The following is a 122,022-nucleotide window of genomic DNA, read 5'->3' as shown; positions in this document are numbered from 1 at the left end:
CGGAGCTAGAGTAGAGACCTCTACTCTAGACAGATCTCCCTCTGAGACGAGAGGGAGAGGGACAGACAGCAGTGTGAGAAACAGGAATCGGTCCACTTACTTAATACAGGATCTCATGTATCTGAGCTGATTTGAATTAGATGTAGAGCTAAGAAAGGCCTTTAACTTCCTGGGTCCTCCTGCCCCTCTAACCCTAGTGCTGGGCTTACAGGCCTGCACCCCACACCCTGTGTGGACTGGATTCCACGAGACCCTGTCATGACAGCAGCTCTGGAGACCCCGAAGTTTTCTGCTCAGAGCAATAAAACCTTTCTAGGATTGTGGTAGATGTACAAATTTGTGTATTAAATCATGGGATTATACGCTTAAGTTTTTTCTCCAATTTTATTGACGATAATTATATTTTTGATTTATGTATTGAATTACATACCATGAGTGGACTGTATAGTAGTAGGTAGATTATTTCTCAGTAAATCTTAAAAGCACATTTACACATATAACACATTTTTGGCAGTTCTGGGTGTTGAACCCTGGGCTTCACACATGATAGACATACTCTGCCCCTGAGCTATACCCCAGCCTTCACACAACAGCTATGAACACACAAGCCAAGCCCACATTTCTTTAGAGACTTGTTGGAAACCATTTGCTTTTGCTGTGATCTGGTTGCATCCACTGATTAAAAGCACCTTTTTTTTTTCTTTTCGTTCTGATTTATTTTGTATTTTTAGGACAGGGTTTCTCTGTGTAACAGCTCTGGCTGTTGTGGAACTCACCTTGTAGACCAGGCTGGCCTCGAACTTGGAGATCAGCCTGTGGCCACTGCCACTGCCAGACCTAAAAGCATCATTTCTTAAGGAGGTTCAGTTCCTTAGTAATGTGTGTCACTCATGGCTTTTATTTTCATTGACTTGACAACTCTAATGCCTGGTTTCCTAGAATTGTCACCTCTTGCCGGGCGGTGGTGGCGCACGCCTTTAATCCCAGCACTCGGGAGGCAGAGCCAGGCGGATCTCTGTGAGTTCGAGGCCAGCCTGGGCTACCAAGTGAGTTCCAGGAAAGGCGCAAAGCTACACAGAGAAACCCTGTCTCGAAAAACCAAAAAAAAAAAAGAATTGTCACCTCTTTGGTTTTCTGTTCTTAAGTAGAATACACACTCGATCGCCAGTTCTTGCCCTCCACTCCAGTGAAGGCTGTACCCCGGAGCTACCCGACAGTCTCTTCTCTTGCTCTCCACATGGAGCACTCTGGTCCTGCCTCACACTGGCAGGCAGCGCTGGGCTGCGGGTGTAGACCTCTCTTCCTTCCTCCCAGAAATAACCAGATGCTAACAGCATCTTCCCTTTGTGTAGTTTCTCCACTGGGGTGGATATATTGTTCATGTTCCTCAGAAAATCGCAATGGAAGACCAAGTTTGAACATCTGGCAATCTCTACACTGCCTGGCACTTCAGCTGACAATGGGACTAGTAGTTAGAAATGCTTTGTAATCAAGCCAGCCATGGTGACATAGATCTGGAATTCCAGCACTCGGGACAAGAGGCAAGGGCTGATTCTGAGGCCAGCCTGAGCTATGTTTCAGAACAACAAAGGTGCTCTGCACTCAAACCTTAGAAGTTTCCATAGTTAAGAAATGGTGGTGTTTTATTTTCAGATTTCCCCAAGCTCCAATTTCTTTTCTGGCTGTTACCAATATTGTGAAACAAAATGTGCTTATAAACATTGTGCTGGTAAAACGACCCATTAATTTCCTAAAAATATGCCATGTTTTTCTAAAAATTTTTGCACTCCTTAAACTTTATTATTTTGGATTGGAGAGTTGTCTTTGCTTGAGACAGGTTTTCACTGTGAGAGCTATTAGATAGCCAGGCTGCCCTGTGTCCAGCACTTTTACATGTGCAGTCAGTGGTTATTTTGTGATAGTCTGATAGTCTACGTAGCCCAGGCTCTCCTCCTGAATGCTGGGATTACAGGGGTGTACCATTGTGCAGGTATATTTCGGGGAAGTGGTGTTTTCAGCTTTTCTTACTGATCATGTTCATTAGTACTTGGTGCCATTTTCTAAAGTTTGGTGAACATTTTAGTTTGCATAGCTGTTTGTCTTTCCTTTTCTTGGAGCTGAGGACTAAGTTCAGGCAGGGCTTTACAAATGCTTGCCAAGAGCTACCAACACATGCCCAGTGGTGTCTTTGTTTGCCTTATGCTGCTGCAGTCCCACCCAGGGCCTTGGAAACACTGTGCAGGTATGCACCACTGGGTCTCAGCGCCGTCCCCCCACCCACCCCCACACCCCCCGCCCTGTGATTCTGCAGTCAAAGTTCACATGTATGAACTTAGCTTTCTCACTGAATCCCTTTGAGTGACAGAAATGATCTTTCCATCTTTTCCACTTCCTGAGGCTTAACTGTGGACCGAGGAGACAGCTTAGCTGGTGAAGTACTCACCTCACCCAGCACCATAGGAAAGGTTGGGTCTGTTAGCACGATTATAACTCCAGCGCCAGGGATGCAGAAACATTTCTGGGGTTTGTGGCCACCTAGCCTAGCCTAGCCTGCAAGCCCCAAGTCCCAGTAAGAGACCCTGTCTCTCCAAACAAGGGAGAAAGATCAAAGATCATGAGGAACATTTAAGGTTAATCTCTGGCCCCCAATGGACAAAATACATGTGTACCCACAAACACACGTACAGACCACGAAGCTACCACATGGGTCCTCATCTTCATGCCGTTACTGTGATCTCAGGATTTTGTGTCTGTCTCAAGAGGAATTTCCTTCCACAGTAAGATCCTAAGTCTTTTAGTTAGCCACATGCCGGGGCAGCAGGAAGCCAGACTTCCGGCCAAATCTCATTTTGCAGCCGCGGATTTGTCCAGCTTCTAGGTTCACTTGCCCTCTACAAAGTTATACTGTCTTCACATCTATTTGCTCCCTGGTGATGTCACCGCAGAGAATCTGTATCAGTTTGTGTTTGTTTTTTGAGGCAGAGTCTCTCTATGGGGCCCTGCCTGTTCTGGAACTCACTATGTAGACCACGCTGGCCTTGAACCTACATAGATCTTGCCGCCTCTTCCTCCCACTTGCTAGGATTAAGGGTGTGCACCACCACACCTGGAGTTAAAACATTGAACCCTTGCTGCAGTTTATAAGAGGAAAATCAGTCTACATATCTAAGCAGTTGTAAAATAAGACAGCCTACTCAATGGTCTGTTCCTAGCTATCCAACCATTTCTTTATGGATCCTCACAGGACTGTATGCTTTGGCTATGAATAGTTTGAGGCATAGTCACATAAACTTGCAATCCAGGCACTTGTGATAAAAGTCAGAAGGATGACCAAGTTTGAAGCCAGCCTGGACTTTATAGTAAGCTCCAAGCCAGTCTAGGCTTTTATAACATGAAACTGTGTTAACAAAAAGGAAACACACACACACACACACACACACACACACACACACACACACACACACACACCACAACCAAACAAAACCCCACAAACATTAGCGATTATACAGTATAAGCTTAAGATAAGGCCAAGCTGGCCAATTCTAGGAGGTATGCGTAACTTAGCACATTTCTGTTGTTCACACTGTCTAAAGAGCATGGTGCTGGTCCCTGGCAAGGGCCCACTAGCTGCATCACGAATGGAAGACCAAGGAACAGCCATGTGCACAGGTGCACGGTGCGGGGTGCTGTATTAGAGCTCCGTCACTGCACCCTGCAGGTGCTGCCCACGGTATAAAGACCTCTTCAAAGGCCCAAGGGTGCCATTCTGTCTACAGCATATTGTTGGCAAGCCATAGCCATATAGATCCAAGCCACACCACCAACTGATGCTATGTTTTGGTTAGTTTCAGGTTGTCTAGCTTGAAGGGGTATGGATTTTCACACCAATCCTAGCATGAAGATGATAAGGCCAGACTCAACTTTGAGAAAGGATAAGACAGTGAACCAGAAGGTTTTTGATTTGATTTTCTAGTGGTATTCTGGTGGTTGTTTTACTTTTCAGGTTTATGCTATGTATCTCCCTGGCTAGCCTAGACTCCGCCCAACCTCCTGAATGCTAGGCTAAATTATTCAGATGTGGGTTGTGGAGGAGAATAGAAGCACATTTGAAAAACAATTGAAAAGGGCAGTGAAGAAACACAGTGACAAACAGGAATTAGAAGTATGAAGGGCAGTAAAAGGATCAGTGAAGACAGGCTTTGGTGGGGTCGGGTGCACAGTACTGGGAATAGAGCCCAGAGCCTTGCCCATGCTACAGCCCCCTGAGCTGTGCCAGCCTGCTTTCATCGCTCATAAACTGGGCTGAAGAACCAAGGTAGGAATCTCGACTTGATATAATTAAGAAATTAAAAACGGCTGGGAAGTCTCCTTGTGGTCCCCAAGCTCTCTGAGCAGTCTCCTGCGGCGTTCCCCACTACTCTTCCGCCTGGCCCTCCCTGTGCACCATCTCACTAACGGTCCTGTTAATGTGCCCATGCTCCAGCTGATCTCACCGTCCTTTTCTCCTCTCCAGTTCCAAAACTCCTGAGCGAGTAACCCACAATAGCACAGTAGCCCTCCTCTACAAAATGAAGGCCAAAGCTAAGGGGCACTGGGTGATTCCTCAGTGATCTGAGGATGGGGGAATCTGCACTTGAGGCCCAGCACCATACTTAAAAAATAAAGAAAAATAAAAAAATCCAGGCATGGACACACACCTGTAATCCCAGTACTGAGGACGACACCAGGTAGTATCAAGTCCAGTAAGATGCCTTCTCAAGGGATGAGGCAGGGACCAAAAAGAAAGATCCTCAGTGTGACTTTAAGTCCTTTACCTCCCTTACCTCTTCAGTCATTGGAGGCATGGTCTCGTCCACTTCCCAAGTACTGGGAATCGAGCAATGTGCCACGAGACTGGATAGCTCTATCATTTCATCCGATTTCTACAAATGGTGCTAAACACTAGACATATTTACCTAGATAAAGAACAGGATCAGAAAAGCCTTGGCCTTTTGTGATAGGGTCTAACTATGTAGCTCTCTCAAGCCTGGAACGGGACATACAGACCAGGTTGGACTCAGACATATCTCCCTATCTGCCTGCCTCCTGGGTGCTGAGATCAAAGGCATCCTCCACCAGGCTGTCATCTTATCTTCAGAACTAAAATCCAGGACATACGAAGTCCATCTAGAGTCTTCCTGTACCGCGCAGCCTTTTCAGGGCGTGTGCACTCATATGAAAACTTAGCAGTGCTACCTCAACCACCCGCTGAGTGGAGAACTTGAAACCCTGGGCCAGCACTCAGCCGGCCAATGCCCCCGTCCAGATAAGCAAGTTTGACTGGGAACTTCCACCCTTTCCAATTCAAAGATACAACACCCTTCGGAGAACCTATTAGCACTTGCAGCATCACTATAAACCTGTGGAAAGCATTTTCCTGCTCCGCGTTTAATGTGAAGGCTTAATTCCTTGTCCGGAAATAATACATAAACCATGTGGGGGGGAATGGGGGATAGGACATGCATGCATTTATATTTAAGAATTCCCAATAAGGGGGAAAATTCAACATCTTTAAAAATGTGTTTATTTTTTAAAAATTCAGTTGTATACAAAAGTGTTTCGTAGTTTTTAATTCTCAAGACAAACACCCAACCCTCCACCCGCAGCCCACCCTGCTTCAATGGTATTTCTGGTAACCAGCCCATTTTCCCCTTACAGGAAGTTAATGGCTCAGAATAGACCCTCCTACAGGATTACCATCACTAACACACTGTTTAGAGATCTAAAGAAGCTAACAAGCAAGGGTCTTTCCCAGTGAGGTTAATGAAAATCCCTATAATGGCAGTAACTTCCAGCAGACACCACAACAAAGCACCATCAATTGCTGAAAGCTAAAAAATAGATATTTTCAATAATATTTCATTTTCTATTGGAAAAGTCTTTTAAATTACATTAAATAAGTCTCTTTTCCCCCAAAGAAATTGTCTAGCTTTTATTATGATGCCTGTAAAAAGTAGGTGACGGGAAGCAGACATGATCAGTAAGAGCACAGTGCAAGGACTGGATCCACTTCTCTCAGAACCAAACCAACCTATGCCACAGCTCATCACAGACAGCAGCGTGGTGGGAAGAACCAAGCCAAAGGTGAGACCATCCTGGCACCTTCTGGTGATGACTGCAGGCTCCTGAGGTCCTAGCCATGTAAGAAAGCAGTAACGACGAGGAGTACGAGGACAGCAAGGGAGAGACCAGCACTCTCTGACCTATGCAGTGAGCTGTACTGTGCACGGCAACAGTGCAAACAGTCTATCACAACATGTGCAGACACTGGAAGGCATGCTTGGGAAAAGGCTATGCAACAGGGAGGGCTCGGAGTTGCCTCCTCAGCGACACCAACAGGCTGATGGGTGTGCACTGACTTAAACAGGGACTGAGAGGTGGAAATGCAACTTTCAAACATCAACTCCTTGAAGCTAGAAAAAGTGATTGAAATAAAGATAACTGTGAACAGCCCTCCCTTTCCCTCTCTCCTATCTAAACACTGGTTCCATCTATGTACACAATATAGCTGACTCCACACCCCTCTGCCCAAAGTCATCTTCATTCCTTAGACCACCAAGAATTCCTTTCTGGTCTTGCTACACTGGATTTGGAAAACACTCTTCTTCTACTGCAGGTGCACAAGCTCCTAGCAGACATACACTTACAATCGAGCTTTGCTTTTCCCACTGGTAAATTTGCCCAGCAGCCTGACCAGTAACATGCTGCATTCCCAGTGCCTACCGAGCAACCCTGCTGCCGTCCCTTCCTGCAGACAAAGATTTTTGCATAGTGTTAAATGCCACCAACAATCAGGAATATAAAAAATTTCAAAAAAAAAAAGGTGTTTTAATCTCATTTCATAGGTTACACTTCTCAAAAGGAAAAACTCAATTTTCCAAACATTAACATATTTTTGAAGGTTACGTGTAAGTAAACCAAGAAACATTTGAGAGCACAAACTTGGGGCAGCTGGCTAGTACCAGTGTGCCATAAGTATCTACATCCTGTGCTTGGAGTCAGACCTTCCTGGGATCTATCCCAACAGGCTTACAACTAAGTTTTCTACTGAAAGTCAGGCCCAGGCTCAGGAAAAACACTGGATTATGTAAAAGCCCATTAGAGGGTCAGTGACTTGTAGTAAATCTGCATGCTCTAAATAAGGTCTCACTAAAATTACTCGGGAGGGGAGGTGCCCCACAACGTCTGTGGAGTCCTGGCTAGCGTGGGACTTAGTATGTAGACAAGAATGGCCTCGAACTCAAAAACGTGCTTGCCTCTGCCTCTCAAAAAGCCTGGGACTAAAAGCATGTGCCACCACACCCAGACCAAAAACTTTTTAGGACTTTTTAAACTGACAAATTCTCAAACCAGAATTTAAAAATAATTTCCATCAGGGTACTTATTACTAAGCCTGAATTTTTAATACTTTCCTAAACATATTTAATACCAGAATAAAGGTATTATTTAAGCTTCTTTTTTGTTTTTGATAAACTAAACCTACCAGTTGGGAAGTTAAAAACAACCCAAGAGGACAGCGAGGAAATACACCAGAAAAGGTGATTATCACATGAAATGAAAATGAGGAATCTTAAGTAGTCTTGCTTATGTAACCCAGAGAGCCTTGAACTCATGGTCCTAGCACCCAAGAGCTAGGATCACAAGAGAATCTGCCACCACATCCAGCTGAAAATCAATTTCTAAAAAGGCAACATCATGTAAATCTGTGAAACCCAATGTTATACTTCTCCAATCTTCTGGGTGCTGGGGACCCTTAAGTGTGTTTAGTACATACAAGATCGGGCCAGTCTGAGGCCAATATGCAAAAATAAAAATAAAAAATAAAAAAACCAAACCAGGACATAGCTGCCTCCAAGAGCAAAGCAGGTAATGCTTGACTCCCGCCATCTGAGTTAGTTCTCGTCTCTGTCTGACCAGACAGTCTACCCTGACAATACAGGCAAAGAGGAAACTCCAAGAATGTTTCATCCTTTTAAATATCCAAATATTAGTGTTACCAAGCCACCTCCACTTACCAAAAAAAAAAAAAAAAACCAAAAAAAAGCCACTTTCTAATCAATAATGGAGCTAAATTGTCCATAATGTCACACAATTCCATCTAATCTCAGAATATAAAGAAAAGTAGAGTTTTAGCTATTTAAAATAAATAAAGAAAAATTTGTTTCCTTTGGCATCTTTAGAAAATAAACTATAGCAATAAAAGGATGTGGCTGCAACAGGAAATGTGTGCATCCGCAAACATGGAGAACATAGCAGCTTGAGTTTATAGTGTGCAGGACCAGCAGCACGCAGTCACTGTTAACTGTGAAAGCCTTACAAGTTGCTAGAAGAACCTTCACATTTTTAATGTTATAGTATAGTTAATGGTTCTTTTATTGCTTGTAGTATCAAGATTATTGAAAAGTCAAATGAAGTTATGCTGAGTTAATAGGTTCAAAAAGTATTTTCCTAACACTTTATGACTATAAGATGAAGAACATTTCAAGAAAACAAACCTTTTAGAATATGACTTTCCATAGAGAGCCTTACTTTAATTCAGACTGATTCCATTACATTTCTGTTATTTATTCATTGGTCCTCAAAATTTATAATTATATCTCCTATGTAACAACTGCCTACATAAATTCATTTGAACCTTATTAAGATGGTTAAGTAAGTGTTTGAGTTTGTAAAACGAACACTTTTCAAACTTTGAACTTAGAATGAGATGGGACGGTCCTTGAGAACAGGAAGTCTATGTACAAGAGAAGGTAAAGTTTCAATTCTCACATTCTCAGCAACATCATAAAGAAAGCTAGAGTTATAGCACACGCCTATTCCTATGTGCATCTGGAGTATGTACAGTGAGACACTAACAGCTTGCTCTCATGTGTGGACATGGGGAGTGCAGCAAGAGCCATCTCAAGTGTCTGATAAAGCAGACTGTAAGTCCCAGTTACACCGGACACTACTGCAAACAGTTGGCTGCATCCTTCAAGTTTCCAAAGATTTCAACAGTTGAAAAATGTCAAATTCACTGAAAAACTAAGTAGGGTCCTTTTATTAAACCTGGGAATACTGCAACATCAAGTATTACTTCTTTTATAAGAGAAATAAAATTGGCAGCCCCATTTTTACATTATTACTTACACAGTGAAGAACTCAGACAAAACATTTCAAATCTATGACCTAAAACGGAACAAGGACACTTCCTCAGCACAGTTCCCACCAAACACAGAGAAACTGACCATGAGAATCTTAGCTCTGGATGGTAACAGGGAAAAAATAAGAGTGTCCTTACCCGTCCACAGGGACCGAAAGGCTCTAATTAGGTCATCTTTAAGTCTGGATAAATCTCATAATTCAAGAATTTCCTAATGCTTAAAAGGGTGGTCTTTTCAGCTACCCATCCTAAGAAGTCAAGTACAAGCATGCAAGTAAATTCACAGGCACAGAGGATCCAGGTTCAAACGCTTAAGGGAGCTGTGATGCAACACGACAATGTGAGCGGCGACACTCGAGTGTTAGCCTAGTTATTCAACAGAACCCTGAAGCGAAGTCGCTAGTCTTGTTACACTGCTAAACACTAACGTAGCATGTTTTTTCCACGGTTTTAGCTTAGCTCAAAGAATTTTTACACTATTAAGAAAAAAATTAAAGTATTTCCCCTTTTTAAATTTACACAGACGTTTAATTAGCTTTATTTACAGAGCAGGGAATTTTTTTTCAGTCTCCAATGGTGCCTAGATAACATCATTAGGCAAGAATGCCAGTTTAAAAGAAATTTATGCAGAATCCTAAAAATAACCGATGTTGGTGCTCCTCACGAGGTGAGCGTGGCTGGCGGCAGCTTCCATGCCTCAGTTACTCAGAAGCAGCTCTGTTGCAGTCTCTACATCCCATGATTTTGAAGACAAGGCCACTATTACTGCATTCTGTAAAGAAGAGAACAACAGCATCACATCTCACGGAAGCACTTGTTAAGCTCTGGAAACACTATGGTTTTGCACGGAGAAAAAATCATGCATTCTTTCCTCTACCAATGACTAGAGTCAACAAACAGAACCATTCCTGATTTCAATACCAAACACTATTAACCAAAAGTACATTTCGTTTCCATTGCTAGCCCACCTGTCCCAAGGCTGGGAACAGTTTAGAACAAACAAGGAAGTCAAAGTAGTTCCTCCTGTACTTACCCTATCAAAGCCCATAGCACACAGGTTTTCTATTTTTTTGGTGTATTCTGGACTAGAAACTGGTGCTCCAGCATACACATGTGCCCAAAGTCGAGCTGTCTGCTTGAACATTTCAGGATTTTGTTTGTACTACACAGAGGGAAAAAAACGATTAACATGACAATACAGTTGATCGGTAACATAGCAGCTCAACTAAGACTATTTAAGACGGGGCTTGGGCTGTGGAAGAGTGAATGGCAGCGCTAGCCCGGTCACCAGTTCAGTTACCAGCATCCCATGTGACCTAATATGAAATGAACTATTATTGAGATGTTGTAATCATTGTACACAAATTACACAACTAAACAAAATCAGTAGCATGTGAAATTACATGAACGTTGGCTGATAAATATGACCAACTATGCTACTAGGCACAGCTCAAGCTGAGACACCTCTCTTCAAGCTGTTCTCTGTAGTAATAAGAACACAACTCAAAAACCCTAACTTGTATCATGCTTTAAGAAAATTTAAAACTCAGAGTCCTTTTAGATAGTAAGATTTGCCACATGAATTTGAAAGATGTGTGGTGTTTTTTTATTATTATTATGTATACAGTATTCTGCCTGCATGTATCCCTGCAGGCCAGAAGAGGGCACCAGATCGACTACACATGGCTTTGAGCCACCAGGTGGTTGATGGGTACTGAACTCAGGACCTCTAGAAGAGCAACCAGTGCTCTTAACCACTGAGCCAACTCTCCAGCCCCAAATCTGAAATTCTTTAAGAAATACCTTACAGGAAGGATGCTTGCCAATTTAGTTTTTTTTTTCTTTTGTAGTTCCACATCTCGTGTGTGTGTGTGTGTGTGTGTGTGTGTGTGTGTGTGTGTGTGTGTGTGTGTGTCAGTCACTGGGAACATGAAAAATGCAATTACTGTGGAACCCTGACCACTTGAGTTTGATCCTGGAACCTGGAACTCAAAAAGTAGTTGTCTCCACGAAGTTGTCATCTGATCTACACACACACACACACACACACACACACACACACACACACACACAGTGGCTTTTGTAAAAACTATCAATTCATTTAATATTTTGTTTAATCCTAGCACTCAGGAGACAGAGGCAGGTGGATCTCTGAGTTCAAGGCCAGCCTAGTCTACAGAGTGAAATCCAGGACAGGCACCAAAGCTACACAGAGAAACCGTTTCAAAAAAAAAAAAACAAAACATAGGAACTGAGAATCAACTCCAAATATAGGGAGAAAAGAGAGAAATATTTCATAAATGGAGAGAAGATGTTTGACTCTGTAAACCGGAATATTTTAACGAAGAGGTTGGCAATCACTGTCTAAAGGTATGGATACTAGTTATTTAAACCTTTCATGCCACAGACCGTGTATAACACTGTCACTGTGACTGGGTAGCAAAATGAACAAGTGGATATGACTCTGTTCCTATAACATAAGATTAGCCAAACCAACCAGAGTGATGTAACTTGCCTTACCCTTAGAGGAATTAAAAGACAAAAAGCAAAAAATACTCCACTCCACACATGAACATCATTACCAATGCCACCACTGTCGGCTCCACTCCAGTGGTGGAGGAACCCAAAACTGTATGGAGAGAGGGCTTTATGATTGCACAAACCGGAGCACACATGTGGGAAATACACTGTAGATCTGGACGGTAACCACACAGGTGCTCACTGTGCAATGCTTTCATACATTAGAAAATAGCATCTACCACGTACCCAATGAAACCATCTCCAAATTTAGTCCCAATGTAGAATGTTCATATGCTGACATCAAATATTAAACATGATATACACACATCTAAGGAAGTCTTTCAAAGTCTGCCTTCTTACCTGATTCGCTACTACTGCATCTTGGGGGTCATCTGGTTCCGCAGCTGCCAACAGTGCTTGCAATGACAATAATACCGTGCGCAGAGTCATTGCTGCTGCCCTAAATTTCAAAACAGGAGATATCCCACTTAAAAGGGGCTCTGAAGGACATAACCAAAGTGTATGCTTTCTGAACTGAAACAACACTTAACAAATGTGTGTTTGCCAATATTTGATCCTTACAATGAGTCTATTTCTAAGACAACGTAAATCATCGCATCCTCATCCAACCTTGCCTTTTCTCCTCATTACTTTTACTATCTTGTAAGCTTTATCTACTCATGACATTTTTAATTCATTTTCTTCTTAAAGAAAATATTTTAGAATTTATGTGTATGAGCAGTTTTTCTCCATGTATGTTATATGCACCACAGTGCCTGGTGCCCATGAAGGTCAGAAGAGGCTCTGGATCCCCTAGAACTGGAGTTACAGATGATCACGAGCAGCTGTAAGGATGCTTGGAACCAAAGTCAAGTCCTCTGCAAGAACACATGCTCTTAACCACTAAGCAACCTCTCCAGTTCCTTACCCATATTTCTTAATAAAGAGATAAGTTGTTAATACTAATACAACCTGTGGAATTTTTTGAAAGAATTTTATTGTTTTTTGTTTTGTTTTTCAAGACAGGGTTTCTCTGTGTAACAGAGTCGACCAGGCTGACCCTGAACTCAGAGGTCAGCCTGCCTCTGCCTCCCAAGTGCTGGGACAATAAAGGCGTGCACCACCAACGCCTGGATAATTTTATTGTTTTGAATTATAAGATTATTTATGTATGTGCATATGAATACAGGTGGTTACAGAAGCCAGAAGCAGCTGATCCCCTCCAGTTGAACTACAGACAGTTGTATACCACTCCATATGGGGACTGGGAATTCAACTTGGATCTTTGAAAAGCAGTACATGCCTTTGAGCACTGACCCATCTCTCCAGCCATCTCTTTGAAGGGCAAATAAATTGGCTTTGAAAAGTTCTGCAATCAGTCCATAATATTCCAAACTAGGACAAATTTTTATTTAAAATATTACCACTTGGGTTTGGAGAGAGGCTCACAGTTACCCATGTGTACTGCTTTTGCAGAGAACCTGAGTTTAGGTCACAATTGCCTATAACTCTAGCTCCAGGAGACCTAATACTTTCTGGCCTCCCGAGGCACCCACATAGACTACACATACACACACCAATACATATACATAATTAGAAATAAAAATAAGCAATGCTTCTAAATATATTTACAACAAAAACCTCGGACTTTATAAAGCAATTATTTGTTTAAAATTTGCTTCTCTAATACTGAAATGTTAATGAATGTAAAAACTACAACGCTAATATGTACTGAAGAACCAACAGTACAGTCTTCTGAGGCACCGGCCTGTCAGTCTAGGGCCTTGTGAAGGCAAGACACTCTACCACTAAGCTACAACTCTAGTCCCAGTATGCTCAATTTTTAACCACACAAATGATCATTCTAAATCAGTCTTTTCTGGTTGGGCTTGTAATTCCTAAAAACAAACAAACAAAAAAACCCCAGTGACCAGCCTCATCTACAGAGCAAGTTCCAGGACAGCTAGGGCTACACAGTGAGACTCTGTCTCGAAACAAAGCTAACCAGTGACTATTTGCAGTATCCATGGATAATACATAAAACAAGGCAATCCTAAATGGTTAGGCAAAAAGGTAACTTTTAGAAACAGCATGTGTTAAAGCAGTCAGTTTCATTCAATGTCCTTCCCCTCCGGATGAGCAGCATCAGGGGGACTAGGGAACTTAGTTCGGGACGGAGTCTAGCTACAGAATAAAGAACTGGTCCCTCCCGTCTCATCTTCCCAAGTGCTAAGACTTCCGGCATGTATTACGAATGCTCAGCTGATGCCTTGGGAACTTAAGAAACGAAAATTCTCACCACACCCCTGCTCAATTAGAAGCTGGGAATATTTGAACAGATTGTCTGACAAAAATGACAGAAAATAATATTTGAAAAATACTGTTCTTTACAATTGAAGCTAACTGGCACCAGCTGTTCTCCACCAATGAAGTGAGTGCAAGGTAGGTCTCCATTTCACTTATTAAAATGTTCACTACAGCCGGGCGGTGGTGGCGCACGCCTTTAATCCCAGCACTCGGGAGGCAGAGCCAGGCGGATCTCTGTGAGTTCGAGGCCAGCCTGGTCTCCAAAGCGAGTTCCAGGAAAGGCGCAAAGCTACACAGAGAAACCCTGTCTCGAAAAACCAAAAAAAAAAAAAAAAAAAAAATGTTCACTACAGAGCCGGGCGGTGGTGGCACACGCCGTTAAGTCTAGCACTCAGGAGGCAGAGGCAGGTGGATCTCGAGGCCAGCCTGGTTTACAGAGTGAGTTCCAGGATAGCCAGGCTGTTCTACTGAGAAACCCTGTCTCAAGGGAAGAACTATACACGGTTCTCTGCAGTGATCTTTGGGAAGCCAGGCATGCTAAGATAGACAGAATCCTCGCACCTGGGAGAGGGAAGCAGGGGGTCCAATTCAGCCTAAGCGGCGATAAAGCAAGACTGTTTAATTCAAGGGAGGAAAAAGAAGCAACCAGAATGAAAATTTCTAACTGATCAATTTCTATCTCTAAGGAAGCTAGAGCAATTAGGAAAACCTGGCATGATGCTTCGAGGGAGCTGACCCTGCCAAGCACAGTCCTGAAAACCTTTACACTAGCATGTGGTAGATACAGAAAACCAAGACTTCAAGGGAATCCTTAACTATACAAAGCATTGTGGGCTACACTGAGACCTGTCTCAAAAATCAAAAATAATAGAGTAAATAAAAAAATAAACAGGCTACCATGCTAAATTAGCATTTAAAACACAATCGTTCTTTTAAAAGCTTTCAAAGCACAGCTCGGTGGTGCAAGCCTTTCCTCTCAAGAGCACTGTAGGCAGCAGAGGCAGGCCGAGTGTTGAAGGCCAGCCTAGACTGCAGTTTCAGTCCCCTCAGCCACACAGCTTTATATCCCAGCTGATAAAGCAGACTTCGGTGTTCAATTTCCTAAGCGCTTCCAAGTTAATTCTCAACCAAGAGCTGAAATATATTTTTAGCACATCCAGAGGCTGATGTGATGGCTAAGTAGATAAAAACACTTGTGATACCAGCCCGAAGACCCAAGTTCATCCCCAGAACAGAATCCATACTGATGTCCTATGACCGTCACCAGACAGACACCACACCCACAGCATACACACATACAATAAACAAGCTCTTAAAGAAATATAAGTTAGAACACATAATCGAACAAAAGCCCTTAAATAGTCATACTTGTCTTTCCATTACCAAACAAAGATGGAAATTCTTTCCTTAGAAGAATATATCACTCTAATTTTAATTCTTTAGGAATTTCAGTTGCTGGAGAGATGGTTCAGTGATTAAGGGTCCTTGCTGCTTCTTCAGAAGACACACGTACAGTTCCCAGACCCCATAGCAGCTTCCATGTGTCTACAACTACAGGTATAGGAGTTTCAACACTCTGTGGCCTCCACAGGCATCAGGCATACATGTGATACACACATACAAAAAACCAAAAGGCCAAAAACATACATTTTTTTTAAATCTTAAAAAAAAAGAAAGAAAAAGAAATTTCTAAGGTTGTTTTCCCTTTTTTTGGTTTTGTTTTTTTGTTTTTTGAGACAGGGTTTCTTTGTGTAGCTTTTGGAGCCTGTCCTGGAACTCGATCTGTAGACCAGGCTGGCCTCGAACGCTCAGAAATCCACCTGCCTGTCTCCCAAGTGCTAGGATTACAGGCGTGCGCCACCACAGCCCAGCTTCTTTCTTTTTTTTCATATTCATAGGTGCTGTGTCTGCATGAGGGTGCCAGGTACAGTGGACTGGGAGGGACAGGCAGCTGCCATGTGAGTGCTGGGAATTGATCCCTGGTCTCTGGAAGAGAGCCAGTGCTAGTTAACTGCTGAGTCGTCTTGCCCGCCCCTCTAAGGTTACATTTAAAGGCACATTCACAGTTAAAAGTAGCCTAAATTTATCAGCAAAAAGATGACCCATACTAGCAAAGCAACACAAAAACAGGACAGAAGAATACCACCACAAAACTGAAACATGCAACACAAGCTGCTTAACCTAACATGCTCACGGACTTTGTTTTCTTTTGATGGTGTTACAACACAGAACCAAGTCAAGCATTCTCTAACATGAGCTAAGTGAGCTAAAGCCTAAGTCAACCAAGAACTTGCTTACACCCTTGCTTTTTGGTTCAGCATTGTGAAGAAAAAAAATTTCACTTTCTGTCCTAACGAGGCCTTGAACTAATGCTAGAATTACAGGTGTGGGAAACCGTGCTTAATGCATGTGTTTTCACACACACACGCACGCACGTACGTACGTGCTTTATGTATGTGTATATGTATGCATGCACCTGGCTATTTTTTTTATCTCTGTTTACTTTATGTGGATGAGTGTTCTGTCTGCAATGTTTGTCTGTGTATCATGGGTGTGGTCAGTGCCTGCAGAGGCCAGAGGAGGGTGTGGATCCCCTGCCGCTGGAGTTAGATGTGAGCTGCCATGCGGGTGCTGGGAGTTGAACCAAGGTCCTCTAGAAGAGCAGTCAATGCTCTTAACTACTGAGACCTCTCTCCATCAACTAAATTACTTCTTTTAAAAAATTATGTTCGGGGCTGGAGAGATGACTCAGTAGTTAAGAGTACTCTTCACTCTTTCAGAGGACTCAGGTTCCCAACACCCACATGGCAGCTCACAACTGCCTATAACTCTAGTTCCAGGAGACTGGACACCCATGGGAAAACACCAATACACATAAAATAAAAAATAAATTAAAAGAGAAAGAAAGAAAATGTATTTGAGCCAGATAGTGGTAGTATATGCCTTTAATCCAGCAAAGACATGAGGTTCTCTGAGTTCCAAACCAGTCTGGTCTAACAGAGAGAATTCCATAACAGTGAATTCTAGCACAGGCCTTTCATTCCAGTGCTCCTGAGGCAGAGGGAGGCAGACCTCTGTAGATTCGGAGCCTGGTCTACAGAGTGAGTTCCAGGGCAGCCAGGGCTACACAGTGAAACCCTGTCATGAAAAACCAAAAAAACAAACAAATAAAAACAATGAAAGAAAAGGGAAAAATAAAAAAAGAAAGAAAGAAAAGGATGCTTGCCGCCATCAAAACAAAACCAAACCATAAAATACCAGTTGCTAGTAAAGATGTGCACAGGAAATTTAACTCTCGTTCAGTTAGTACAAACAGTGTGGAAACTCCTCCAACAGTACATGGAGCTAATATAATAAAAATTAAACAGAGATCCAGCCATACTACTTCTGCAAAGTAGAAAAGCGGAGACTCCAACACTCATTCATACACTCAGGCTAGCAGCAGCACTACACACAAGTGCCCAAGGGAGACGCAGTTTCCCCTGACGGATGAATGGATCAACAGAACCTTCTAGGTTTTAGCTTAGCTTTAAAATGTCATCTGTGACATGTACAACGATACCATACCGATAAACCTTAAAGCATTATGTGAACTAAAATAAATCTGACATAAAAGGACAAATTATCTTATGATTTTATCGAAGGCAACTAAAGTATTCAAATTCAAGTTTCATCTTTTAGGTTAAAAAATTCTGAGCTCGGAGTGGTGGCACACGCCTTTAATCCCAGCACCCAGGAGGCAGAGGCAGGTGGATCTCTGTGAGTTTAAGCCAGCCTGGACTACAGAACAAGTTCTAAGACAGCCAGAGCTATACAGAGAAACCCTGTCTCGAAAAAAAAACCAAATAATGAAAGTCATTCTTGAAACTGTCTGCATAAAGTATATGGAACTTAACATAATTCAACCACATACTTAAAAATGGTCAGGAAGAAGCAAACTGTCCCTTTCCCATGATCCCTCGGGATACTCCTTTCCAATTTGGGCAGAATGGTTCTCACAGAGTGGAAATAAGGACCGTCTGACACTAAGAAAAATATACCACCTCAAGAATACACCACCAACATCCATAAGCACACTCATGGAGAAGCCTCAAAGACTAATGATCCTGTGCACGTGGAGATATAAGAACTGCCAAGAAAGGAGACAGGGACTCCAAAGGTGTTTACTCAACAGAGTTGTCTGGGCTGAATGTGCAACATGCCTAACATGTACTAAGGAGGAAGACTCACAAACCACGCCTGAGAGTTTGTTCATTTGCTGTAGTGACTTGAATGAAAATATGTCCTACATAGTGACATGTATTTCAACTTGGTCCCCAGTTGACAGTACTGTTTGGAAGGTTTATGGTACTTTGAGAATGTAGAGCCTTGCTGGAGGAGATAGTCATGGGAGTGAGCTTATACAGCTTCCCACTTCCAGTTCACTGTTTGCTGGTATGCCAATGAAATGTGGTAAGAGGCTGCACTGGCTGTCTGCTGCCCTTTGGTCCCTGCCATTATGGACTCTTCTGGAACCATAACATAAAATAAACACTTTCATTTCTAAGTTGCTTGTGGTCGTGATATTTTATCACACCAACAGAAAAATAACTGATACACTTGTATTTTCACACCACTTTTTAAAAACTAGCTTCCTGTCCCAAAAAGAAAAGAAAGGAGGTTGGCGATGAACAAATAAACTGACAAATGAATGAATAAATGAATAAATAAGGAAGCATGACGACATGAAGTTGGGAAAAGACGCAGGGGATGTTGAGGGAGTTGAAGGGGAGAGAAGAGAAGGGATATAATCATATTTCAATGTATGTACATTATGAAATTCTCAAAATAAAAAGTATTAATTTTTTAATAATACTAGCCAGGTATGGTGGTACACACTTAAATCCCAACACTTAAGAGGAAAGGCAGACAGATCTCTGTCTTTCAGGCTAGCCTGGTCTTTATAATGAGATCTCGCCTAATAAATAAATAGATGACGGATAAATGAATGAGTGGTGCAATACTAGCTAATGATACTCAATGACACTTTGAAATAACTGCTACAAATACCAAACAAAGCCAACCCTAGAAACTACAAAAACTTTCTTTGATGGCAATAACACATATTTTTCTTGTTTTATATTAATCTTTAAAATCTAAATTTGCTAATGTAAAAAATTAAGTATCTGAAAAAACTGCCATTCTATTCATTCTTGTCACAAGTGCTAATTAAATCTGTACTTCACTGAGCTTTTCAGGATTTCATACGCACAATTAATTTTATTTTAGGAAGTACTAAAAGGCCAACAGAAATATGAAATTTCAAAATGTATTAGTTTAGGGTCGGCAAGACGGCTCAGCAGGTGAGGAGGCCTGCCGTGCAAGGCTGGCAAACTGACTCTATGCCCAGATGGAGAAGGCGACGGGAAGATGGACTCCACCAGGTGTCTGTCCTCTCACCTCCACGCATGCCCTGACGCCCGTGCTCACACACTACCTACCCATACTGATGAATCTCCAATGGTCCTGGCATGCAGTCCAAAGTTCAATCACCAGCAAGGCAAAAACAATGAAAAACCAGGGATGGGGGGGGAGGGGGAGCGATGACGGGACAAACTGAGTCTGCCAGAGCTTGACAACCTGAATTTAATCCCCAAGGCCCATATGGTGGAAGGAGAGGACTCCTCAAAGTTGCTCCAAGTACACCACGGCACACACACTCACACACATACACAAACACAGGCAGACAGGCAGAAATTTTAGACCTATCTTTAGCAAATGAACACAGCTTTCACGATAATGCTGTAAATGGCCTGAGTAGAGCAGGGGGAGACTGAGAGGGACAGGCCACTGCAATCATTCAGACAAAAGGGAAGTGGCACTGGGAATCCAAAGGACAGTAGGGAAGCTGCTTGTGAGACCACAACTTTACTAACAGATTGGTGTAGACAGATACAAAACACCAGAGAAAAGAAAAGCCAAGCCTGGTGTGGTGGCCCACGCCTTTAACCTGAGCATGGGGAGGCAGAGATAGGTGGATCTCTGTGAGTTCGAGGCCAGGCTGATCTACAGAGTAATATCCAGGGTAGCCAACGCTACACTGAGACCGTGTCTAAATTTAAAAAAAAAAGGAAAGGAAGAAAGAAATTCCAAGATCATAATGAGGCTTCCACCTAAGAAACTGAACAGATGTACAACTGCTAAGAGCTGAAATGAGGAAGACTATGGAAAGAAGCAATAAGATTTTTCTTTACGTTTCTTTACGTTTACTTATGTGTATGGGTATATTTTGCCTGGAGGCATGTCTGTGTACCATGTGTGAGCTTAATGCTCCCTGAGCCAGGAAAGGGCACCAAATGTCACGGCACTACAGCATGTGGGTGCTGAGATTCCAACCTAAGTTCTCTGGAAGAGCAGCCAGTGTTTTTAACTGCTGAGTCATCTTGCCAGTCCCCAAAGATTTTTTTTTTTTTTTTTTTTTTAAGTATTTCACTATGTAGTAGAACTGGCTGTGTAGAGCAGACCAGCCTCTAACTAACAAAGACCTGCCTGTCCCTGCCTCCTGGATGCTGACATTATAAAAGGTGTGCATCACCAACTCCAGGAACAGTAAGATGGTTGGTTTTTAACACACTCAAGATGTTTATTATGTAATTCAAATATAGATAAGTAGACATTAATATGAGCTTGGAGTGTAAGAACACACTCATATGCTGGCAAGATGGTCCAGTGAGTAGAGGCATTTGATGGAAGAAAGAGGTACTGACTGCTCGAGGCTGTCCTCTGCCTCTCTCCACGCACTGTTATTCCATGTGCACACAGACACAAACATTTTAAAATGTAAAAAGAAATGTAATAGGAAAATCAGGAGGATATTTGTAACTTGCCAGTTTGTAAATGAGAAATTAGGACATCCGAGTAGCAAGACGAAGAAGAAGAATCTAGAACTGACCCCTGCAGCGTTCTCATATGCAAAGACCCACGAGACACAGAAAAAACAAGCAGGTTATGGAGTGGAAACAGGAAAAGAAAGCCAGCATGGACTTCCTGGAAGCAAAATAAAAACAGAACATCTCTAATTATGCAAATATGCACTGACATCACTGAGACGTGAAGTTAGAAGAGGCTGCAAATAAAATGTTATGGAAAAAACAAAACCAAACCACGAGACCTTAACTTTTAAGACGCTGGCAAAAAAGTCACAAATCAAAGAGTGACTAGTTAAATATATTCTAAAATAAATCAAGAACCTTCGAACAAAAAGAAACCAAAACAGGAATCCTACTCTGTCACAGTCAAAAAAAAAAAAAAAAACCAAACTGCCCATACACTGAATGTCATCACTGCAGTATGAGCACTACCAACCATCACTTTCTTTCCCTTCCTTCAAAAGGTGAACCAGAAGTTTAAACATCTGAGCACTAATTCATGATTTCCGTAAGATCAGTGTTCTGCGTATTCTCGCCAACAGCCCTGTCTTCCTGTGTTTGGTGATATCACATACTTTTATTTTCCCCCTTCCAAAGCAGGGTCTCACTATGTAGCCCAGACTAGCTTCATACTTAACAATCATCCTACCTCAGTCCTCCAAGTGCTGGAATCACAGGTGACTATTCCTTTACTCAATTTCATTGTATAATTCTGGACAGTTTTTCCATTAGTAAGATGATGTGCTAATTATGAGTAAGAACATTGAATGGCTAATCTAGTCCATCAGATATATTACTGCTAAAATATACCAGGTTCCATTCTAAATACATCCCATGAACCAATGTACTTCATTCTCTCAGGCCAGTAAAGTAAACATGAGTGTCATCTCACAAATGAGAAAGCCAAGGGGCACAAATCTGCTTATAACGATACAACCTCACAAATGGAATAGGGATTTAAATCTGAAGGCTACAGAAGCAGGAACTCTTAAATACTCAACTACTACCAAGAGCGATGAATATACTCCTACAATCCCAGTACTGTGAAGCATAAGGCAAGAAGAAAAGAGCTCCAGTTCCAAGGCTAGTGTGGGCTCCACAGCACAACCTTCTTTAAAAGAAAACAAACAAGCAAACAAAGCACACCAGTGTGCCTGTGTACGCAGCTGCACCAGTGAAGTAATTCAGCAAGCGAAGGTGCCTGCTGCTTCCCCCCAGACTGCTACCTGGAGCTCGATCCTGGGGCCCAGAGAGTGCAGTGCATAGACATCAACAGGCTTCGTCTGACCTCCATAGTCTACTGGGGCAAGTTCATGCGCGCGCGCGCGCGCGCACACACACACACACACTTAAAAATCAAACTCAAAAATACACAAATACAATAACTAAGCAAATGACGTGAAAGAAGACTTACGTAAAAGAAAATACTACTTGCAAAAGAACTGGTGCCACCCGAGAGCCAAACTGTGCTCAATTAATACAACTCTACGTGAAAGATGACTGCTTCAACTTACGTTTTTAGTCTCTTACAAACACCTTCTTTAGATAAACAAGAAGGAAATTACCAAAATAAGAAATGGTACCCAAGATTTTTAAAATGTAAAATTATAATCTGACATTTCTTTCAAAGTGTCCATACTTTAGGCAGCAGTTTATAAAAAGTCTCTAAGTACCTAGTTGAAAGTCTATTTTGACTGAGATCATGATAACTCTTTAAAGTATAACTTATGTTTTGGAGAATTAACACACTTCACATTCTTAGTCTTGGTTCTCCTATGAGACAGAGAAGAGAGCAAATTCAGAAGTCTCTTACCATTGATCTTTCAGGATATCCAAACAAATAGCCCCTGTGACGGAACTAATATTAGGATGCCATATTTTAGTGATAAACCGGACCTAGAATATAAAGCACACTTGAGTTTTTAAGTAACAAGGGAAAAACAAAACAAAACAAAAACTCCAATATGTAAAGGTAAAATAGAACTAGAAGAAAATGATATTCCAAAAGAAATTATATACTTTTATGGCATCATTTTCCAAAGCTTTAGTGAACAAAGCTTTCAGTAGGCCAAAGGTCAATGACATATGTTTAAAACTTTTAATGTACATTCTACATTCAAACACAACTAACAATTACCAGATGTTTACACTGTACCTAGTATTATGCTAGATATGAGAAATAAAAGACTATAAAATCCAATAAAATAGCATGTAAAACCAAATAGAGACATTAAATGATACCTACCCAAGTGTGAGGTAAGGTACAAAACAGGCTTAAAGAAAAATGGATGCATATGCACTGATGGCTTATAATAGTCCCAATTTCTCTATACAAGTTATACTCAAATATTATTAAATAATTCAAATATTTGAAGGCCTATTATTACATGTCTAACACTACTGAGGAACTTAACCTTACAGTTTAAGAAAACTAAAATCAAGATAAGCGTGGTAGTAGACACCTTTAATTCTAGCAGTGGGGGACCAGAAGGCAGACCTCTGTGAGAGTTGGAGGCCAGCCTGATTTACATGGACAGTTCATGCCAGCCACAGCTACAAAAACACTGTATTCAATGATACCAACCTTTTCTCAATGGCTCTAAAGAATGCTCACTCCTGATTTGACTATTTGTGACAGGCCATTCATTCGTCCAATGCAAGATCATGCTATTGGCTTGACTTTAGACCACAACTCAGCTCTCCATAAATCCCATATTCTACTCTCTGCCTCAATTTCACATTCAAGGACATGTCGTTGTTGTTTTGTCTGAACTTTTGCTGTGTTATTTCTTTTCTCAGTAACATTCTCCTATACTCTCCTCCCCTGCACTAAACTCAGACTTTTAGCTTCCATTATTTCTCACTTCTTCCTAATCTATTCCCACAAAATCCTTTACTTCTCCCTACTGCACAGAACTGACTTCACAGCCACAGTCTCTGCCTTGTCTGGTCTTTAATGAAAGGTTCTGTCTCTAGCACCCGCTAGAACATCTCCAGTGTCTAAAGTACCTGACACTTACTATATATACTTACAATTACGGCAAATTTGTTATCACAGGGATAAACAAGAGCTCTTTCAAATACACACAAAGTCAAGTAAGACATACAGGACTTATGCACAGCAATCATTTCTTTTTGTTTGTTTGTTTTTCCAGACAGGGTTTCTGTGTAGCCCTGGCTGTCCTGGAACTTGCTCTATAGACCAGGCTGGCCTCAAATTCAGAGATCCTGCCTCTGCCTGCGCCATCATGGCCCACCATTTCTTTTCTTTTTTTTTAATTTTTATTTTATGTGCATTGGTGTGAAGGTGTCAGATCTCCTGGAACTGGAGTTACAGTTGTGAGCTGTCATGTGGGTGCTGGGAATTGAACCCGGGTCCTCTGGAAGAGCAGCCAGTTCTCTTAAGTGCTGAATCTTCTCTCCAAGCCCCTCCACCATTTCTTTAAAAAAAAAAAAAAATCTATTTTATTTGTGTTTGTGTGTGTGTGTGTGTGTGTGTGTGTGTGTGTGTGCACGCACTCTAACTACACTTGGATGGGTCCCTGAAAAGGCTAGAAATGGGTGTCAGATCCCTTGAAGCTGGAATTGCAAGAAATTATAAGCTGCCTAAGATGTGTGCCTAGAAATGAACTCAGATTCTCCGAAAGAGCAGCAAGAGCTTTAAACTGAACCAGACAGCCCTCCAGCAACCATTTCTTTGTAACAAATATACACACAAAAATGTATAACTTAATAACCAATCAATAAGTTAAACTCATAAAGACATCAAACAATCACTGAAATTAGCAGCAATATCTCAAGGAAAGCATAGCATTCTACAATTTCCGATAACTTATTTTGAGACAAAGTCTCCCTCTGTCTCCCCAGTGCTAGAAGTAAAGGTGTGTTCCACCACAGCCAGCTCTAACCTTTTTCTTTTGGATTGATTTATTTCATGTATACAGTGCTCTGTCTGCATGTATGTCTTTATGCCAGAAGAGGGCGTCAGATCTCATGACAGATGGTTGTGAGGCACCATGTGGATGCTGGAAACTGAACTCAGGCCCTCTGGAAGAGCAGCAGCCAGTGCTCTGAACCTGAGCCGTCTCTCCAGCCTCTACTCTGTAATCTTAAAGCCTTTGTGACAAGAATGAAATATAAAGTATTTTTCTGTTTTGTTTTTTCTTTTGTTTTTAAGATAATGACCCCAAACTCAGGATCCTCCTGTCTCAGCCTCCAGGGTGGAGAAATTTTAAAGCTGCACTAACATAGCTAGCTTTTGTAAAATAGAATTTTAAATTACTACTAAAGATGCCCGAGAGTATTTAGGCAAGTGATCTGAGGACATGTTAACTCATCTTGTTCTTGCAGGGAGTGGGGAGCCGTAGTGTGGGTCTCAAACCGAGGAGACCCAGGGAATAGAGAGACAAGAACTCTACCAGTGAGCTATATTGCAAAGCCCTGTATCTTGTTTTTAAAGAGAAACCCACACTTTTTTTTTTTATAATTATAGCAACTAATTCTTTTTTTTTTTTTAAGATTTACTTATTTATTATGTACACAGTGTTCTGTCTGCACGTATGCCTGCAGGCCAGAAGAGGGCACCAGATCTCATGACAGATAGTTGTGAGCCACCATGTGGTTGCTGGGAATTGAACTCAGGACCTCTGGAAGAGCAGCCAGTGTTCTTAACCACTGAGCCATCTCTCCAGCCCAACCTATACATATTTATTGAAGATATATATGTACAGAACAAGGAATTAAATGGAGCAAGGAAACTGTTAAATTAATTCTTATTCTGATGTGAAATTTCCTGTTTAAAAATTTTTTGAATTTAGATGGTCCAATAAAGACATTTTTTCTTCAAGAAGACACTCAGTTATCACCTACCCATTCAGCAGTGACAGACTAGTAAGACATGTTTGTGTACACCAGCATTCCATCCCCTATTTTTTTTCTTATTGTTTTTATCACCTTTTACCTCCTTTCTTGCTCTGCCTTATGTTATCCCTAAGCAACCACACGCTTTCCACGCCACTGTTCTAAACCCACCTACTATCCACTACATACCTATGTTTCTTCCATTTCTTTAATTCCTGAACTAAGTTTACAGAAATCTACAACTTAACAACAACAAAGTTGGCAGGGATGAAGTTAAGCAACAGAGCCAAGTGGGCAGCACACCTCCCGTCCCAGCACCTGGGAGGAGGAGCGGGAGGCTCACAGGGCTAGTCACAATATCTGTGCAGAGTTCTAGGCCTGCCTGGACTGAGTGTAAAAACCAAATCAGGTACCAGATGTTACGGTACAAGCTTTGAATCCCACTTGGGAGGCAGAGGCAGGTGGACTGCTGGGAAGACTAGGCAAGCATGGTATACACACCAAGTTTCAGGGCAGCCAGAGATACATAGTAAAACTGTGTCTCAAAGTAAACAAGAAAACAGATTAACAAAACAAACAAGCAAGCAAGCAAACTAAGAGTGGCCGAAATGGCTCAGGAAATGTAAGATCTTGATGAGTCAGTCAAAGTTGGTGTTTCCCAACTTCAAACCCAGTACTCGGGAGGCAGAGAAAGGCTATCTCTGTGAAGCCAACTTGGTCAACACAATTGGACAGACCCCCAAAGCCACCCCCTTGGGATACAGAGTCTCACTATGCAGCTTTGGCTAGCCTGGAACTCACAGAGACCCACCTGTCTTGGACCCAGAAAAGCTGGAATACAACACCATGCAAACAAACAAAATTTGTGCTGTGGGTTGCTCATCCCCACAACCCATGAAAAGGTAAAAATCAAGAACTCAATCTACAAGCTGTCCTCTGATCTCCACATGCACACCACAGCGCAAATACACAAAAATGCAGTTTTAGAGAACAGTACAACAACACAATGCTCTTTCTGAGTCACATTCTGCATCAATTACACTTAAGTGATTTGTAGTACTCTAGTACTATATACACTAATAAAAACAATTCAAGTCTCTATTTTCATGCATTAGCAACATGTAAGAAATTCAAAGCTTGCTGGGCAGTGGTGGCGCACGCCTTTAATTTCAACACTTGGGAGGCAGAGGCAGGTGGATCTCTGTGAGGTCGAGGCCAGCCTGGTCTACTGAGCAAGTTCCAGGACAGACTCCAAAGCTACACAGAGAAAACCTGTTTCAAAAAAAAAAAAAAATCTGAATATTGTATACACAGAGAAAAAAATTGTTACAGATCAGAAGAGAGACACTGCTTAATTAGCTATACTAGCAACGATTATCAGTATTGTTCTCTCTTCCTACAATGTACAGTCTCCATCTCCCTCACTCTTTAATTCATTAAATATTTCAGCTCCTACTTCGTGTTAGAGACACAAGTTCACAATTCCATCATTAACTTCGATGAAAAAACTTCAGAATATTGTATTTACTCCATAATAGAAAATACTTCACTAAAGGAAAGAAAATACTCTATTATTGAAAACAGGTAGACCTGCTGTTTTGGAGAGATGACTCAGTGGTTAAGAGCACTGGCTGCTCTTCCAGAGGACCCAGCTTCAAGTGCCAGCACCCCCATGGCAGCTCACAATTCCAGTTCCGGGGAATTGCACACTCTCACACAGACACCAATGCATATAAAATAAAATAAATTTATTTTTAATTTTTAAAAAAGATTAGTATTGGTATTTAATATTCAATTTCAGAGCTGGAGAAATGGCTCAGTGGTTAATAGAACTGGTCATTCTCCCAGAGGACTGGGGGTTCAATTCCAAGCACCCAGACGTTTGTTTCTTTTTTAAAAATAAACTGCATTTAAAGAAAGCCAAAGGCTCAGATATTTACTGTTTTATTTTAGTGTATAAGGATGTTTTCTATGCATTTATGTCTGTGCACCACGTGTATGCCTGGTGTCCAGGAAGACCAAAAGAAGGCACTGGATACCATGAAACTGGAGCTGCAGATGACTAGGAGCGGTTACATGGGTTCTGGGACTTAAACCCAGATCCTCTGGAAGAGCAGCCGGTGCTCTTGACACCATCTCCCCAGTCCCCTCACAACTATTTCTAACTCCAATTCCAGGGGATACTAGACACTATTCTGACTTCCAAGGGCACTGCATGTATGTGGTGCACATACATATATGCAGACAAAACCATACACATAAAATAAAAATAATCTAAAGCAATTACTACTTATTTCATATATTAAAGAGCTATATTGGCTAGTCCAATAGTGAGGTGGCCATTCTAACTGGGGGCTCAAACAGCTATATACCCAGCCCATCAGCATCTAATTCTAAATTACTTCTTTTTTTGGGGGCGTGGGGGGTTTTGAGACAGGGTTTCTCTGTAGCTTCAGAGTCTGTCCTGGAACTCCCTTTGCAGACCAGGCTGGCTTCAAACTCACAGAGATCTGCCTGCCTCTGCCTCCTGAGTGCTGGGATTAAAGGCGTGCACCACCACTGCCCAGTTCTAAATTACTTTTATTACCTCAAGAAGAAACCCTGGGCTACAGCATTTGCCTAGTAGGCACAAGGCCCCATGTTCAACCTGAACAGAACAAAAATAGAAAAGAAAAAATGAAAGCAAAGGGCTGAGAACATGAGACAGTGAGAAAAAGTAACTGATGCACAAACGAGAAGACCCGAGTCTAAATCAAACACACATGTGCTCAAGCACGTGCACACTCAAACACAGAGGGGTGGGGTAATATACTTTGTTCTTACTCCTTCCGCATTAGGATCTGAGAAGGGTAATCAGTCTAATAACCTAACACAAAGACTACCCAATCCTCAAGAACCTGGGTGTTCAGCAACCCTTAGCCCAAGTTCTCTCACCTTTCAGAGCTAAAGGCCATTACAGAAAACGAAAATTCACAGCACAAATGACAGTTATCACTATTGTTGTCTAATACTGAAGATGCAATGGCTATAAAGCCTGTTTCTTCCATTTTTTTCATTTCCATTTGGAATGAAAAATACAGTGTTGCTTGAATCTAGGAGTTCATGACCAGCACAGGCAATACAGGGAAAGCCCTTCTCAAAACCAAAAACCCACTGGGCATAGTATCATATACCTTTATTCTAAGAATTCGGGACACAGAAGCAGGCAGATCTCTATGAGTTCCAGGCCAGTCAAGGCTACATAGAGGGACTGTCTCAAAACAAACAAAACACTCATGGACTGACCAGATGGCTCAGAGAACAAAGGCAGTTGTTACAAACCAAGTCTTACAACTTGAGTTTGATCCCTGGGCCCCAAGTAGTAACAGAAGAAACAACTCCCACAGTTTGTCCTTTAACAAACATCAGTGTGTGCACATTGGACCACTTGTATTTACAGAGTGAGTGTGTGTGCATACACAGTAAATAAGCAAATAAATTTATTGAAAGCCCACTCATGTGAATGGATAAACAAAGTGGAATATGTGCATACAATGAATGAAACACTCAACATTAGAAAGGGAGGAAATTTGGACGTGTTATAACATGGATGAACAGAGGCAACAAAATGCTAAGGGCAGACACCAAAGTGAAAATACTGTGTGATTTGTCTTATACAATGAACACAGAACAGACAAATTCACAGACACAGAAAAAATAGAACAATGGTTTTTCTTTGCTTTTTGGGGGAGGTGGGGAGAATAGTATTTTATTTAGATAGGGTCTCTTCTATTTGTAGCTCTAGCTGGCCTGGAACTCGCTATGTAGACCAGGTTAGCCTGGAACTCACAGAGATTCACCTGCCTCTGCCTCCCCTCAGCTGGAATTTCAACAGTGGTTTATAAAAGCTAGAAGTAGGGCACTAGAGAATTACTATTTAATGAACACACATTTCACTTTAGGAAGATGAAGAAAGTCCGGAGTAGACGCTTATGGTTACACAAAATGTCAATACATACTGCTGAATAATACATCTAGAAATGGCTGAGGGGACTAGAGTGCTCACCTAGAATGCAGAAAGCCCTGCCTGTGATCCCATCACTCAGGAGGTGAATGCAAGAGGATCATCAAGGTCATCCTCAGTACATAGGCAGCTACTCTGTCTCAATCAATTAAAGGGTTAAATTGGTAAATTTTATTTTACCACAATTGCAAAAAGAAAAGCAAACTCCCTTCCCTCTCAAAAGTCAGGTATATCATAAAATAGATGTGCCTAAGCAACAGAGCAACAGAGCTCCAAACTCATCCTGGAACACTGCAGATGAAGTCAAGAAGTACAGTCTAATGTGCACAAGGTTATAGGTTCAATCCACAGCAACGAAAAACAATGAACGAAAAATATTCAACCTGCAAGTTTCACTACCATATTAATTCCTGTTTGTATTTTGGTGCTGTGTACTTTTTGGTTTTGTTTTCCCGAGGCTTCTGGTACAGTGCCAGAGGGCCTCCAACTCAGCATCTCCAGGGGTTGAGGTTACAAGTTCCTATCCACTCTTAAGTAGAAACAACCAAGAGGTTAAGTGATGCATTCCAGAACATTTCAGCTGCTATGATATGCTAATCAAGGACATTAAACTATTAAAAGCTATAGATAAAACACAGAAGTAATAATGCCACTGAAGACACATGTTCAATACATGAATTGGTTCTCTATTATGTTAGCATTATATAAATTTTATAAAATACTAATGAGATGGGGAACAACTCTTTATTTAAGAGCATTTCTTGCTCTTCCAGTACCCAAGTTCAGTTCTCAGCACCTACAAATGGCAGCTTACAATGTCTCAGAACTGCTTGTATCCAGATTCTAACTATAAGGGATACCGTCTTCTAGTCTCATGGGCACCCATACACACTTAGCATATTCACATTCACATGCATACACGTAAATACCTTTAAGAACAAAAAATACATGTCAGGAAAGCCTTTAAATCCAGCATGTGGAAGTCAGAGGCAGCTGCATTTCTGGAAGTTCCTGAGGCCAGCATGGTATACATAGAGAGTTCCAAACAAGTCAGAGCTGCACAGTGGCACTGTCTCAAAACAACGGGGAGAAGGGGTGTAGAGTTGGCTCAGAGGTTAAAAGTGTTCCATGGAGGGCTATCAAGATGGCTTGGAGATTAGGAGCACTGGCTGTTCTTTCCATGAATCCAGGTTTGATTCCCAGCAACCACATGGCAGCTTACACTTATCTGTAACTCCAGTACCAGGGAAGGCCCTCTTCTGGCCTGTGGTCACTGGATCACACAGTGCACAGGCATATATGCAGGACAAACACTCAAAAATCAAAGAGGATCTGCTCCTCTTGTAAAGGAGCCATGTTTTGCTGCCGGCCTCAGGAGGCAGCTCATAACCACCTTTAACTCTAGCTCCAGGGGACTCAGGTAAGTTCTCTTCTGGACTCTTTAGGTGTCTGCTCTTCCATATGCACACAGAGATATACAATTAAAATAAATAAATAAATAAATAATCTATTAAATTATTAACCCAGCACTTGGAGGCAGATCTCTGATTTCGAGGCCAGCCTGGTCTACATAGTAAGATCCTGCCCAAATAAATAAGAACAGATAAATCTATTAATTTTTTTTAAATGAAAGCTAAAAAAGAAGTATTTGTTGGACACAGTTTACAAAGATGTATTAACTCTACTCACAGCTCAAAGAAAACTAGTTTCAAATGATATGGATAAATACTTCAGTGAAAAACAAGAGAAGGCACACAAGAGTAAGCACCTCTCTACAAACAGCAAATGATCTAGGCTGGAAAACGAGATCCATGGATGGATCAAAGGATAAAAGACTAAGATGGACAAGAAAAGTGAGATCCAGTTGTGGGAGCTGTAAGAGCCAGGATAAGGAGTTTAGACACTATTAGCAAAAAGAAAAAAAAAAGGTAGCAGCACTCTTCTTTAGGAACATTTACTGAGCTGGGTGGTGGTGGCGGCGGCGCTTGCCTTTGATCCTGGCAGAGCCAGGTGGATCTCTGTGAGTTTGAGGCCAGCCCGGTCTACAGAGCGAGATCCAGGATAGGCATCAAACACTACACAGAGAAACCCTGTCTTGAAAGAAAAAAAAGGAACATTTACTGAACAATGAATGGGTAGGATGACAAAGGTGGACAGCTGATCACATAATAGGCAAACAAGGAAGTAATAAAATTAAATGCCTAAACAATGGCTATAAGGTAAAGGTGTAGAGAAACTGACTTACTCCAAACTCTAAGTTTAGGGTAGGTTTCCTTGTTACATACAGTCCTGGAGTAACGCCATTCTTTCTCAATACTCATCACAGTTAAAATAACGGCTTTTCCCTTCTACAATGTGAACTCCATAAAATCAGAGTGGAAATCTTCCTAATAAATTCCTTGCACACTTTACGCATTATTTTAGTTTGTTGTTTGTTGTAGTTTGTTTGGGGTTTTTCTTTATGGCAGTAATTCAAATAGAACCCACGGCCTAGCACATGCAAGGAAAGTGCTCTACCAATGAGCTAGCTAATCCCTGATCCTCAAATAATTTCTAAATGAGTGTAATATACTTCTTTAAACAACATTTACTTAAAACAAGAAAGAAGCTCTCTCTAAATCAATAATCTAGCTATTTATCTGAAGCTAGTATTTGGGCCCTTATGAGATACAAATTGTATTCAATATACAGTCATCAATGGCTACCTTTAGTAAACTCTGCTTTTCACTCTAACTTCAGAAGCAAACCATTGACCAGTGCCTGAAATCTTGTCTATTAAATTTAGTCACATTAACTCAGAATGCTGGAAGTGAAATATATTGATATTCATTTATTAATAAGGTGAGTCAAAAATACAAAATATTTTAAAACTCCATGCACAAAAGCAGGCTTACAATACCTTAGGGGGATTAAATGGATATGTTTCTGGTATTTTTATCTCTAGTTGATATCTTCCACCTAAAAAAACAGGAAAAAACAAAATTGAGAATGCTAATTGACTCAAATATGTGAAACCAAATACACTGAAAGACTGTTTCAAAATATCGATTTTGTATTGAGTGCTAAGAAAATTAGAATTCCGAAATAAAATCAAAGTTATACTTTTATAATAAAGCATAGAAAACTTTCACTGTATATAATTATATTAATTAGCAGTAACAGAACTAGAGACACAAAAAAACATTAACTCTATAGACAAACCAATGTCAAATATTTCATTATTAATTAGTAGCATAAGGTTCAGGTCTTATTTTCTCTAGTCCACCTGGTAAGAGATACTAACAGGAAACGGAAGGTTTAAAAAAAGGAGGGAGGCAAGGAATTTCAGGACATACAGTAGAGACAAAGGACATAGATATGTCATTAACAAAAGGAAAACTCTCTTAACTAGTTCTCTCCAAAGTCTCGACCTTTCCATTTATGCCCCAAGTGGGGCAAGGTGTGACATACCTGTAACCCCAGCACTTGGATAGTATAGAAAGAAGAGAACCACTGGGTGGTGGTGGCACACTCTTTTAATCCCAGTACTAGTAAAGCAGAGGCAGGGGGATCTCTGTGAGTTCGAGGCCAGCCTCGTCTACAGAGGAGTTCCAGGACAGTCAGGGCTGTTACACAGAGAAAGCCTGTCTCAGGGAGGAAAGAAAAGAGAAAGGGAGGAAGGGAGGGAGGGAGGGAGGAAAGAAAGAAAAGAAAAGAAAAGAAAAAGAAAAGAGAGAAAAAGAAAAGAACCAGAAATCCAAGGCCAACCTTGGCTTCATAGAATGTTCAAGACTAGCTTGGGTTACATAAGACCTGTCTTGAACAAAACTAAAAGAATCAACTTGTGTCCCTAAGTTAGATGTCAACATTTTGCTTAAAAGAACAAAACAGGGAAGAGAGGGATCTTTGATTGGTATGTAAAATGAATAAAACAATTTTCTTAATTTAAAAAAAGAAAAATGGAAAAACAAAACAATAAACAGGCTCAACACTATCTTCTTCCAAGATTTTACAAAGTACTAACTGGCAATAATTTATATAAACAGAAAGCAACATTCTGTTTGGTTTTAAAGTTACCTTGACCAGAAGCTAAACAGGCATTTTGAAAAACTCTATTTAAAAAAAAAAAGACAAATGTAGCTATGTTCTCACAAACGAAGTAATCAAAATGAACCATGTCTCCATGTTCCTAATCTCTGAAGGAGGAAGTTTTGCAATGGGTGGGACTGACTAAGAATACCCCCTCTAAACTGGGTGTGGTACCACACTCCTACAATGTTAGTACTTGGTATGGGGAGACTAGAAGATCTGATTCAAAACCCTGCTGACCTACAGAGCAGAGCATTCAAGGCCAGCCTGCCTTAAACACACCTCTCTCTCCTTCCCCCCAAAATTCTACCTCTAATTAACCTCCCAGTTCTAGATTTCATGACCCACTAACATGAAAGATTTGCTATTAAAAAACAGGAAATAAAACATGGAAATACACATGAAACGAGGCGATTTTTCTATTAATAATCAAGGTATGAACTAGATTTTAAAAAAAACTAACCATGTTACTAAATCACTTAATTAGAGATTTCATTACAATATTATTCCTTCATAGTCATGTGAAAAGTAACATATAGTAAGAAGCAAGCTAGTCAGCCAGGCAGTGGTGGCGCATGCCTTTAATCCCAGCACTTGGAGGCAAAGGCAGGCAGATCTCAGTGAGTTTGAGGCCAGCCTGAGCTACAAAGGGAGTTCCAGAACAGCCAGAGCTACACAGAAAAACCTTGTCTAGTGGCATTATTATCATCAACCAATCAGCTCTTGGTAAATGGTAAGCAGGGAACTGTTGTCAGTACATTGGGGTCCTATCAAATCTACCTTTCTCCACTGTTATGAAAGCATGCGTGTGAATCTCAGAAAAAAAACAAAGAGCATTTCACAATACTGGGTTCTATAAGCAACACCCACCTCCCCTCCCACGCAAATCCCAAGGTCTCACTATCTAACCTAGGCTGGCCTTAAACCTGCAATTCTCCTGCCTCAGCTTTCCAAGTGCTGGGATTACAGAAATGCAACATTATTCTGGATCTTTAAAAGCTGATTCAATTTTTTTGTCTTAAATTCCTTTTGGTAGAGTCCCCTCTATTAAATGATATATGAACTGAACAAGAAATCTGAATCACGAACACATGGTAAAAGTGAAATATAAAGACAACCAGTCCCAACCAAAGAAAGACAGACAGGTAAGAGAAAGGTCCTGAAAAAGAGTTTTGTAACTATGGAGATGACCTTTAGATTAAGGGTCATAAACAACAATTCCAATCCAGGTATAATGCAATGAGCTTGAAGAATATGTAGACTCACTGTTTCCTTTTTCAGTCGATTACTAAAGTGAGAATAAAATCGCGGTCTACACTCATGAGGAAGTGGCTCCAGCACACACACACACACACACACACACACACACACACACACACACTGAATTGCCCACACAGGCCTTTCTCCTCCAGCACACACACACACACACACACACACACACACACTGAATTGCCCACACAGGCCTTTCTCCTCCAGCACGCGCGCGCGCACACACACACACACACACACACACACACACACACACACACACACACACACACACACACACACACACACACTGAATTGCCCACACAGGCCTTTCTCCTCCCCGAAGAGCCTCTCTTCTTCTGACTAAACTTCACCTTTATCTATCACAAAGCTCTTCCTTCTTAAATGCTTAACACGATTTTCAGGAGTAGTTTAAGAGCCCAGAGATATTATATAAATACTGTTAGATTGTGGAGTTCTCAAAATCTTATTTCTACTCCATGTTACATTGGTTTGTCTTGTATTAGACAACAACTTTCATACAAAAATCACTGTAGGATCAGTCATGACATACAATAATTTCTGCTTGGACAATGGATATGAAAAGTGCATCACTAAGTGATCTCACCTGTGCAAACATCACAGCCCATCAAAGCAGCTAATTGACGCTGGGTATTAAGCTCAAGGGCCCACAGTCATACAAGTGGCCCCATCACTGAATATCTAAGGCATTTTTATAAGCAGAATACACAACGACCTTCAATATAATTTATTTACTTCTTGAGGAATAGCTTTTATTCTATTTATGTTTTATGCCACTTTATTTTAGAGACCAGATCTTGCTATGTTACCGAGGCTGGCCTTGAACTCTTAGGCTCAAGTAACTCTTCCTCTCACCCTCCTAAATAGCTAAGTACAGACATGCCACTACACACAACTTTAATAGCTTCCAATTATTAAACATTTAGCAACTTTTTCTTCTATCTTGTCGGGTGGGAGTGGGGCTGAAACGCATCCTCTATAGCCTAGTCATTTCTGGAACTTAGGTATCCTAGGGTAGCCCTGAATTCAGAGCACTCCTCAGCCCCTCAATGCTAGGGATACAATCGAGAACCCACTATGTCCAGAGAGACAAGGGTGAGCTTTAACTTCCTCCACAGAGAAGAAAGGAAGTGGAGGAGAGTTACTAAACCGCCATTTAAAATCACCAATTTGAAAGAACTTTGACACAAAAAGAACTAAATTAGTTCTTTACCACAAAGTTATTTAGGAAAAGGAAGTTAAGAAACCTGAGTAAATGAAATGCACTATGGGAATTTTCCATGTTTTTCTCCTTGATACTCTTTTTAGCGATAATACAGATGAGTATTTACAGGTCAACTTTTACTTTAAGTCATACCACAAACAAAAGCAGGCTGAGGAGCCACAGCCCAGTTAGAGCTTCTCCAGCAAGCACATGGCCCTGAATTCTAAGCCCAGAATGCCTATCTCAGCTCCAAAAGAAAGCAAACACCAAACTCATACCCTCCAAAACAAAACAGCAAGCCTGCCTTCCTTCCACAAATTTTCACCTGTGCTCATATGAAGAAGAAAAGTTTGACTTAAATGGTACTTTTCTTCAAATACTGCTTCAATAGTTTTATGATAAAAAGATCTTAAAATAATCTACTCTTCAAGCACTTGCCCCCAAATCATAAGGGAACTAATAAAAAAATTGTCTTATTTTGAAGCAGCTACAGAAATCAACAAATAACTTGTTTTAGCAAATATGGAATGTTTTATCGTAATTAAGAAAAAATATATATTATCCACTTTTTCCAAGTTCATTTATTTATGAAACATGGCTAATAAGGTAACAAACATTCTATCCACTGAGCCTAAGAGGTCCCCGTGTATTATAAGTTTGCTGGAGAGCTCTAGAATAATAATACTATTTCTTGTATTTTAAAAATATCTAAACAATCTCAAAAAGCACTTCAGGAACAATTATGAGGTTAGGGATGTAGATCAGTTTATAACTTCTTGGGAACATACACAAGGCCTTGAATTTAATCCTTAGTACCACAAAAAAATAATGAAAGAGAAAAACAAAAACGTAATTACAATACCTGCCATTAAAGAAGCGAGGAGAGCAAAACAATATTTGCTACTATGACATTTGATTTTTATAAGATAATTAAAATCGGGGTTGGGGATTTAGCTCAATGGTAGAGCGCTTGCCTAGCAAGCGCAAGGCCCTAGGTTCGATCCTCAGCTCTAAAAAAAAAAAAAAAATAATAAGATAATTAAAATCTTCTAATGGATGTCAAAAGAACTAAATGAGCCAGGTGTGGTGGTCCATGCCTTTAATCCCAGCACTTTGGGAGTCAGAGGCAAGCACATCTCTGTGAATTCAACTCCAGCCTGGTCTACATAGTGAGTGTCCAGAACAGCCAGAGCTACACAGTGAGACCCTGTCGGGAGAGGAGGGGTGTACAACAAGCCAGACACATATTAGGGGTGTACATATTAGTAGGTATGGAATACTTAGCAATCTAAAATTTTTACACTTCAAAATTGGTGCCCCAGGCATATGGGTTGTGCCCAGGAGCCCAGCAACTGGAAAATGGGAGGAGCAGCAGCGGGAGCTCAGAGCCAGCCTCAAGCACAGCTGCCAGTCTGAGGACAGCTTAGGTCCAGGAGAACCTGTCTCAAACAAATCTGAGAGGACAAGGAGAGAATGGGGGAAGGAGAGAGGAAAGTCAGGTAAGGGTAGCTCACACCTATAATCCCAACACTTAGAGAACTGAAGCAGGAGGACTGCTTCGAGCTTGAGGCTAGCTCCAACTACAAGAAAGAACTGATAGTGACACTCTAATGTAATGACGCTCTAGGCTCTGAATGAAAACAAACTCTGCCAACAATACCGAGTTCTTCTGAACGTCACTACAGATTACTGAGAGCACTACATTTAAGGAAGCCATCAGCACCACTTCTAATACTTGGGGAATCCTGATTTCCTCAAAAGCAGAAAGCTATTTAAAAGCATAGGCTATGAAGTCAAAGGCAAGCTAAATCCCAACTGTTCCACCTAAGATGTTTGACCTTAGACAAATGACTTCTCTCTAAACTCAAATTTGTCTATTAAACAGGGATTAGTATACTTACCTTGTAGGATTAGGTGAAAACTGAATGAGAAAATGCATGTAGTGCTCTTACAAGGAAGAGCTACCACATAAGGCCATATGCCTTCTATTAAACAATATTTGAATAGTTATTATGCAATATGCCAAGCCATGGTTCTCCTACATGACCCAAACTTGCAACAATACATGTTAATGAAGATTTGTCTAAGAAATCCAAATACTACAGGTTCTTCCTTTATCATATACTTAATTCCAGGTTCTACAGTAAAGAGCTAAAAGTCATAATTATGAATATGGAAATCAGCAAAGCTATGTTCTTTTTTGTGTGTTTTAAAATAATCACTCAAGTGGTTTTAAATAAAGAAAATTAAGTTCTGAAAAATCTATATAATTACATGACCAAATGAAATATGAAATGATAGGGAGGGAGAGCTTTAAAAGCAAAACCATCATCTTATTAGTCAAAATGTTAAGACAAGGTCTGTTATTAATCATATCAAGGGTATCTGAGTATATCTAAGTTCAAGGCTTAACATTCTATATTTAATCCTGTTATGCTATAAAATGTGTGGCTACTTTACACAACAGAATTGAGAACAAGATAAAGAAAGAAGCATAGCAGAATAAGACATGGAATGTTAAATTCTAGCCTATGTAACCTGTAACCTGGCTCTACAAAATGTATTTGAGAAATTTTTTAAAAAATCTGTTAAAACTCAGTTAAAAAAAAAAAAAAACAAAACAGTCCAGTTAGGTGTCAAAATTTATCATCTTATAAACTGTAGTATACCCTAAGCCAAACATGAGTTTTATAGATAGATGCTCAAGATTACTCTGACTCAATCTTTCAGACAAGGTCTAATATGCACAATATTTTGATACAGAAAAAAGTACTTGCCTTCATATGGTGTGTCTGGAGGTCCTGCTATTTCTCCTCTTAATTCTGTAAAATTCTCATCTACAAGATCTACTTTAATTTGATTTTTGCTCGTCTTAAAAATAAACAGAAAATAAATGTTAGTTATACCAGCAAGAAGAAAGTCTAATTTAAAATATTACCTATGTTAAAAACCCATTTTTCATGTTTGATTATCTACTTTAGTAAAACAAGTCAAAGCTTTTCTAAAACCTAAAAAAAAATTTTAATAAACACATTTTAACCTCGATATTTTTAATAAAATTAGTACCAGTCTGAACAAGAGCACAAATGTTTGCTGACCTTGTAAGAATTTTCTTACAGACAAATTACTCTGTTGGCCAATTCAGTGCATGCTATTCATCCACAGTGGACAGCTAAGATACTTGGTCTCTACACTGTCTGCTCAATCCCAAGAAAATGGATGGTTCAGTAAAAGCCATTTAGCTCTCATTTGAATTAATCACAACAACTCTTAGATATCTGATAAACTGGTTAAATTACTGTACCACCCACCGCAATGATAAACACTCTAGGCATAGCATTCTTTTCCATGGTAAAAGCCAAAATTCACTACTAGAATCTGCTAATGCCTTCAACTTATTTTTCTGCTTCATTTACTTCAATGACAACTATCTTCTAACTAAAACAAACCTACTTTTAACTTACCTAAATCTACTTGCACTTAATGATCTCAAAGTATTTTTCATAACCTTGTGACACACCGTCCTCAAGAGCCATGTTAACTTTAAATAATTCAGTACCACACCCAATGTGATTTACATTAGCATTCTCTTCTAAAGGATCTACCTGCCTGCAAATAAGCTCTCTTCATTTACCATCTTATGCTTTTCTTGTTATGTTATTGCTCTACATACTGAACACTCTTAATTTACTGGTTTTCTTAATTTGAAACTAAAGACCTAATGCATAGATTTTTTTATCTGAATTCCATATTTTTATATAAGTAACATGCCTCCATGTATGAAAGCAAGTTTCACAAAGATCCAACAGCGAGCTTGTTGGTTTTTGTGAGCGCCATCCCGCCTTCTGGATGGATGGAACAGCAGGAATGAATACTGTTTAAGGCCTTTAGTGTCTTCTTTTCACCTCTGACAGAAACCATCAACCAGTTTTACTGTTTTGTCTAATAAATATTTTTAGCATAGAAACAGCATATAACTCAAAATCCAGGTTTTTAAGTTTTCCTCACTCATAGTATTTTAATAAAAGCACAGGATGAAAAAAGATGACTCTTATGCATTCTAAAAGCATTCTAATTGGTAATGGTTTCTTTCATAACCTGTTGTCTAAGATGACAGTATCTCATTTTTTTTTCAAAATATTTCGTTAAAAGATTATTAATGATAAATATACATGAGAAGCTTCTTCCTGTATCCTAGGAAATTAGAACTCTTTTTTAATTGTGGTGGTGGAGGCAAAAATGTCTATTTTTGTAAAGTAAAAAGCACTTTGTCCATTATGTACAAGAGTTAAAACTGGAGGCACCGAGTTTTGCCAAACAATTCAAGCAACCATAAGTATTAACTTCATACTTCATTTCTCCCACTAAGATTTTTAAGCAAAACAGTATCTTGTAAATCATCAGTGCTTTCAAAAATCACTACATGGCATCCACAATCAAACTTCTTCTGTGTAAAACGAAGTAAACAATGATAAAATGTTGCAGGACTAAAGAATCTAATTAGAGTCAAGTTTTTGAAAGGGAAAGAGAAGATAATAAATTAGAAAACTTTTTTCTTACAACTATCCCAATTCTCTGGTTAGTAAAATACTAAGTAATTATTAATTTTTATACCTGTCCTTCTATCTGTCCACATCACCCCCATATTATAATTCAGAGGGAAAAATAATGGATCTTTTTTTCACTCTAGAGAAAAAAGACTATTAGTATATGAAGAATTTACTAAATCAACTCAAGAAACTACCACCACCATGATAAATCCCATTATAAAGAAGCATTCTACATGGTCTAGAGTAGGGACTTTATCTTCAGATAACTAAAAAGAAAAGTTATAGAAATGTAATGCAAAGTTAAAAACTAGGATTTTTCAAAACTCAATTTTTCTATTAAGTGAATTATTCTTTAGAGCTTTACAGTTTGATTTAAACATCCAATTATTTCATAATCCAAACCTCCCACTACCCCCACATCCAAAACGTGCTGAATCCTGCTCTGTCCCTGACTCATGTTAGTAGTTCAGGGTATGTCACTGAACCCATAACTATCAATTTTATTACTATAAAATGAGAATTTATGTCTCACAATCATTTTGATAACATAAATTTTACTATTTCTGCAATTTATGTCTTTTTGTTGTTGTTTTTGTTTTTTTTTTTGTTTTTTTTTTTTTTGGTTTTTCGAGACAGGGTTTCTCTGTGTAGCTTTGCACCTTTCCTGGAACTCACTTGGTAGACCAGGCTGGCCTCGAACTCACAGAGATCCGCCTGGCTCTGCCTCCCGAGTGCTGGGATTAAAGGCGTGCGCCACCACCGCCCGGCGTTGTTTTTGTTTTTAAAAGGGGGAATAGTAGTGGTGCTGGGAATCAATCCCAGGGTCTTTGGGCATGCGAGGTAAGACATCACCAGCATTTATCTCAGAGTAAGTAAATTACCTAAACAGACACTCCATCATTACCCTTTGCTTAACAATATCTACAAACCTCTGATTACAAAGCCTTGGTTTTTGTTGCTGTTGTTGTTTTTTATTTGGGTTTTATTTGGATTTCTCTGTGTAACAGTCCTGGCAGTCCTGGAACTCGCTCTGTAGACCAGGCTGGCCTCGAACTCAGAGATCCGCCTGCTTCTGCCTCTGAGTGCTAGGATTAAAAGCATGCACCACCACCACCCAGCTACAAAACCTTATTTTATAACTCACTTCTCAGTTCTGCTACCAGACTAATATATGGTATTCTAAAAATGAAAACCAACATGTTACCAATGAAGAGTACATCAGTCAGAGGCTGCAGCATTTACACAAACCCCTGAAGTGTGGTATTTGGGCACTGCAACTTTAGTGAGGATAACTGCAAAGTTGTTTTTCTATAACCTTCTTCTAATAGTTCAGCACAAGGCAGGAGTTCTAGTCTCGGTTTTTCTGATTCTCCTTTAGATCTACAAAGCATTACTAATGCTTAAACACAAAATAGATGGCCAGGCACCTCATGAGTTTGAAGCTACATAGCAAGTCCCAGGACAGCAAAAAGCAGGGGGAGGGAGGGGGGATGAGTAAAAGACACAGCTCCTAGTAAGCAATGTAATTATTAAAATAGAGCATAGAACGCTGAAGATAATCTGTATGAAGCTAGATGAACATTACTGCTAACGAGAAAGTACAGAATCAGTTGGTAAGGGTGCCTAGAAGGCATGAAATCCTGGCTGGATTTGTGACCCCAAAACTAGGGAGGTGGAAGGAGAAGTATCAGAAAGTGAAGGTCATCCTCAGCTACATAGCAAATCTGATGCCAGCCTAGATAGACTACACGAGACTTTGTCTCAAAAGGAGGAAATCGAGGGGAAGAAACTGAAGGAAAAGAAGGTCAGTCACGGTTCACTAAGTAAAGGGAGCTGACACCAAAAGTGATAATTTCTAGCACCCATGTGGTAGGAGAACCAACAACCCATACATCAAGACAAGCTGTCCTTTAATCTCCCTGCACCCACATGTGCATGTACACACAAACATAAAATTAAGATGGTAAAAAACGTGCAAAATGCAATGTAGTTTTAGGCTGGTAATAGGTATACAGAGCATGGCTGTAGCTTAAAGCTAACACTACCCTTCCCTCACCCCCAAAAAAGGGCTGAGACACGTCTAATACATTTTCAGGAATGAGGAAAAAAAAACAGTATAGAAAGCAATCCTTGACACAGCAATGCTGAGTGTAAGTAGCAATTTGTGCTATTACTGTTCTTTCAGTCTCTCTATGCAGACCAGGCCAACCTCGAACCTGTGACAATCTTTCTGCTTCAGCCTACTAAGTGCTGGGATTCTAATTATGTACCACCACGCAAACGTGGTATTGAGGATCAAAGCAAGGCTTTGCAAATGCTAGGGTAAGCACTCTACCTAGCTGAGATACATCACTAGCCCATAAATACTGTATTTGTTATTATGAGTATGGGTGCTAATGAGTACATAAATGCCTGTGTACCACTCGCTTGTCTGGTGCCCATGGAGGTCAAAAGAGGCCACTAGATCCCCTGGAAGAGAATTACAGGGTGAGACATCATGTAGGTGCAGAGAATTGAAAGAGCACGTGCTATTAACTACTAAGCTATCTCTCTAGCTCAATTTTTTATTTTTTAAAAGTAAAAAATTTTTCAAATACACCTTGCTTGTATTTATTCTAAAATGAAATTTTAAGCCAAATATCAAGATGACAAGGTAGTACATATTTATGATCCTAAGCATTAAGGATGCCGAAGTATAAGGATCACCTTAAATTCAGGGCCAGCCTGGTCTACCTACACATCAAATTCCCATCCAGATGAACTGCATGGACAGACCATCTTAAAAGGATATGCTGCTGAAGAGATAACTCAGGGTTAAGAACACAGTTCCCAGCATCCACAGGGTGTCTCTCAACTGTCTCTAACTCGAGTTCCAGGAGCGCTAACATCACCAGCTGTGCAGGTGGTGCACACACCTGCAGGCAAAACAGGTATACACACAAAATAAAAACAAGAGGCCAAACGAGGTGGTGCACGCCTTTGATCTTAGCACGTGGGAGGCAGAGGCAAATGTATCTCTGAGTTCAAGGCCAGCCTGGTCTACAAAGTGAGTTCCAGGTCAGCCAACGGTACACAGAGAAACCTTGTCTTAAAAAATAAAATTAAACAAACAAACGAATGAATGAATGAATGAATGAATGAATGAATGAATGAATGAATGAATAAGGGGGAGGATGGAAGGGGGGGGAGACAAGACAACTATATGGGCATGGTAGTCCAGTACTCCTGTCGGAACACAAGTCTATGAATGAAGCTGTGTGAGAATTCTGAGAGGTTCTAAGACAGACCTCTGTTCCTCCAATAGATGAGTTGTTCTTGGAATATGCTTTTGTGCCCTCCCAGGTGTAGTAAATAAGAGTGGGTTTACTTCAGATTGCCCATAATGTTACTTTTATTATTCAGATGATGTTTCCAAGCAGGGACTGTCCTAGTGACTGCATAAAGCTTGAATTCATGTGAACTTCGCTAAAATGACCTTGCTTGACCCTCCAAATACCCTCAGAATATAAACTGTCCTGAATAAAGGGGGCTATTTCATGAGACTTGAGTCCACCTATTTTTAGGCTACATTCTCTGAAGGTTCACGCCACCAACTAGAGCTGTAACATTCTACCACTGAGTTACATCCCTCCAGTCCTGGTATAAAGAAATTATTAATTTAAACCAAGTGTTGGTGACAAATGCCTTTAATCCCAGCCTGGTCTACAAAACGGGTTCCAGGCAGCCAGGGCTGTTACAAAGAGAAACCCTGTCTTGAAAGAAAGAAAAAAAAAAAAAAAAGGTAAGGTAAGAAATAACATAAAGAAATTATTAACTTAAGACGGGCAAGCTAGTTCACACTCACAACCCCAAGCACTTGGGAAGCCAGCACAGGAGTGAACACTGCTGGTAAGCTGAGCCACACTGGGCTAGACAGTGAATTCTAGGCCAGTCTCAGCTACGGAACCTGTCTGAGAGGAAGAGAAAGCACACCAGCCAACAGAGGCAAGAAAAAGGGAAGAGAAGGATTCTCTCTCCCCAAGCTTAGCAGCTACCATTTGTTAAGTTTCAAAGAAAGCCAGGACAAGTCTCACTCTGGACCTGTGGCTCACCCATCAAGTCTCACCCATCCCTAGCCTGAACCTCTCCCTCCCAGGAGCTGGGCTTCGCTTCCCTTCCCCCACCTTCTCTTGCCTATACAACAATATTTTGGCTGTGTGCCCTCCTGGTTTCTTGGCGGCCTCTCCTCTTGCCCCTCCCTTCTCTTGCTCGATCTCTCCCCACCCCCTTTCATCTCGTGGCCGGGTTCAATCTACTGGTGACGTTCAGTCGGACCCTTCCAGGTCCATCATGTCTACAATAAACCCCCTCCTCCACCATACCTTGGAGCAGACATAGCCTCGGTTTTCCATTCACCATTATTTTCTTAAAATGTAATACACAATTCCACAGCACACATTGCTTACCTCTCATTTACTAAATCTCAATGACTTAGGAATAAGCCATGATTTTCATGTCAAATTTGTTTTGGTTTTTGGTGCTGGGGATCATGATACACGATGACAGGGGCTCTTGGGCATGGCAACAGGAATTCTACCAGAATTACACCTATAGTCCCTAAACAAGTCCACTTTTAATTCTGAAGCATGAGGCATGTAATATTCCCAAAGAAGAGTTGACATGAAACTAAGGAAATAAGACGTGGTAGGAAAGTAAGGACAGGCAAACCTATTATTAAGAACAAGTTGTACCGGGCAGTGGTAGCTCACGAGAGGCAGGTGGATCTCTCTGAGGCCAACCTGGTCTACAAAGAAAGTTCCAGGACAGCCAGGGCTGTTACACAGAGAAACCCTGTCTCAAAAAATTTTTTAAATTAAAAAAATAAAACAGTCAAAACAAAAACACACAAAAGGGATTGGCAAAATGGATCAGAGATATAAGACACTTCATACTCTCCATGTTCAGTTCCCAGCACCCACAGCATGGTGGTTCTCACACCCATCTGTAACTCCAGTTCCAGAGGCTTGGTACACACACACACACACACACACACACACACACACACACACACACACACACACACACACACATTCAAGCAAACACTCCTACATATAAAATAATTAAAAATTTAAAAAAACAAAATCAAGTAATATGGTGAAATATACCAACACTATAAAATTAGTTGCCCCATTTAACCCAACATTCCCAGTCCTATAAAACAGCTAAAATATCATTCATTACAATTTTTTAAAAAGCTATAATAATTATGCAAATCACATCAGAAAGAATAATAACAAAAAGACAATAATCTCAAAATCCAACAACTGAAGGATAGCTTCAAGGCTTATCACATAATTCAAATGAATAAACCAACAGAGGCACTGGAATAAAAGTAAACCGAGGGGCTAGAGAGATGGCTCAGAGGTTAAGAGCACTGACTGCTCTTCCAAAGGTCTTGAGTTCAATTCCCAGCAACCACATGGTGGCTCACAACCATCTGTAATGAGATCTGGTGCCCTCTTCTGGCCTGCAGGGATACATGTAGCCAGAACACTGTATACATAATAAATAAATAAATCTTAAAAAAAAAAAAAAAAGTAAACCGAGAGAGGATGGAGAGACAGTTCAGTCTGTAAAGTGCTTGCCTTAGAAGTTCAAGGACTTAAAGCCGGGCGGTGGTGGCGCACGCCTTTAATCCCAGCACTCGGGAGGCAGAGCCTGGCAAATCTCTGTGAGTTCGAGGCCAGCCTGGGCTACCAAGTGAGTTCCAGGAAAAGGTGCAAAGCTACACAGAGAAATCCTGTCTCGAAAAACCAAAAAAAAAAAAAAAAAAAAACGTTCAAGGACTTGAAACAAACAAATATGATAATGATGGGCATGGTGACAGTCACAATTCCAGCACTGGGGAGGCAGAGATGAGTAGATCCCTCAAGTTCACAGGCCACCCAGCCTAGGCACTTACCAACTTCTTATCCAACGGTAGACCTTGTCTCCAAAATAAATAAATAAAAACCTGAAGACTGATACCTAGAATTGTCCCCTGGGTTCCATTTGTGTGCATGCATGTACTCACACTGTACATGTGTTGTGTCTTCTGATCTAAAATGTTTGGAAGTCATCACTCACACTAGAAGACATAAGCACAGGAATGGGAGTGGGATCTACATATGCACAAAACCCTCTGGTTCAATCCTCAGCCCCACAAAAAAGGAAACAGCAACAAGCTCAACAAACTGAAAATCAACAGCACAAGGCACAGAGCAAATTGCTGTCCCTCAAACTGGAGAGGCAAAAAAATAGAGATCACAAATTACCAGAGCACAATCTCATGATGTTCTCTGTGGGAAGTCACACCAATTTGTAGCTCTATAATGATGGATGCATTACTGGAGGCATAAGTGAGCAAAAGTATGAGCACTTAAAAACTCCTAGGAAGTTCCCAAGTTATCTGTCTTTTCCTCAAACACTGGTCCTCAAAATGACGTATGAAAAGAACTCCAGCAGGGGAAGACAAAGGTGGCTATATTGTAAGTCCACGGTATTCTGTCCTTAAACAAGATCCACCATCAAGAGAAACATTGCACCACAGTCTGCCCAGAGGCAAGAAAAATACCCAACTCCGGCCAATTCTAGCCTTCCAGTCTTACCTAAGGAGGGAAAACAAAAGAACACCAGGACAGGTAACAAGCAGGGGGCACAGCTTCAGTAAAGACTGAACCCATCCACAGAATGACAGAGCAGTTCTCCCCCAGAGCACCTTACCATCAGTAGGCTCCTGTGGGACAACAGCTTACATACCTCTAACCTATTAAGAATCGTATAAACATTGGGGGGGTGGTGGCACATGCCTTTGGTCCCAGTACTTAGGAACCAGAGGCAAGTGGATCTCTGAGTTCCAGGCCAGCCAGGGCTACACAGAGAAAACCTGTCTCAAAAACAAAACAAAACAAACAAAAAGAACAGTCTAAGAAACTCCAAAGATGACAATGAGACAAAAACAACACATGAGAGAAAATCTTGTCCTCTGACATCTGCAGACACACAGCAAAGAGTCAACACTGACTAACCCTTAATCAAATAAGCATAAAATCTCAAAGCAGAGACAGAGGCATCATTGGAAATAAAAGGACAGCCAGGACTGTAAAGCAAGATGCTGAGGCCACCTCCTCCTTTATTTAACAAGACCAGTCATGGGTAAAAGTCCTTGCTGCTCAAGCGAAGCATGGGGGCACATGCTTTGGTGGTGTTTTGTTTGGTTGGGGTTTTTGTTATTGTTCTTTTGTTTTTTGAGGCAGGGCTTCTCTGTGTAGCCCTCAGTGTCTCCATAGACCAGGCTGGCCTTGAACTCAGAGACCCACCTGCCTCTGCTTCCCATACTGGGACTAATTGTGTGTGCTACCACACTTTACTGCTTTGTGGTACTCTTGTTTTGGGGTCTTTGGTTTGTTTGTTTTGTTTTGTTGATCAGTTTTGGTTGTGGGTTTTCTTTTTAGTCAGGGTCTCATTTCTAAAACTATTTAGTATGTATTACTAGTAAATGTTTGATTATGATACCTATTATATATACTTATGTACTTGGGTAATAGGTCACAATTAGAAGAAGTTCAAGGAGACTTGAAATGACTTATGGTAGTACCATAGGAGAGTACCACTTACACTACTTATTTGATTTTATGGGTAGGAGGGTTGTGCCAACATGCTTGTCTGGGCACCATGGGCTTGCCTAATGCCCAAAGAGATCCAAAGAGGGCACTGGATTGTTACAGATGGTGGTGAGCCACTACGTGGGTGCTAGGGGCTGAACCCAGGTCCTCTAAAAGAGCAACATGTGCTCTTAACCACTTAGGGGAAAAAAAACCTTTTCTTTCTAAGAGTTGCTTACTGTGTTGTTTCTTCACAGCAACAGAACACTAAGACAATCCCTAAAGGTTTATAAATTGTTAAGTTAAAAAAAAAAAGGTGTAGAATAATCAACACATAGTATCTGTTTAACAGCCCTGGATTTTTGGCAATACTGGGGATTACCTTTACAAGAGAAACCAAGAGCTTACTCTCCCCTCTCCAAATAAGGACAAACCTAAAGGCGGACAACTACAGGCCAACAGGGTCCTTACCAGGGGCGTCTTGTTCTCAAACTTCTAAGAAACTCTGGGGTCTTGTTCTCAGACTTTAAGAAATAAATTTGAGTCAGCAGTCTACTGTAGTTTGATTATGACAATATAAACTGACCAAGAGTAATAAAAAAAATGGAAGGGAGACATTTTAGCACTAGAGTAGCTATCATGCTGAAAACGGAAGGTACAGTCTAATGTGTTGGGCAAAAGTACTACACTGAGCTGACTCCCCCAAAGCCATTTTCTAGTTTGTGACAGAGTCTCGCTAAGTTAGCCTTTAACTTGGGATCCTTATGCCTCTGCATCCCAGTAAACAGGATTAAAAGTATGCACCATCAGCCAGGCGTGGTGGTGGTGCACGCCTTTAATCCCAGCACTCGGGAGGCAGAGCCAGGTGGATCTCTGTGAGTTTGAGGCCAGCCTGGGCTACCAAGTAAGTTCCAGGAAAGGTGCAAAGCTACACAGAGAAACCCTGTCTCGAAAAACCAAAAAAAAAAAAAAAAAAAAAAAAAAAAAAAAAAAGTATGCACCATCATATCTGATACAATTTTCTTCATTCCAGAATTCTAGATCAATAAATTCTTAAATCATTATCTCCGGGCGGTGGTGGCGCATACTTTTAAATCCCAGCACTTGGGAGGCAGAGCCAGGCGGATCTCTGTGAGGCCAGCCTGGGCAACAGAGTGAGTTCCAGGACAGGCTCCAAAGCTACACAGAGAAACCCTGTCTCAAAAAACCGGGGGAGGGGGGGGGATCATTATCTTGCCGGGCAGTGGTGGCACACACCTTTAGTCCCAGCAGGCAGGCAAATCTCTAAGTCCAAGGCCAGCCTGATCTACAGAGTGAGTTGCAGGACAGCCAGGGCAACATAATGAGACCCCAGTTTAAAAAATCTGAAGAGGCTGCAGAGCTTGGTTTGGTAGCACAGACCTATGATCCTAAAGCAGGAGGACAGATAAATCCAAGGCCAACTTGAACTACACCGTGAAAATTCTGTCTTAAATACACACACACACACACACACACACATACACTCTATATGAATTGGTTTGAATTTGATGAACTAGGCTACCTCATGATTTTACTAATTGTTAAGTATGTTACAATCCCCCTTTCAAAAAGCTTAGCTTAGGGGCTGGAGAGATGGCTCAGCAGTTAAGAGCACTGGCTGCTCTTCCAGAGGACCGGGTTTCAATTCCCAACACCCACATGGCAGCTCACAGTTGTAATTCCAGTTCCAAGGGATCCAACACCCTTACACAGACACACATGTAGACAAACACCATGCAAATAAATAAATCATTAGGGAAAAAAAAAGCTTAGCTTAGGGAAATAAACTCAATTCCATAAAGACGCCCCATTCAGCGTTGTACAGTATAGTGGGAAAATACTAAAACATGTTTAAATTTCAGTTCCTACAGTCCTTAAAAAGGACTACTTAATGTAACAAAGAAAGTACATACATTAAGGGGGAAAAAGACACATACAGCATACTAAGAGTCTACTTTGACTAAGTGGGGGAGAGGACCCTGTTGGACAGATGTCTCAGTGGTTTTCCAAAGGACACGGTCTTAATTCCAAGTACCCACATGGCAGTTCATGGCTATCTGAAACTCCAGTCCAGGAGATCCCATGTACTCTTCTGGTCTCCATGGGCACCAGGCACACATGTGGGGAACAAACACACATGCAAGCATAACAAAACAAAACAAAAAATGTATTTCATTTTTTTGAAAAAGGAAAAGGAAAAGAAAGAAAAAACAAAGAAGCTAGGGCTGGTAATCCTACCTGCTCAGGAAGCTGAGGCAAGAGGGTTAAGTTCAAAACCACCCTGATCCACTTAGTGAGAGCTTGTGTCTAACTAAAGGGCACAAGAGGGCTGGGGATGATGTAGCTCTGTGGCACTGCACTTGCCTAGCATGGGAGAAGCCCTGTGTTCAATCTCCAGGACCACCAATAACAGAGAGTGACACTGGCCAGCATCAGCAACAATCTTGTACAGTGGTTCTCAACTGTGTGCTGCAACCCTTTTGGGGGTCCAACAACCTTTTCACAGGGATGACATATCAGATATCTTGCATATCAGATATTTACATTAAGATTCCTAACAGGGGCTGGAGAGATGGCTCAGAGGTCCTGAGTTCAATTCCCAGCAACCACACAGTGGCTCCGAACCATCTGTAAAGAGACCTGGCGCCCTCTTCTGGCATGTGGGCAGAACATTGTATACATAATAAATAAATCTTTTTTTAAAAAAAAAGATTGGTAACAGTAGCAAAATTACAGTTATGAAGTAGCAGCAAAAATAACTTTATGGTTGGGGAAGTTACCACAACATGAGAAACTGTATTACAGGTCACAGCATCAGGAAGGTTGAGAACCACTGATCTAGTTAGATGAAAAACTGTATATAGCTTACTTTCATCATCTTTTTGTACAAAAGAAAAGGTTTTAAAATTTTATGTGTGTGAGTGTTTTGCTTACATGGCTGCATGTGCACCAAGTAAGGGGGAAAAAGACACATACAGCATACTAAGAGTCTACTTTGACTAAGTGGGGGAGAGGACCCTGTTGGACAGATGTCTCAGTGGTTTTCCAAAGGACACGGTCTTAATTCCAAGTACCCACATGGCAGTTCATGGCTATCTGAAACTCCAGTCCAGGAGATCCCATGTCTTGTGCCCGCAGAGGTCAGAAGAGGGCACCAGATCCTTTGCAACTGGATAGTTAGTTATGAGCCACCACACAGGTGCTGGGATTCAAACCCAGGTCCTTGGCAAAAGTAACTAATGCTCTTAGCCACTGAGATCTCTCTCCAGCACCATCCGTAAATTTTTTTAATCCTCACAAAAAGCAAGTAGACAGGACTGTGTTCCTGGCAAATATTAATAAACTGCAAACCCTCATTCTTCTACTGTTTTTGTTGTTCGTCTGTTTGTTTTCCCGGAGACGGGGTTTCTCTGTATAACGGCCCTGGCTATCCTGAAACTCGCTCTTTAGACCAGGCTGGCCTCAGATCCACCTGCCTCTGCCTCTGGAATTAAAAGTGTACGTTATCACGGCCCTGCTTCAAACTCTTATTCTTATGATAATCTCCTTGATTTTTATCAACAAAAATTATACCCTCCCCCAAATTATTTCATTGGTCCCAGATTCCCATTTGCTTTAAATTAAGTTCACTTTCTTTAGCACTGTAAACCCAACAGCTGGCTTCATCCCAACATCAACACTCTGATCACTAAAATCACTGTTAATTGGTCTGTTAAAGTGCACACCAAAAATCCCAACTGAAACTTAACATTATCCTGAGTGTCTCTGTTTCTATTCAAGATTAATCTATTCAAGATTAATCTTCCCACTTTGTTATGCATACCACCCCTACCCCTCCCTCTTCTTTTTCAAAGACTTCCTAAAATCTTGTTGGAGAAAAAAAAATCTGATTACTCTCTAACATACTCAAATCTCCTACCCACCAACATACAATTCCCTCCATTATCTGCCAGTTTTTTTCAAAGCTCCCTCAAGCCCGACTTCCCCAGCTCTTTATGGCCTCTCCTCTCTACTCTCCTGTTAAGCTAAACTCCTAATGTTACATTCTCACCTCATCTTTTAGTAACCCATTCCAAACAGATTTCTGTCTTCACCTTTCCAATAAAACCTCCAGCAAGGACACCAATGGTAATTGTGTTGAAAATTCAAGGGTCTTTTCCTTTTAGCAGTCTAACAGGCCAATTTCTTCCGAACACTCTTTTCTTGGCTTTAGTGACACTATGCACTTCTGCTTTTCTTAACACAAGTATTAACTCACTTTATCTTTTTGTTAGTTGTCCTCAGTTTCAATTTCAGTATGTACAAAAGGCTGAAAACAAAAGACCAGGACTTCATCCTAAAATCTGTATTTTAGGCAATTTACTCCCTAAGATTCCCCAGGTGAGGCTTTAAATGCTTAGCTGCTTAGCTGACCTATGTCAAATCTCTCTCCAGATCTCACCTCCAGACTCATAAACTCAACTGCTTGCTTGTTATTTCCATCAACATAAACCTAAAAAGGACATAGCAAAACTCTTGCTCTTTTCTATCTCTCCTATCTCAAAAATTAGCATCACCACTAATTACTAACACCAAAGCCAATCCACCAGATTGTGTTGTCTGCACCTTTTGAGTATATCCCAGCACCACACTACTCTTCAGCTCCTACTCAACTCTAACCCCATTTACTATCCTCTCTTGTCCAAGTGATCATCCTGAGTTTTTCCTACCCTTTCCCCATAGCAAGCTAATGAATTTCCTGTCTCAACTTGATAGGGTAGCATAAACCTGTGGTGACAACACTTGAGACAGGCAGGAAGATCTGGAATTCAAGGCCAGCCAGTCTACACAGAGACCTGATTCAAGAAACAGACAATTTCCCCTTTTCTTTTTTCACTACTGAAAAATGGTTTTAACTGGAAATCAATGTGTTCCACCAAAATACATTTTGAACATTTTTATTTATCTGTGCATGGGGTGGGGGACATGTGGAGAAGAGAAGACAATTTGTAGTTGGTGCCCCCCACCACCACCATGTGAGTCCCAGGGATCAAATTCAGGTCATTAGGCTTGGCAGCAAGCACCTTTCTTTACCTGATAAAACATCTCACCAGCCCTAAATTACATTTCTTAATCTTCAGTAAAAAGGTTTTTAAAAAGCAAAACCAGAAGTTATTGAAAAGAACTTCTGAGAAAGCTGTATGAAGGAGGCAAGCTCGGCTGTCTTGTGTCTTTCCCTGCTGAACTTCAGATATGTTGTCTGGACAACCATTTTGAGAATTTAAAAACAAAAGGCACATCCTTAAGGACTATTAATTGAACATGAGAAGCAGTCTATTAGCTGGGCATGGTGATGTCTTCCTGTAATCTCAGCAGCACTGAGACAGAAAGGTCAAGGTTGGAGGAAACTGTCAGGCCACATACATAGCTGGACCCTACCTCATGAATCTAAAGGGTTTTCGATCTGTAATGCTACAGTCACCCGGAACACCACCTTCAGACTCCCCTACTTGTCTAAATTACTGACCACTATCTTGTTTGTTAGATCCAGAAACTCAAACCTCCAGATCAGTAGATCTCAACCTGTGGGTCATGCCAGCAGACATTTACATTACAATTCATAACAATAGCCAAATTAGTTATGAAGCAGCAACAAAATAATTTTATGGTTGGGGGTCACCACACCATGAGGAACTGTACTAGAGGGCAGCAGCATTAGGAAGGGTGAGAACCACTGCTCTAGATTCTTCTTCCCCAATGTCCCCACCTCCACCTACCCACCCACCCACCCACCCACCCACCCACCCACCTCACCCCACCCACCCCACCCCCCACACACACACACAAAAAAAAACACCCAAACTTTGTCTTTTCCTTTAAACTGGCCAATGGTTTCAACCGTCACTTAAAACCCAAATTCCTCTCTTAAAACATTTTAAGTTGGTTTGGATCCTACCACCCTTTCCACGTTCATCTTCATCACTACCCACAAACTCCTAGCTATATTTTAGTTATTTAAACAGAACCCATTCCTTCTCCGAGTACTGATCTCAACAGTTTCAAGTCCAAGGGCTATGTAGTAAGACTACCAGGGCCTACCACTTCTAGTGTCTCAAAACACTAAAAAAGAAAAGACAAAAAGGCCAGATGTGGTGGCACACACCTTTAATCCCAGTACTCAGGAGGCAGAGGCAGGTGGATCTATAAGTTCAAGGTCAGCCTGGGCTACAGAGGTACTTCCAGGACAGCCAGGGCTACACAGGGAAACCCTGTCTTGAAATTTAAAAAGAAATGGTAATGCTCAGCACTTGGAAAGTGGAAGGAGAAATTCAAGGTCATCCTCAGCTACACAGTGAAGTTAGGGTGGCCTGGAATATAAAGCCTTATCTCAAAACAAAAGGTAGATGTAGCAACCTTTACTATCTATCTAAAGCAAACCTGTAACTTTTATAAGCTGGGCAAGGTGAGGACATGCTTTTAATCTCAGGAGGTAGAGGCAAGCCGATCTCTGTCTATAGCCTGCTTGTCTACATAACAAGTTCCAGACCAGCCAGGGATACATATGAGACCCTGTCTCAAAAGGGGTGGGGAAAGGAAGAAAAGGAAAAGATCACTGATTTTTTTTCCATCTGTAGTTGTTATGACTATCAGCTTTCCATAGTTGATCCTCGTGACATATAACTAAGTTTATTCAAATTTACCCAAATATGGCTGTGTAAGGGTTATTCCCAAGGAACTCTCTCCCTGAGGTTAAATTGAATTTCTCAACCTTACAGCTTCCTTTAAGCTATACACACACACTTAAAATTAGTTGTTCAGTATCTCACCGCCTTGGTAGGCCAAAATCTACTCAGTAAAGCAGTGACAATGTCTATTTTATTAACCATCTAAGCAGTATTCAATAAATATCTGCTGAATAAATGAAAATATGAAGATAAACAAACGAACCCATAGGAATACAGATGATGTCATATATACTACATAGATGCCCCTTGAGATCTTCAAAGGAGAAAACAACAAAATAAACCCAAAATAACTTCCTTCTAACCATCTTCTTCCTAGTTTTTGACATGGACATTCATTTTCTAAATAGAGGACTCAACTAAATTAGTCACCCATATATGCAATAGATATACAACTTGACCTGGACACCATCTTTAACAATTTTACACTTCTCCTAGTCTCAGAAGCAGAACAAAATGTATTACTTTCATTATGGTTGGGATAAACTCCCCAAAATCTTTAAACTTACTCAGGAACACAAGTGCCTCCTACTTAGCCACAATGACTGGAAAAACAGAGAGTGGAGGATCAATAAGCTAGTCTCCACCTTCGATGATACATCACCAGGGTTTTTTGTTTGTTTGAATGTTTGTTTGTTTGGTTTGGTTTTTTGAAACAGGGTTTCTCTGTGTAACCGTGGCTGTCCTATCTCTATAGCCCAGGCTGGCCTGAAACTCAGAGATCCACCTACTTCTGCCTCCCAAGTACTAGGACTAAAGAAGTGAAACCACACCTGGCACATTCTCATGTAGGCACATGGAGGCTAGTACAGCACCTCACAAAGTAAACATCTTAGGACAAAAAAGTATGACCAAATCCAGAGACATTTTTTAAAAAGGCCTCACAGCTGGGCATGGTGGCACACACTTTTAATCTCAACACTCCAGGAAGAGGCAGACAGAGAGTTCAAGACCTGTTCTATATATATTGAGCTCCAGGCCAGCCAGGGCTACACAGTATCCCTTGCATGGGGATGAGGTCTGACATAAATAACCACCTAGGGCTGGGGATATAACTGAGTACTACAAACATGCCAGGCATATATAAGGCACTAGGTTTGCATGGAAGCAGAGGTGTCTTAGGGGAGCACTTAGGTTAATTTAGAAACCAGGCATGGCATACTCCTGTAACCCCAGCCGTCAAGAGGCTGAGGCTAAACTGTAAGCCTGTTCTCACTCCAAAGAAAGATGAATGAAGACTGTTCTGGGATATTCACAGACTGTGGGAAAATGTGCTGCTGTGACTGATGTGATAAAAAGCTGAACAGCCAATAGCTAGGCAGGAGGCATAGGCAGGACTTCCAGGCACAGAGAGGACTATGGGAAGAAGAGAGGCAGAGTCCATAGCCAGACACGGAAGAGGCAGCATGGGCAGTATGGAGAGATGAGGTAATAAGCCACACAGCAGAACATAGATTAAAATATACAGGTTAATTTAAGTTATAAGAACTAGTTAGGAGCAAGCCTAAGCTAAGGCTGAGCTTTCATAATTAATAAGAAGTCTCCATGTGGTTATTTGTGAGCTGGTGGCTCAAAGAAAAATCCGGACTACAGAAAACATTTACATATAAAACAAATATTTATAAAAAAAAAAAAACCTAAAAAATTTATAAAGAAAAACACAACACCTAAACTACATCCAAAGACATAGTAAGAAATCAGTATATACCACTCATATATACACTCAAAATTCTCATCAATAAACTGGAAATAACTAAATATCTAACAAATGTAGAAAATGTTCTGAACCTTTTTTTTTAGCCTAGGGACTGAAGAGATTGTTCAGTGGTTAACAGTAATGACTGTTTTTGCAGTGGTGGTGCACGCCTTTAATCCCAGCATTCGGGAGGCAGAGGCAGATGGATCTCTGTGAGTTTGAGGCCAGCCTGGTCTACAAAGTGAATACCAGGACAGGCTCTGAAAGTTACACAGAGAAATCCTGTCTCAAAAAACCAAAAGAAAAAAGAAAAAAAAAAAAAAAAGAAGAACAGCATTAAAGAACATGCATTAAGAACAACATTAAACAAGATAACTCACAGATGAGTAAGACAATCTCAACAGACAACGTGAAACAAAGAAATCTAGAAAACAATCCAGTCATCACCTGGGAGAAGGAAATACATAAAAATGGACAGGAGAAGCTAGAGAGATGATTCAAATGATTAAGAGAGCATCCTGCTCTGTCAGAGGGGCCAGTTCACTTCTCAGCACCCCTATTAGGGGCTCACAATGGCCTGCAACTTCAGCTCTAGAGGATCTGATGTGCTCTTCTGGCCTGCTCAGGCATACACACATATACACATACATACATACACATATACATATGTTTCTTTAAAAGATCTACTTCAGGTGGTGGCACACACCTTTAATCCCAGCATTCCGGAGGCAGAAGCGGAGCCAGACAGATCTGGCAGCCTGGTCTACAGAGCAAATTCCAGGACAGCCAGAGCTACAGAGAAACCCTGGAGGGGAGGGGGAAGCTTTTCGTTTTAAAAAAAATCCCAGTAGGGTTAGGATGTAGCTCAGCTGGTAGAACATTTGCTGAGCACGACAAAATCCTAGGGTTCAATCCCTGTACCCCATAAACAGAATGTGGTGGTGTATAACTGTACTCCTAACACTTGAAAAGAAGGCAGAAGGATTGAAGTTCAAGGTCACCCTCAGCTACATATCCAGTTTGAAACCAGCCTAGGATACAAGAGAGCCTGCCTCAAAAATAAGTAGAGAGGGGAGCACAAAAGCAAAGTGTACCTATCCAAGATCTGAAGCAACAACACTTTAAAATACCAAGCTATTACATTCCAGGAACTACAAGATGCTTAAAAGAAAAGGATTCTAAGAATTTTCAAGGAGTTTTCTAGAAGTCTATTAGAAAACTGTACAGCTCTAAGTACAATTAATAATACATTGAGTGCACTACAGAAATCGGACAGTGACAGGAGAACAGGAGTAAACTGAGGGTTCAAGAAAGACTATCAAGTGGCATTTTTAGCCAGGCATGGTACACATATGACCTGTAATCACAGTGCCTGGAAAATGGAGGCTAGAGGATAAGGAGATTCAATACCAGTCTTGGCTATACAGTAAGTTCAAGGTCAACAGAGTCTACATGAGACCCCATCTTCCAAAAAAAAAAAAAGAGGTAGTATTTTAGGATAAGTTTCATTTATTTCTTTTTGTGAATGAGCATTTCATTTTCTTGTTCAGGTAGGTATTAATCTCCTGGTTCTGATGATTTCAACCTCTTGGGTGCTGGGATTATATGCATGTGCCCCATACTTGGCCTAAGGACGTCACAGAACCAAAGGACTGGTAGGATGTGGTCCTAGCACTTGTGAGGCAGAGGCAGGAGGGCGGTCTCTGTCAGTTGGAAGCCATCCTGATATACATATTGAGTTCCAGGACAACCAGGACTATGTAGAGAGACCCTGTTTCAACAAAACAAAAGCAAAGGATTGGAATCAGGAAGATGGATCTACAGGTAAAGAAAAGACTGGCAAACTGAGCTCAATCACATTAACTCACATGGTGGGACCAGAGTCAACTCCTGCAAGTTGCCCTCTGATCATCATCCCCCGACCCCCAATTCTTTTTTAAATAAGGGAAAGGGCTAGTGAGATAGCTCAGTGGTTAACCCATATGGTGAAAGTAGAGAACTGACTCCCACAAGCCGTTCTCCAATCACACCCCATCTGCCATGGCATACATACAAACACACTAATAAAAAATGTGGGGGGGGGGGGGGATATGTACCTAAAGACTTGGTCCAGGTCCTACAGCTGGACTAAACAGCAAGCAGTTCAGTACTATTCAAGTTTTGAAATACAAAGTCTCAAGTTTATACAGGGATAAAAGTATAAATCTGAGCCTCGATACGAAATAGGCTAGGAAAGCTATAAAGGCTATGACTATGAAATAGGCAGCAAAGAACATAAAGGAAAATGACAGTACAAGATCATTTTTAACTTTTTAAGATTTCATGTATGTATTTTTGATATAAGGCCCCAGCTGGTCTAGAATTTGCTGTATAGACCAGGCTAGCCTTGAACTCACAGAAATCCACAAGCCTGTCTCTCAAAAGCTGGGATTAAAGGCATGCACCACTACACCTGGCTTTTTTTATTTTTAAATACATGTACAAGTGTGTGTCTTCATGGTCCATGTGAGTGAAGTGTCCCGAGTGGCCAGAAGATAGTAGACCCTAGAGCTGGAGTTACAGGAGGTTCTAAGCAGCCCAAAGTGGGCACTAGAACCAATCCTGGGCAATCTGCAAAAGCTGTAACTACTCCGAACAGCTGAGCCATAACAGCAGCCCCTATTTGAATTGTTTGTGTGTCTGTGTAATGGACATGGAACTAGCAGTCACCATCAGGTGTGTTCCTCTACAGACCTCCATTTCTTTTCTTTTCTTTCTTTCTTTCTTTGTTTATTTGTTTTCTGGAGGAGGGATGTGCATGTGTCATGGAACAAGCATGTGGGGGTAAGAAGATAATTTGCAGGAATCAATTCTCTACATCCATTATGTGGATCCTGTGGATCAAACTCAAGTAGTCAGGATAAGGAGTGAGTGTCTTTACCTGCTGAGCCTTCCTGTCAAGCCCTCACCTTATTTTTTTGAGCCAAGGGTCTCTCAGTGAACCTGGGGCTTACAATATTAGCCAGACTGGCGAACCAGCAAGCCCCAGGTATCTGCCTGTCTCTGCGCCCCTATCCCCAGTGCTGGGATACAGGGGTATTCCATTGAACCTGGCTTTTATGAGTGCTAAGGGTCAGAACTCAACTCTCCACACTTAAGCAGCCGCCAGCATTTTACCCACTGAGCCATCTCCCTGGCCGATCTATAAAGGAAAGATGGGATAAAAAAGTGACACGGAGTCAGTCATAAAAGAACCATATCGTGAGAGTACGCAAGTTACATACAGTAAAAGTAGTGAAATTCCTAAGAACAGAAGAGAGAAGGGGGTGACTATCAGGGATGGAGTGAGAGAGGGGAGTGGTACTGAGCACAGATTTTTTTCAGTTTTACAGGACAAGGAAAGTTCTGGAGAAAACTGGTAGTAATGGCTGCACAACAACACTGTAAATGTACTTAACACCACTTAAGTATACATCTAAAGGTGACTAAGCGAGCAAACTTTGTTTAGTGCTTTATCAGGGCCAGGGGGTAGTACTGGGGTCAACTCAGAGCCTTGCACATACCAGGCAAGTACCCCACAAATGAGCTGTGTCCAAACTATGTGCTTTTGTTGTTGTTGTTTTTCGAGACAGGGTTTCTCTGTGTAGCTTTGCCCTTTCCTGGGTCATGTGCATTTTTATCATACTTTCACAGAGTAAATAAAAAAAATAAAATAAAACCTCACATAATAGGAAATATCAAATATATATAAAGAATGCTTAGCCAAAAAAAGTTAATCGAGAAAAAAAAAAAGGAAAGAAAAAAAAAGAGGTGGAGAAAGGAGGGACATTTTCTTTCCTATTTTCTTTTCTTCTTTTTTTTTTGGTTTTTGACGACAGAGTTTCTCTGTGTAACAGTCCTGACTGTTCTGAAACTTGACTTGTAGACCAAGCTGGCCTCGAACTCAGAGATCTGCCTGCCTCTCTGCCTCCCAAGTGCTAGGATTAAAGGCGTGAGCCACCACTGCCCAGCTGAGGAGGGACATTTTCAATACATACTTTTCCTTAGTTTACAAACTGTCTCCTAAAAGAGATTAACACCTTGAAGCCCATATATCCCTATGCATATAACCCTAGATGTTGACAGGCTCTTAATTTAAACAATGACGTCAACTCACAGAAGCAGTCACTGAGGAGCTAAGGAGAAGGACGGCTCAGTAGGAAAGCACAAATGTTAGCACCGGAGTTCAAATCTCCAAAGCCCACGTAATGCACTTCCGGTGTCCCTAAGGTGAGATCTGGGCCAAGACAGAGAATCCCCCTGAAACATTCAAGGCAGCCAGTCTCTCATAAAACAACGAACAAAGAGATATCCTGTTTCAAACAAGAAGGAATGGTAAGACCAACACCTGAGACTATCTGTACTGTCCTCTCAATGTGGTATGTCTCTCCCATGTGAGACCCTGTCTCCAAAAAAAAAAGCTAGAATCAGTATTCAGAACTTCAGTAGAAAAGCCAGGACTTAAAATCGAATTATAAAGCCCACACTCTTAATTACTAAATTTACCACTTTACAATCTAAGAATTAAGTATCTCTGACTCCTGGCAAGTTTAAATTCTCATATAAAGAGGGATAAAAGAAAACAAATACCTAATATTAAAACTCTCTTTGCACTTTTATCAGTATTTACTAGTATTATAAAAGACTAATCATATGGAACATATTGTGTTTGGAGTAGACAAAAATGTGTCATTCACCATTAACTAGCTTGGTATCACTGACCCACAACCAACCTCTCTGGACCCGTTTTCCAATCTTTTTCTTTTTCTTTTTTCTTTTTTTTTTTTTTTTTTTTTTTGGTTTTTCGAGACAGGGTTTCTCTGTGTAGCTTTGCGCCTTTCCTGGAACTCGCTTTGGAGTCCAGGCTGGCCTCGAACTCACAGAGATCCGCCTGGCTCTGCCTCCCGAGTGCTAGGATTAAAGGCGTGCGCCACCACCGCCCGGCTTCTTTTTTCTTTTTTAAATCAAGACAGGGTTTCTGTGTGTAGCCCTGGCTGTTCTGGAACTCGCTCTGTGTACCAGGCTGGCCTAGAACTCAGAGATCCACCTGCTTCTGCCTTCCAAGTGCTAGGATTAAACGCGTGTGCCATCACCACCCAGCAGTTTTCCAATCTTCCAGGTAAGGAATTCATTATGATATCTTTGGGCTCTTTACAAACACACACACACACGCACACGCACACGCACACGCACACGCACGCACGCACGCACGCACGCACGCACACACACACACACACACACACACACACACACCAAATTTTAACCATTTCTAAGACACTATTCCATACAGTGGTTTGGGTTTATCTGGGGTTTTGCTGCTGTGTGGCTTTTGAGATAGGGTCTGATGTAACTCAGGCTGGCCCTAAACCCCTCATTCTCCTGTCACCAAACCTGGAGGGTTTTTGTCTGTTGAGACTGGGTCTCTCTCTGCAGCTCGGGCTCGCCTAGAACTTGCTATGTAGACCAGGCTAGCCTCCAACTCACAATCACCCTGCCTCTGCCACTGGAGTGAATGCTAGCATTAAAAGCCTGGAGTGGAGGTTTTCAGTTTTTTGTTTGTTTTTTTGTTTTGTTTTGTTTTTTAAACAAAAGATTTTGAAGAGCCCTCTGAAATAGCTTACTTAGCAGGTAAAACTGATTTGCAAGCCTCATGACCTGAGTTTGATTTCTGGAACCTACAGTGGACAGAAACACCTTTCCAAAGTTGTCCTCTGATCTATATGCATAGACAGATGACAGACAGAAAATTTAAATTTTTAAGGGAATTTTTCAAAAACCTTCAAACTTGAATTATACAGTATATACTCATGTCTAGTCTTTTACACAAACACACTAATCTGTGCTGTAAGAAATCAGAAAAGGTGGGCATAGTGGCACATGCCTTTCATCCTATCACTGAGCAAGCCGATGAGTTCAAATCAAAACCGGCAGACAGGCCTTTAATCCCAGCACCTGGGAGGCAGAGGCAGGAGAACCTGTTGAGTTCTACATAGCGAGTTCCAAGGCGGCCAAGACTATAAAGAGACCCTGTCTCAAAAAAAAAAAAAAAAAACCAGCAGGTCTACATAGCATGTTTCAGGTCAACCAGGGAGGGCCATATAGTGAAGCCCCTTCTGAAATCTAAAAACAAAATGAGAAAAACAACTGGAGGTAGGGTCCTATGGTACTGATAATGTTCTGCTTCTTGATTTGCGTGCCAGTCATACTGTACGTCTACTTTGCTTTGATATGGAAAAAGGTGCTTTCCCAAAAAAAAAAAACAGAACATAATTTCACAACTACGTTGAGTACAGAAGAGCTATAGACCTTTCTGTTCTAAATAGATAAATCAATCTCTCTTCCCCACCCACTCTCTAACCTGTCTGTGCCAACAAGTTAGCTGAAGTCCCTCTCAACTTTTCTTCTGAATCCAACCCATGAACCTCTTCCATTCTCATACCCACAGAACACCCATGACACTTAAGTTTTACACCTAGCCCCCCCCCTCCAGTGCTAACAACAAGCCATAGTCTTACAGTCCCACTGAACGTACTCCCAATCCTGACCCAGCATTGTTACCTACCCTTTATGTACTACTCTACCATTCTAATCAGGTAAGTCTTTGAGGTGTTAAGATCAGTATTCTCTGGGGGCTGGAGAGATAGCCCAGTGGTTAAGAACATGTATTGTTCTTGCAGAGGACTTGAGTTTGATTCCTAGCACCCACATCAGGCAGCTTACAACTGCTTGTAACTCCAGCTCCAGGGGATGGCCCTAACCTCAGGTACATGCACATATACAGATATATACAAATGTACACATAAATAAATGATAATAAAAATATTTTTTAAAAAAAGATCAGTATGCTCAATATGAAAAACAGAAAATAAGGATATGCTGTACAAAGGAGTGACATGCCAGGGAAGCCAAGATGCATCTCAACATTTGCCAGAGACCAAAGTCTCTTTTGCAGTGCTGAGGATAGAATCTAGAGCATCCCACAAGCTAGACAACCTCACAATCTTCTTAAGAATAAAGTAAAAGGCCAGGGATAGTGGTCATGTGTTTAGTCCCAGCACTTGGGAGGGAGAAGCAGGCAATTTCTTGAGTTCAAGGCCAGCCTGGTCTACATGGTGAGTTATAGCCAGGGCTATGTTATGTAAAGACTGTCTCCCAAAACAAATAAACAAAAAAAGCAGAGCTGTGGTAGTGAACACCTTTAATCCCAGCACTTGGGAGCCAAGAGCAGGCAGATCTTTGAAGCCAGTCTGGTCTACAGAGCTAGTTCTAGGACAGCCAACGCTACACAAAGAAATCCTGTCTCGAAAAACAAAATAAATAAATAAATGACAAAACAAAACAAGAATAAAAACAAGAAATGCAATATCACTTGTACAAGCTTTTGTTTTTTAAACCAGTATGTAAGACTGCTGTGTTCAGGCCACTCCAGAACCTCATTAGGCACACTAAACAATCCACACAAAGCTGGAGCTTATGTAACTGAAGAAAAATTCTACTCTTGCTGAGCAGTGGTGGCACAGGTCTTTAGTCCCAGCACTCAGGAGGTAGAGGCAGGCGGATCTGAGTTTGAGGCCAGCCTGGTCTACAGAGTGAGTACCAGGACAGTCAAGGCTACACAGACAAACCTTGTCTCGAAAAACTGAAAAATAAAAATAAAAATCTACTCTTAAAAAATTCTTATACGCCGGGCGGTGGTGGCGCACGCCTTTAATCCCAGCACTCGGGAGGCAGAGCCAGGCGGATCTCTGTGAGTTCGAGGCCAGCCTGGTCTCCAAAGCGAGTACCAGGAAAGGCGCAAAGCTACACAGAGAAACCCTGTCTCGGAAAAAAAAAAAAAAAAAAAAAAAAATTCTTATACTTCAGGTACATGTACTCAGTGGTGGAGCACTTACCTACTATATATAAAGCCCTGCATTTGATCATAAGCACTGAAAATCTGTCAAAATTTTTTTCAAATTCTAGTTATATTGTTTTTTGTAGGTAACTTTACCTTTTTCTCTAAATCAAAATAGTGAGAGGGTGGGATATAGCCTAATGGTACAGCACTTGCTTACAATGACCACACACACACACACACACACACACACACACACACACACACACACACAAGAGAGGGGGAAGAGAAGGGGAAAGAATTAAAAGAAAAACAAACTTAAAAGTTCGAAAGACAAAAGATTCAACCACCCTTTGGATAAACACTACACACCTTATATAAAGACAGTCCTATAGGTTCTTCAAAAGAGTTCGGTCTCCAATAGCAGGTCTTACCAACTGGTTGTCAAGAGACATTTACCTCATACTACTGACAAGGGTAGTAGATTTAGTAGCAGTAAGGGCACCCAATGTTAGACATTGGAGATACTCATAAACACTTCATGGAAAGCCACTCAATTTAAACTAAAAATAAAAACCTGCTCAAAAGTTCATTAATTCCAGAGTTAAGAAATTATGTCCTACGGAGGTCTGATGGCACATGCCTTTCATCCCAGGATTCAGGAGTAAGAGGCAGGTAGAGCTCTGACTTGAGGCCAGGCTGGTCTAAGCAGTGAGTTCAAGAACAGCCAGACCTGCAGAGAGGAGAGTCCCTGTCTTTAAAAAAGAAAAAAAGAAAAGAAAAGGAAATCAAAAAGGAAATAACAAAGAAACTATGTCCTACAGAAATCAAAACAGTTTAGAAGTTTGCAAGCTACTTGCATATAAGATAATTTAGGTCAAGCCAGATCAACTATAGTAAATTTAATAAAATTTAAAATTATGAAAGACTAAATACTAAAGAAAAACTTAATACACAACAATAATTTCATGAAACAAACTTGCTTATATCACAGATTTAAACATTCCCTTTAAGCCGGGCGGTGGTGGCGCACGCCTTTAATCCCAGCACTCGGGAGGCAGAGCCAGGCGGATCTCTGTGAGTTCGAGGCCAGCCTGGTCTCCAAAGCGAGTTCCAGGAAAGGCGCAAAGCTACACAGAGAAACCCTGTCTCGAAAAACCAAAAAAAAAAAAAAAAAAAAAAAAAAAAAAAAAAAAAAAACATTCCCTTTAATTCCAGCACTTGGGAGGCAGAGGCAGGCAGATCTCAGTGAGTTAGGGGCCAGCCTGGTCTAGAGAGTGAGTTCCAAGACAGCCAGAACTGTTACACACAGAAACCCTGCTTCGAAAAATCAAAGAAAAAAAAAATCAGCAAACTATAGCTAAGAATTATTTTTAAAAAAACAAAAAAACACAACAGGTATCATGAGCATAAATATACCAATTTAAGGGCATTTTATATCAGTAAACTTCAAATTTAAAAATATTTTATGGCTAGGCGGTGGTGGCGCACGCCTTTAATCTCAGCACTTGGGAGGCAGAGCCAGGCGGATCTCTGTGAGTTCGAGGCCGGCCTGGTTTACAAAGCGAGTTCCAGGACAGGCTCCAAAGCTACATAGAGAAACCCTGTCTTGAAAAAACCCAAAAAGTAATAAAATGTGGGCCCAATTTCGAAAATTAAAAGTATGCCTATTCTTTTTTTTTTTTTTTTTTTTGCCTATTCTTACCAAGCCATGATAGTGTAGTGCAGTAACATAAGCAAATCCAAATCCTAAAGCCACATTTGCAATAAAGTTATGGAAACAATAATTTAACTCTGAACCTCAATCTTCTCATCTAAAAAATATAGGAGATCAAATTCAAAGACCTGTTGCTAAGAATTAGCAATATATAAACAATAGTTGAAGAGGCATTCTGTAAATGGCAGCTGCAATAATTGGAAGCAATAATACAACCTATGAATATACTAAAGCATGGCTTAATCTGTTGATCCTCACAATTAGCAATTCACCTGACTTGACTCACAAACTATAATGTATTTTAGGTAAATTTCTTACTCTGAGCAACTCTGAACCACTACTTAAAATTCCATCATATTGTAGAGTATCTAACTGGTAAAAGGCCCATCTCCAAGTAGTACTTTATGAAAAATAGATGCTGCCTTTATTTCATTAAGTACCATTCACATGACTCAAAGTCCATAGTATGCCCAGTCATGCAACTTCCCCTACACATATATAATCAGTTTTAACCATTTCCCATAAATCCTTTCACTGTATTGTACTGGCAAATACAAACCTCCCCTTCCGACATAAACATGATTGTCTCTCCTTAGTACCTGACTATGTCTTTCACATGTATGTTAAGGGCTTATATTTTAACTAATACACTATAACCACTTCCAGCCAATTCCTATGACCAGAATTCAGTCAATGGAAGCTATCTTTGTATTTTTGGAGACACAATATTCCTGGTCATACTGGATATAACTCACAGAGTTCCGCCTGCTTCTGTCCACCCACCTCCAGTGCTGGGATGAAAGGTATGCTCTGGCAAGAGTTATCTTCACAAAGGTACTTAAAAAACAGGCCAAAAATAAGGCATTAGATCAAACCAAAATTCTTAAACACTAGCATATGGATGAAACCTGGTACACTGGAGATTTACAAGAGGTCACATGCTGAAATAATTACTTGATCAGCTATTCAGATATATATTTTTTTGTTTTGATTGCTTGTTTTTTCAAGACATGGTTTCTCTCTGTAGCTTTGGTGCCTGTCTTGGATCTCGCTCTGTAGTCCAGGCTGGCCTCGAACTCACAGAGATCTGCCTGGCTCTGCCTCCAGAGCGCTGGGATTAAAGGTGTGCACCACCACCACCCCGCTGGATATATATTTTTATATACTTAAAAAGAAAATATATAAGGGTTGGAGATTTAGCTCAGTGGTAGAGCGCTTGCCTGACAAGCGCAAGGCCCTGGGTTCGGTCCTCAGCTCCAGAAAAAAAAAGAAAAGAAAATATATAGACTGCACTATGGGGTCGTTCATTGAGGTGAAAATTAATCAATACAGCCTATCTATGGAACTGGGCATACTAAAATGTCAATGAAATAAAATATTGGTTAAAGATAAAACTATCTGTTGGTTGTGCTTTTCTACATTATTAAATGTTTTTGGTTGAGACAGGGTTTCTCTGTGCAACTGCCCTGGCTGTCCAGGAACTCACTCTGTAGACCAGGCTGGCCTTGAACTCAGAGATCCACCTGCTTCTGCCTCCCAGTGTTGGGATTAATGGCCAGCATGTGCCACCATGTCCAGCTTACAATATTAAATCTTACCTGCTCTTTTCCTAGCATCCTTTGCAGTTTCCTTTCCTGGATTAAGTTCCCTGCTAGGCTTACAAAGGCACTGTTCCTGAATAACTTGTGTTCACATTTCCTATTTTCCTTCCTCAGAAACACTGACAATTTTTTTTTTTTTTTTAGTCTCATACATGGGAATGAGCTTTTATTTTATTTGCATGTGTGGGTATAGAGGTCAAAGGACAGCCTTCTACCATGTGGGTCCTCGGGACCAAACTCAGGTCATCAGGCTTGGCAACAAGCCTCCTTTTCCCACGGAGCCATCTCCTCAGCCCATCACTTAAATAGAAAGTCACATCACATAAAGCAAAGAGGGTATATGGATTTTCAGGGCAGTAACTTAAATAAAAGAAAGCATTAGAAGTCTAAAGACTTGTACAACCTTATTGTAGAACAAATGTTTTAGACTCTGACAAAATGAGCTCTTATCTCTCATTAAGAATACATATCTAAAACCCCAAAGTACATTTGCTTATTAAAGAAAACGTTACAATCACTGTTAAAATGTATGTGAATACAGACACTCAGGCTGGTTCTGCATTGTTCCACAAAAATACAAAGTCATCCTTCCATTCAGAGTTTTGGCAAATGAATACAGAGGTCAGGGGTCATGCTATGTCAAACGGATCACTACTTATTTCTTAGCCTGTTTACTAAGTTGCTAATACAGTCATTTCAGTTTGAAGTAACTTTCTACACATCTGTTTAGAAAGATGGAGAATTATCTGCAGATTCGATGGCACAAATGCTGGAGCGCTAGAAGACTTCTAACAATTACTCATACTTAAAACGCCTAATTTAAAAATCGTTACTGACATTAGCAAAATACCGAGCATATAAGAAAAACATAAACAGTACTGTTTATTGGACAACGGAATGTGAACCTTGAGAAAAATAATTATTTTCAGAATTTTGTTGCTAAATTCAATCACAGAAAATCTGGCATTTTTGTTCATTCAGGTCTGAAAATTTGTACTATCACTTGCACAGATGAGTCAAATTATTAAATTACTTTCAATATTTCACAAAAAATAAATATGGCCAGCATTAATATATTTAAATTCTGAAGGACTCATGGGCAGCAAGAGTCTTATTTTTTAATATGCTATTTCGTGGTATACTATTTTGTGTCAGAACAAACCTAACTCAATAATGAGCTATAACAATGTGTATCTGATGAAATCTCTTATTTTTAATGGGCCTCTTTTCAAAAGTAAGACTCAAGTTAACTCCGAGGGACATCATAATGAAGTTTCACAGTACAACACTAGTCACAGAGGCATTGCCCTAGGAGAGACTCTGATATTGGTAAACAGTATTTTGAAATATGCAACTCATCCACTTCATTATTTTTCCTAGTTCAAACCACTTAATGTAACAAACAACTTGACTTTCACCAGGAAAAAAAAAACTCTACATGTCAATGACGAGGCCTAGTTACTGGTGGAGTACGTGGAAAAGAGATAATTATCTAACTTGGAATTAATCTCCTATATGTAGTGTAAACTGCTTCAACACCCCTTCCAAGAACGATACTGACCATTACGTCTCCATGGGTCCCCCAACACTCTACTGTAAGGGAGTCCACACCTAAAAGGACTCTTTAGGCTCCTTCCTCAAAGAAAAGACAGCACAGGCCTGGCAGGCAATGCCCAGAGTACCCCCTAAAAAGTGTGGGCCTGGGAGGTGCGCGGCTGCCGGGGATCTAGTTACTCTCTTTCCCCTTCCCCCAACCCACTTCCCGGGTTTTCTCGGCCTGCTCGGTCCCCACCCCAGAGCCACACATCCAGATGTGGTCGCCGCCGCCTCGGGGCTCCCCTCCGGAGCTCAAGGTGTCCCCCCACCCCCGACCAGCGCCTCGGCATCTGCCCCCCAAAACCCTGGTCCTCCCCAGGCCGCCCGCCCGCCCGCCCGCGAGACCGTCCAGCCCAGGGCCCGGGGAGGGGAGGGAAAGGCGGCAGCAGGAGGAGGAGGAGGAGGAGGAGGGGAGACCGCCGCTTCCCCAGCGGCAGCAGGGCGGCCGCAGCGAGGCCTCGGGGTCGCGGGAGGAAGGGCCCCCCCTCCCCGCCCGCCCCGGGCCGACATGGGGGTGGTGGGGGGGGGGTGTCCGGTAGATCATCTCTGACCTCCTCGCTCTTCAGCACCTCCTTGAACTCCCGCTTGATTCGCTGCACCGCGATGTTGGCCATGTCTCTGCCCGCAGCCGATTCGGACCCGCCTCCTCCGCCACCGCTACGACCACCGCCGCCGCCGCCGCCGCCGCCGCCGCCGCCGCCGCCGCCACCTCTTCCTCCACCGCCTCCTCCCTCAGGGATGCCGACCCGAGCCCGCGAGCGCTGCCACTGCCACCCTTGCCGCCGCGCTCCCGCTCCGTGTGGAATCACCTCCGCGCCCGGCCACCAAAATGGCGCCGGGTCCGCGCATGCGCACCACGCTGGCCCGGGCGGGCGGCGCAGCCGCTCCAGGGGTAGCCCCCATGCGTCTGAGCAGCCAGCCCGCGCCGCGCCGCGCCGCGCGTCGCAGCCGGGGCTTCGGACGCGTGGCTCCGCCCTGCCGGCGTCTGGGGCCAGGAGGGTGCGGCCTCCGCGCCCGCCGGTCAGCGGGCTCTGGGCCCGGCGGGTCTTGCCCTGCCTGCTCGTCCGCCCCTGGGACCCGGAGGCGTCCGGGGCCGAGGCTCGCCCCCGAGGTGGGAGCCCCACCTGGCGGGTCCCCCCGGCCCCACGCGGCCTGAGCCCCGCTCTAACTCTGCCGGACCCGGAGCCCACGGGCTGGAGGTGCCTCCCTGGGTCTAGCCGAGGGACAAAAAAAAAAAAAAAAAAACCAAAAAACTCTGCAGGAACTCGGTCCTGCCCAGCGTCCGTTGGTAAACCGACCCCCCCCCCTCCCTCCCCCCGGGGAAATCCACTGCCGTAGCTTTTGTTCTTGGAACCATGATAACGCAGCTATTATTCGGTCATCGCAGGTATTGAGGTTGTGTAATGGTTGGATCCCACGGGTTGGTACTCGGTACAGGTATTGCCAGGGAGAGAGGCCTGTGGTTGGTTTCGAAGCCAGAAGTTAATCAGTCGTTGACCTGTTTTAGATGATGAATGCTGAGCTGTAGAACTAATATGTTTTTCAAACTTGAACGTGCTTCAGAATCCCTGGAGAGCTTGTTAGATTGCTAGCTAGGCCCTTTCCCTAGAGTGTGGATGGGCCTGAGAATTTGTGTTCTTAGCAAGATCCCTGACTGCCTGTTTTTCAGCGACCACACTGTGCGATCGGCTGAATTAAGCCTATGAAAATCTGTGTATATTATAGTGAAGTTGAAGAACGAAGGAGCTTTAGCCCTACAAAGGTGTTTGGCAGATTTCACTTAAACAGTGAGTATAATTGAATGGAGAAGAAGATAAACTAGTAAGATGTTTTAAGTGAACAATAATGTTGAAAGGCGATTTGAAAGTGGTTAGTAAAGTTGAAAGCAAATAAAATAGTTTGGGTGCTGAGAGGTATGTTGAAAATAAAGTTTAGAAATAAAGAGTTATTTTAGGAGTATGTTTCATGTATTTCGTCACCTAATTAATCAGTTGAATATTGTAAGACTTATACGAGCTGAGTGTGGTGGTACACACTTGTAATCCCAGGACTCGGGAGTCAGCAGAAGGATCATGAGTTCGAGACCAGTCTAAAAGTGCTACAGGAGTCCGAGAGGATCTTTTTACTCCCCGTTCTGTCCCAAGCCAACTCCATTGTCAGCTACGATTCCCTCATCTGTGAAATAAGGAGGTTGCTAGAGTCCAAAATTCTGAAACATCCCTGAGTAGACAGAAATTATAGAAACTCTTGTAGCAGAGCCCCCTAGTGGTTATAATGAGGGGTCAACTATTAACGACTAAACATGACAAAGAATTTTTGCCATGATAGAACTCAAGAAATGCTGTAGGTATTTATGCCCATACATACAACTTAAAACACTTTTAATCACACTCTGCCTAACCTCAAGAAACTTAACAATAATCCTACGGGGAACAAGTTATAAAGGTCTGATAATTTCTTTGAAAGATAGGGACTTGGTAATGCTTTTTCTGTGCCGAAGCTTGAACCCAGGGTCTGTGCATGCCAAGTGTGCACTAAGAATGGCCTGCAGCCAGCCAGGTTGTGGTGTGTGTTTATGTTTAGGCAGGCTCTCATTAGACAACCCAGGCTGACCGCAGATTGAAACTTTTCTGACTCAGTCTCCCTAATGACTACAGACAGACACCACCACACTAGGCTCAAGTTTGTGATTTTTTTTTAATGCAAGTAATCATTTAACTGCAATTGCATTTTTGGAATTCATTCTATTAACATTCTGGAGAACCAAAGAGATGTGACTAGTGATAGCTGAGTAATTTCATGAGTAGTAGCATAGCAGTGTTAATGTTAGTTTTGGCAAAGCACCTTAGTAATTTACAATGTTCGCATTAACAGAAGGTGGGTAAAGAACAGACAGAAATCTCTACTACCTTTGCAACTTATCTGTAAATCCGTAATTCTCAACTGGGCATGGCAGCTTATTCCCGTAACCCCAACTACTTGGGAAGCCAGGGCCCAGGAGTTAGAGGTCAGCCAACAGGAGGGTGCTCAAGGGAATGGAGTCTCTGGTCTGGGTGGAGACCCGACATTCCAGCTGGGCTAGTTCAGTGGCTGTGGCTGAGGGACCACCTTCAGCATTCTAAGGAGATAGACGACGACGGCTTGATTAGTTCTTTAATGAGATGCTGTACTTTTCCTTCCCAGAGTCCCGCCCCTAGTGAAGTAGCCCAGGAACTGAGCTTTGTGAGGAGGTAAGACTGTGCACGCTTCGGAATTGCTCAGAAAAGTTAGGTTTTTCCTTCCTTCTGTCTGTTTGCTAAGTGTGCTTTTCCTTAGTACTTGAGCCCCTCTCCCCTCCACCCCCCAACATTTTGGGCTTCCTTACTCTTTCCATAAAGCTTCCCACTAACATGGCTGCTTTTTTCCATGTGTCTGACCTCCCTGTCACCTTCAATGGTGTTTTTTTCCTTATTTCCTCCAGCTAGCTGCTGAAATTCAGAACTCACCTGGCTTGAGGTTTTCATTTTCCTTTTGTTTTAGTTTGTTCTTGAGAAAGCGTTGCACTTTGGCTGGCCTGGAGCTCAGTGGTAGACCAGGCTGACCTCAGAAAAGATCCACCTGCCTCTGCCTTCTGAGGACTGGGATTAAAGACATCCCCCTCCCTTTTTTTTTTTTTTTTTTTTTTTGGTTTTTCGAGACAGGGTTTCTCTGTGTAGCATTGCGCCTTTCCTGTAACTCGCTTTGGAGACCAGGCTGGCCTCGAACTCACAGAGATCCGCCTGGCTCTGCCTCCCGAGTGCTGGGATTAAAGGCGTGCACCACCACCGCCCGGCATACCCCCTCCCTTTTTTAATCCTTGTTTCCATGTGAGTCCATCCTTAAGTTCTTTTATTAATGAGACTAGAAAACCCCAAAGGGTGATCCCAGTAATATCAAGACCTTCACTCAAGAACCTTTTTTAATTATTACACAAGAATCCAGGTGGTGGTGATGGACGCCTTTAATCCCAAGTACTCAGGAGGCAGAGACAGAGGGCCAGCCTGGCTGGTCAGATAGGATAGGAGAATAAGGTAGATTATTGTATCTACTTGTAAACTAAATAAATAACTATCAGCTTTAGATAATTTGCATTGGTTTGTATTCTTGTATATTGATACAAATATAAAATTATTTTTCTATTTCTGTGTAAGACAATTTGTATATTGATACAAATGTAAAATTGTATTTGTCATACTGTGTATGTTCTACCTCTGTTTCAGATATTTTGTATAAAGGATATTGTCATATTGCACTATACATTTCTACCTCTGATTAAGATATTTAATAAGTTGTCACAAATTAGAGGTCATTGATCTTATACTGTACATCTGTTATTTAGGTTGATAAGATTTACAGATTAATAGTCACCCATGCTTGTCATATTTCTAGTCATGTTAGTCAGGTTTTCTAGATATGCAGTAGTATATGTCAGATGGACAGGTAATCTTCAAACACTTCATAGACCTAGAGAATATGGCACTTAAATGTTCTAATGACTTAGAATTCTGTTGACGTGAGACACGATTGCTCCTGGCAGCACTGATCTGATCCCGAGAGAATGTTGGGCTTCTAAGACATTTCCATTTGAAAGTTTGTCTTCTTCTTGGCAAAAAATGACCTACTGGGCAAAGAACTGCCCTTGCCTCAACTGCTGACAGTATGCACGCTGTCCTTTTCAGACGAGCAGGACACAAGGAAAAGCTACTGCAGAATCTTGCCAAGACAGGGTAAGATGGTCTTTCATAATTCCTGCTTCTGAAAATGGTCTGTCAGATATTCTAGGCCTGTAGCCAAAAGTGGATGTCCCAGTGTTTCAGAGAAACATTGGGTGACTGTCTAAGCAGGCAGCTGTCTCTTTCATTTCTTGCAATTTTTAGGAAGTTGCTTGCTTGCACTTCCTGTTTACTCAGGTAATATTATTTTCCTTCTCAGGTCTTTGATGGGGTTGAAGACTAGACAGTTATAGTTATAGTTTTACTTAGTTATGATAAAAGGTAAATTAGATGTGAAACTTTAGACTCACAAAAATAGGATAGATGATAGAGTATTTTCTTTAACTTTGCTAAATACAAATAGACTAGATATTGTAACTATAATTTGTGCTTGATAACTGTTCTGTTACATATAACTATATTAAAATGAAAATCTTCCTTTTCATTAGACAGAAAAGGGGAAGGGCTGTGGGATGATATTTCTGTACGCTGTGAATATGTGTTGCTACCATTGCTTAATAAAGAAGCCGCTATGGCTGTGAATATGTGTTGCTACCATTGCTTAATAAAGAAGCCGCTATGGCTGTGAATATGTGTTGCTACCGTTGGTTAATAAAGAAGCTGCTATGGCTGTGAATATGTGTTGCTACCAGTGCTTAATAAAGAAGCTGCTGTGGCCTATGACAAGGCAGAATAGAGCCAGGTGGAGAATCTAAGCAGAGAGACAAGGAGAAGAAGGCAGAGTCAGAGGAGACGCTGAGCACTGAGGAAGAGGGTGGGAGGAAGATGTAATGGAACGCAGGTAATGTCACGAAGCCACATGACAAAACATAGATTAATAGAAATGGATTGAATTAAGTCATAAGAGCTAACTAGTTAATGATAAGCCTGAGCCACAGGCCAAACAGTTTGTAATTAATATAAGCCTCTGTGTTTGTTTGGGACTGAACAGCTGTGGGACCAGGCAGGACAGAAACTTCCGTCAACACTGGTCTACAGAGTTCCAGGACAGCCAAGGCTACACTAACCCTAAAAAGAAAAATATTACAAAAGAAAGAACTTGTGTGTGTGTGTGTGTGTGTGTGTGTGTGTGTCATGGCATATATGTAGAGGTCATTGAGACAATTTGGGAAGTCAGCTCTACCTTCTAGGTCCAGGGATTGAGCTTGGGTCATCAGGTTGGCAGTGTTAGAAATTAGTTCAGGGTTGAAAAAAAGGAGCCCAGCATTTCAACTGAAATGTCTGGACAAGGCGAACTTTCCTCTTGACCAATAAGGTGTGTTCAGAAGCATGAACACACAGACAGGCAGGGCATTTAGTTTTTAGTCTAACTCAGGTAGTAACTGTGCCTTCTCCTCATTGGCTTGTTGGGTCCCACCTCACAGTCTTAATTTAATTGGCATGAAAGGAATTGGTGCACAGGAAATGAAGGAAGGGAAAGAGGTCACTGCTCTGGGCCATCAGATTCCTGGAATACTGCCAGCCTTGAACCTTTGTGTAAACAAAGGAGGGATTAAAACATTTACATAAAAGTCTTACCAGGTGGGAGAGGGGATTAAAAACACTTGAACTCCTTGTTGTAAACACAAGTTTGATGGTATTTGATAGAAAAAAGACTCCTATTTGATATTTCTACAACAAGAAGCAGCTAGCCACTGAACCATCTCCCCAGCGCCTAGATCTGCCTTCAGTAAACTACTTCCTCTAGGACCGCCTTAAAACATGTATCAACTCCTCAATAATGCCATGAAATTAGGGATCCATCCTTGTCAATGTATTGGTTAGATCAGAACCCCCATGATCTAACTGCCACTCAATGATTGGATCCACTAATTGGGACCATTTATATGGCAGGGAAGATTACTTTTGCGTAAGTAGTGTTTATGAATCTTTAGGTAGTACTAGAAAAAATATGTAAGCGACTGAACAACAGTAGCCATCCTTGAGAAACCAACTTAAGTATTTGGGGAAAGAAAAGTAGGTGAGGGCCTACCCGTGAGTGCTGAACCTGACAGTTGAGTTCTGTCTGCAGAATGCATGTGAGGGAAGAGCTGACTCTTCCTGTTTGTCTCTGACTTCCACACATGCACACCCGTGCACACATAACACACACACATGAATAGAAAAGTAAGTGAATGCTCACTGTGTATCCTGTTGTATTAGTGTATGTTTTTGGTTATTTGGGGCAGGGTCTCAATGTGTAGTGCAAGCTCACCTCCAGTTTGTGATCCTCCTGCATCAGCTTCCCAAATACAAGGATTTTAGACATGGGACTCCACACTAACCTGGAGATTTTTTTTTTTTTTTTGATGTGTTTTTGTTTTTTTTCAAGACAGGGTTTCTCTGTGTAGTCCTGGCTGTCCTGGATCTCACTCTGTAGACCAGGCTGGCCTCGAACTCACAGAGATCCGCCTGGCTCTGCCTCCTGAGTGCTGGGATTAAAGGTACTTGACACTACTGCCCGGCTGAGATTGTTTTCTTAATGTTCTCTGTGATTAAATGGCAAAGTGATACTTTAACAAAATCTGTGGTGAGGTGTTTGTGCCACTGAGTCGTGAACTAGAAGCCACTTTATTCATGGGACACAGTTTTTACTGGAAATACTGACTGATGCATGCTCTGTTCATGCAGATGCATTATTTAGTAGGTATTTAATCTAAAAGAAACAAGACTGCCATACAGCTTCATGGTACAGCACTTTTCTAGAATGCACAATTCCGAATTTGATCACCAACATCACAAAAAAAAAAAAAAAAAAGAAAAGATATGCCTGTCATTCTGAGGCAAACAGCTACAAACGAGAAATTGTTTTTCAACAATAAAATTCAACTTTTAACTGAAAATTCAGGTTTTTAAAAATTTTAGAGATGGGGGTAGTACACAACTGTAATTTCTGCACTTTAGAAATGAAAGCAGAATGTCGTGTCCCGTCCCGTGTGTGTCGTCGTCCCCCCCCCCCCCCCGTCTCCTCCCACAAAAAAAAAGGAAGAAAATGTTCCAGTGTACCTACCTACCAAGTGTTTCTGATGAATTTAATTTAAAAAAAAAAAAAGTGAGTGTTTGATACGTTGAAAAGAAATGTGCCAGCACCTGCAAGATCTATGTGACCCGTTGACCAGTAGTAATGAACTGCCAGTGGCGCACACTCGGGAGACAGAGGCAGGCAGATCTCTGAGTTAAGAAGCCAGCCTGGTCTACAAAGTGAGTTCCAGGACAGTCTTCAAAAAGCTACACAGAGAAACCCTGTCTCGAAAAACAAACAAATCAAAGCACTCTATCATAGTGTTAATTAATAAATTACGGGGTTGGAGAGATGGCTCAGTGGTTTTAAGAGCACTGGACTGCTCTTCCAGAGGACCTGGATTCAATTCCCAGCAACCACATGGCAGCTCACAACTGTCTGTAACTCCAGTTCCAAGAGATCTGACACCCTCACACAGACATACATGCAGGCAAAAGAAAAAGCACAGGAAACATTTTAAAAACATACTAATCATTAAAAACAAAAGAACCAGCCGGGCGGTGGTGGCGCACGCCTTTAATCCCAGCACTCGGGAGGCAGAGCCAGGCGGATCTCTGTGAGTTCGAGGCCAGCCTGGGCTACCAAGTGAGTTCCAGGAGAGGCGCAAAGCTACACAGAGAAACCCTGTCTCGAAAAACCAAAAAAAAAAAAAAAAAAAAAAAAAGAACCAAGCTCACTGGGTCGTGGTGGCCCACGACTCTAATCTGAGCATCTGGGAGGCAGAGGCAGGTGGATCTCTGAGTTAAAAGCCAGCCAGTTTACAGAGAGAGTTCCAGGACCCCTGAAGCTACACTGAGAAACCTTGAAGGAAAAAAAGAATCAAGACAGACCAATGGATTTTAATGCAACTGTGAAAGAAAAGAAACCACCACTATTAGTACTCTAGTTTAAGTCTAGTGTGAAAGACTCTCCGTAATTACCTGGAAACACAAAATGTCATTTTCAAGGCTTTAATCCCAGGATTTAGGAGGCACAGATGGACAGATCTCTGAGTTTGAGGCCAGCCTGTTCTACAAAGCAAGTCCCAGGATAGGAAAATTTAACTGCTCTGCTGAAAAGGTTTTGTTTTGAAATATATAACTATTTTTCCCTAAAAATTCATAGTCCACGTAAGCATGTGTTGAGTATGATTCATTCATTATGTGTATTCACCCATTCATTTTTTTCAATTTCTCAATTTTAGTTTTTTAACCATACTTTATGTATAGCCATATACATATTTTAAATGGTTTATTTTTATTTTATGTGCTTTGGTATTTTGCCTGTATGTATGTCTGTGTGAGGATATCAGATTCCCTGGACCTGGAGTTACAGGCAGTCCTGAACTGCCATGTGTGTAGATGTAACAGTCTTATTAAATAAGAAACACAGAGCCAATTGCAGAGTTAAAAGTCCAAGAGGTCAGAGCAATAGCTAAGAGCTAAAAAACACTTTCTTACCCTTCACTGCCACTGCTGTCCTTCCCCTCAGCAAAGAGGCCTACTTTCTGTGTGTCTATCCTTTTATAGACTTTCTGTTCTTTCTTCTCATTGGTTGTAAACCCAACCACATGACCTCCTTGTCACTGCCTGTCTATACAGACCTCCAGGTCTTCTATGGTTGTATGTTGACTGATCCTCAAACTCACAGAGATCTGCCTAGCTCTGCCTCCCGAGTGCTGGGATTAAAGGTGTGTGCCACCATTGCCCAGCTTCTGTTATGGCTTGCTAGTAGCTCTGACCCCCAGGCAACTTTATTTATTAACATACAAATAAAATCACATTTTAGTACAAATAAAATATCACCATATTTTTCCTTTTCTATTTTAATAAAAGGAAAAAAGTTATAACTAATATAAGAAAAACTATATACAAAAGTACAATAACTATGTACCATATATACAAGCAATAAATACCTAAACAATGTCTAGTCCATTTGCATTTGACAAATTTAGAGAAAATAATTCCATTATCTATCCTATTTTGGTAAGTCCAAAATGTACCTGATTCACTTTCTATCCTAACTTATATTACTAACAGAACTATCGTCTTTTAAATTTATACACTTACACCTCTTTAGTGGGTTTTTTTTAATTCTTTTTTTTTAAGATTTATTTATTTATTATGTATACAGTACTCTGCCTGCATGTGTCCCTGCAGGCCAGAAGAGGGCACCAGATCTCATTACAGATGGTTGTGAGCCACAATGTGGTTGCTGGGAATTGAACTCAGGACCTCTGGAAGAGCGGTCGGTGCTCTTAACCACTGAGCCATCCCTCCAGCCCTTTTTTTTTAAAATTCTTAACAAGGAAAGCTATAACTATAACTAACTAATCTTTACCTCCCTTAGAGACCCAAAAAAGAAATAATATTACCTAATAAAAAAAAAAAAAAAGCAGGAAGTGCATGCAAGCAGCTTCCAAAAAAAAATGTGAGTTGACAGAAACAGCCAGCTGCCTGGACAGTCACCTGAGGTTTCTCCACAGTGCTGGGGCATCATCTTCAGCCTATAGGCTTAGCATATCTGACAGACTCATTTGTGAACTAGGATGTACATAAGGTCAACAGTTCAACCTCACATTTGGTGAGAGCAGTCCATGTACCAGAAACACCTGAATTCCACTAGTGTCATGTTATGATTCAGGATTTTGAATTTTGGAAATTATTGATGTATTTTGAATTCAGTTGTCCATTCTTCTTGGCTGTGTGTGTGTGTGTGTGTGTGTGTCTTCATCTTGGCATCCCATTATCCCGTTCTTCTCCACATCCCTCTATTAAATGCCAGTCTACTATTGAGAGGCGTGAGCTTAGTTACTCTTCAAGAATAACTGTTTCAGCTGCTGTTCCACTGCACATAAGAAGCCATCGGCCCACTGTCTGTTCAACTGCCTTCGAAGAAAAGGGCACTGTACCTTTTCTGGATTCCGAAGGCCACTTTGCAAAGGTGCCATATTGTCCTGGCCTCAGACGATTCCTTTTGATAAGCCACAACCACACTTGTCTTGGCAAGAACCGATAATCCTTTGTTTCATGTCCTGTCCATTTTGTCCTGTTTGTCAGCAGTTGATTTGAGGATACTTCGTTGTCCAGTGGCTAACTTTTGCCACAATGAAAGTTAACTCCATATGTAGTTTCTTTAATGCCCATATTTTCTCTGAAATAGATTGGTACTGCCAGGAGCCAACATGTCTCATAGTAATAACAAAAAGAAAAATTTTTTAAGTTATTAAAACATTTTTGTTTGTTTGTTTTTCAAGACAGAGTTTCTCTGTGTAGCTTTGTGCCTTTCCTGGAACTCACTTGGTAGCCCAGGCTGGCCTCGAACTCACAGAGATCCGCCTGGCTCTGCCTCAAGTTATTAAAACATTTTAAATGCCATATTCTGTAGCTCTCTGAAGGGTTTGAAGATGACCTGTCTGTCTAAAATATATCTGCTCAATCTTGAAAACATATATAATATGACTAATACAAGTTCTATTATAATGTCTAACTACTAACTTTCTTTTTATCCTAATAGTTGGTAATAATAACATTCAAGGATCAGCAAATTGCATTACATTGTTAAATGAACGGTATAAGTACAATATCTTGAACAAGATTAGAATTATATGTATGGCATTTTTAACAATATCAATCTCAATATATATAATTTGTATACAATATAAAACAATCAAATCCAATGTAAAGTATTTAAAACTAGTAATTGTCTTTTGTTTGTTTGTTTGTTTTTGTTTTTGTTTTTTTTTAAACAAGCACCTTAGGGCAGGAAAACTCTAGCTACACATGTGGGTGCTGGAAATTGAACCCAGGTCCTCCGGAAGAGCAGCCAATGCCTTAACCACTGAGCCATCTCTCGAACCCCTATAACTTACTTATTAACACTATAATAGAGTGGTTTTTTTTTTTTTGAGACAGGGTCTCTATGTAGCTCTGAATGACTGGAACTCACTATGTAGATCAGATGGGCAGATGGGCCTCGGATTCACAGACATCCACTTCCTCTGCCTGAATGCTGAGATTTAAGGCACATGCCATCACACCCAGCCTCATATAGTTGTAAACAGAAGGAAAAAGGGAAATTTTGGGGGTTATAAAAGCCCTCTCCGCAGATCAGATTTTTTTTTTTTTTTTTTTTTTTGGTTTTTCGAGACAGGGTTTCTGTGTGTGTAGCTTTGGAGCCTGTCCTGGAACTCACTTGGTAGTCCAGGCTGGCCTCGAACTCACAGAGATCCACCTGGCTCTGCCTCCCGAGTGCTGGGATTAAAGGCGTGCGCCACCACCGCCCGGCTTCCCAGATCAGATTTTTAATGGTCACTTTCTGAACAAGTCATTGACAAATGTACAGAGACCAGGTGTGCCTAATTTCTTTTGCATTAGTAATAGTCAATGGGATTAAAAAGAAAGCCCAACTTCTGAAGTTACTGCCTCAAATAAATAACACAAGTTAGATTCTTTCTTAATACAAAACTGATTATTGCAACTTTAGTACACAGTAAATTGAATTTACATACCCACCACAGGTAGGTACTATAATTGAATTAAAGTAGAAAAAAATAGCTTTCTACCTTCTTTCATCACTCATTTGTCCTTTTGCATACACTTTGTCAATTTTAGTTTCTAACATGGTGTTAGAAGGATCCCCATGTAATATTTTCAAATAGCATAAAGGAGTTCTGAGCATATTTGAGAATATTGTATTAAGACATTTGAGTATATTATGTAAAGCTTGAGGGATAGATATATGTATGGTTCAGCAGTTAAAAGCACTTGTTCTTGCAGAAGAACCAAGTTCAGTACCCAGCACCCACGTGGTGGCTCACAACAGCCTGTGACTCCAGTTGCAGAGGATCTGAAGCCCTGAGCACCAGGCACATACATGGTGCACAGACATTCATCAGGCAAAACATCCATACACATAAAACTAGTTAATAATAAAATAAAGCATGATGGTGTCCACCTTTAATCCCAGCACTCAAGAGGCAGAAGCAGGTGGATCTTGGTGAGTCAGGCCACCCTGGTCTACATATCTAGTTCCAGGCCAGACCATGTCTCAAAATAATAATAATAATAATAATAATAATAATAATAATAATAATAATAATAATAAAAAAGAGGCCTCAGAATTTCCCTGTTGTAAGGAATGTGCAGTACTAGTGAGATGTAACCAATGGGGCCTTCTCATTCTCACTGGGCTCACCAGTTGCCTTTCCAGTAGGCCCTCTGCTGAGCATCCCAATTGCCATTGATTGCTGAGTTGGTTAATTCCTTTCCCGTTTCCAAACAGAGTGCTTTATTTTAGAGCCTGGAATCACTGGGAAGCCACTAGGCACACCTCAAAGGCCAGGAATTGGCCAATATGAGAACTTACTGTTAAAGTTCACCACTAGTCAGCACTTACTCAGTATTTTAATTATGCCAAGTACTTACCATTCATTTAGAACACAAATACTTCCGAAATCAGCATTACTAAATTGCTCATGTTGTTGGCTCTCACAAATTGACTCTCCATCCTCATCTAGTCTGCTCTGTGCTCTACAGTGCCGGAAGTACGATCTACAGTGTAGTCTCTGCATCAGTGGGTGGGGCTCCCTTAAACTCTGTGTTCCGCTTCAGTATAGCTAATGGGAAGCTCTGACAGAGGGTGCAGCTGACGGGTGATGATGCCATTTCCTTCCAAAGCCCACACTTCCAGTCCAGTAGCTTTCCCAATAGCTCTTCAATCATTTCACTGTGTGGAGGCCCAAATTACTCAAGGTCAGAGAGAGAATCTGAGCGTCTTTAGCCAGCGAGGTTGCATCAGAGGATGGGTACCAGGTGTTTGGAAGGGTCTGCACTTGGCTGTATCCAGCAAGGGGGAGGTCTTTTGCCTAGCCCCTTAGCATTGTTATAAAAAGCACTTTTGAATAAAGTTCTGGGCTGTTGGGTATTGACCCAGGTCCTCCCGAAGCCATCTTGTGTTTTTCTTCTCATCAGCTAGGCTTATCTTTCTACCTGGTATTTTCTTACCCCTCTCTCCTCAAGAGTACCCAGGGTAGAGTGGGGCAAGTCCCCTACACCACTGATGTTACAGTATTCAAGTATGTGGATACCAAGGCTTCCTGGTGTTGTTAGCCTTCATCATCTTTAATGCTTGTAGACAGTCTCGGTCAGTTCCTCTCCTTAGCTACCTTGAGATGGAGCTATGCCCTGCTCTGAGTTACTCAGTACTGTTAGAACAGTAGCTTTCAGGCTCTGCGTTGCCCTGTGTGACTCCATTTTATAAAACAGCAGTACTTGGCCGGGCAGTGGTGGCGCACGCCTTTAATCCCAGCACTCGGGAGGCAGAGCCAGGTGGATCTCTGTGAGTTCAAGGCCAGCCTGGGCTACCAAGCGAGACCCAGGAAAGGCGCAAAGCTACACAGAGAAACCCTGTCTCGAAAAACGAAGAAAAAAAAAAAAAAAAAAAAAAGCAGTACTCTTGGTTTTAAGTTCAAATGATAAGGCCTAATGACTCTACGTAAATAAATAACCACCATCTATCCAATATAAACCATGAGGCACAGACTGGTAACTTATTTACACAGAGTATTAATACTTAACAAACTTTTCAAATTAGGAACACTTCAGCATGCAGGATTTTCTTTCTTTCTTTTTGATTATTTAACTTTATTTTATATGCATTGGTATGAAGGTATTAGATCCCCTGGAACTGGAATTACAGACAGTTGTGAGCTGCCATGTGGATGCCGGGAATTGAACCAGGTCTTCTGGAAGAACAGCCAGTGTTCTTAACCACTGAGCCATCTCTCCAGCCCTGGCATGAGGGTTTTCTGATACTGTTTTGATATCATGGTCTGAACACACCAAAAACAAAAAACCCATGGATTAGCTAAAGGAGGCATATCTCACATTAGGGTTTGTAAGATGAATTGCTAAACAGTTTTATTAATAAAAAAAAAAAGTCCGGAGCCAGATATTGGGGTGAAAAACTGAGAGATCAGAGAAATAGGACAAGCCACAGCCAATCTCACTTTACCAACTCCTCAGTCTCCAGAGAGAGCTACTTCCTGTATACCTATATGCCTTTCTGTTCTGCCATCTCACTTCCTCTCTCAACCCAGCTACATCACTTTCTGTCTGTATAGACCTCCAGACCTCTATGGTTAGTGCTGGGATTAAAGGCATGTGCCACCATGCCTAGCTCTGTTCCCAGTGTGGCCTTGAACTCACAGAGATCCGGATGGATCTCTGCCTCCTGAATGCTAGGATTAAAGGTGTGTGCCACCATTACCTGACTTCTGTTCAATATAGTGGCTGGCTTTTTCCTCTGATCCTCAGATAAGCTTTATTGGGGTGTGTGGTGATACTCTATTTGTGCTTTAATAAATAAAGGTTGCCTGGAGATCAGAGGAAAAGGCCAGCCATCATAAGCCCCTGACACAGGTCTGTGTGTCAGATGGCAAACATCTGACTGTCCCTGAGCCTTCTGTGTGCTTCCCCTGCTTGACTCTGCCCACTCAAACTAGAGTTCCTGCAGAATTCTAGACTCAGCTCTGTAACTGGATTTTACGTTAAGATTTATTGTGTGAGCCGGGCAGTGGTGGCACATGCCTTTAGTCCCAGGATCCTGGAGGCAGAGGCACATGGATCTTTGTGAGTTCCAGGATAGCTAAAGTTACACAGAGAAACCCTCTCTTGATAAACCAAAAAAATAATAATAATAATAAAAGTACTGGGTGGTGGTGGCGCACGCCTTTAATCCCAGCACTCGGGAGGCAGAGCCAGGCAGATCTCTGTGAGTTCAAGGCCAGCCTGGGCTACCAAGTGAGTTCCAGGAAAGGCACAAAGCTACACAGAGAAACCCTGTCTCGAAAAAACCAAAAAAAAAGAAAGTACTATGTGGCATTTCCTGAGAAGAGGTATGTCTATTCACCCCAGATAGGATACTGACTGACTAAATAGGATTCCATCCAAGACTATTTGGGTGAACCCATGAGTTTACTGGGGTTGCTCACAGGAGTGTAGGTGACTGCAGAGCAGCTGCATCCCCAAAAGTCTCACTCCTATTATTCTCTGTCACACACACCCAGGACCCCGTGCAGCTAGGTCAGGATACCTGGGGCAGGAGGACATGGCGACAAATTTCAGGTGAGGGTATCAAGAGCCTCCTCTTCTTCCTCCCACTCTTTCTCCAAGAGAGAGTAACCCTTACCCACTACTGTTAACATAGACTTAGCTATTGGGCTCCCGCACCCCGGACCCCCACTGTTTCCTTGAAGGACTGCAGGCCAAGGTTTTCTGGAGGTCACCAAAACTCCTGCTGTTTCATGATAGTGGTGGGCATGTCCCAACAGAAAGGAATGACTTAACTACACAAATATCTCACCACCTGCAATGACGCTTTGCATCTGTATCATCTCTCTGCCCTTGCCTTTAGTCAGACTTTTTGGAACCCTATAACCTCTTTAACCCTTTCATAGCCATTTTGAAACCAGTATGAAGCTGGAAAGATGATTTAGCAAGTTATGAGTACTTCCAGTCCTTGAGTACTTCCAGTCCTTGAGTACTTCCAGTCCTTGAGTCTTCCTGTCCTTGAGTACTTGCTGTCCTTGAGTACTTGCTGTCCTTGCACTCATATTGGGTTACACCTGCCTCCAGCTCCAGGGCTTCTGACCCCTCTGGCCTCCAATGGCACCAGTATTCACCCACACATATACACATAATTTAAAAATTAATATTTTTAGGGACTAGAGAAACGGGTTCATGGTTGAGGGCACTTACTATTGCACAGGATCCAGGTTAGGTTCCCAGCACTCACGTGGTGGCTCACATCCATAACTCTAGTTCCAAAGGATCTGGATCTTCTATTGAACTCTACAGGCGTCTACATGCATGTGGTGCACATACACTCAGGCACACACACATGCACATAAACAGATATTAAAAATAATAAATCATTAGAGACCTATATAAACCTATCTGTGGTAGTGTACACTGTTGGTTGTTTTTACTCTTTACTCTGCTCTTTTGGGGGCCCACCACCCAGCTCCCAAATAAATCACACATGGAGGCTTACTCTTTGTTAGAAATGCCAAGCCTTAACTTGGCTTATTTCTAGCTAGCTTTTCTTAAATTATCCCATCTACTTTTTGTCTCTGGGCTTTTAGCTTTCTCTATTCTATATACCTTTCTTTACTTCTTACTCTGTCCCTGGCTGTGTGGCTGGGTGGCTGGCCCCTGACGTCCTCCTCTCCTTTTCCTGCTCCTTCTCCATTCTTGCTCTTTTTCTCTTTATATTTTTTCTCCCTGCCTGCCAGCCCTGCCTAGTTCTCTCTCCTGCTCAACTGTTGGCCATTCAGCTCTTTATTAGACAGGCACAGTAACACAGCTTCACAGAGTTAAACAAAAGCAACATAAGAGGATGCAACACATCTTTGCATCATTACACAAATGTTCCATAACACAAACAAATGTAACACATCTGAAAATAACACTGTACAAGAGTACACCTTTAATCTCAACACTCAGAAGACAAGGACAGCAGGATCTGTGTGAGTTGAAGGCCAGCCAGGTCTACATAGAAAGACTCTGTCTCAAATAAATAAATTTTTGATGCCTAATCTTTATTGCCAACTCGACTGGATTTAGAGTCACCATAGGATGTTTCTATGAGGGTGTTTCCAGAGAGGTTTAACTGAAGAGGGATAGTCTACCCTGAGTGTGGGTGGAACCATTTTGTGGACAGGAATCCAAGACTGAATAAAAAGGAGGAAGGGAGTGGTCAATGGTGGTGCAAGCCTTTAGTCCCGGGCACTCGAAAAACCAAAAATACAAAAGAATCAAGCCTGGCAGCGGTGGCACATGCCTTTAATCCCAGCACTCAGGAGGCAGAGGCAGAGGATCTCTGAGTTCAGGCCAGCCTGGTCTACAGAGTGAGTTCAAGGACAGCCAGGGCTACACAGAGAAACCCTGTCAAGGACGGAAAAAAAAAAAGGAGAAGGTGAGCCTAGGATAGCATTTGTCTTTCTCTGCTTCCTGGCTGCAGATGTAATGTGACCAGTTGCCTCACATCCCCGCTGCTCTGCCTTTTCTGAGCCAAAATAGCAATTTCCTAAGTTGCTTTGGTCAAGTATTTTAACAGTGAGAAAGCTAACACAATTTCATTATGTAAAGTGTAATTCCTGGACTGAAAGTTAGTAATTAAGGTTGGAATAAAAGGAGCCTGCTTGCAAGTCTTGTGTCTTTGGGGTGTTGATAAGGGAGTATTGGGGTACCTGTGAGAGCACAGAGCCTTTTTTGACTCCGTTGTACTTATCTTGAGGGGTCGGCATCCCAGAAACTCAATGGCCACCTAAGCCAGGGGATTCCAGATATTTGCCTCCTGAATTCAAAGAATGAAATTCACAGACCATGGAGGGGAGATTTAGAAAAAGAGTTTATTATATGGGCTTAAGGGAGAGAAGGAAGGCAGAAATCCTGTAGAGCAGGAGTTAATAAAGCCTGGGTCCATGGGGGAGGGGAGGCGGGATGAGCAGCCCAGTTTCCATTCCTCGTGGTTTTGGTCATGTCCTCGTGGTTTTCAGTGAAGAACGTTCTCTCGGGGAAAGAAGATAAAGCAAAACCAAACCCCATTACTGGCATCTCTAGCCTCTGGCCATGGTGAAACCAGAGACATTTTTGGCTTAGGCGCTTCTAGCATCTCTGGTGTCTGGCAAGGACAAGTCTATGGACATTTCTGCTTTTGGCCAAGACAGAAACTAGTCCCTTTTTTGTTGGGGGTCTTTTAACCAGACCTGCCTAGCCTGTGCCTATCTTCTGTTCTATCAATATCAAAGTGTGTTTTGATGTACTAAACACACTGGTTCTAGATTCTCCCAAATAAGTACTTCAGTTCAACCTTTATCTGTGTGAAGTTAAGAGAGGCTGCAGGTGATGTGCTTCTGTGTCAAGTCTCCCTCTATCTCTGTAGGTGTCAAACGTGTGAAATGGCTCACCTTTTCCCTCTGTTGGTTTGGAGTGTGAGGGTTTCCTTTGAAGCTTCATAGCTTAGACACAATAATCATTGTCCTGGAGGAAAAAATGTTTCAAACTATAAGAACTAAAACAAAGCCGGGCGTTGGTGGCGCACGCCTTTAATCCCAGCACTCGGGAGGCAGAGCCAGGCGGATCTCTGTGAGTTCGAGGCCAGCCTGGGCTACCAAGTGAGTTCCAGGACAGGCGCAAAGCTACACAGAGAAACCCTGTCTCGAAAAACCAAAAAAAAAAAAAAAAAAAAAAAAAAAGAACTAAAACAAGACAGAAATCAATAAGTAATGAAAAGAAATGCAAAGGAGGTTATAACAATTGTTTTGAGACAGGGTCTCTGGCTTGTCTGGAACATGATATGTAGACCAGGCTATCCAAAATGCACAGAGATCTGCCTGCCTCTGCCTCCCAAATGCTGAGATTAAAAGTGTGTGCCGCCGGGCGGTGGTGGCGCATGCCTTTAATCCCAGCACTCGGGAGGCAGAGCCAGGCAGATCTCTGTGAGTTCGAGGCCAGCCTGGGCTACCAAGTGAGTTCCAGGAAAGGCGCAAAGCTACACAGAGAAACCCTGTCTCGAAAAACCAAAAAAAAAAGTGTGTGCCACAGGGCATGTAGTTAGTTCAGTGACAGAGTCTTTGCCTGGCACTCACAAGGCCCAGGGTTCAAATCCAGCTCCACAAATAAAGTCAAGCAGTGCTGGTTAAAAAAAAAAAAAAAGTGTGTGTGCGCTACACCTGACTACTTTTGGTGAAGACAACTAAAAATATTGTATATGAATTTTTTTTTTTTGTATAGTAGGATAGGATTTTGTCCTAAAGTAACCACAACAGGACAGAACTGCTGGTCTGGAGTAGGGCATGATGACTTCTGCTTGTAATTGCAGCACTTGAGAGGCTGAGGCAAGAGGTTTGCTGTCTCAAAGCCTAAACTAGATAGTCAGTTCCAGACCCTACCTAAAAAACAAAACTAAACCAGGTGTGGTAGTGCACACGTTTAATCTCAGCAGAGGGGGGTAGAGAGAGGCAGAGGCAGAGGGAGGCAGAGGCAGGAGGATCTTTTAGGAGTTTGAGGCCAGACCAGTCTACATAGAAAGTTACAGGCCAACCAAGGTTACACAGTGTGACTGTCCCAATGCCCCCGCACTGCCACCATAAAATACACTCAAAGCTGCTCCAAAGGGAAACTCAAGCCGTGGCCGCCTTTGAAATGGCCCGGGGAAGGTCCTTTCAGAAAGGAACTAGCTCTAAAGCATCTTGATGTAGAAATTAAACTGACGACAAGACATAATCACTTAGGGCATACTGACCTGAGTAGGTATATAAAATAAAACATCCTCAGAGACCAATTCATCTCTGCCAGTTGGGGGATTGCATAGATTCAGAAAAATCTGTCTACTGTGAAGGAGAATTTATGAAAAGAAGCTGTGTCTGCAAAGTCTTATTGACTGACTGAAACCTCAATGCCTGGAACCTAATTAAAACTTACCTTGGGCTATCTTTAGCACCCCTAAGGAGCCAATCCTTGCACACCACTGTGTCAGGCCTTACATCCCGAGATAAGCAGATAAAAAACCTTTGGAATGTATCTACCTGACAGAACCCTATCTCCACCAACGAGCTAAACATGCTATTAGAGACCTATAACTTTCTGATGTTTCCACCAATGTATTTTTAAATGCCTTGATGTGTTACTTTCTTTGTTATAAAAACTTCATGAAACTGCTTTCATGGTGGACCATGCTATTTGGGGAGATCCAAATCTATGTTCCTGGGCCACAATCATTCATTTTTGGCTCCAGAATAAACTCTCTTATTCCGTTTAGATGAGAGCTGTGTTTTTTTTGTTTTTTTTTTTTCATGGACACTACTTGTGCCTGAAGCTTAAAATCACATCAGGCACCACCTTTATGATGTAAACTGAACAAGCCCTGACACATTCAGGCTCATTTTAACCTTTTGAGCTCCTTCTCCATGACCTTGAACTGAGCATACCCAGATACATGTCTGCCACCTTCCCTTGAATGACACTGAGTATCCCAGGAATATGCCCTCCCTATGTGAGTATGAGTGGGCTGGCCAAACGAAGTCTTCAGGATTCCTTTGTTGGAGGAAGCATTGTTTGGAACTAAACACAGTATGCCGTTTTATCTCTTGGTTGTGCTTTGCTTGGGTGTGTGCCTGTGTTCCTATCACACCCAGGGACTCACGCCTGCTAAGTGTATCCATTACTATTCTCAGTGACATGACGTAATACCCGATGGAAACAACCTGTAGGTAGATTCAGGGGATACAGACCTTCATGGCAGGGAAGATACAGTTACCTGGTAACTCTCCACCATATTTGGAGCTTGTATATAATTATTGCATGCTGGCAGATCAGGAAACAGTTTCTGACGAACCATAATCCTCAAGTCTTCCCACTTGTAAACCCACCTCATCCAACTAGGCACCACCACCTAAAGGTTACCCACCCCCTGAAATAATGCTGCTAGATGGGACCAAGTGTGCATATACATGAACCGATGGAGACGTTTCACATTGAAACCTTAACACAACCACCAAGCAACACTCTGCCACTTGAGCTGCTTTTCCCTGCCTCCTCTTAAGCATTTTGTGTGCAGGACCATACTTGGTGTCAATGCTGGTTACCCTTTACACAGTAATAAGTAAATGCTTATAATGTAAATAAATAGTGATAATTTTGAGCATATATTTAAGAAGTTCTAATTTTACTTCACTTGAAATGCTGGTAAATCCAGTTCTCATCATTTGGGTATCTGTGAAGCAGGTTTTATTGTTTTTAAGCACACATACTAATACATTTTGGGTTTTTGAGAGAGGGTTTCTTTGTGTAGCCTTGGCTGTCCTGAAACTCACTCTGTAGACCCTGCTGGCCTCTGCCTCCTAAGTGCTGGGATTAAAGGTATGTGTCACCACCTCCCAGCCTATTTTCTTAATGATAGCCACCTTGATTAGATGAGATGGAATTTCAATATTGCTTTAATTTGTACTTCCTTGATGACTAAGGATGTTGAATTTTTAAAATACTTATAAAGACATGACTTTGCTACATAACCCTGGCTGGCCTGACACTTGTTCTATAGACCAGCCTGGCCTGACACTTGTTAGGTGGCCCTGGCTGGCCTGATGTTTGCTGTGTAGACCAGCCTGACCTGGATTTTCAGTGATCCTTGTGCCTCTACTACATGAGAATAAACATTTGTTTTTCATATTTTGAGGATCACCTGTTCACTGGATTTACCTGCTTATTGAATAGATTGTCTCATTTCTTGGTAGACTTTCAAATCTTTACATTTAAATTTTTTTTTTTTTTTTTTTTTTTTTTGGTTTTTCGAGACAGAGTTTCTCTGTGTAGCTTTGCGCCTTTCCTGGAACTCACTCTGTAGCCCAGGCTGGCCTCATACTCACAGAGATCCTCCTGGCTCTGCCTCCCGAGTGCTGGGATTAAAGGCATGCGCCACCACCGCCCGGCTACATTTAAATTTAGATGTTAATCTGTCAGATTTTTAGCTGACGATTTCTTTTCTGCCATCCTGTGGGCTGTTCTTCATTTGACTGTTTCTTTCACTGTACAGAAGATTTAAAATTTTACTCAACCCCATTTGTCAACTTTTGGTTAGTTGTTGTTGTTTTGATTTGTTTGGGTGGTTTTTGATGTTTGGTTTGCTTTTGCTTTGCTTTGTTTATTTTTATTCCATTTTATTTATTTATTTATTTATTTATTTATTTATTTATTTATTTATTTATTTATTATTTATTTATTTATTGGTTTTTTGAGACAGGTTTTCTCTGTGTAGCTTTGCGCCTTTCCTGGAACTCACTTGGCAGCCCAGGCTGGCCTCGAACTCACAGAGATCCACCTGGCTCTGCCTCCCGAGTCCATATTTATTTATTTATTTATTTTTGAAACAGGGTCTTACTATGTAGCCCCAGCTGGCCTGGAACTTGCTATACAGACAAGGCTGACCTTGAACTCACAGAAATCTGCCTGCCACTGCCTCCTGAGAGTGCTGGCATTAAAGGCAAATATCTTTAACCATACAAGGCTAAAAATTTTGTTTTTGTTTTGTGAGACAGGGTTTCTGTGTATAACAACTCCGCCTGTCCTGGATCTCGCTGTGTAGATCATGCTGGCTTGGAACTCACAGAGATCTGCCTGCCTCTGCCTCCCGAGTGTTGGGATTACAGGTGAGTGCCTCCACCACTGGCCTAAAATTCTTATTTGTTCATTTTAGAATGTCTTCAATTTATTCTTCAATGATTTCATGAATGTATTTGATGTATCTTGACCATACTCACTCCCAGCTCTCCCATCCAATTCCCTGTGACCTCTCCCAGCATGTTCCCCTACCACTTCATGTCCTGGTTTTTTTTTTTTTTTTTTTTTTGAGGATCTGGGGTTTGTTTGTGTGTTGTTTGTTTTGTAACCTACAGAGTCCAATTAGTACTGGCTGCTGGATTGTTGACTGATCTTCTCGGCTTGTTCTTCTGCAGGTCTTGTTCAGGAAGCCATACCTGGAATAAGCTCATGAGTTGAACAGTCTGGTCATATTCAAAAGACAGCATTTCACAGCACTTGTCCCCATCTTTTGGGTCTTGAATTCTTTGTGGCCCCTTTCTATGATGTTCTCCGAGTCTTGGAGGGGGTTATTGATACACAAGTCCATTTAGGGCTGAGCACTCAACCATCACATGCTCTCAGCACTGATCAGCTATCAGTCTCTGTAACGCCAAGGCTGAAAGCAACACTAATCGATGGGTATAAACCAATATTTAGAAGGCATTTTGGCAATTTGTAAGTTCCCTACTAGGGCCTATGATCTCCTTAGCCATTTCCCCCATCCATTCACCCCCAGGTTTACAGTAGTAAGAGGCATGAATTCCCTGCTGTAGAGCAGGGCTAAGAGCCAATAAAAAACTGGTTATCTGCCTCCTCATACATAAGTCATGCTGCTGTTGCATCAGTAATCCCGTTTGTCTGACTGGTAGGTATCACAGCACTACTCAGGGTCCTGTGCTGGTAAGACCATTGATGCGAAAGCACCTTCAGACACGATGGAAACTAACCCATCAGGGAAGAAGTCTTCGGGTCAGTTCCAGCTGATTTCTCTAAGTCCTACAACCGAAGTGTGCTGTGTCTACTTAGGGCAGGCAACAGTGCGGTCTAGTTTTACGTCTATCTGACATAAGCTGGAGTCATTTGGAAAGAGGGAGCTCCAAGTCAGAAAATGTCCCCACGGGATGGGCCTATGGCAAGCCTACGGTGCATTTTCTTGATTGATGATTGATGTGGGAGGTCCCATCTCACTGTGGGCAGTGCCACCCCTGGGCTGGTCTCTCTGAGTGCTCCAAGAAAGCCATGGGGAGCAAGCCAGTAAGCAGCATTCTTTCACGGCTTCTCCTTCAGTGACAGACTTTTGTGGAAGTTGAAGCAAAATAAACCATTCCCAATTGCTTATGGCCATGGTGTTTTATCACAACAAAGGAAACCCTATGACAGTAACCAAAAGCAATGGCAATAGCCTGTGCTGTTCTGGGACTCCCTGAGGCCTCCCTAACCAATAAGTCAAAGGGAGACATCCTATGCCTGCCACTAAGATTTTCATTTATTGACTATGTCTGCTAGGGGAAGCATTATCCACCCATGCAGGGTACCTGTATTCAAACTCTTTAAAAAAAAAATATTTTTAAGTAGCTTTCAAAAGTAGTGGGGGGAGGGGTAATGAGATGGTTAACGAGGTAAAGGCACTTGCCAACAACCCAACAACCCAAGTTCAAGCCTTGAGACACACATGGTGGATAGAGAGAACCAACTCTTAGCCAGTTGATCTCTGGCCTTCACGTGCATGCCATGACACAAATGCACGTGTGTGCGCACACACAAACACAATAATTTCCTGGAACTCGCTCTGTAGACCAGGCTAGCCTTGAACTCACAGAGATCTGCCTGCCTCTGCCTCCCGAGTGCTGGGATTAAAGGCGTGCGCCACCACCGCCCGGCATAAATTTATTTCTATTTTATGTGCATTGGTGTTTTGCCACGGGTGTTAGATCCCCTGGAACTGGAATTACAGACAGTTGTGAGCTGACATGTGGGTGGTGAGAATTGAACCCGGGTCCTCTGGAAGAGCAGTCAGTACTCCTAACCACTGAGCCATCTCTCAACCCCCCCCACCCCCGTTTAAACCTCTAACCTCCAGTACTGTCCCTCCCTGACTTTTATATCACATGTTTCTTTTGTGGTTACTGTTGTTTTGTTTGTTTTGAGACAGGGTCTTACAATGTAGTAAGTGCTGGCATTAAAAGCATGCATGATCTTCTTACCTGGCATTTAGGGGATTGAACCGAGGGCCTTGGGCATGCTAGGCAAGTGCCTTACCACTGAGCTACATCTCCAGCTCAGTGTAATATTTGCATTTATTTCTTACTTTTTGTGTATGTTCGTGCACACACACTCTGGAATGCAATGATTGAAGAACAACTGAAGCAGTCGCTTCTCTCCCACCATATGAGTTCTCGGAATTGAACTCAGGTCATCAGTCTTGACAGCAAGCACCTTTATCTACTGAAGCACCTTGCCAGTCCAAATTTTAGCTTTGTGAGGCTTTGCTTGGTGAGCCTTTCTAACTTTCTTTGCTGTGAGTTATAGTAGTGAATTTTTCTTGTTCCCTAGTTTCCTGCACCTCTGTCCACCACTGTTGGAGCCAAGTCTGGATCAGCCGAGAGTACCTGGAATGAAGGGCTTGCTTTTGCTTCTGTTGTATTTTGAGAGCACACCTGAGGTTTTCGTTCAAGGTTCTGAAAGAAGCCTTTACATTCCTTTCACACTGCTTTCTCACTGCAGGAGGGGCTGTGCACTGTCATCTCTGACATCTTGAAGCATCTTCCGAACAGACTTCCCCGCCTTTGCTCATCTATCTGGTTCTGAGGAAGTCAAGTTCAGGGTTCTCTGCTGCGGTGATCTCATGTAGGCTCTAGAAGTCATCCTTTATCAGATCCATGCTCAGCTGCTTAGCCACTCTCCCCACGGCCTTCCTATTCCTGGGTGTCATGGCTACGGCATTCCTGGGCTAGACAGGACTTCTGGAGCATAGTAGATGCCCCTACCCCACCATGATCCCCTCAGAACTTCCTTCCCCTGGGGTTATGGAGTCACACCTCTCATGGCGTTCTTGTTACTATGGCTCCGTCATCTTTGAATCACACATGGCGGTGCCTCCAACATTGTGTGTTTGGTCTTTGGTTGGTTTGGCTCAGGATTGTTTTGGGTAGTTGGAGTATTTTGTGCTTCAAGATGAATTTTAGGGTTTCATTTTCTATTTCTGTGAAGACTGAAATTGGAACTTCTAAAATAATAGTGTTTTGATAATTTCATACATACAGTGCATTTGATCATGTCTACCCCCTCATTAGTACCCCTGAACTCTCCCCCCACAGGTCCTCCCCAACTTCAGTCTTGTTTTTATTTATTAATTTTGAGAGAGAGAACACATAGAGTTGGATGATTAGGGAGGTGAGGATCTGGGAGGAGTTGGGGAGAGAAAAATTTTATCAGAATATATTGTTCTCAAAATATTTTGTTGCTGGGCGGCGGTGGTGCACACCTCTGATCCCAGCACACGGGAGGCAGAGCCAGGCAGAGATCTCTGTGAGTTTGAGGCTAGCCTGGTCTACAGAGTGAGTTCCAGGACAGGCACCAAAACTACAGAGAAACCCTGTCTCGAAAAAAAAAATCAAAGTATTTTGTTATTAAAATAATGAAATAAAATATAGTTATTAAAATAATGAAAAAATTGTTTTAAAATTTAAAAACATCCAATGTGTGTTGCCCATATTCACATGGGTGTGAGCCCATCTACTGGAATAGTAGCAACTTACCAGTGGCCACACACCCTGAAAGAAAAGAGACTGTCCCTCCAGCAGCCATCAGTGGTCAATGGCTCTTCAGCTGGTGATGGAATCCCATGCTCCCCTTCCCATCCACACTGGAATCTTATCAGGCTTCATCTTGGGCAGGTCTGGTGCAGCTAACCACAGCTGCAATGAGTTTATGAATGCAGTGGCCACACTGTATCTACAAGACAGCATCTGACAGCACCCCTCCCCATCATCTGACTCTTAAGTTCTTTCCGGCCACTTTTCACCGATGTTCCCTGAGTCTGATGAGGGAGTCAATACAGATGTCTTGTTTGGGGCTGAGCACTCAGAAGTGGCGTTTTCTCAGCACTTTGACCAGCTAAGAGTCTGTACTGACTACTGCCCACTACAAAAAAGTTTCTGACCAACACTGAGAGCAGCAGTAGTTGATGGAGTGAGTTGTTGGCACAGCAGTGCGGAGTTGAAAGGTAAAGTTCTCGGAGCCTCCTGGTTCTAGCAGGTTCCACATGGTGCTGTGAGGCAGAGAGGAGGATGGGACTCTTTTGTCTCAGCAGCCTCAGTGTTCGTGGATACTGGCACGTGGGGTCGGGCAAGGTTGCAAGTTCTTCCTTGTCTGTTCTCCAGAACTACTGCAGTCCACTGTGGACTGTATGTCCAGTATGTATGTCACATTGGAATTTTGTTAGTTTTGTTTGTAACGGGGTTTCACGGGTTCCTGACTGTCCTGGAACTCTCTCTGTAAACTCTGCTGACCCTGAACTCAGAGAGATCCACCTGCCTTTGCCTCCCAAGTGCTGTGATTAAAAGTGTGAGCCATCACATCTGTCCCTATTCATTATATTCTTGTGTGTACATGCATGTGTGTATATAGGGGTGTGTGTGTTTGTGCATGTGTGTATATAGGGGTATGTGTATGTAAGTGCATGAGAAGGCCGGAAGTCAATATTGGGTGTCTCCCTCAATTACTCTGTACCTCTGATCTGGCTGGCCCAGCTGGCCTGCAACTTCCAGGATTCTCCTCTACCTTCCCAGCACTTAGATCACAGCAGGGTACCAAAGCATCTAGCTTTACAGGGGTGATGTGGATCTGAACATAGGTCCTCTCTCTGCCTTGGACAGCAATCACGTTACTCTCCAGCCTCCGAGGTATTTAAGCTCCTGTGAATGAGATTTTTTCCCTGACTTCTTTCCCAGCATGTTTGTATCGGGATATGGAGAGGGTACTGATTTGTGTGTGTTGATTTTTTTATCCTGATTCTTTGCTGAAAATGTTTTCAATTCTAAGAGTTTTCTGGTGGAATCTGTGGGGTCTCTTAGAAGTAGGCTGGGATTGTTTGACTTGCTCCTTTCCTGTCTGTATCCCTTTTATTTCTCTTTGTCTTACTGCTCTGTATAAGACTTGAAGCACCGTATTATGTAAGAGGACGGAACGTGAACACTTACCTTGTTTCTGATTTTAGCACAAACGCTTTTGAGTTTTTCTGCAATTACTATAATGTTGGCTATAGGTTTGTTACACACATTGCTTTGTTGTATTTTCTAGTTCTATTTTTCAAATTTATTGTGTGTTTGTGTGCATGGACATGCTACAGCTTACATGTGTAAATCACAGGACGGCTGGCAACACTTGATTCTCTGCTTCCACCAGGTGGATCCTTGGAATGGAACCCAGATCTCAGCCTTGGTAGAGGCACCTTTACCTGATGAGCCATCTCACTGGCCCCCTATTGTATTTTTTTTTTAATTTTTCTTGTCATGCTGAGGATCAAATCAAGGGTCTAGTGCATGCTCTCTACCACTGAATTCCATCCCCAGTCAAGAGCACTTAATTTAGATACACTTAGTGATTACCGAATTCATGCCTTATACCCCATTTTCATCCTAAAAATCTCACAATCTATGTATCTAATTATCATTTCCAGAATTTTGCTAAGGACAGATGTGGTCATGAGTTTATTGGATTTTTTTAGTTTGTGTTTTTTTTTTGTTTTTTTTTTTGGTGTGTGTGTTTCAGAAAATGAGGACATTTGTCCCTTTCTAGTCCCTTGGTACCTCTCCTGTTCCTAACAAAGACACCACCATGTTTCAAGTGCTTTAAGCAAACTAGATAGGTAAAGATTTGCCCAAGGTCTAGATGTTCTCTGTTCCTTACTGTCTGGACTTAATCTCCCTCCTTCCCATGCAGGCCTTACACCTTCCGATTAGAGGGCGATCATTTGTGATGGAAGAGGAAGCCAAGTCGGAGCTGATGAATTTTGCTTTTTCCTGTCGTCTGTCATTACTGCACCTTCTGTTCCTTGTCTGTCTTGCTTGGAGCATCAGTTTTCCTGACATTTGCATATCCTGCTAGAAAATGCTATTATTATAGCTAGTATTTCTGGACTAGCCTACTCAAATGTATTACAGTCAGTTTACTAAAGACCTTACTTTAAAAATATTCCAGCCACTCCAAAGTGCACTTACCGTTTTCTTGTGTAACAAATAACTATAACTCGTGACATATTCTTTATAAAATATTCCCCTTGTAATATTTACTCTAAAATACAGTGTTTCAGACAGTAATAGACCTACCTTTTTATTAAAATGGAGTCCTTTAAAAATGGCAGGAGCAAAAAGAGTTCTCTCTCTCAGAGTACAAAATAATCATAACTCTGGGAAAAGGCAAGATGCTATGGTAATAGTGGAAATTTTGCTATAACAGTTTCCCCTCTTCCAAGTAATTCATTCTCTCTGGGGAGACGAGCTAGCCTTACATTTTACCACTTGATCTGAATTTCCATACATTGAATTGTTAGCAAGAAATCAAAGAGCTTAAACTCTACGTTTCATCACATCATTTATGCAATTTTCAAATCTCAAGAGGCAATCCACAGCCGTCTCTTTCCACGAGCATCTTCGAATTCAGCCACTGCAGAGTTTATGCATGGTATTTTTAGTGTCTGATTTCTTCTCTACCCTCCCTAAGTTCTCTCAGTGTGGCGGTGTTTTCAGATCAGTTTGGTAAACTGTTCCAGAACCGTAACTATCTATTAGCCCTTGCTTGCTCTTGGGTTATACCTGAGTCAGTATCTGCCTTGAAGGCACTAAACTGGCTTGCGTCGTTTGATTTGATTCGATGCTTTTTTCATTTTACTTTGAGTTATTTGATTGTTTAGACAGGGTATCGTGTATTTCAGACGGTTCGAACTCCCGTGATAGAGGAGAATGGCAAACAGCTGGTCCTCCTGCCTTTACCTCCCAAGATCTGGGACTGTAGGACCGCGCGCGCGCGCGCCAACACAGCTAGTGCTTGCTGCGTTTTTCATCATCATAGCGAGTCAGTACATCCCAGCACATGTGGAGGTCAGAGGTAGTTTGGGGAGTTGGTTGTCTCCCTCCATCATGGGGGTCCCAGGAATCTAACTCGGGTCCTCCAGCTTCTCAGAAAGCACTTTTATCCACTGAATGGTCGCAATGACCCAAGCAATGCATTTTTGTTTCTTTGTTTTTGTTTGATTTTAAAAATGTAGCCGGCAGTGGTGGCACATGCCTTTAATCACAGCACTTGGGAGGTAGAGGCAGGTGGATCTCTGTGAGTTCGAGGCCAGCCTGGGCTACAGAGTGAGTTCCAGGACAGGCTCCAAAGCTACACAGAGAAATCCTGTCTCGAAAAACAAAAACAAAAACAAATAAACAAACAAAAATGTATATGGGGGGGTGCTGGAGAGATGGCTCAGTGGTTAAGAGCACTGACTGTTCTTCCAGAGGTCCTGAGTTCAATTCCCAGCAACCACATGGTGGCTCACAACTACCTGTAATGAGACCTGGTGCCCTCTTCTGGCCTGCAGGGACACATGCAGGCAGAATACTGTATACATAATAAATAAATAAATAAATCTTTAAAAAAAATGTGTATGGGTGTGTGTCCATGGGACTGTATGTGTATGAATATGCAGGTGTCCACAGTGGCCAGAAGAGGAGCTCAGTTGTCTGAAAGAACAGCAAACCCTCTAAACTTCTGAGCTCTCTCTCCAGCCCACTTGATGCAAAAGACACACGTGTACCCATATACTACTGCACACATAATAAGTAAATGTTTAAAAAAAGGTGGAACGACTTGATAGAACTTGAGTTTTACCAGGTCTCTCTCTCTCTATCTCTCTCTCTCTCTCTCTCTCTCTCTCTCTCTCTCTCTCTCTCTCTCTCTCTCTCTCTCTTTCCCTCCCCCTCCTCCTCTCTCTTTCTTCTCTCCCCCCACCCCCACACCTTTTGTTCTTGACAAATCACGGAAACTAGGGGGAGCCAGAGAGCTAACTGTTTAGGATAGGATTTAGGTTCCAAAAAGCATCCTGAGCTTGATGTCTGTTACTCTTCGTTAATCAACTTGGGAAGGAAAAACAGGATTTGAAAGTCACTGACTTGTCCAAAACAAATACTGTGTGTTTTGTTCCTAGATGTGTCTTGGAATATGGGGACAGTCATAGTTGAGGGTTCAGGAAATTATGTGAACTGTGTTGCAAAGGCAAATCGAAATATCCCATCTAGACAATTGAGCATTATACTAGAGGTCAAAACACCTGATTAGAATAGTTTCTCAGTAACCACTGAGCCATCTCTCCGGTTCAGAACAGTTTCTCAATAACCCCTCTTCTGTCAAACTGAGTTTTCAGCTACCAAGTCCTACTTCCTTTTGAAGGACTTTTAAAAAAAAAAGAAGTGTACTTGTATATAATGGGGGAGGGGAGGCTCATGCCCGCGGCGCAGCCAGTGACTTCCTCCTGAGCAAGTTCTCTTCTTGTCTGTGTGCGATGAGTGACGTCTAGAAAACACTCAGTAAGTGCTAACTGAGTGAATGGAGTCGAGAGCATTATCCTGGAGGTAAGCCTTCAGGCCACCAGCCTCCTTCTCTCTCCCTCTCTCTAGCTCTCACTTTCTGTTTCCACATAGTAAGAACTCCTGCCTGAAGTCTTTGAGCTTCTGGGATTACAAATGTGTACCACCATGCCACTTCGCTCTTTTTTGTTCCGTTTTAATCTTTCTGAGTCCTTCGTCTCACCTCTTATCAGAGGAAGGAGAGATCCAAGGCATAAAGTTTGAAGCTGGCTCCCATCTGAATTCCTGGGGAATTTCCATTGCCGGTTATTGATGCTGAACCGTCCTCGAGCACCTTGGAGGGCAGAAGAGAAGTCATAAGGAACTTACTAACTGAACGAGGTCCTCATGACGACTAAGAACACATTGTGCAATTGTTCAGTGTGAGTTTAGTGTCTGATGTCTTTTTAAAGGAAGTCCTTGAGAGGTAGACTTATACACTATCAGTGTGACGGCACATCTAGTTAACGCCCAGAATGTTACTAGAGACCAGCTATATTGTAGGCTTTGGGGGAAAATTCCTTTTTTTTTTTTTTTTTTTTTTTTTTTTTTTTAATGGGGATTTTTGTTTGTTGTTTTGTTAGGGAGACTTTTTGAGACAGGGCTTTACTAATATAGCCCTGGCTGGCCTGAAACTCGCTATGTAGACCAGACTGGCCTTCAACTCACAAAACCTCACAGGTGCTGGGATTATGTGCCACCATGCCTAGTTTAAAAACGATTTCTGAGCCAAGCAGTGGTGGTGGCACACATCTTTAATCCCAGCACTCGGGGGCAGAGGCAGGTGGATCTCTGTGAGATCGAGGCCAGCCTGGTCTACAGAGTGAGTTCCAGGACAGCCAGGGCTACACAGAGAAACCCAGTCTCAAAAAAACAAAAAACAATAAAAAAAAATTATTTTGTTAGCATGTACTTCTGCAAGAGCAACAGATCAATATTATTACAGAACATAATTATTCTTAGTGATGTGTGTTGACCTTCCTTTACTCTTAGAGATCCTGATTTAAAACCACAAAGACCTGGACTAGGGCTAATTGAGGAAGAAAGATCCAAAGGAAAACAGTCTTTTCCTATCATGGGGAGGAGGTTGTTCCCCTTAGGGAGGGGTGGCATCGTAGTGAACCAGAGGCCAGGGCTGCTGTAGGGGAGGGTTGGGCCAGGAGCATAGTGCTTCCTGTTAGTAATAAAGGGAGGCCAGAGAGGGCTGGCAGGGAGGTCTCACATGCTCCCCCTTCAGGGATACAAAGGAAAGTTCAAACTAGCAGTTAGGTTAACCCTTGCCTCACTGTATTTCTCTTTTGTAAATAATCATCTGGTTCCCCCTTCTGACCTATGTGGACACCAGGTAGGCACATGGCACATATACATTCGTGCATATGGATTTATATATAAAACACTCATATAGATGGAGGCTTGAGAGCTAGCTCCACAGTGCTTTTGGTTTTTCTAGAAAGGGTTTCTCTGTGTAGTCTGGCTGTCCTAGAACTCGATCAGTAGATCAGGTTGTCCTCAAACTCAGAAATCCTCCTGCCTCTGCCTCCCCAGTGTTGGGATTAAAGGCGTGTGTCACCAACACTGGGCTCTAACTCTGCAGTTAAGAGCACTTACTGCTCTTGTAGAAGATTCTGGTTTGTGTCCCAGCATCCATATGGTAGCTCATAACTGTCTGTAACTCAGCTTGGAGGGGATCTGAACTCGACTGGTACTGCACACACATGGTGTACAAACATACACTCAGGCACATTCACCTAAAAAATTAAAAAGAAATCTAAAAACAAACCATGTACACATGCAATAAAAATAAATATAGCCTTTAAAAATTGTTTCCTATTCTAGCCACATTTATTTATTTATTTACTTATTATTTGGAGGTAAGGTTCTGCTTTGTAAGATTCTGCTAGCCTGGAATTTACTATGTAGACCTGTGGTCTCCAACTGGCAGCATTTAGGCTATTCTCCTGCCTCTGCTTCCTGAGGGCTGGGCTTGGGATTATAGGCATGTGCCACTGTGGTTTGTGTTAACAATGTAGTGTGACTGAAGGAAAGGATGGTGAGGAAAGGACTCTTTACTTTTTAAAATTTTATTTTATGTGCATTGGTGTTTTGCCTGAATGTGCGTCTGTGTGAGGGTGTCAGATCCCCTGGAACTGGAGTTACAGACAGTGTGAGCTGCCATGTGGGTGCTCGGAATTGAACCTGGGTCCTCTAGAAGAGCAGCCAGTGCTCTTAACCACGGAGCCATCTCTCGAACCCCTGAGGGAAAGACTCCTCTATCTTCCTCCTTTCTTTCCTACCCTAGGTTTGTGGGGGTAGGCAAATTTATTCATTTATTAATTTTGAGTCTATGTATATGGTGAATGTGCTCCCTGTGCATGTGGAGGCCAGAGGTCAACACTGGGTAGCTTCCTCTGTCCCTTTCCTTTTTTGGTTTTGGTTTTGGTTTTTGGTTTTTTGAGACAGGGTTTCTCCGTGTAGCTTTGGTGCCTGTCCTGGATCTTGCTCTGTAGACCAGGCTGGCCTCAAACTCACAGAGATCCTCCTGCCTCTGCCTCTCGAGTGCTGGGATTAAAGGCGTGCCCCACCACCACCCGGCTCCATCTTCTTTTTTTGTGACAGGTTTTATCACTAAATTAGGTTTCTGTTGCTATGATAAAGACCATGACCTGCTATGAGATGTCTCTCTGTAGGATGTGAATATGTCCCATTGCTTAATAAATAAACTGCTTTGGCCTATGGCAAGGCATCTTAGAAGCAGGCAGGAAATCCAAGCAGAGATACAGGAAAGAGAAAGGCAGAGTGAGAGACTCACACCACCCCAGGAGCAACAAGATGTCAGCAAACCAGTAACAGCATGGCCATGGGTAACGTGGCAAAACAGACCAACAGGAATAGGTTGAGTTAAGTTGTAAGAGCTAGCTAACCAATAGCCTGAGCCATAGCCAAACAGTTTGTAATTAATATTAAGCCTCTGTGTAATTATTTTATAAGAGGCTATGGACTACAGACAGGAGAGATTGGTTTGGACCACGGGCCGGGGAAGACTGGAGAAACTTCTGGCTATTTGTGTTTACTTGGGACGGAGTGGCTGCGGGACTGGGCTGGTCATCAGGGGAAGCCAAGGCTGGAACTCCGGGCAGGAACCTGGAGGCAGGCAGAGGTCATGGAGGAGTGCTGCTTACTGGCTTGCTCCCAATGGCGCCCTCATTTTTCTTTCTTATGTAACCCAGGACCACCTGCCCAAGGGTGACACAGCACAATTGGCAGGGCCTCTCCCATCGATCATTAATCAAAAAAACTCCCTCAATCTGGTCTACAGGCAATCCGGAGAAACTTCTGGCTATTTGTGTTTACTTGGGACGGAGTGGCTGTGGGACTGGGCTGGACACAGGAACACTTCCAGCTACAGTGACCATAGGAAACTTGTCGAGGAAAGGGTTTTGAGACATTTTCTCAATAGGGGTTCCCCTTCTCAGATCAATAGCTTGTATCAAGTTAAACACAAAACCAATCAGGACACTCACTTATGGTGATATTTTATTTGTGCTGAAATGTGACTTTATTTGTATGTTAATAAATAAAGGTGCCTGGGGGTCAGAGCTAATAACAAGCCATTTAGCAGAAGTCTGGCAGTGGTAGCACACGCCCTTAATCCGATCACATGGCAGGGAGAGTCTCTGAGTGTTCAAGGACATAGCCAGCTTGGTTACACACACCTTTAATCCAAGTACCAATCATAGAGACCTGGAGGTCTGTATAGACAGGCAATGACGAGGAAGTCATGTGGTTGGGTTTACAACCAATGAGAAGGCAGAACAGAAAGTCAATAAAAAGACAGGACACAGGAAGAAGGGCTCTTTCTGAGGGGAAGGACAACAGCCTGGGGTAAGAAGGCGGTCTTGGTCTGAGCTCTTGGCTGCTGCTCCATCTCTGGGCTTTTAACTCTGCATTTGGCTCTGTGTTTCTTATTTAATAAGACCGTTCAGAATTACATCTACACTCACTGAACCCAGTGTTCACTGACTCTAGGCTGGCTGGCCAACAGCCTTCTGGGCTACACGCTGCTTGGATAAAAACATAAACCCACGATGGCTCCCAGAGCTGGCGGTAAGCATACCGCCGCCATGTTGGGAAGCTGAGGTGGGCGGAGCCAGCAGCCACAGCACCAGCGCCGTTTCAGGCTTAGAAGGCTGCAGTTCAAAGCAATAGGCTCAAGCTAATATAAAAAAATAAGCCACGTAAAGATGGCTACCACACAAAGAATCTAGATTATGTTCTCTTTGATATTTGTAACTAAAAAAAAACATTTGATTACAAAAGCTGTTGAGTTATGCCAAAATGTATATTTTAAAGGTACCTTGACTTCAAAATTTGGATATAAGGATATGTTGCTTTGGAAAGGAGATTCTGCTTTTGTTCCCACAGAAAGCCAGAGGCTATGGATTTGTTCCAGATTAAGACACATCAGGTTTGACCAGCCAAGACCCCCTGAAAGGTCTCCGATGACACCATGGCCCAGATGATCCAACATCCAGAACCGTTTCAAAGCAACTGGCTCAGACGATACAACCTCATGGACTACTCCATAATCCTAAAATATTCTTTGTGTCCCCATAAGATACAGCGCCCCCCTCCAGCAGGAAGTAGTAAGAGAAGCTACGCCCAAATTCCCAAATATACCAAGTTGACTTTGGAGATGTGTAAAGGTTAAAACCTTCCTTTTTAAGAAAAGAAAAGGGGAAGTACTGTGGGATGGTCTTTATGTCAAATGTGTTGCTGATTGGTCAATAAATAAATCACTGATTGGCCCGTGGCCAGGCAGGAAGTATAGGCGGGACAAGGAGGAGAATAGAGCTGGGAAGTGGAAGGCTCGAAGAAGAGACACTGCCAGCCGCCATCAGGATAAGGAAGATGTAAAGTACCGGTAAGCCACAAGCCACGTGGCAAGGTATAGATTAATAGAAATGGATTAATTTAAGCTGTAAGAACAGTTAACAAGAAGCCTGCCACGGCCATACAGTTTGTAACCAATATAAGTCTCTGTGTTTACTTGATCGGGTTTGAGCGGCTTGGGACTGGCGGGTGAGAGATTTGTCCAGACTGTGGGCCAGGCAGGAAAACTCTAGCAACACAGCCTCTCTGTCATCATGATTGACCTGTGTCCTGTTGTCTCACGCCTCCCCCACCACCCCGTCACTACCCTATGCTGGTTGAGGTGACCGGCCTTTACACAGGCGCTGTGGGTCTGAACGTAGGTCCTCATGCATGCCTCATAACCACTTCACCCGTTAAGCCACCCCTCCACTCCCCTTTTCTGTGTGTTTTGAGATTTTCTCTCCATATCCCAGGCTGACCTCAGATTCCTGACCTTCCTGCTTCATCCCCACAAGGGTTAGCGTTACAGGCGTTTGTCATTACCCTGGCTCTATTGCATCTTCTGCTAGGTGATGACAGCAGAGACACTGACGAAAACAGTTGGAGTGACTTGACGGAAGAGCAAAGAATTAAAGGCCCAGGGCCTCTAATTAGAAAAATTTCTTGTAAGCCAGGCGGTGGTGGCCCACACCTTTAATCCCAACACTTGGGAGGCAGAGGCAGGGAGATCTCTGTGACTTCTGTTGTAGGTCGGAAGTGATGTCACTGGTAGATAGCAATTCGGGATGAAAGTCAGGAAACAGGACAAGATGTTTATGGAGACAGAAAGAACAGAGAGCCGTGACTGAAACAGGAAGGGTCCTCAAATGACTTAAACCAGTGAGAAACTTGATTCAATCAGTTCTTCAAATTTTGTGCCAGCCAGGGATCTACTTCACTGTGGGCGTCTCTTAGTGAACCTGAATGCAAGAGATAAGGATTCCCGCTCAAATTGGCTAAACATTAAGGACAATGTTTGGCTCACAAGTTTGAACGGTGGAGAAGGCTTTCGAGTTGACCTTCTTCCCCATGTCAATGCTTCTCCTTAGGCTGGTTTTGAAGAATGTGCTAAAGCTAGGCTGGCAAGATGGCTCAGGGCATAACAGCCTTGCCCCCTCAAGCCTGATGACCTGAGTTCAATCCCCAGGACCTATCTATGGTGGGAAGATAGAACTGATTCCCCAAAGTGGTCCTCTGACCTTCACATGCTCATTGTGGCACACAGTTGCCTGCCCTCAGGCAACACATCATTCACATACACACACATACACACACAGAGAGAGAATATATGTGTGTGTGTGTGTGTGTGTGTGTGTGTGTGTGTGTGTGTGTGTGTGTGTGTGTGTATTATTAAAAAGAATGCTTTCACTCACTCTTTTGACATCATGACTATGTTGGGGGGAAAAGAGGTCTTTTTTCCCCTCTAGATTTGACTTTCAGTGCCTATGTTCAGGGTCTCATTTAGGCCAGCCCTGAACCATTCCTTGGAACCAAAAGCAATGTTTGTGCTTATTTAAATCAGTCACTTGCAAGGCAAGGGATTTGACCAGGATCCATGGACAATGAAGGGACCCTCAGAACCAGAGTGTAACAAAGAGAAACTAACCACAAAGCCCAGTAGAGCGAGTCTAGAAGGCTGGTGGAAATGTGATTCCAGAGAGAAGAGATACAGAGTTGGAGGTCATTTGCATTGAAGTTAATTTGAAGACTTGGGAGAATTTGAGATTATTTAGAGGGATGGTGTTTTGTGAGAAGAACAAAGAAGACAGAGGAACAGAGGACCAGTTCTGGGTGATGGAAGACAGCAGAGGAAGAAGAGATGGGACCAAAGAGGCAGTATTTACGGAGCCAAAGCAGGACCAGCTACTTATCTCTGAAGGCACAGCTCGAATGTTTAAGAAGTGGATTTTTCAGTGCTGGGGAGATGATTGGCTCTATGAAGTACTTACCTTGCAAGTATGAGTAACTGATGTTCAGTCCTCAGGACCCATATTTTAACAATGCCAAGGTAGCTCAGCAAGCTGGCTCAGCAGATAAAAGTACTCACTATAAGCTTGAGGATCCCACAACAGGGGAGAACTGCTGTGGATGATTCTCTGACCTCTGCATGTGCACTGTGGCACACACAACACACACACACACTAATAATTAATTATCGACCACTAAATAATAATAAAAGCAAGTGTGGTCGTGTGTGCTTGTCATCCCAGGGCTAAGTGTGTGGAGACAGGCAGATCCCAGGAGCTCCTAGGCAGCCAGCCAAGCCTACTGAGACCCTGTCTCAATTTTTTTGTTTTGTTTTTTTTTTTGGTTTTGTTTTTCGAGACAGGGTTTCTCTGTGTAGCTTTGCACCTTTCCTGGAACTCGATTTGGAGACCAGGCTGGCCTCGAACTCACAGAGATCCGCCTGGCTCTGCCTCCCGAGTGCTGGGATTAAAGGCGTGCGCCACCACCGCCTGGCTCAATTTTTTTTTAAAGTAGGTAGCGCCAAGGCAAGGGTACTCTACATCATCCTCTGGCCTCCAATATGCATGTGCTCTGGAGCGCACCAGCATTCATACACATTTGTTTGTTTGTTTTTCTTAGTTCTCCGACTCAGTGTGGTTCTCCATAGGTAAATGCTCTCCCGTTTATTTCATTTTCTCCATCACATGTCCTTCAAAGTTTATCTCTTTCTTCTTTAATTTTTAAAACTGTATTTATTTTTATAATATGGTGTTTTTGTGAGTATGAGCATGACACAGCACATGTGATTAGAGAAGAGCGTTGGGGAGACAGTTCTTGCCTTAGACGTGGCTGAGGCATGCTTTCTCGTTTCTGCTGCTGAGATGTGTACCCCATGCTAGCTGGCCTGAGAGATTCTTGAGCGAGTCTCCTGTCTCCACCTCCCAACTCCCTAAAGGACTGCTAGGATTTCAAACGCATGCCACCACATCCGGCTCTTTACATAAATCCCAGGGAGCCACTGAGCCCTCCCTCCAGCACTTGGTTTTGTTTTGGGAGACAGGGTTTCCCTTAGTACCCTTATGTTGCCTTGCCTGGCCTAGAGCATGTAGATCAGACTGGCCCTGAACTCATAGAGATCTACCTGCTACCTCTGGAGGGCTGGGATTAAAACCAGGCAATAGGTTTGGCTAAGGTGGCATACACCTTTCATCCCAGCTCTTGGGAGACAGAAGCTGGGTTCAATTCCCAGCACCCACATGGTGACTGACACTGTCTCTAATTCCAGCTCCAGGGCATCCAGCACCTTCTTCTGGCCTTCGAAGGCATGCACAAAGTACAAGTCACTCATATGCACAAAATAATTTTTTTTTATTTACAAATTTTATTTTTTAGTCTCAAAAATACATATAGATGAAACCCTGCTCTGCAAATGCAGACAGGCCTTGCCCATCATGTGGTATTATTTCTATCGCAAAACACTGTCATATGAAGATCAGCACATAGCTCTGAAACACACCAATTAGGAGCACACATACAGTAAGTAATGACTTCCTTTCTATTTACAAAGGCCCCAGGTGGGAACTTCAAAAGTCATGACCTGCCTACACAGCCACGTCTACACAGGCATCGCAGAGTATCTGTTTTTAGCTTCGACAGTCAATAATAAGATCATGAGGTAAATTGTCACCCCCAAAAATGAAGTGCAAAATGACTATGACTCAAGAGCTGACCCGGGTCAAAGCTTTGGTACATGCTGGAGGTTGTTTTGGTGACAAGCAAAGCTTACTAAGATTCTCTGTTCTGCGGTTTGTCCCTTGAACAAAACTCCTGGTCCACAAAGCTCAACGACTATATAGGTCCCAAGAAAGTGTACAAAGAGAGCAAGCCACAGTCCCCGTTCCAAGGGCTTAAGTTTCCTGTGCAGCAGTTCGGAAGGCGCCCACCACAGCCACACACTTTGTCCAAAACTCCACATGCTGTCGTTGGTGAGATTGTGTCGGCAGCAGTAAGTTTACTGCCTTAATTTTAAATGCCCTTTTTTGTCCTGTCCCAGTTAAGTTGTTTGTGTGAAAAATGGGCAGTTGGGTTCCAGAGGGTGCTAGGGATCAGTTGCCCTGTGGTTTTTCCTGTTTGGAAAACAGTGTCCGGCTTGCCTACGGATACAGAGTAACCATTCCTTGACTCCTGCTGTTAGAGGGGTATATAAACCCATGTTGGTAGGAATAAAGAGGGCTGCTTCCCTGACGAACTGAAACTGGGTGTGTAGAGTGCTGTTTAACCTCGGCGTTCCTCGCCAGATTTCGTGCTCCAGCTGCGTGGGTCGTGGCAACTGGAGGTCACCACTGAGACCTGGAAAGAGGGGTAAGCGAAGGAGGCTCACCCTAAAAGGAGGGGTGGAGGATTGAAACATTGGTAAGTACCATGGGTAATTCTACTGCAAAAGCTCAGTTGGCCACTGAGGAACAGGAATTAAGTCAAGTAAGCAAGGAACAGGAATTAAGTAAGCAAGGAACAGGAATTAAGCCAGACCACACTCACATTTGTGGACACCATAGCTAAAGCAAGTCCTTGGTTTCTGACGGGAGGAGGTCTGAATATTCCAGATTGGGAAAGATGCTCTTCTGACTGATAAAGTGAAAGAGCAACTTTCAGAGTGCGAGCAAGCATTTGCTAACGCTCAGGAGGCAGAGATGAATGAATCTTTGAAAGGGGAAAAGGAAGAGGTTGAGGTCCCCTGTAAAGAGCGTATAAGGATATTTGTGAAAGATTTAATGGATGAGGAAGATGATCTTGCCTGTGTCTCAGATTTAGTAGAGGAGGAGGAGCAGCTAGAAAAAGAGACAGAGGAACTACAACAGGAATTGCGTCGTGCAAAGGTGAGTAATACTTCTCTGGCAGACTTTGTAGGTAGTTCCAACATGTCCCATGCTGTGGGTCTCCAAGTGCTCCTTTCCCTTTTTGTTGTTTGGAATGGTGATGTGGGAGGGGAGGGACTACTAAACTGTTCAGTTCTAAATTGTAGCTTGAATAATTGCTGGAGTGCAAATTGGTCCCATGCAGTGATTGAGAGAATACCTGCATTTGCAGTGATGCCTCTGGAGAGTCCTTCTGATCAGTTTCCGCTGCAACTGAAGAGGACAGGAAGAGACTTTGGCATTACTGCCGCAATTGTTGCAGCTGTGGCTGCATCTGCTCTTGCTGCTACAGCTGTTGGGCTTGCATTATCTCAGACTGTTCAACAGGCTGCCGTTATCAACACATTATCTGAGAGGGTGGCTGGTGCCTTGGACATTCAGCAAACATTAAATGGACAATTACACTTTGGAATTCTGATGCTTAATCAGTAAGCAGCACTGTTACAAGAACAAATAGATATGTTGTGGATACGCCAACACATGTTATCTGCTAATGGAATGTCAGAAGTTTGTATAACCCCTCATGCAGCTTTTAATGCATCAGCCAAGGTTGCAGAATTTAATGCTTGTTTGTGAGGGCCTTGGAATGGAACATTTTGAACTATACAATTCAGTTAGCACATGCTATTGTAAGGATTAATGAAACTAGAGTTGTTCCTGTAAATGAGCAGACCTGATGGTCATTAATGTCTAAAGCTGCTGGGTGGATTACTAGATGGGCAGGGTCTGTTTCCCTCTTATTAATCTGTGCAGGCAGATTGGGAATTGGGTTATTTCTGCTATGCCGATGGCGTTGCCAGTTCACTTGACACTGACAGGTAACCAAGCAAGCCCTTTTGGCCATGTCACCCTCTGAATCTGCACAAGTGTGGTTACAAATGTTGGACAGTTCGTACCCAGAGACGGGCAACTCCTGTGGTCCTCATGCAACCTAAGGCAGGGGGCATAAGGGCAGCCCCCTATGACAGGTAAGTTTGGGGATTGCAATAGGTGACCTAAGGCAGGAGCTATCTGGTCTTCCACAGGCTGTTCTAGCTGATGTGTTCCTTTTAAAAATAAAAAGGGAGGACATATCGGCAGCAGTAAGTTTGCTGCCTTAATTTTAAATGCCCTTTTTTGTCCTGTCCCAGTTAAGTTGTTTGTGTGAGAAATGTGCAGTTGGGTTCCGGAGGGTGCTGGGGATCAGTTCCCCTGTGGTTTTTCCTGTTTGGAAAACAGTGTCCGGCTTGCCTACGGATAAAGAGTATCCTTGACTCCTGCTGTTAGAGGGGTATATAAGCCCATGTTGGTAGGAATAAAGAGAGCTGCTTCCCTGACGAACTGAACTGGGTGTATAGAATGCTGTTTAACCTCAGCGTCCCTTGCCAGATTTCGTGCTCCAGCTGCGTGGGCCGCAGCAACATTGTGCTGAAAAATAGCGCCCACAGTCAGGCGGCTGCTGGGCTGAGTTCAACAAAACACCAAGTGAGAGTTCTCATAGTGCAACACAGCTGGGCAGCAACGGAGGAAAGGCTTAAGGGTCAACCCAAGGCCTCCACTCAGAACGGTTTCTAATAGTGTGGGGTGCTTCTCAGTTGCTAACCGTGAGACACCATCTCCTCCTCCTCCTCCTCCTCCTCATCTTCCTTCCTGTCTGCTTCAGAGGTGTCTGAAGACTCATGGAGCAAGACATATTCTCTACTGCTGAACCCAAATTTAAGGACATCCTTTTCCTTCAGTTCGTAGTATCTCTGCGGCTCAATACGCGCGTAGTTCAAGAAGGTTCCGTTGCTGGAGCCAAGGTCAATGATGTAGGGCTTCACGGCCAGACCAACTGTGCCGTCAGCACGCGTGTGCTCCACAAGCCGGTACTGGAAGACTGCATGCTGCTTTGAGCAGGAGGGATGGTCGATGGGAATGTCGGCGATGAGGCGATCTCGGCCCAGAAGGTAAGCACTCTGCCGGTGGATGTACATGACCGGAAGTAAGTCGTCATTTTTAAAGGGGTAGAGACGCCACCGTTTTTTGGGGATCCGGGCTTCTGGGGGTTCGCTGTACTTAATGACCACACCCCGGAAGGTATTGGTGTCCTCAAGAAGTGTCCCAGAAAGTTCAAGGCTTCGTTTTTCTTTAACAGGCACCTCTTTGCTTCTGTTAGCAGCAGGGCGAGGGATCACCTCCTGAGCCTCACCGCCAGCACCTTCCTTCTGCTGACCATGCTCCTGGCGGTGCATGGCATTCTGAAAGGCCCTCTCTTCTTCCTGGGCCTGCAGCTTCTGGCTGTCTCCATCGCGACCCTGCCCAGGCCTCTCATCCCAGCTCCTCCTTTGGCGGGAACGACCCTGGTGCTGGTCTCGCTCTCTGCTCCCAGCTCTCCTCTGCAACCGTTCTGATGGCTGCTGGTGCTGCCGATGCTCTGGACCTCCCCGTGGATGGTCCTCACGCTCCTGCTTCTCTCTGACCGCGGAGTAGTGGGAACTCCGGCTTCTCTTGGTCTGGGAAGACTGGCTTCTTCTCCCGGAGGACTGGTTTTTCCTTTTGCCTGGGGACCCGCGCGAGCTAGCGGAAGCTGGGGCGTCGGGCAGGCGGTGCGCGACAGGTTCGGGGCTCAGAGGCTCCTGCTTCACCTCCAGGGTCGCCAGCCAGTCATCTGTCCGGTGTGGCAACCGCCGCCTGCTTGGCTCCTGCTCAGCCTTCATCCTGAGAGCCATTTGCATGTCCGTTCAGCCACTGGGGCCCTTTGTTGTTGTTTTCTAGACAGGGTTTCTCTAGCTTTGGGGCTAGGGGATGGCTGTAGAGGAAATTCTAAACGGTCTTATTAAATAAGATACTCCGAGCCAAATACAGAGTTAAAAGATCAGAGCACTAGCGAATAGCCTTTAGCTTCCCGCTCACCGCCTCGCTGCCCTTGCTTCTACAGAGAGACCTTCTTCCTGTGTCCTGTCTTTTTATTGCCTTTCTGTTCTGCCTTCTCATTGGCTCTAAACTCAACCACATGACCTCCTTGTCACTGCCTGTCTATACAGACCTCCAAATCTCTATGGTTGATACTGGGATTAAAGGATTAAAGGATTAAAGGTGTGTCACCATGCTTGGCTGTGTCCTTGAAAACACAAGAGACGCTGCCTGCCATGTGATTAGATTAAGGGAGTGTGCTACCACTGCCGGACTTCTGCTAAATGACTATGACCTCTGATCTCCAGGCAACTTTATTAACATACAAATGAAATCACATTTCAGTGCAATAAAATATCACCATATTTCCCCTTTCTATTCTCAGTTCAGCTGAGTTCCATTTGGATGAGGACTCAGAGGCTTCCAGTTGAGGAAAGAGGATCGGCTGAGAAGTTGGTGAGGTGAGATTAGCTGTGGCCTGTTCTGCTTCTCTGACCTTTCAGGGTTCACCCCAATACCTGGCTCCCGGTTTGTTTTTATTAATAAGACCTTTTAAGGTTTGTGTTACATCCTACATTGGGGAAGGGGTTTTGCTTTTGTTTCTGCAGGAAAAGAAAATCTGTGGATACCAACAAAAGTAATAAAAATTCACTTTGAACAGGAGAAACACCTTGATGAGAAGTAATAGCTCATCCACCCATGTGATAACTCTACAAGTTGTAAGAAAAACTCAACAAACCAGGGTCAGGGCAGGGTTCTGGTTTTTGTCTTTACATGATAATAGAAATTCCCATCTTCAAGAAATCATAAGGCATAAAAGAAGGACCTATTGGCACTAATATACTCTACAGGGTAATATCTCACTGCTTAACATCAATATCTCTTTAACTCTAGAATAGTTGTGGTCCCAATTATAAATCAAGCTGGAATGTGACTCTCTCCTTCTCTAACCCCAAGCATGTTGCTAAAAGAAAAAATTAGGAGATTGTGTCTCATATCAGAAAAGCCAACTGGTGTGAGACAGAAGAAAACCAATAATCTAGGGACCATTGTTGTCAAGATTCTATTTTTCTCCATGCTTATTCTTGATTTCTGGGAATCCTTCTTCACATGTCATGTAATCTTTATATCCAAACTTTCCATTTTGATATTAATAATGTTCAAGTTTTCCACAGTGAAAAAAAAAATCTTTCCAATAGCAATCCCTGAAGTCTCCAGAAGGAAGATGGGGCCTCACAAAAATGACTCTACCCAGTCCATAATGATGTCATTGAACCAAAAAACAGTACTCAATGATCAGCTTTGAAATGGGAACTCTTCAGGACAGTTCCAAGATGAGATGGTCCATCATAGTACACTTTTAGCCAGAATCTTAGACAATCTTACCCATCACTCTAAGACTGGCTGCAGACTCTACAGCTAGCCCTATTGAGACCTAACTATCTAAGCTTTCTTACAGGACCCCACAGAGATACACTTGCCCCCTAAACTGCAGGAAGCAATTCTAAGAAAACGATGCCCCTTCCCAAAAGTTTCATTTTTCTCAGAGTTGTGGATGGATGGTTATAGGGTTGGGCGTGGAACAATAAAATTTACACTCAGTGTTCTCAGTATACTCAGGTATAGTATATTAAGGTAGATCATTGTATCTGCTAGTAAACTGATTTAGCTAACTATCAGCCTTGGATAATTTGCACTGATATGGATTCTTGTATGTTTGATACAAATGTAAACTACTCTTATATTCCTATTTAAGATAATCTGTATATTGTTACAAATACAAAACTATAATTGTTGTATTGTACATGTATTCCTATTTGTTTGAAATATTTTGTAGCCGGGTGACTGATGGTGGCACACGCCTTCGATCCCAGCACATGGGAGGCAGACCCAGGCAGATATCTGAGTTCAAGGCCAGCCTGGTCTACAGAGCGAGTTCCAGGACAGGCACCAAAACTACACAGAGAAACCCTGTCTCCGGAAAAAAATTATTAATATTTTGTATATTGATACAAATGTGAAATTATATTTGTTACACTATATGTATGTTCTACCTCTGTTTAGGATATTTTGTGTATTGATACACATTAAAGATATTGTTGTCATACTGCATATTGCACTATACATTTCTACCTCTGTTTAAGATATTTTGTGTATTGTCACAATTTTTAGGTCATTGTCCTTATACTGTACATCTGTTTACAGACAGTTTACCTTGATATGTAAAGTCTTAGTCCTTAGGTTATTTAGGTAGATAAGACTCATAGATTAATAGTCACCCATGAGTGTCACTTCCATAGTTATGTTAGTTAGGTTCTCCAGATTTACAGAAACATGTCAGATAAATAGGTAATCTTCAAACACTTCATAGACCTAGAGAACATGGAATTGAAATGTTTTGATAACTTAGAATTCTGTTGACATGAGACACGATTGCTCCTGGCAGCACTGATCTGATCCAGAGAGAATGTTGGACTTCTCAAACATTTCCATTTGAAAGTTTGTCTTCTTGGCACAAAGTGGCCTGCTGGACAGAGAACTGCCCTTGCCATAACTGCTGACAGTATGAACACTGTCCTTTCCAGACAAGCAGGACACAAGGAAAAGCAACTACTGAACTTGTCAAGACAGGGTAAGATAGTCTTTCAAAATTCTTGCTTCTCAAAATGGTCTGTCAGATATTCAAGGCCTTTAGCCAAACTGGATGCCCCAACAATGCGGAGAAACTTTAGGTGACTTTCTAGGCTACCAGCTGCCTCTGTCCATTCTCACAAGAATTTTGGAAATTGCTTGCTTGCATTTTCTGTTTTCTCAGGTATTATTATGTTCCTTCTCAGGTCTTTGATGGAGTTGAAGACTAGATAGTTACAGTTACAATCTTCTGGTATCTTAGCTAGAACATATTAAGTACTAGAATTAGAATCTTCAGGATAGAACAGCTATTGGTGTAATCTTGGTAATTTGCCATTTACTGATGCTCTGGGCTTTTCTGGACATTCAGCATGTCTTTCTTGTTTGATGTTGTTTTTGTTGGCTGTAGTTCCATTTTTGTTTATGTTATTACCCTTTGTTTTTCCTGAACAATACTTGATAATCATTTTTATTGTATATAGTTTGCATTAAGTGTCAAACCGTCTTCTTTAGACAAAAAGGGGAAATGTAGTGGTATTTGCTCCGCCCATGACCTTGGGCTATAGGGCCCGAAGGAGGTGTTGCTTCTTGCCTGTTGTCTGTGACCTCTTAAAAGTAAAGGGAGAGGGGTCATGAACCCCGTACCCTGCTGCCTGCTGCGGTCAAACTGCCAGGCGGATTCCCTCCCAGTCAGATCAGAAGATGACTTCTACTGTCTGCTCCGTTCTGTATTCGTGAGTGTATTCCCTCAATTTTCCCCAACGAATTTCCCTAATACTCCTTAACCAGAATCCTATGGATTCATCGCGTTAGAATAGTTTATTTTGGTTTGCAGTGTTGGAAGCTACACTCTGTAGCTTGAGTTTTCCTGCCTGGCCCACAGTCAGGACAAATCTCTCTCTCCTGCCAGTCCCACAGCCACTCAAACCCGACCAAGTAATCACAGAGACTTATATTGGTTACAAACTGTATGGCCGTGGCAGGCTTCTTGCTAACTGTTCTTACAGCTTAAATTAATCCATTTCTATTAATCTATACCTTGCCACGTGGCTTGTGGCTTACCGGTACTTTACATCTTCCTTGTCCTGATGGCGGCTGGCAGTGTCTCCCTCACTCAGCCTTCCACTTCCCAGCTTTATTCTCCTCCTTGTCCCGCCTACACTTCCTGCCTGGCCACGGGCCAATCAGTGATTTATTTATTGACCAATCAGCAACACATTTGACATACAGACCATCCCACAGCAACACTCCCTGGTTAGTTTGTTCCCATTGCTTTTGTGCCAGAGTGGAGACAAATCACGTTACAGGAACATCCCACCAGTCCTTACTGAGGACACACCCACAATAGACTAATCTCTCGATAGGCTCAACTTTTTTTTTTTTTAAGATGGGCTTTCTCTGTGTAGCCCTGGCTGTCCTGGAACTCACTCTGTAGACCAGGCTGGCCTCAAACTCAGAGATCCACCTGCCCCTGCCCTCTGCCTCCCAAGTGCTGAGATTAAAGGGCCACAGCCCAGCTAACTAGGCTCAACTCCTTTAAAGGTTCCACACCTCCTTATGCTGTGGATCAGAAGACCAAGCTTTTGATGCATAGAGGCCCTTGGAAGACACCCCTACCAAACTATACCAATAGCTGAAGAAGCCTGGATTTGCTCAAATTACTCTACGTGCCTGTCTCCAGCTTCTGCAGGAAAGTAAGGATGTCATCACTGCAAAGGCTCCCTCTCTGTAAGGACTCCGGAGTAGCCACGCCAGGCCCCTTGCCTACTCTGTGTGAGGTGTGGAGCCAGATGCAGTTTCTCTTTCAAATCAGAATGCTTTGGTGAATCAGACAGCCCAAACTAGAATCTTGGCCAAAGAGTTTTGTAATTTGATGGCTATGTAGGTATATTCTTGCAAAATATCATCTCACCAGCCTAGCTGGAAGCAGGTGTGAAGCATCAGTGTGACAGATATTAATGATCAGTGTTGAAAGGGTGGTGTAAGCTACAGCCACAGCCACACCTTACAGGCCCATGGTTGCCACACAATACTATTAATCAAATGTTTATGCCCCGGCCTGGATTGGTGTGGGAACTTCAGGAATGCAGTGTGTGTTTATTCTTAGTCTGCTGAAAACAAGTGTCACAATATATCCCACTCTCTTGGCTGAGTCAAGGCCTTTAAAATTTTCTTAGGGACTGGAGAACAGCTCATTGTTAAGAGTTTACTACTCTTGCAGAAGACTAGGGTTCAATTCCCAGCACCCACATGGTAGCTTGTTGGGGAACATTATTTAAAAGTGTGTTACTTTTGTTTATGTTGCATTTGTTTAACCCTGTGAAGCTGTGTTACTGTGCCTGCCTACAACACCTACCTAATCGTCTAATAAAGAGCTGAACGGTCAATATCAGGCAGGAGAAAGGATAGGCAGGGTTGGCAGGGAGAGAGAATAGATAGAAAAATCAGGGAAGTAGGAGGAAGAAACGAGAGAGGGAGGGAGAGGACCCTAGGGGACAGCCACCCAACTACCCAACCACCCAGCCACCCAACTACCCAGCCACCCAGCCACCCAACTACCCAACCACATAGCCACCCAGCCACCCAACTACCCAGCCACCCAACCACCCAGCCAGACACGGAATAAGAAGGAAAGAAAAGTTATACAAGAATAGAGAAAGGGAAAAGACAGATGGGTTAATTTAAGTTAAGGAAAGCCTGGGGGTTGGGGACTTAGCTCATTGGTAGAGTGCTTGCCTAGCAACCACATGGTCCTGGGTTCGGTCCTCAGCTCCCCCTCCCCCCAAAAAAAGAATAAGCCTGAATATGTGATTTATTTGGGAGCTGGGTGGCAGGCCCCCCATAAGAGCAAAAATAACCAACAACAGTAGCTTACCACCAAGTCTCCTATAGCTAGAAGATTTAGAAGCAAACATGGGCCCTTTTTTCTTTTAACACAGCACTATATATTTCTACAAGGTAAAAATTACATACAAACTATAAAAATACCAATACTTTCTTAGTATCTTGAATATCAACTTGGAGCTCTTTTTTTGTTTTTTGTGTTGTTTTGTTTTTTCCAGACAGGGTTTCTCTGTGTGGCCCTGGCTGTCCTGGAACTCGCTCTGTAGAGCAAGCTGGCTGGCTTGGAACTTGCTTATTATGTAGACTAGGCTGGCTTTGAACTCTCAAAGATTTCCCTGCCTCTGCCTCCCAAATGCTGAGATTAAAGATATGTGCCATCATGCCTGGCCCAAAAGTAAAACCTTTAAAATTAAAAATTTAAATCAGTAATTAATCGATCTCCTCCATAGAGTATATTAGTTTATTATCTTTCTTGTCAAGATTTACTTATTTTTATGTGTAGGCGTGTTTAGCCTGCATGTCTGTACCATGTGCATGAAGTACCCTTAGAGGCCAGAAGAGGGTATCGTGGACTGGATTGCAGACAGCTGTGAGCTGCTGTGTGGGAACTGGGAAGAACCCAGGTTTTCTGGGAAAGCAGCCAGTGCTCTTCAGTGTTGAGCAATTTCTCCAGCCTCAGTTTAGTGTCTCTTTTTTTTTTTCTTTTTTTTTTTTGGTTTTCTGAGACAGGGTTTCTCTGTAGTTTTGCGCCTTTCCTGGAACTCACTTTGTAGACCAGGCTGGCCTCGAACTCACAGAGATCCGCCTGGCTCTGCCTCCCGAGTGCTGGGATTAAAGGCGTGCGCCACCACCGCCCGGCTAGTTTAGTGTCTCTTAAGAGGCCTTTTCCTTCATGTTTTTGCCTTTGCAATGCACTAGTTGAAGAAAGGTCATTTGAAATGTATAGTGTTTTTTTGTTTTTTGGGTTTTTTTTTGCATTTTAATCCTTTGGGTATGATCATTTTGATACCGGAAATTTGGGGGAATCCCTTCATGGTTGACATATTACTCGGGAAGTTAGGGTCCCCTTTTGTAGGATTTAAGAACAGACAGAACAAAGTTCAAAGATAATTTTATTGGAATTTCAAAGAGGCCGGGCAGTGGTGGCACACGCCTTTAATCCCAGCACTAGGGAGACAGAGCCAGGTGGATCTCTATGAGTTCGAGGTCAGCCTGGGCTATAGAACTAGATCCAGGACAGGCACCAAAACTACACAGAGAAACCCTGTCTCAAAACAAAACAAAATAAAATTTAGAAGAAAACCTCCAGGCAGGCAAGAAGAGAGAAAACCATGCCTTTTGAATTAAGTTGGCATGTTTCACAGTGGAACTCAGAAGTCCAGACTAGCAGTCTCATGGCAAAGCTGAGAGGTGCCTCCAGAGAAAGAGTAAGGAAGTTCAAAATGTAAGGACCAGAAGAAAGAAAAAGAAGAAAAAGTTATGCCAAGCAAACAGCCTCATGGGGGCTCTGTAGCGCCTGCACCAGATTTTCTTAGTCTAAGGTTTTTTTTAAATGTTTTTGGCTACTTCCATCTCCTGTCTATCATCTGCTGATCCTTGCAGTGGGAGTTGGTTGGCTTCTAAGTACACCATGTGGGGTTCTTCCAGTACTGTTAGAAATACGGTCTGGTGTCAAAGAATGTGATTAACACTCTGATTGAAATGTCTTTTTTCCTTTTTTAAAAAAGATTTATTTACTATGTATACAGTGTTCTGCCTGCATGTATGCCTGTAGACCAGAAGAGGGCGCCAGATCTCATGACAGGTGGTTGTGAGCCACAGGGTAGTTGCTGGGAATTGGGATTTGGGACCTCTGGAAGAGCAGCAAGTGCTCTTAATCACTGAGCCATCTCCCCAACCCTGATTGAAGTGTCTTAATGAGGCAAAACTTAGATCAAGTGGGTGGGCTCCAAATAAAATAGGTGATGACTGTGCCCTTTTCACATTGGCTCGGGGCTGATCTCTCAGTCTTTAGAGATCGGTGCAAAGGAACCAAAGGAGGGGGAGGGTCACTGCTTCAGGCTCTCAAGTTCCAGGAACATAAGAAGCCTTTATGTAAACAGAGTTTTTACCTGGTGGTGGGGGGATTTAAAACTTTTGCATAAAAGGTTTTACAAGGTGAGAGAGATAAAAAGATTTGAATTCTTTGTTGTAAACACAGGTTTTATAGTATTTGATAGAAAAAACTCATGTTTGGTATTTCTTACCCCACCATGAAGGTCCAGTTTGGGAAGGTTTCCTCGAAGCTGCAGACTGAGAACTGGCCTGTCTGAAGAGTGCTCAACATTGGTCTCTGCCCACTGGAGTGTCTTCAACAAATCCCTCAGACCCCCCAAATCTGCACTGTTTGTGGTTGAATCTTTCAGGGGTGTGCCAGAATTTTTAAGAACTAGTGAACATTAAATAAAACTACATTTGAAGCCTGTTACCAAAACTCTTCTATAACACATATCATAATTGTGCATATTTAACACATCAAAGTGGCCTTGACTGCCACGTTCTCCCTGTATCCCTCAGTCCCTACCTGTTACAGAGCCCTCCTGGCTTGACTAACTCACCCCCTACCCTGAACTCTCCAGCTCCGGGGGCGCTGGACTGCTCATCCCTAGATCATCAAATCATGTTGGTTACCGCTCTCTTTGTGCCTTTGGGCCTCCTGA

At 42.3% G+C, this 122,022-nt stretch overlaps 2 protein-coding genes and 1 long non-coding RNA gene across 5 annotated transcripts; all 3 read right to left on the bottom strand.

Moving 5' to 3' along the window:
• Positions 1 to 365: 365 nt before the first annotated feature.
• Positions 366 to 2,262, bottom strand: LOC128108473 (uncharacterized). Its single transcript, XR_008217477.1, has 2 exons — positions 1,123 to 2,262; positions 366 to 948 (listed from the first exon to the last, which is right to left on the bottom strand). It is a non-coding gene; the product is annotated as an uncharacterized LOC128108473 (long non-coding RNA).
• Positions 2,263 to 5,545: 3,283 nt separating this feature from the next.
• On the bottom strand, positions 5,546 to 70,505 carry Ube2k (ubiquitin conjugating enzyme E2 K). Of its 3 annotated transcripts, XM_052735022.1 has the most exons (7): positions 70,270 to 70,505; positions 39,119 to 39,212; positions 32,679 to 32,737; positions 22,730 to 22,812; positions 12,062 to 12,161; positions 10,215 to 10,343; positions 5,546 to 9,953 (listed from the first exon to the last, which is right to left on the bottom strand). In XM_052735022.1, the coding sequence occupies exons 1-7, from the start codon at positions 70,330 to 70,332 to the stop codon at positions 9,879 to 9,881; spliced, it is 603 nt and encodes a 200-aa protein (XP_052590982.1). In that variant the 5' UTR covers positions 70,333 to 70,505; the 3' UTR covers positions 5,546 to 9,878. The 3 variants fall into 3 exon arrangements, with proteins under 3 accessions (XP_052590982.1, XP_052590983.1, XP_052590984.1); XM_052735023.1 differs by lacking the exon at positions 39,119 to 39,212 and having other exon boundaries at positions 70,270 to 70,356; XM_052735024.1 differs by lacking the exons at positions 22,730 to 22,812; positions 39,119 to 39,212 and having other exon boundaries at positions 70,270 to 70,362.
• A 38,083-nt stretch (positions 70,506 to 108,588) lies between these two features.
• LOC128108467 (smad nuclear interacting protein 1-like) lies at positions 108,589 to 118,932 on the bottom strand. The gene has a single exon (XM_052735006.1). It carries the CDS (start codon positions 113,668 to 113,670, stop codon positions 112,552 to 112,554), a length of 1,119 nt encoding a protein of 372 aa, XP_052590966.1. The 5' UTR covers positions 113,671 to 118,932; the 3' UTR covers positions 108,589 to 112,551.
• Positions 118,933 to 122,022: the final 3,090 nt, after the last annotated feature.

Source organism: Peromyscus californicus, unplaced genomic scaffold (genome assembly GCF_007827085.1).
Source record: "Peromyscus californicus insignis strain IS unplaced genomic scaffold, ASM782708v3 Scaffold_13__1_contigs__length_99412109, whole genome shotgun sequence".
Classification (NCBI taxonomy): domain Eukaryota; kingdom Metazoa; phylum Chordata; class Mammalia; order Rodentia; family Cricetidae; genus Peromyscus; species Peromyscus californicus.
Note: the sequence above shows the minus strand (reverse complement) of the source record. Positions and strands in the feature narration are given on the sequence as shown.

Coding starts and splice junctions, on each gene's coding strand:
- Ube2k (XM_052735022.1), bottom strand. CDS start 70,332: ATGGCCAACATCGCGGTGCAGCGAATCAAGCGGGAGTTCAAGGAGGTG. Junction 32,738..39,118: donor TCCAGACACACCATATGAAG/GCAAGTACTTTT, acceptor CTGTTTTTTTAG/GTGGAAGATATCAACTAGAG. Junction 10,344..12,061: donor ATGCAGTAGTAGCGAATCAG/GTAAGAAGGCAG, acceptor CCCTCTGTGTAG/TACAAACAAAATCCTGAAAT.
- LOC128108467 (XM_052735006.1), bottom strand. CDS start 113,670: ATGCAAATGGCTCTCAGGATGAAGGCTGAGCAGGAGCCAAGCAGGCGG.